We start from the raw sequence: 144179 nt of genomic DNA, 5'->3' as shown, positions 1-144179 counted from the left end.
AGAATTGAGGAGAATCTCAGAGACTTCTGGGACAACATTAAACACACCAGCATTCAAATTATAGGGGTCCCAGAAAAAGAGGAGAAAAAGAAAGGGACTGAGAAAATATTTCAAGAGATTATAGTTGAAAACTTCCCTAATATGGGAAAGGAAATAGTCAATCAAGTCCAGGAAGTGTAGAGAGTCCCATACAGGATAAATCCAAGGAGAAAAAGACCAAGACACATATTAATCAAACTATTAAAAATTAAATACACAGAAAAAATATTAAAAGCAGTAAGGGAGAAACAACAAATAATATACAAGGAAATCCCCATAAGTTTAACAGCTGATCTTTCAGCAGAAATTCTGCAAGCCAGAAGGGAGTGGCAGGACATATGTAAAGTGATGAAAGGGAAAAACCTATAGCCAAGATTACTCTACCCAGCAAGGATCTCATTCAGATTTGATGGAGAATATAAAACCTTTAATATAATTTCACTTAGCAAAAGCTAAGAGAATTCAGCAACACAAAACCAGCTTTACAAGAATGCTAAAGGAACTTCTCTAGGCAGGAAACACAAGAGAAGGAAAAGACCTACAATAACAAACACAAAACAATTAAGAAAATGGTAATAGGAACACACATATTGATAATTACCTTAAATTTAAATGGATTAAAGGCTCTTACCAAAACACATAGACTGGCTGAATGAATGCAAAACCAAGACCCATATATATGCAGTCTACAAGAGACCCACTTCAGACCTAGGGACACATACAGACTGAAAGTGAAGGGATGGAAAAAGATATTCCATGCAAATGGAAATCAAAATAAAGCTGGAGTAGCAATTCTCATATCAGACAAATGGACTTAAAAAAAAAAACTATTAAAAGAGACAAAGAAGGACACTACATAATGATCAAGGGACCAATCCAAGAAGAAGATATAACAATTGTAAATATTTATGTATCCAACACAGGAGCACCTCAGTACATAAGGCAAGTGCTAACAGCAATAAAAGGGGAAATCAACAGTAACACAATCATAGTAGTGGACTTTCAAAACCCACTTTCACCAATGGACAGATCATCCAAAATGAAAATAAATAAAGAAACACAGCTTTAAATGATACATTAGAGAAGATGGACTTAATTGATATTTATGGGACATTCCATCCAAAAACAACAGAATACACTTTCATCTCGAGTGTTCATGGAACATTCTCCAGCATAGATAATATCTTGGATCACAAATCAAGCCTTGGTAAATTTAAGAAAATTGAAATTGTATCAAGTATCTTTTCTGACCACACACTAGGAGGCTAGATATTAATTCCAGGGGGAAAAAAGCTGTAAAATATACAAATACATGGAGGCTAAACAGTACACTACTAAATAACCAAGAGAACACTGAGGAAATCAAAATATACCTATAAACAAATGACAATGAAAACACAACAACTCAAAACCTATGGGATGCAGCAAAAGCAGTTCTAAGAGGGAAGTTTACAATACAATCCTACGTCAAGAAACAAGAAACATCTCAAGTAAACAACCTAACCTTACAGCTAAATCAATTAGAGAAAGAAGAACAAAAAAAGCTAAAGTTAGTAGAAGGAAAGAAATCATAAAGATCAGATCAGAGATAAATTACAAAGAAATGAATGAAACAATAGCAAAGATCAATAAAATGAAAAGCTGGTTCTTTGAGAAGATAAACAAAATTGATAAACCATTAGCCAGACTCATCAAGAAAAAAGGGGAAAAGGCTCAAATCAATAGACATAGAAACAAAAGAGGAGAAGTAACAACTGACACAGCAGAAATAAAGGATCATGAGAGATTACTACAAGTAACCACATGCCAATAAAATGGACAACCTAGAAGAAATGGACCAATTCTTGGAAAAGCACAACCTTCTGAGGGTGAATCAGGAAGAAATAGAAAATATAAACAGACCAATCACAAGAACTGAAATTGAGAATGTGATTAAAAATTTTCAAACAAACAAAAACTCAGGACCACATGACTTCACAGGCGAATTCTATCAAACATTTTGAGAAGAACTAACACCTAATTTCTCAAATTCTTCCAAAATATAGCAGAGGGAGGAACACTCCCAAACTCATTCTATGAGTCCACCATCACCCTGATAACATTACTAGACACAGATGTCACAAAGAAAGAAAACTATAGGCCAATATCACTGATGAACATAGATGCAAAAATCCTCAACAAAATAACAGCAAACAGAATCCAACAGCACATTCAGAGGATCATGCAACATGATCAAGTGAGGTTTATCCCAGGAATGCAAAGATACTTCAATATACACAAATCAATCAATGGGAAAAACCATAGTAAAAAACTGAAGGAGAAAAACCATATGATAATCTCAATAAATGCAGAAAAACCTTTTGACAATATTCAGCAGCCATTTATGATAAAAACCTTTCAGAAAGTAGACGTAAAGGGAACTAACCTCAACATAATAAAGGCCATATATGACAAACACACAGCCAACCTCATTCTCAGTGGTGAAATCCTGAAAAAATTTCCTCTAAGATCAGGAACAAGACAAGGTTATCCACTCTCACCACTTTTATTCAACATAGTTTTGGATGTTTTAGCCTCAGCAATCAGATAAGAAAAAGAAATAAAAGGAATCCAAATTGGAAAAGAAGAAGTAAAGCTGTCACTGTTTGCAGATGACATGATACTATACATAGAGAATCCTAAAGATGCTACCAGAAAACTACTATAGCTAATCAATCAATTAGGTAAAGTAGCAGGTTACAAAAGTAATGCACAGAAGTGTCTTGCATTCCTATACACTAAGGATGAAAAATCTGAAAGAGAAATTAAGGAAAAAATCCCATTTACCATTACAACAAAAAGAATAAAATACCTAGGAATAAACCTACCTAAGGAGACAAAAGACTTGCATGCAGAAAACTATAAGACACTAATGAAAGAAATTAAAGATGATACCAACAGATGGAGAGATATACCATGTTCTTGGATATGAAGAATCAACATTGTGAAAATGACTATACTACCCAAAGCAATCTACAGATCCAATGCAATCCTTGTCAAACTACCAAAGGCATTTTTCACAAAACTTGAACAAAACAATTCACAATTTGTATGAAAACACAAAGAACCTCAAATAGCTAAAGCAATCTTGAGAAAGAAAAACAGAGGTTTTTCTGTAGTATAGTCTGAAGTCAGGAATCAGGCTCCCTGACTTCAGACTATACTACAAATCTACAGTAATCAAGACAGTCTGGTACTGGCACAAAACAGAAATATAAATCAATGGAACAGAATAGAAAGTCCAGAGATAAATCCACGCACATATGGTCACCTTATTTGTGATGAAGGAGGCAAGAGTATACAATGGAGAAGACAGCCTCTTCAATAAGTGGTGCTGGGAAAGCTGGACAGCTACAAGTAAAAGAATGAAATTAGAACACTCCCTAACAGTATACACAAAAATAAACTCAAAATGAATTAAAGACCTAAATGTAAGGCCAGACACTATAAAATTCGTAGAGGAAAACATAGGCAGAACACTCTATGACATAAATCACAGGATGAACCTTTCTGACCCACCTCATAGAGAAATGGAAATTAATACAAAAATAAACAAATGGGACCTAATGAAACTTAAAAGCTTTTGCACAGCAAAGGAATCCATAAACAAGATGAAAAGACAACCCCCCTAATGTTTGCAAATGTTTGCAAATATTTGCAAATGAAGCAATTGACAAAGGTTTAATCTCTGAACTTTATAAGCAGCTCATGCAGGTCAATATCAAAAAAACAAAAAACCCAATCCAAAAGTAAGAAGACCTAAATAGACATTTATCCAAAGAAGATATACAGATTGCCAACAAACACATGAAAGGATGCTCAACATCACTAATCATTAGAGAAATGCAAATCAAAACTACAATGAGGTATCACCTCACACCATTCAGAAGGGCTATCATCAAAACATCTACAAACAGTAAATGCTGGAGTGGGTGTGGAGAAAAGGGAACCCTCTTGCACTGTTGGTGAGAATGTAAATTGATATAGCCACTATGGAGAACAGGTTGGAGGTCCTTAAAAAACTAAAAATAGAACTACCATATGACCCAGCAATCCCACTACTGGTCATATACCCTGAGAAAACCAGAATTCAAAAAGAGTCATATACCACAATGTTCATTGCAGCTCTATTTGCAATAGCAAGGACATGGAATCAACCTAAGTGTCTATCGCCAGATGAATGGATAAAGAAGTTGTGGCACATATATTCAATGGAATATTACTCAGCCATATAAAGAAATGAAATTGAGTTATTTGTAGTGAGGTGGATGGACCTAGAGACTGTAATACTGAGTGAAGTAAGTCAGGAAGAGAAAAACAAATACCGTATGCTAACACATATATATGGATCTAAAAAAAAAAAATGATGGTTGGAAGAACCTAGGGGCAGGAGAGGAATAAAGACGCAGATATAGAAAATGGACTTGAAGACACGGGGAGGGGCAAGGGTAAGCTGGGACGAAGTCACTTGTACATATATACACTACCAAATGTAAAATAGATAGCTAGTGGGAAGCAGCTGCATAGCACAGGGAGATCAGCTCGGTGCTTTGTGACCACCTAGAGGGGTGGGATAAGGAAGATGGGAGCGAGATACAAGGCAGAGGAGATATGGGGATATATGTATATGTATAGCTGATTCACTTTGTTATAAAGCAGACACTAACACACCATTGTAAAGCAATTATATTCAAATAAAGTTGTTAAAAATAAAAATTAAATTAAAATAAAAATATATAAAAAATCTAATCATACGTAGATTATTGATCACTTAAGGAATTATGACATCCATATTCCTGGAATCACACACAAATACACAGGAAAGAAAAAACTACTGGTTTATTGGAAGCTCCAACAATGAGTACAGTGGTTGCTGTTCCTTGTGTTCTGCCTTCTTGCCTATATCAGATTGATCGAAAGGGAAGAGTTCGGATTTGCCTAATTTGTTGGCATGCCATAGCATCCTATTAAAGTTGAAAAATTCAATATTTTGTTTCTGATTTCTTTTTAACCTTTTGTTTCTTATTTAATTGAACAGTTTTTTGTGTTTTTTTTTTTTTTTTTTTTTAGTGGTACATGGGACTCTCACTGTTGTGGCCTCTCCCATTGCAGAGCACAGGCTCCGGATGCACAGGCCCAGCAGCCATGGCTCATGGGCCTAGCCGCTCTGCAGCATGTGGGATCCTCCAGGACTGGGGCACAAACCCATGTCCCCTGCATCGGCAGGTGCCCTCTCAACCACTGTGCCACCAGGGAAGACCCTTGACCAGTTTTTTTTATTCAGTGATTTAATCAAATAAAAATAAAAGTCGCTGCTCTTATAGCTAGTATCTTAACAAATAAAACTGGAAATTGGCAAAAAATGCCAACATATAGTTTTGCCTGATTTTCACTGAGTTGGTAATGTATGTTCCTATGCCATTGTATCCCTTATTTCATTGGCAGTTGTTCTCCACTTATTCCTGCAAGACCCTAACCTTCTGTCAAACCCTGCATATGATTTTTTGGATTTAACAGAGGTTTAAATTTGCTCATAAGAAAGTACACTTACTTCTTACCTGTTCATACATGTTCTCTCTGTTTAATACAAGTGCAACCTCATGTTTCCACGTTTGTTTAGTTATTGTGATGAAGAAGCTGAAACATTTTCTTTCTTTATATTGTCTTCATTTAACAGATTGTTAAAGCTACCCTGGCTTCTTCTCCAGCATTTTAGAATTCCAATGATAATTGCTTTCTCTGATCTTACTGATGGATCTCTGGGCTCAGAGAGAAGTTTGAGTGTTAGGTACATCATGTTGTATTTAGAATCACTCTTTTTTCATGAGAGTATTTCTGTTATTCTGCTAACTTTTCTCCCTTACCTCTTTCTCTTAGGAAGCCTTTTTTTTTTTCTAGGTAAGAGAAATGCAAAAGTCCATCTGGTTGGCTTATTTCATAAATCCTTGAGACATGAGTAAGTACTTTGGCTTTGCTTTGGTGGACACAGCTGTAATTGTCTACTACATATATCTGAGATGTTAGATTTCTTAAATAAAGATGATGAGCATGTTTACAAATAAATATATGACAATTTGTCCCTCTTCACATGTATACACTTTCCACTGGAAATGTAGTCTCCCTAGTGAGCATAACCAGAACTGACTGGCTTTATCATCTGATATTCTACCTGCATTTAGTTTATCTCACTTATATATATATATAATTTCTCTGGTAACATTGTATATAATTTATAAGCATTATGAATATAATCCTAGCAAATAAAAAAAATGTAGAATGACTAAGCATGTTTTCTTAACGAATTTCAATGTCACATAATAGTTCAATTTACCTACAGATAATATGTTAATAACAAGTGGACATATAGTTAAAATATGAGAATATTATTGCTTGGGATTTAAGCTTCAGTATATAAACATCTCTCACGATATGATTAAATTTTACCGGCAGTATGTCAGTAAATGTTTAATAACTAGTTTTCAGTGGAAAAAAAACCTGGATTTATAACATTTGCCAATTTCCATGGTGTAAATACTCTCACAGTGACTGATTTTGAGCTACAAAAATTATGTCCCCAAACATGCAGTTGCGAGGAAATGTAGAAAATCAGCTCTGTCTCACTAGCTGGTACAAGCTAGTATGAGCCTTCTACAAAGCACTATTACTTGTTTTTATGTATCTTACAATAAGTACTTGAAAAGTTTCTATTTCTAAGGTAATATATTTTAAATTTTGAACTAAAATTTGGTATATTTTAAGTGCAACTGTTATATAATAGCCTTAAAATGTCAATCACTAGGAGCTTGCACTGCAGATAGTAAGAATCATGTATCTTGGCCATCAAAGATATTTCTGTAATAAGCAAAAAGAGTGGGACAAAACTCTGTAAGAACCATAATGCATATGATGATGGAAAGACATGGGTAGGGGTATTCCTTAGGAAATGTTTCCTTAACAGATTTAAGAATGGCCTAGATAAAAAATTACATTGCTTAAAAAAGAATTTAATATTGAACTCAGTTCATTTTACAGGAGAAAAAAAATCCACTATGTTTACTAAAATCTTTAAAACTTCATTGTTCATAAAACCCTGGCTTTGACTTTTGCAAAATATATATATTTCAATTTTATGATTCAAGTTCAGTCTTTCAACTATTTCTGTCAGAAAGTTTATAATACATGAGATAAAGCAATAAACTAGAAACTTTGATTTCATATCCCTCTCACACTAACTTCCTTCAGTAAGTCTATTGTATGGTAAGATATAATTGTATAGGACTTAAGATATCAAAGAAAGACATTACCAAAATAATACTGATTCATAAGAAGATCATAGCCTCTCAGGATTAGAAAAGGTCACACATCTATTACATCTATTTACTTCATATTTAAATAAACACAACAAAAATATTTCTAGTTTAGAACACCAGAGTTGACTGGCAACTTTTGTTCTACTTTTGCACAGTTCTGAATATCATAAATGTCTCCACATATTGTCTTCTTTTTGTTCTTAGGTTTATCCAATAGAACAACATAAAACAGTGTCCTTAGTCTAAGTCCATCAAGTACTGGCAATAGCTTAATATTATTTAGTCTTTTCTCACCTATGTAAATCCATTTTCATCAACCATTAGTAACACAAGTTAGTTTTGTATTCTTTTAATATCCTGATTACTTTTTTTCTAAGTGCTTTCCAATTTTTGATATTATTTTTAATGTTTTCTAGAACTGAACATAAATTTCCAGATGTGGTAGTGCCACTGATGATTAGAAAAGGACTTACATCTTATTTATTATAGACAACTTCTAGCAGTTCAGCTTAAGAAAACTACTAGGCTGCTAAGTGTATTTTAAGCACTCATCACGCAAATACACCCCCCCACACACACACACAGTACCGTACACACAAAAAAAGTTTATATTCACATTTTTTTCTAAGACAGATTGCACACCACACTCTTTTCTCTTGCAATTGGGACTTTATAACAATGAAAATGGCTGTGTAATCAAACCAAAGACATAGTTGAAGCTATGTACAGCAAAATATAAAGAATAAGAATAGAGTGTTCTTTCTCCTAAATCCCCCTGTCTTTTCAATAATACTCTCTCAAATATGAATATTTCAATATCCTTCCCAAAGAAGGCCAAAGACATTTTAAATGATCACAGCTATACCCATGGTTTCTTTTATGCAAGATAGTAAGCAAATTGATAAGTTCACCTCTATTCTAGCTGGTAATTTTATCACTTGCTGCTTTAGATACATGAAACTATTTTTGAATGACTGAGATTTAGCAGAAATTATAAAACAGACCTACCCAAAATACTGATCATTCATGTTATAGAATACAAATATCATATTTCAAAAGATCAAAACAATGTCATCATCCTCTTTTCCTCTTTTTCCCACTTTGGCTCTGCTCCTGAGGGGTCAGATACAAGATGTATGATGAAAGGGGTAAGGTCTTACTTCTCTCTCTGTACAGTATTTCTCCCTTGGGATTCTTTCCTCTACTCTACTATTACACCCTTGCTTTATGTATTTCTTTAATCTATTTTCTATTTATCCATGAATATTTAGCTTCAACGCTATTTGATTCAGACAGGATACCATAATATTTCCCTTATGTATGGGTGTGTGTATAAGGAGAAATGGCTGACAAATGTCTCCTTAATAAGGTTATGTGGCAGATACTTCAAGAACATTTGAAGATAATGATCAGAAAATTCTTATGTTCTTTTTTCTACATGAGGTTTCCTGTGTAATACATGGTAAATATTAAGTGTGAGTTGTCCACTAGCTAAATTAAATACATGTATGAAACCCAAATTTCAGGATTTGTTAATTATTGCTAAAAGATCTTGAATTTCCAATGCAAATTCCAGTGGGTTGATTACATTATGAATCCAGGATTCCCTGACTAAAAAGTGACCACATGTCACTGACCATTTCTTGTACCTAAGAGAAAGAGATCATGGATCAACTCATTATCTTCCACACTTTTTGGAAATGTTAGCTTACTCTTCCTGCCAGTTTTTAGCCACAATTCCATTAAAATATTTCTGTGCAATTTATATCATAAATTAAATCATATAAAAGGTGACAGCAGTGTTATTTCACATCTTGATGCCATGTAAAGATGATCTATGTGAAGATGAGGGTAAAGATCGGGGTATATCTTGATAAGTGTTTCTGACACAATTAATGGTGCCAATTTTTTTTTTAATGGTACATTTTTTTTTCTTTTTTAGATTTAAAAATTTTTAATTCTAGATTTGTTTCCTTCATGTTCTGTTGCTCTATTGCAGTCCGAGTCAGCCAGCTCTCTGCACTGACCCTGGGTAGATAGCCTTTGAAAACTGGGAAGTGCAAGGAGAGGGTTAAAATTTAGAATTTCCCTGGTGGCGCAGTGGTTGAGAGTCCGCCTGCCAATGCAGGGGACACGGCTTTGTGCCCCAGTCCAAGAAGATCCCAAGTGGTGTGAAGCGGCTGGACCCATGAGCCATGGCCGCTGAGCCTGAGCGTCCGGAGCTTGTACTCCGCAACGGGAGAGGCCACAGCAGTGAGAGGCCCACATACCGCACAAAAACAAACAAACAAACAAAAAAACAACTTAGAATTTCAAAAAGACTTCAGAGAAATGGTGTACTTCTAATCAGTGTTGAATAGCACTCCTGCATGTCTCCTGGCCCTTTACAACAGTATTCATTTGACTTTTGATGTACGTTTTTTCTGTCTTCTCTACTTCCCTCTTTACTGCCATCTGCCATGTTGGTTATAAGGGTATGTTTCAATCAATCTGTTTCTTTTCCACATTCCTGGTGTTGACATTTCTCACTGTGATCCATGCTGACCTTCTTACTACCTGTATCTTCTGCCACAGAACCCTTATTTCTCATATAAAGATAAGCCATCCATTTGCTCTGATTCAACCCAAAGAAAGATTCTTGGGAATGCTTACAGAAGCCAGTGGGAAAAATATGTGAGCATCAACTATGTAGGCAATAGTATTATCTTTACCATCTCCTCACTAGTTTGAAATCTAAAAAAACAAACAAAAAAGAAAAAAACAGAATTTTTACACCACAATGGTAAGGTGTGGTAAAGAAACCAATGTAGAAAGCTGAATGAGTTCTCACATGTGCCAAAATATAATATTATTTGAGCCAATGCAACTCAAGCAGACCATAATAACCTGTTGAGGTTAGAAAAGCTCATGCCAAAAATGGATGATTTCCCTAGAGCCAATCAAAATGATGGAAACATTGGTGCAAAATCACAGCTGAGCAGGTTTAGTCCTCTCTTCACTAGCTACAGATGGCATGTAATTTAGGAATGCCCATTTGGTGAAATTTACCAGTTCCTCTAGAGATCACACATATGGGTTTGCATTTAAAAAGAAATTGCACCACAAATAGCTTTTTAAACAACAGATGTATGTATTGACAGTAAAAGGATGTCCAAAAAGTAAAGTATGTCCACATAAGAGAAAAAAAAGAGCGTATACTATACTTTATAGCACTGTAAGTGGCCTTTTAACTTTAAAAAAAAAAAAAAAAACAGAAAATAATTATGAAATCAATGCATACAATGCTTGCCAAGGCATGAATTAGACGGGAGATTCTGTCTTACACTATGTTACTTTCCAGTATTTTACTCCTTTTTTTCCACACCTTTGTATATTACAACCATACTCTTAAATCTCCAAAGAATACTGAAGTACCTTAAGAGGAGTTTTGAGATCTGTGAGTCAATCTGTGCTCTCTGCTTCTCACAGCGCTGTTGTTTGTAGTTGTTGTTTGTTTGTTTCTTACAAGGAATTCATAATGGATCTGTGAAAACCCCAACATCATTTAAAAATTGAATGCACGTGTGTAAGCGTACACAAAGGGAGATACTTTTTGCAGATGTGTGTACTAGTTAGTAAAGGATGTCATTACAAGTTGTGAGGTTTCCAATTGCCTGTCCTTTATTGTTTCCTTTAAAGAAGAAATTAATTGTGTGAAATTGCCTTGCTGGTAAAGTGATACCAGGTTGCAATGTCAGCATTGACCTAATCTAGCAGTAAAACAGGCAATCACATACTCAGTGAACACTCGTAGAAATATTTGATTGCAGAAGTGTGCAAGACCAAAGTTTCCCTGGAGAAACATGCACATAATTTCCATTCTTGTATTCAAAGGTAGTCCTGTTGTGGATTTCTCCCGTACAGTGTAAGTCTTTGTTTTTATTGAAGGATAATGCTTTGTACCTCACAGTACAGTCCCATATGCAAGGAAACTACAATTAAAAGTTTAGGTATGGACATCAGGCATTTGACACTGTTTCTTGATTGAATAAAACACAGTGTTACTTTTCTCTCATTCTCTAATGCAATGATGCCCTGGAATACTAACAGCTATGCAAATGATGACATTAACAGGAAGATACTATTTTTCTGGCTGCTTATGACTAGCATCAGGTGAAAAATTGTGGGAGATTGAATTGCTTTTGTTTAGAGGTGCAAAGACAGGCAATTGGTACTATCCCAGGAAGCAAAGGAAAATGAAATCGCTTGTACAAAGGGATGAACAGATGCAGATTAGTATTCAAATATTTATGTCACCATTAAATGGATGCAGTGAGGATGCAAAATATGGAATACCCATAAAGTACATATTCAAATAAGAGAACTGGTGTTATCATGAATCTTCTTCTATATTCAGCTTTAGTTTTGAACTGGATATTTACAAAGAAACTACAGCATTGCCCAAGCTGTATTAAATTTGTGTATTAAATTAATTCAAGTGTTTTTTTATTTCACATAACTGATGATATTAGAAGTATAAATGATCATATATATTACATATATAACCATAAATGCATTTGATTATTGTATTCCCACAGTGTGCTAACTGCCACTGTACAATTAGACAAAGAGCTCTGACTTTAGAAATTTACAGTTTGAGAAAACAAAGAAAATAAATTCAGGCTTTCACAAAATTATCAATTGTTTTCATTAGAAACGGAATAACTTATGTGTGATTTCCTGCATACAAGAATGTGCATTAAAGCCAATTTTGAAGGAAGAGGGTGTCTACAGAGAGGAAGCAAACAAATTTCCAGGTGTACAGAAACCACCAAAGGTGAAACCCAGAAACAAATTGCATGAGTAATTGGGGAGGAGTGATGACAGTAGGAGGAAGTATAGTAAAGTTGGTCCATTGTGACCATATGCTGCAAGGGGCTTTGTGGAGGGTTTGTAGATCTGATTTTTCCTGTACTTCTGATTACTCTGGGATCTCTCCATTGCTTAGGAACAGGCATTAAAGCAGACCCTCAAGTGATTATGTTTGGACTTTAGACTTAAAAAAATGGCATTTTAGGTGTAGGAAAAGACATAGGTTTCAGAAGTGGCATTCCAGGTGTAGGGAAAGGCTAGAAAATAGGCAGAACAAATATTTGCTACCAATCTCCTTTTCTCTACTCCCCTCCACCATACACACACACACAAGACACTCCAGGCCCTGTGAAAATCATTTCAAATAGAATGAGAATTAAAGAGAAAAGTAAAACAATGTAGGTAGGTCCTGGGGAGTGTCCTGGAGAAGAGATCACATGTCCACCCACCATGGAGAAGGGTCAACCATGGCACAGAGGGTAGAGTATAAGACAAGGCATGTATAGGGCAGCCTCATGGACTCTCTCTGCTCCTTGATGGGGAATAAGAAGAGCCTACTCTTTCTTATGCCTGAATGTGGCCTGAACTAGCAAACTATATCATTTTAGCTGAGAGGAGGAAATCATGAGTTGATCAGACATCTGTACCTACCCTGTCCCTCCCCCCCCAGGTCACATAAATATTCCAGAAGCTAGACGGCTTACTAGGGAGAAGTTTGGAAGGTATAAGAGCTGCCATTGATCAAATTTATCCTGAAACAAGTGGGGAAACTCTCAAGCAATTGAATTTATCCTGAATTGATGACATTAAGTTTTCCATTACCAGATAAAATGACTCACTATAAAAATTTACTTCAGTTAGATTTTTAAAATGCTAGACTTTTGCACATCTAAGAGCATGAATGGAGAATTCATACCTGTTATGTAAATTAATCAATAAATAAGGATTTTGGAAAATAGCTGTGATTTCTAATCAAGATTTTTTGTGGAGATAACACTCGTGTACATAAAACAATTAGTGAACAATCCATGATTGTAAGTAAGTACTAAAATATATGACACAGACTACTAGTTGTGTGGGCATTTTGAAAAGAGAAGATAAGTGAAGACTGGAGAGGTCACAAATGGCTTCCCAGAAGTTCTGAAAAGGTGACTATGACCTGAGAGAAAGAACATTTGATGATAGGAGAGGGACAGGAAAAGGACAGCATACAAAGTACACTTTAATCACCATGAAGAAAAGGGCCTTGCCTTCTAAACACTCTATTAATAATACTTAGTCTGACATATGGTGGGCACTCAATAAATATTGAATTGTTGATTCAATATGATCAATATAAATTCCAAATACTATGAGTTTAGTCCAGGGTCTCCCAATGTCTGCAGTATTGACATTCTGGAGCAGATGATTACTTGCTGGGTGAAGCTGTCCTATACACTGTAGCATATTTAGCATCATCTCTGGCCTCTACCTACTGGATGAAAGCAGCAACCACTCATTTTTGCAAAATGACATTGCCAAAAGTCATTTAGGAGGCAAAATCATCCCCTATTAAGAACAACTAGATTGGCCTGATTACATCCTGGCAAGGGAGTGAGGAAAGGATCTGTGACAGGTAGAGTAACTGAATATATTTTTATACGTTTACATGTTTTATTGGACTGAGTCACTGCTCTGTTTTCTTAATGTGGCACCATTTGTTGAGTTCATATTCTGTCCTGGCATTGTATTAGAAGCTTTAGTAAATATTTAAACTCTAAAATAGGTATTACTATCTTTATTTTGCATGCAATGAATTGCCAAAAGTCAGTTTGTACCCAAATCTGTCTGACTCATATTTAACATTAGGCTATACTATTTCTTTATTTTTTCCTTTTTTTCTTTTCTTTTTTTTTTTTTTTTTGCAGTACGTGGAGATCTCACTGTTGTGGCCTCTACCATTGCAGAGCACAGGCTCCGGAAACACAGGCTCAGCGGACATGGCTCATGGACCCAGCCGCTCTGTGGCATGTGGGATGTTCCTGGACCGGGGCACGAACCCGTGTCCCCTGCATTGGCAGGCAGACTCTCAACCACTGTGCCACCAGGGAAGCCCTATACTATTTCTTTATAATGCTGTAAGCTTATGGTGCAGTCATATTCTTAGATAATATGTTTACACACATATGTAGGCATATCTGTAGAGAGATGGATAGATACATATACCCATAAAGATACTTGCTCATTCTTATGACTTAAAACACATTGATTACTTTGAAAATGAGATTATCTGGAATGAGATGTGTATTTCAGTTATTACCTAAGTCATATTAATCTTGCTTTATTCAATTTGAGTACACTGTTGACTAACACTTCAATTAGTTCCAGTTTGCTTGATTTCACACCCCATAAAATTAATGCTGGCTGTGTCTACATAGGCAAAGTGGAGATGCAGTAATTATTGCAAAATCACAAGTAGCAAACACATTCTGTTATTGAAGAAAGGTAGCCCGATAATTCTGAACTATTCAGATTGGCTTTCAATATTCAGGACATAATATTAAAAGACAGTAAAATGTTAATTGACCCTTAGTGAACCCTTGTGTGTGATATTCATCTCAGTGAAAGATAGAGTATTTCCCATCCTACTTTACAACTAATCTTAAAGTAACACAACTCTCAATTAAACTTTCAAATGCAAAATAAGGATGTTGTGAGAAGTAAAGAAATTTGAAAGGCTCCCCTTAACTGTGTAGTCCTGTTTCCTCCTGCTGCCACATGAAGCAAGATGGCTGCTGCCTCCTCCAGTTATCTAGAGGATGCCTTCAAGACCCTCATGCCTCCGAGGTCAGACAAGTTTAGTCTTTTGATGTGGAATGACCACAGAAGACTTTTTTGTGTACGTGACACAATGGTCATTCACATTACAAGTTTAAAAGGTGGTACGGGCATTGCAGCTCTCCACCTTGAGTTCAGAGGGTTCAGTTATGCCATCCTTGAGTTCCTTTACTTAATTCTCAAGCTTTGTGCCTCTTCTCCAGTTTTGTCTCTTCAAGCAAAGAATCTAATCAGAATCTGTTCCAAATGCCAAAAAAGTCATGTTATTTATTATTTCTCCTTTCATTTACCTATTAGTCTAAATTGGTTATCATGAAGCCAAATTTATATCATCTCTCTTTTCATAGAGGTAGTGATATACAGCAATTAAGAGGATAACTGCCACAGTTTCACTGGGTAGATGTGAATTGTGTTTTCATCCTTACTTTTTTTTCTTCTTTTTTTTATTTTTTTGTTTTTGTTAAGAGTTACAGAAGTGTTAGCTGTTATTTTTTTTTAATTGAGGTATACTTGCTTTACAATGTTGTGTTAGTTTCTGCTTTACAATGTTGTGTCAGCTACATGTATACATAATCCTCTCTTTTCTGTGTATCCTGTTGCAAGTTTTGAAAGCTCTGAACTTCAGTTTTACTCATTGATACAATTAAAGTAATAATAACACATAACTACACAGGAATATTGTAAGGAATAAATAACTGAAAACAAAAAAGCACTTATAACTGTACCTAATAATACATAGTAAACCTTTACTCAGCAATTGCTACTTTATGTTATATCATACTATTAGAGAAATAGAAGTTCCAGGGAAGAGATACATATATAGCTGAAGGGTTATAAGAGCAAACATTTCATATTATAAGATTACTAAGCTCTAAGCACATACAGCATCATGTCTATTCTTTTATTCCAACAAATATATGTGTGCAAAATCATTTTATAAACTTCAAATGCTATGAAGGCTGATACAAAAATACTAATTATTTTCAATACCGTGGAAAGCTTTAACACCTAATATTTATTTTTAAATCACCACTTTAGTGGCATTAATATACTTCTTTCATATTCTTCCAAATTCCTTCAAAAGATTTATTTTTTAGGGAAAGTGAATAATATAGGTATTTTATTAAATGATAAACTGTTTTTATTTACAAGGTTGTTTTCTTACTCAACTCACTGTTTCTTGACAATACATTTATGAAGCAGAAATTACAGTCCTTTTGTCTTTGTATGAAAGTTCCCAAGGTTATTGGTTTCTGTAAAGAAAAATTAGAAAAATTTTTTATTCATAAAATAAACACAAGAGGTGCTTTCACAGTGCATGGGAATTTGGGTGCCTAGTTAGTAACTCCATGTCGTGACTTGCTTAACATTGTTTGGCCCCCTTATTTCTCATATCCAGCTTTCTTACTGTCTATTCTTTTTGCCCATTTCAAATTAAAAAAAAATTTGAAAAACAAATATGTAAGCCAAGACTAAACCAAGACTTTAAATAAGTGAAGGTTTTAACCAAATTGATGTCCAGAAGAAAGAGTTCAATGTACCTGAAAACAGGGGAAGAGGAAAGTACAGTAGTGTGTAAAAGAAAGGCAGTAAAGAGCACACTCACCTTGTAAGCCCTTATAAGGTCTTTTTTTTTTTTCTCTAAGTGACATGGAGAATTACTTGCAGATTATGATTTCAAAGGATCACTCTGCATTTAGGTTGAGAACAATCACTTAAAAGGACAAAGCTAGAAGCAGAAAGACATGTGAGGAGATTATAAAGTAATTTGAGCTAGAAACAATGGTGTCTTGGACTGGGGTAGTTTAGTGGAAGCCACGGAGAGTGGAAGGTTTATGCCTACTTTGTAAAAAAGTACCAACAGGTTACCTGACAATTTAAATGGATTTGAAAGAAAAAATAAATAAATTAAAGGAGGCCTCTGTAGTTAGGTCCTGAGCAACTGAAAGGATAGAGTTGGCATCAACTGAGATGTAGAAGGTTACAAATGGTTTCTTTTGTTTTGTTTGTTTCATTTTATTTTAATTGTGAAGATCAGAGTTCAATTTTTGGAGATGTTGAGTTAGACATAGCAAGAGGATTTATCAAGGAAGGAATTGGACATATGGAATTGGAATTTAGAAAAAGGGGTCTAGACTAGAAATATAAATTTAGGAATAATTTGCACATTGATTAAAGCCATGAGACCAGCAGAGACTACAAAAGGAATGTATATAGGTAGATAATATAAGTGATGGAAAGACTGAATTCTTGGTTGCTCCAAAATTAAGAGGTTATGAAGAAAAGGGAGATTCAGGATACTGAAGAATCGATCCATGTCAGAAAGAAAACCAAGGGAGTCCTGGAATCCAAGTAAAGAAATATATTAATGAGAAAGGAGTGATCAACTCCTTGTAAAGTTGCTCATGCAATTGACTATTGCATTCAGCAACCTGGAAGTCAGCCTTGGTTTCAGCAACCTTGATAAGAGCAATGTCACAAGAATGAGAAGGGAGCAAAAGCCTAATTGGATTGGACTTTGGAGAGAACAGGGGGAGAAGATTTGAAGATAAGAGTACAGAAAATTTGTTCAAGGACTTCCACTGTAAATGGGAAAACACCACCGCCAAAATATGCAGTAGCAGGTGGGGCAAGTGGGTCAAGAGAAATGTGTGTGTGTGTGTGTGTGTGTGTGTGTGTTTATAAATAACAACACATTTGTTTGCTAATTGCAATGCTCAACAGAGAGCCAAGCTATTGAGAATTCAGAAGAAGTGACAAGAATTGCCTAGAGTGCAGAACCTGAAAGGATGGGAGTTGGTGCAGAAAGGGAGAAACTGATTTGCTTGGGAGAACAGAGGTCTCATCCACGGTGACATTGGAGGAGGCAGAGGATGTGGGTGCATATGTTATTTTCTCTTTTGATTGCTTCAATTTTCTCATGAAGTTGGAAGCAACATTATGAGATTTGAGAATGTATGTTGATATCTGTAAAGAACTGTTCAGGTTATTATAATTTCCTAACAGGACAATTTGCTCATCAATTCATTCTATTTTTTACTCTATTATACATTATGTTTCTGATTGGCAGTTTCAGAAATCTCTCATTATCATCTTTGGTAAGAAGTACAAACTCAAAGCATTCAAGGTACTCCAAATCTAGCACGTTTTGAATATCACATTCTAGTTCAGTCTTCCCCATTCCATATTCCAATCATATGGATGTACCTCCCAATACCCAAATGATGTATGAAATATTAGCCATATGTGCCTTTGTTCTTGATGTTCCCTTATCCTTAAATTCTCTTCCATCTTCCTACTCATTTAATTTCATGATGGTCTAGTTTGAATGATACAGGCATGCCTTGGATATATTGCGGTTCAGTTCCAGAACACCTCAATAAAGTGAATATCACAATAAGCAAGCCACACAAACTTTTTAGTCTCCCAGTGCATGAAAACGTTATATTTACACTGTGTTGTATTCTATATACATTGAGTGCAATAGCATTATATCTAAAAAAAAATTCAGACCTTAATTAAAAAATACTTTATTGTTAAAATACTACTAATCATCATCTGAGCCTTTAACGAGTCAATGTTTTTGCTGGTGGAAGGTTTGAAATATTGTGAGAATTACCAAGTGTGACACTGATACACATGAAGTGAGTAAGTGCTGTTGGAAAAATGGCACCAATAGACTTGCTTGATGAAGGGTTAAAACAAACATTTCATTTGTAAAAAAAAAAAAAAAAAAAAGCAAAACAAAACAAAACAACAACAACAAAAATCCTGCAATAGTCGCAAAGTGCAATGAAGCAAAACACAATAAAATGAGGTATGCCTGTATATCCTTCAAAACATGAAGGCATTCCCCAGCCCCTTGAGTGGAATTCACTCAGATGAAGCAACTTATTGGTGAGAAGGCATGTATTTCAAAACTAGATCTTGGTTAAAATCCTGCACGGAATGTGTCCAGGCTTCAGTTTTCTAATGCATTAAAAAGGAGATAGTGATAATAATATATAACAAAGTATTTTTAATTAAATAGATAAAATATATTAAATTAATTGTAAAAAAGTATGTGTCTGTTTTCACCTTCCTTAGAACTTCCATATTCACTCATGTATCTAAGACCCTCTTGTATTAGTTATCTTTTTACTTACACAGGAACTAGCATTTTTATTTCAAAGCCAAATAATTGTCTTACATTTTGAAGTAATGAATAATAAAAGTATGTCTTAAAAATCATCACTAACATTTAAAGACAAATTAATATGAGCCAGACATTGTTGTATATACATATCATAAACGTAATCACTTTTATCTTCACAGTAACCTAACGAATTAGGCATAATTGTACAAATGAGTAAATGTAACTCAGATAATTTATAATTTCCCAAGTTCACCCAGATTACAAGAGTTTGAAGTTAATTTGAACATATATATTTCTGACTTCAAAGCCTGTGCTCTTAATAAGTGATATCTAATTAAGTATATCTCAAATTTGAAGTAGAGAAATTTTGGATGGGAATAAAGGAAAAGAAGTGAGGATTTTAGGACTAATCACATAATGAATTGCAAATATATTCATTCTCCTTATTTGCTTCTAGCCCCATGTTGGGATTGATGAAATAAATGTATATAGATATGCATGCTGTACAACATACATAAATAATGCAACCCAATCTTTTAAAACTAATTCTATACAAGAAAACAAAAGTTAAAATGTGTAGGGCAAAGAGAGAACAAGGCACCATCCAAAATTCTATCTCACAAATGAAATCCAAGGGCACAAGCCAACAATGGCAAAGGTTATAATTTTGATAACATACAAATATTTGGTAGAAACCCTCACTAAATGTAACACAATGAACTAGTTTGGTATAAATATATATATTTTTTCCTGAAATGTTCCCTTAGGGATGGTCAGATCTGTTGTTCACACACTGCCACCCACATCCATATGTATTGTCTTCCCTGCCAATGTTTTTTTAGTTTTTGCTTTGTTGTGTTTTGCTTTTAGCCACTGTGTAGACCTTAAACAGCCATATATATATACACACACATGTACCATGACACATATGTGGCACATATGCTATAACTTGAGGAAAAGTGCTTTCAATTAAAGTGTAATTGGGCAATGCTTGCCATACTGAGGACATTTGAATTCATTGCTAGTTACCAAGTTTCTTGGTAACATGAAGACCTTCTAGGATCTAGATAATTAATACAAATAACACATTGGGAAAACAAACCAAATTATCACTTCTTTTTGAAGGAAATCACTTATTCCCTTGGAAAAATATCTGTCTTCGTGGAATAACTCTTTCACTCTAGTTTTAGCATATTGTTTTGGCAGTTTACTAAAACTTCAAGTGGGAGTCATTCAGTCTAATTATAAGTCTATATAATATATATAAGTCTAAATATCTTATTTTGTTTTAACACTAGATTTCTGTTAGAACACTTCATTATGTTTATTCATCATCATTTGACTGTGAGGCTGCTGTAAGTCAAAAATAGTAAACACTTGTGGAATGTATAGTAATTGAGAGCAACAGTAAATTACATTTTAAGGGCTTATCAAGGTGAGAATGAGACACTTCAATGCCACTTCTTGCTTCCTTGTTGGGAACTTTGCCAAAATGGAGAAATTTAAAGACTTGTTAAGCAGTGCCTTATCTCATTGACCTTTCTTCATTTGGAAGATTATCACTCCACCTAACCATGATCTCATGTTGTGGAGGTTCCCTGGATGGCACTGATTTGCTTTTTCTCAAATCATCTGTGGATAAGGGCAGACACTTATTTAGAATCATAAAATCAAATACATTTCTGAACCTGGATCATATGTCTCATGATATTTCTATGGTGCATTCTGGTGCATCTCACAATTTAATGCTTACATTCTGGAGAAAAAATATGGGGAATGGGATAAGGAAAAAAAATATTTTGGACAAAAAAAATCCTAGGATAATAAATGACCACAATAAAATATTCTTCTATAATAGTTTCAAATGGAGCCCATATGTTCTCTGAAATATTCAGACATATCCTTGAGTGCCACAACATTTTCTACCAGAGCTTTCAAAGTATAAGCTTTCATTTTTAAAATCATAGAAAATTTTAGTTATTAAACTAAGACCTAATTTATTGCAGTAGGCTAAAGAGAAAAGAATAGAGACAGAATTAATATGTAAATGAAGCATTCATTCAAAAGGTATCAGGGTATGTGTACTAATGAATGTTTTATAAAAGGTCAAAAAGAGATAACTGGTAGGAGATTTGTGTCATTATAAGATGCACAGGAATTTAACGATGCCAAACTTGCAACCACCTGCAGTCAGTCCCATACTCATGTTTCTAGCAGCAATTTAGTTTCAGCAAAACACAATCATTTACCATCTTAATTGTGGTTAATTTGAATTATATAGGATTTGTATTACTGTTTGTATGTTATTTATTTATTTTTTTCCAGTTAAAAATGATCAATGTACGGAATTCATATTTAGTTTATATTTAATTTTGTACACAGTTAAAAAAACAATTTGTTAATAACTGAGGACATTTGGAAATGTTTTCCTTTAAGGAAGTAGAGGTGCTCCAAGGAGATATTGAGAAATCTTTCTCTATACCATACTTGCCAAGAAATCATTCTATGGGCTGATGATAATTTTGACAGCAATCAGTCATTCTAGTATAAAATTTCCTATCAGTATATTTTTCTAAACCAGTCACAATTTTGGGGGCATTTGCTAGAACTCCATTCTTCCCACCAATTTCTCTATCCCTTTGTTCACTGTACAGACTTCTACTTAACCTAGAGAATAGTGAGGTAGTTATTATTTTCTGTGTCAAGCCTTTTGATGAAGACATTTGGGAGAATCAACTTATACATGCCTTGGGCATGAAATTAATTCAGGCTACATTTCTCAACACGGTCCTTGACTGTCTTAAACCAAACCTACCATTAAGCAAATTGGCTCCAAGCACGGACAATATTATGGTACACCACTTGCATTGGTTAGGGTTCTCTAGAGAAGGAGAACCAATAGGATATAGATAGATAGATGATAGATAGAAAGATAGATAGAAATAGATATTGTATGGAATTGTCTTATAAAATTAAATCTTTCACTCCATATACACTTCAAAATAAACATATTATGAAAACAGAACATATTTGTGAGATCCAGTACTTATTTTATTATCCCCATAATCAATTTGATTCTTTAAAAATATCAAATATGACAATCACTTTAAAGCTTATTTTTAATTTTATACCACTGCTTTTCTGATGTTCTGAACATGAGCATAAACTATTCACTGGGAGATCCAGGTACCATCTATACCCCCAACTGATCTTCCACATATAGGTACATTAAGTTCTCAAGTACTTAATATTAAGTTATGAACTGCATGTCAAATTTAGCTATTATTTATTGAGATCTCTGAAATGAAACAGTAATGAGAATTGAACCGGCATAGTTTCCTGAGAAACACCTAAGCCACCACACTGAAATGAAGTAAAGGAAAAGAGCAAAAGAATGTAATGTTTAATAAGAGATAGTATATGGTTTTGAGATAGTATAAGAGATAGTATATGGCTCTTACATTGTCAAAGTATTCAGTTGAGTTTATTGTGGATATTTAAAAGTGCAATAACATTCAGGTTCTGTTTTTGTCCCGTAAGGTGTGGAGTTCTGATTTTATTTTGACACCCCCTCTACTCCCCTCCCCCAGTGTTCAATAATGCCTAAATGTTTTCTGGTTGGTGGATATGAGAGCACTGTAAGAATTAAAGAGGAATATTTCTGAGACCGTTTGTTTTCTTAGGTGGTCATTTTTTTTTAAATCTTGAGGCTTGCCTTGTAGGCACGCGTGCATTGAGACTTTTTTTTTTTAGGACAATTTGGTGTTAAATGAAACTAAAAGGACTACTTTTATTGAATAAAAGTATTACTAAAATATGTGTATCTCTTAAACATAAATTATATTTTAAATTTTCAGTTTTTTTTTTATACTTGATATACGTTTGTAAAATGCTTTTGAAATTGTATGGTTATATTACATTTTATATTTAGGTTAAAAAATCTTTCATTTAACATTTCATTTTTATTTAAAATGAGTCACATATAAATTGCTCCAGTGTGGGCTATTACCAAGATTTCTTCCTGTGGAATTCTGATGGTTCAGATATGCTAAAAATACAAGAAATTTCTCATGAGAATTTTGTTCTTTCTGGATAAGATGTAAGAATATTTTACTTTCTTATGAAAAACACAATGGAACAGGTGTTAGGTTTCAGGATTTGGGGGGAATTAGAAATTAAGTTGCTTTATCCAGATTAGATACTGATTTTTTAAAAAATAATGCTGACTTTTCCTGTGGAAATTTAACTTAATCCTATGCCATTATTTTAGATAGGTATTAAAAGCTGTTTTAATGAGCTTTGAAAGAAAGCTAAACACTTACATTTTTTTCCTTGAATTTTCTCTCCTTTAGCATATTTTCTACTTATTTAAAAATAATTTTATTGATCTCCAAGAAAACTTTTTGAGCTTTCTTTGGAGCTATTTTTTTAAGAATTCAAAATATAGACTGATTTCTTTTTCTTCTAATAAATTGTTCTTCTCCAATTGTTTTTACCCTCTCACCCTTTTCAATTCTAAGCATGTCTTTTCAAGTTCTTCTCACAGTTGCCACTTCAGACATTTGTGATTCCCGTTGTAATTTCCAGGTGCTTGGTTTCATGGATTACATATGCTGCACAAAGCTAAAATCACTATAATCAAATGTTTAACACAGTGCTTTCAGTGGAACACAATAACAGGTGATTCTGAGCATAATCCGAGGAAAGGTCAATTCACTATTTTACACCGGAAATACTTGCAATAATGATACATATTTTTCTAAAATTCCATTACAGCAATAGTCTTTTCTGCATGTTGACTTGACTTTGATAAAAGATCCATAGTTTTAACAACTATCTGAGTTACATAACAAGGCTCAATTATACCAGCTGGTATTGACTAATGTATTTAATAATGTAATAAAGATGTCAACCATGACAGAATTGGTTAGTTTGGTATTAGGGCAAAGTGCCATTTCTTCCACAAAGTTGGCTAATAAAAATACGGCCTACTATATGATGAGACCTGTCAAGTAAATTTATGATATGCCAAATTCATAATCTTTCAAGAATTTCTTTGGAATTTGGCAGAAGGGGCAGCCTATAGTGTGCTCTCTGTTTGTGTAAGAAACAAATACATTGAATGGAGGGTGAGCTGGCTAGTAAGTGGTCCACATTACAAGTGATTAATTGGAAATATTTCATGTTCTATATCCATCTTTTATCAAGAATATTTTTCTTTGGAGAGTTCTATATTTCACATTTAATTTTTATGTTCACTTGCAAGTTTTTCTGGTCCCACAATTCAAAGAGAGTCTGTTGAAGGGAAAATTAGAGGCTGTGATTCAGAATTCAGTGAGTCTAGTCCCTGCAGAAACTTGGCAGAGGATAGAATCAGTTCTTAGTATGCCAAATTGAGTGGCCCTGGGCCAGATGCTAATTTTGAATGCATGGCACACATCACTTTGTGTCTCGATTAAGCCATGTCTGTGAATCACATGCAAGCCCAGCAACACATTTTGTGTAACATATATATTAGCGTTCAGCACATCATAGATTTAATTCTGGCTTTAAACATGTAAGAAAAATCGCTTCTTTTAGGCTAATAAATTCTACCTCTTTGAAAGAAAATGAATAAGGAATTTTAATTGACTTTTTGTCCGATTCCTTATTTAAAATTTAATAATCTCAATTTTGGTCATTTCTTAAGAAAACACATTCAAGAAGAGAGATTTAATCTTACACAAATGTAAAAATGTGAGAGGAATAGCATAAGATTATTTTCCACTTACTTTCTTCTTTAGTATATATTAGACAGAAATGTATTCATGAATGTGGATTTGTTCATTAAGCTAATTCAATCATTTTAGAGAAGACTAATAAAAACTGTGGAGCACAAAAAATTAAATGTCAGTGTGTAAAACTGGATTAAAAAGTTTTATTTGATTATCAGTATTTTCACCTTATTTGAATCATACTGCTGTTTTATCATCTGGCGACCTCACCAGAATGTTCCTGTCTGTTTTTTACATTGGAAAAATAAAGCCGTCAGTGTATATAGCCTTCAGAAACATGACCCTTTCCATGGAAGTAGTTTTAGCATTGTTCTTGTTTGAAGTCATTTGTAAATAAATAAATAAATAAATTTTAAATGTAAAAAATATAAAGTTACTGATGTAGGTTTCTTGGTTTTTTTTCTTTTTTTAAATGGGAGTTGGAGCTACTGAGTGATAGAGAGGATTAATGTACTGACCTTGATCTTGAACTGTGCTAACTTGCGCTGTTTTCAGCCAGATTAAAAAGACCATGGTGAATCAGATACAACTGGCTCTGTGAGTTACAATAAAACATAATATTCTTGTAAATCTATTGTCTGAGAAGTATACACAGAAGTCTTCTATCTATACTAATAAGTTTAAAAATAAAACCAATATATGAGAAGCGTTGACCTTTTGTTCAGAGAAAAAAGTCCATTAGTTAAATTATTGATTTTGTGCTTAATTTTTTTCTCTGCAGCATTTTATTTCCTTTCTGTATTCCTTTTTAGTTTGTTTTATGCCACTCTGAGTATTTAGTCACCATTGGATACTTAACAGAGAAAGGAGAGGAAAAGGCAAGGACCAAATTAGAAACTCTTTTTGAATCGCTGGCAATTATTCCAGCCAATCTTCTTCTGGAGTTGGAAATAATGTTGTTTTCTTTTTTTTCTTTTTTTTTTTTTTTTGAATTAAAGGGGAAAAAAAGAGTTTAGTGTAAATTGTATTATTATTTTACAGCATGCTTGCTTCAGCCTAAGGGAAACACAAATTGAAATAAAAGAAACTTTTGAAGCACAGTACGAAAAAATCTTGTTTTTATCCAACACTGGTTGACTTTGAATGGATCTAGTCTAAATTATGGGTACCGTGGTCATATATAATGGAGATGAGATTGAGGAGGTCTGACATCTCTTAATTTATTTATTCTACCAGTGTAATGCTAGCCACCCCCTGTTTTTATTATACCAATTTAATGCCAGCCATTTCCTGTTTTCATTAGACCATTGTAATGCTAGACTCCTACTGTTCTCATTAGTGCAGGACTGTGTAATGGCAGCCACCTCATGTTTTCATTATAACAGAGCTGTATGGTGCCAGCTGCCACTTGTTTAACTTTACTGAGAAGCATTTGACCATGGATTACATATTTCTACAAGCTAGCGGCAAACAAGTTAAAGGCATCCCAGTTTCTGGTAAAATAGTTGTAAGTGCTTAAATGACTTATTAGCTATTAATGTGCAAGGACCAGTTGTTGCTGATGACTGGGAAACTACAATAAACTGAGTAAACCTTTGAACTGTGTTGTTATCATTGTTTTGTTGTGCTTTGTTGTGCTTAGAATTTTCTGTCTGACAATGACCTTCAACAAGATTTTGAAATGATGTATTGTGATTACGTGTAGATAGATTTGTATTGCTCAGATGAGTCCGTTTTCAATAATGGATAGCATTCATTGAGAGTTTTCTATGTGTCCAAAATGCTTCTAGGCTTTTTATGTCTTATCTCATTTATTCCTTACAATTACTTTAGAAGTTACTCTTGCACACATTTTACAGATGGAAAAACTGAAGTATATAGTAGTTATACAATGCAAATTTCCTCTGTAAAGAGCCAGATAGTAAATATTTTGTTTTACTTTGTGTACAAAACATACAGTTTTGTCCCAACTACTCAACTCTACTGTTGTTCTAGAAAACAGCCATAGATGGGCTTCCCTGGTGGCGCAGTGGTTGAGAGTCCGCCTGCCGATGCAGGGAACACGGGTTCGTGCCCCGGTCTGAGAAGATCCCACATGCCGTGCAGTGGCTGGGCCCGTGAGCCATGGCCGTTGAGCCTGTGTGTCCGGAGCCTGTGCTCCGCAACGGGAGAGGCCAAAGCAGTGAGAGGCCCGCGTACCGCAAAAAAAAAAAAAAAAAAAAAAAAAGAAAAAAGAAAAAAGAAAACAGCCATAGACATATAAATTATAGCGTGGCTGGCTTCCAATAAATATTTATTTACCAAAATAAGCTGGGAATTGGATTTGATCCAAAGGCCATAGTTTGCCCACTCATGACATAAGGCCACATTGCTAGAGGGTTGTAGGTGAGAGTTATGGCTCTGAGGTAAGAGTCTATGACTTTTAACCACTATACTTCCTCTCTGTAACTTTGTAAGTGGAAATACTTCCAATTTAATTTATTTGGGAAACTTTATTATGTAATTATAAAAGTTTTCAAAGAGAAAAATGACTGCTTAACTGTGCTTAAAATTTTTTTCTTTATATTTTCATAGTTTTCTCCCTAATGCTTGTTATATGAAGCATCTATGAATTCTTCTGAATAATAACCTAAATATGAAATTTATTATTGAAAATAAAAGGAGTTTTTTCCTATGGGTAAAAAATAAACTTTCAAATTTATCTGACCTATATTTTCTTTTCTTTATGTAAAATTGTTATGGAATAAATTGTTTTTACGGCTTCCCTGGTGGTGCAGTGGTTGAGAGTCCGCCTGCCGATGCAGGGGACACGGGTTCGTGCCCTGGTCGGGGAGGATCCCACATGCCACGGAGTGGCTAGGCCTGTGAGCCATGGCCGCTGAGCCTGCACGTCCGGAGCCTGTGCTCCGCAATGGGAGAGGCCACAACAGTGAGAAGCCCGCGTACAGCAAAAAAAAAAAAAAAAAAAAAAATTGTTTTTAAAAATCCATCACTTTGTCACCCTCAGATTGCTGCATTATTAACTTTACCAAATAGGGTGATTGACGGATGTGTATAAGTTGGTTGAAATGATTAAAAACTCTTGCGACTTGTAACCTGTCAGTGTTTTCTGGGAAACAAAGTCCTATCCACCTGTTAGGAGACTCTCTAAATGACTGTAATGAGTCACCTTTAAAATGGCAGCTGTCACCCTAGGATTTGAACCTTGAAGCCCCCAAAGAAAATGCATGTATATAATGATTCATGTGCTTCAATGAAAAAGGAAAGTATATTGCCAAGTTTCATGCTCTTGATCACAGAAGGAGGTCAGAAAGCAGTGCTTAGTTACATTAGGTTGTGATCTACAATTAGCACCCCCATCTGTCTGAAGCCAATAACAGTCAGATAAGCAGGAGTGATGTTGAAGGTTGATAAGTCATTCTATGTCTCACTTGTCTTTTACATTTCCCAAAATGAATATACCCTCACGATGAACTTTGTAGGGCTCAATATCACCTGTGGAAATTACCTTTATTGAACTGCAAGCACTGTAAAGACAAAGGAAGAGAGAAGATTGAAACAGAAAGTCAGTGCGCTAGTCACGAGGGTCGAAAGCGCCGGGGTCTTTCATGCTCTCCAGACTGCTGCGTTCGGTATTGCTAAGTGAGGATGGGTGGGTGAGAAGTTTCTTATATTCATTCTTTTCTTTAACTGTTTCTATTTCTCTCTTGTTTTGATGTTTCATCTAAAATAGGGCAGGTGGAGTCATAACATTTGCTGTGAAATAAAATGCAAATTCCACTATGCAAATAAACCATTAGAAAGTAAACTAACTTGAACAGTAGTAGTATTTCAGTGATTATATATATATATTTTTTAATATAGAAAGATCCCAGCATAAATAAAACCCAGCAAGTTTCTGTATGTGCTGGGGTGAGGGTGACTGAATCTCACTGGAAATAACACCTCAGAGGCTGAGGTTATGGTTTTCTCTCACCCCTCGAGTGCTTTTCAACATGTTCCTGGCCTGTTAGTAACACCAGCATTCACTACAGTGTATACTAACTTTCGTTTTAACACACTTAGTGCATATTTAGCCAAGTTGTACCAAATAAAATCTCATGTATGGATTGGCTATGGTAAGTACTGTTTATATTAATTATCCTGTCAATGTGCAGACTTTCAACTTTGCCACTGGAGTTCCTGTCACCCTTTTAACACATTACCATTATTATTTTTAAACCAGAGTCATTTCAAGTTCAAATTCATAAAATGTGCATTGGAACCGCCCACCCTGCCTTACAGATGGTAAAACAGAATATGTGTCAAGAGAAATAAAACTTTTAAGAAACCATTTGCACTCACCTTCCCCTCACCTCATTTCAAAAGTCAATCTGAAATTTTTGGCATTCCACATATTACTTTGAAAGATTCAGGTAGGAAGATGCCTAAGAAATCAATAGAGGCATTCATTCTACAGCATCCAGACATAGTTATGGTCACCTAGCTTCTGTTTAAACATTGCCATTCCTTGATCTGACACCTCCTACCACCATCACATTTTTTAATACCTCGCCCCACAAAGTCCCAATGTCACGGGAGAGACAGATTTCACATACACATTAAAGACAGGTGACTTGAGGTTGAAAGATAAATTGATCACATCATTTGATCTCTAAGGCAACAGTAGACCAGACCTTTGAGATAGTCCCAGAGGCAGACTCTTCCCTCCCTTTACAGCTGAGGAATTTTGTTTTACCTTTCCTGCTTAGGAAATCAGCTTTCACTGCTTCAGGAGGAGTAAACAGCCATCCCAAGCAACACCTTTCCATTCCATGGAGATTCTTCCAATATATGTGTTACTGGTACTGATTACAGTATGAGATAATACTCCCAGCTGCAAGAGATACTGGCCTGCCAATCTCCAGAGCAGAATATATGCACAAGAAATTGGAAATAAGTCCTTATGCTAAGTAAGTTAGGAGAATTTCCAGAACTCTTCTCAAAACTCAGGAAGAAAACATGTCAATCCATTTAATAGTCAATGTCCATTACCCAAAACCTAAGGTTGTTCACTGTTCTTTTCCTAAACACCTCCTTTCTAAGGCAGAATTTCTCAACCTGGACATTAGTGATATTTTTGACACAATAAATCTTTGTTAGTTGAGGGGAGCACTGTATTGTGTACTGCAGGGTGTTTAGTTGCTACAGATGCCAGTAGCAACCCAACTCCCCCACCTCTTAACAACCCAAATTGCCTCTATATACTGCCAGATATCCCTGCGGGGCACAACAGCCCCCAGTTGGGAACCACTAATCTAAGGCCATTACTCCTTATTTCAGTGCCTAAATAATCAATAATTTAAAGCTCCTCTCTGATAGGAATGGAACATTATAGAAGCATTAAGATAGTACACCTATATCAGCCTGGAGGGCCCTGGATGAGTGGACTCAGACAAAAATATTTAGAAATAGAATTATTCTGCCTAACAGAATTCACACAGATACCAGACTGGAAAATCTGGGAATGTTAAAAAGCCACTCTTCCATGGGATGAAAATCACCCATGCACTTGGTCTTCCCCTTTCTCTTTTGTCTCTCTTTGCTTCCGAAAGCTTCAAACATGATTACAGATTTCAAAGGAAGAATTATTTCTGGGAAGTTGGAGACATACACATAAATACTCTGCTGAGGGTCTGAAGCTGAGAATTGCAAGATTCAGCAAAGTTGGCATTGCCCCTAGATGGTTGGACCCGACCCAAGAACAAGGTGCTATTAGGCAGCATCTTATAAAGAATGGATCACCAGGCAGCAGCAAGCTGTCCTAGTGTTATTTTCCTGAATTCACATTCAGCTTGGCAAGTCTTTCACAGAGCTCTCCCAGCTGGTGAGCCTAATTCAGGTATCCTCAAGTTTCTTTTTCCTTGGAATAGAAATTCACATGACACGTCATAAACTCAGCATTCAGTGCAATCCCCATCTTGACCTAACCCACCTTCCCAATCCTTTCTAGCTTTCTAATCAGAAAATACTTTGACTTTATTTAAATGTTTTTGCAAACACTTCCTCTCTCTTCTTCCAGAATGCATTTCCTGTACATCTCCGCTGCCAAAATCCTGTCCCACCTTAAATGCTCAATTCAAATGCTGCCTTCCCCAAGAAGCTGTTACTGATTCCCTCCCCACCTCTCATTTCCTCTGCTGAGAGTACTTGCTCTCTCTCTCTGTCACTCTCAGTTTTTACCCACTGCAACTTGTACTTCTTTCACAGTACCAACTACAAACTGTGTTTGTGTAAATAACTTCATTTCCCAGTATACTTTAAATTCTATAGAGACAGAGACTGCATTTTGTGAATATCTGTATGCTCCATTGTATTCAAAAACACTATACATGCTCCATAAATTAATGTTGAATTGAATTGAAATGTCACATTCTCAGGAAGGAAAATCACCAGAGAGGTCACTTTTGACCCATTCATTTATTTCCTTTTCTCCTTTGCATTATGAACACAGATTAAATTTTAGTAGTTATCCAAAATGAAAGAAATGATGAAATACATACAATATTTGAATTTTTGAGGTGTTTTGGGAAAAAAGGCAGATTGAGAAACCATAAGCACATCTCAGAAGTAAGGGTCTTTTCTTATCTTCAGTCAAAGCCAAACATTTCACATGATGAGCTTTTAAAATGAGAATTTCTTAACATATAGGAATTACTAATAATAGAGTAAGATAATTCACTTTCTCTCACTTTTTCAACTTTTCAATGAAGTAGCTAGGCACTCTTGCATAAAGATTTTAACTAAGACCCTGCATCCTAACTTATTTACCATTGTTTATACTGTTATATTCTATTATGCATTTTGTCAATTTTAACACTCCATGTAGGTTACATCTAAAAAATAGCTAATTTTTCTATAGGTTAATAAAAGCAGTTTGAACATTTTGATGAGACTATTGGGTGAAACATCACTACCTCCATAAATGATCCATAAATATGAAGACATATGGAAAATACTTATATCTATATGAACATATCTAATGGAAAAACAAATAGATGAGAAAGACTATATAATAGTTGATGTTGAAATAAAATTATGAAATTAAGATGAGAATAAGAGACTAGTCACATGCAAGTCAGTAAATACTATTATAAAAATCAATGCTATAAAGATATATATATATATATATTATATATATGATTTATAATGGAAATAATAAAATAAAAATTCAAAAATCTTACATCAAAGCAAATTATTATATTGAAGACATTGTCTTTCAACTGCAAAAGTAAGGAGGAATAATATCAAAATATGATTTAATATTGCTAAAGCGATAGTGTTGAGATATTCAGCCGATCAATAAAATGAATGAATGAATATCTCATATCATCTATTTGAATTAAAATTTTCAAAACATAAAATAGTGCTAAAGGTACATTAAAATTTATTTCTGGACCTCTTGAAAGTCAAGTCAGTTTTCTGTATATTGGAAAGAGAGATATTTAAAAATGTATGAGTAAGCAAAATTCAGGAAGAATCAGAACATTTCACTTTTGATTAACCGCCTGAAAATGATAGCAATTGCTATCTCTCTTTTTCATCAGATCATTGAAGATGGCAGTGGTATAATATTTCATCAAATGAGGATGAGGTAAGTCATAAATAAAACAACATGTTTTTTTATCCCTTAGCCACATTTTTTTTTTTTTTTTTTTTTTTTTTTTTTTTTTTTTTTTTTGCCGTACGCGGACCTCTCACTGTTGTGGCCTCTCCCGTTGCGGAGCACAGGCTCCAGACGCGCAGGCCCAGCGGCCATGGCTCACGGGCCTAGCCGCTCCACGGCATGTGGGATCTTCCCGGACCAGGGCACGAACCCGTGGTCCCTGCATCAGCAGGCAGACTCTCAACCACTGCGCCACCAGGGAAGCCCAGCCACAATGTTAATACTCAAATTCTGTCTTTTATTTTGTGATACTGGCTTTTGAAATGATTTGACTCTCACACATCTATATGTGCATATGAATCCATATATATATGAATGTAATATTTAAATGTCCTTTCAATATTATTAGAGTTTATGTAAAGAAGCCAATGAATAATCTTATTAATTTAATATATGCAAAATTTCATAATATAAAGGAATTAAATAAAGTCTATGGATTTCTTCCAGGTGAGAATATACCAAGTTCATGGAAAAACAAATCTTCCATAATATCATTTCAGAATATTTTGGAGATCATACCATCAGTGCTGTGAAACATTTTTATAAATGACAGTAAAAAATTGAGGACTATCTTAGAGGCTCAATTCTTGTGATGTCTTTTCCTTTTCTTGGAGACTACAATCTTTATTCTCTATTTTCAAATTATTTAATGTTGTTATGAACTATTAACATAGAGGGGATCTAAATTATACAATGTGAGAGTCAGTTTTTAAACTTCCCCTTTAGGGGAAGGCACATTACTGGCATAATTTAATGTTTTAGGGATGAAAAATTTAAGATATTAGAAAGATAAGATATTAGATAGGGCAAGATTGCAGAATTCATAAAATCTGGAACAAATAGAAGAACTGGTCATTAAGTTCAAGTGTGGGCTTAAGGCTTCCAAGCTCATTGCCCTTGGATAAAAGTCCATTGACCTCCTTGAGCTTCAGAATCCTTAATTCTGTAATGCCTTGTAAATTTGTGAAAGTTCTCTGGGAATTGGAAAATTCTCTATAAACAGAATTTATCAGTATTAATTTAGGCTTGTGTAATTATTCTTGTATTTGGCCTGCCTGATGCTATAAACCCTTAGGGAAATAAGAACAATTTTTATATAAGCAGTGTTGAACACCAATATTTTATACAAAATATCATGATAATCTGTGTAACTTGAACAAAAAGAGGGTTCCAAACTTGATTCTGTTTCTTCACAATTGACAATCTTTGAAAAGTATTATGAAGCAACTTGACTGAGTATTGTAACTTCAGGAAACTAGATTTTGAAATATATATCACAATCAAAATATAGTTCATTAGAATGTTATAGATCACTTATAAGTTGTTCCTCTCAAAGTGAAATGTCTCATTTGTAAGATCAAAAATAGAACACTTATTCCATCTAATGGGGGAGGTCAGCCTGCGTGATACAGAATTTGTAAAATCTCACTAAAATTTTCCCTCCTTTAATCAATCTTTGTACATAAGATACTCATTAACATCTAAAATAGTTTGAAAAAAACTGTTACTTTTTGATAACTTTCTGAAATATTAAAAAGGGGGAACAATGAAAGAAGTTGCACCCTCTTTTATAAATATTGAGAATTTAATCCCTAGTGTATAGTGGATTATCCAGCATTATTAATGTCTAACATGAACAGAAAATGATATATTTCCTTGGTGAACCATGTGCAACCATCTCCAAAAGGATTGAATAAAGAGTTTGAAGATGGCCCATCAACTTAATGATCTATTTCTCTGTGCTGTATTGATGCTATAGTGATGTTCAAGAATTTGTTCTCTTCATATCCTACAAATGATTGTTCTCTGTGATTGTCAAATAATTGTATTTTTGAGCATATCTATTTTTAAAAATACCATAATTTGAGGGGATTTAATAGTTCACTGACATGGAGTAAGCCTGTGATACATGTTCCACTCATGACTTCATCCTCATCGCAGCCTGGCCAGGTAGGGTTGTTCATTTGCATGACTCCCTATTCTCTCAGCCCTGGTCAGATGGTTCTGGTGAGTCAATTAACAGCTTGTTTGACTCTCACACTTGAAAGCAATGAATGTCATGGTAGGCATATTGTTTTTCTCTTCTTAAAAGTTAAATTATTTTTTTCATAAAAAGATAACAGTATCCAGGCAATATAAAGTCAATTTCTATGTTAGCATATATCACCTAGGCACAAGCTATAAATTCTCTGAGGATAAAATGTAATTGGCTTAGTTCTTTTTCCCTGGAGATCCTGGAACGCAACCTGATTCCTCAGTGGTGCTCAATGAAAAAGAAAGACATGGTAACAAATAAATGAGCAAAATAAAGAATAGATAAGCCATTTAGTATATCCCAATAAGTGTAAACCATAAAGATCTTCTTAAATATGGAAAAACAATGTGCTCTTCTTGATTTAATTTATATTGTCAGAAGGAAAGTAAAATTAAAAGAAAAATGATCAGATTGACAGGGGCAGAATATTATGTTGGTTTGTAATTTAGGAGGTGCCGCTCACTGAGTGTGAGATGACAGACATATGGGGTGTGTGGAGTAGCTGAAGGAAAATGCAAACAAGCAAGAGTAATGTGTATTAGAACTTACCTCTTTGGTTCTCCCTCCAGACTGTGACCCAGGCACCATTCCTTGTTTACTGTTTACTCCTGAGCGTAATAGCCCAGGGAAAATAAACAGAAGGAATTCAATAAACGTTTGTTGAATGGGGAGAAAGAGGGGCTTATTATTTTAAGATGCCACAATAAACACGTACTTACTTTAAAATGCCATTTATAAATATGCCGTTTCATTAGTCATGTAAGCTTATGAGAGGTAAAAATTATTTTTCTGAAATCCTTTAGGGTCTTGTACAAAATTATCTTCAAACCAATCATAAATATGAAAAGCCACTACTATCATTAGGCTATGACTCCATGGTAATTATCTGATTAACCAACTTCTCTAAGCTATCTGAAAGCCAGGTAACCCATTCCTACTGAGGACCTAGTGACAGTATTGTTAAATAAATTTTTCCAAAAGTTTATTTTACTGGCAAATAAAGAACTAGAGCACAAACAGTCGTGATGCCACAGTTGCTTTCCAAAATAATTATGATCAGGGTCCCTGAAGTATGCAGTGTATTAATGAATTCAAGGGAAGGCAACACCACTATTAGTAATAGCTTTTTATTCAGAGTCCTCATTTTCCAGATAGGTCACATTAAACACAGCCATTAAACAATAGCATTGAGATAAATCCATACAATGTATGCTGCTTTGTTGTTGTTATTCTTGTTCACCAATCACTTGGTGCAGCTAAGAACCTTATGGAGTGATGGGACTGATAAATGAGAATAGCCAACCTGCAAAACACTGGGGCCAGGAAAGTCAGACTTTATTCAGGTCTCATTCAATTATGTTTCGAATCAACACATCTTGATAGCCAAAACTCTCATTTGAATTAGTGCTCCGATAAATGCTGCGTGTTGTCAAAAGAATATAATTAGGCAGTAATGAGTGGGCATATATTATGCCAAATCTCAGTCTACTTGTTGACCTCAGCAACTTCTAGTCCATTAGGCAACAAACAGCTTTTAACCTGGTGGTAATAAAGCATACTGCTCTATTACTACATGACTTTTTTTATGGTGTCATTTTTTAAATTGAGCAATACCTAGATCCGTTAAAGCGAAGTCATGTTTTACAAGATCTCAACTAACTTAGAAAAACAAAACAAGTCAATTTTCCAAACCGGAATTCAATTAATTTACAGAGTAGTGAGCCAATATTTGCATATTGCCTGCAGTAAGGATAAGTATGTCAGGTTAAGAAATAATATGAAAGCATTCTTTGAAATTGCATGATATGTTTCTTTAATGTTTATTTTCCTATAGGTATAACTAACTGATTCTCACTACTTTTAATTTTGATGAAAAGATCTTTCATCATTAACATTTAATGAAAAAACTGTTGTTACTGATATATTTTTTAGTTCATCAGTAAACAATTTTTAGAACTTTAACTTTCTTATGAAAATTTCTATAAATTATTTTTCTGTGCTTGACTTCAGTTATTTAGGGACCTAAAAGACAAATCATTCAATATTATTATTCAATTTGAATGTGTGGGATTTTTTTGAGGGGTTAGTAATTGGAGGATGTGAATTAAGATAATTTTTTCACATTCTGAATTGTGATAAAAACACCTTGAAATATCACTGTTTGATCATGCATCACCCCTTAGAGAAAGTTGCTCTCCAAAGGGGTAATTTTGGTATCTCGTAGACTTCCATGGAAGCTGAGCACCAGAGGTCTGTGGTAAAGGCAGTTGACAGCCAAATTAATAAAAGCAAGATTCCCTCAACTCAACTATAAAACTTAGAGTCCTGACTGCTGAATTACCACCAACTTGTAAATAAATAATCACTACTAAATACAGATAATGTGTTAAACAGCTAACACTAGTAAATCACTGGTGACAGAGAGCCTAAAGGTAATCCCTCACACATTGGCACAAACAATTCTTAGAATCTGAGAGTGTTTTAATGTCTTCAGACACATATAATAAATTGAACAACTGGTTACTCAGCATTAAGAATGTTTTAAAAATAAATCCTACTCTCTTTGTTGATTTCATTTACATACTGCCTTAGATTTTACTACTTGGCTATCTGTCTAGTAAGAGAGAGGCAACACTTGGTAAGACTAAATGGAAATCAATTTTCCATCAAATTTCAGCTATCAAGCTAAATCAACCTGTAGTCTCCTGGCAAAAAAAAATAACATCATATAATAGAGACAACACATTTAATATACATAAATTGTCCAAAATATAGAGAGTCAATTAGGTTTCACATGTACAAGATCCCTTCTTTTCTGACTTAAACATTTACAAATAATAAAAACCAAGAGTAGAGCTTTGGAAAGGCTGTTACTGGGAACCAAATACAGTTCTCAAGAGAATAAGGCTGATGGGAGTTGTCCATTCTTCCCTTTCAAAGCAGTTTTGCAAACGAGGTGCAGTCTAAAATCTTGACAACATTTGATGGAAATATTTTCCGTTGGATTTTTTGAGGTTTAAAATTACAAACTGAACTCACTTCAGTGTTTGTTTTTGCTTTTGTTTTTATTTTTAATATAAGGATTTTATGACATTTATGTTGTTTCTACACTGGCTTGGTGGCCAGGAAAGAAGGCACAGAATTCTCCACCAGTTTGCAAATAATGCATTTTTCTGCTCCCATGCACAAACAGCCTTTATTTAACTCAGCACCACATTTTCTAAGGTATGGGCTGGAAACTGTTTGTCATGAAGCTGTAAAATGCAAAAAAAATTTAAACGCTGAAGGAAAATGTCAATCAAGGCATTTTCCCATCTACTGCTACTTCTGCAAGTGCTGATTTTATTTTTCCCAATTCCTGAAATTCGAGGTTTCCTAGCCTCATATGGAAGTAAGTTTGAAACATGTTAAATGTCACAAGGAAAGGTGCAACAAAATGAAGGAATAGACGGTGTACTGTTCTCAAGGGACACCAATAAAAAGAGACAGAAGAGTGTGGGAAAAAAAGGCAAACTTTTTGTTAAGACCCAGACCTCTTGTAAAACACTATACAATGCAAGTAACCAGTGGTGGTACCACACATGCATTAAAGCATTTTGCATGGTTTTGAAATATAATGGGAACACACATCTTGAACCACTTAAGATACTTTTGAGAACAAATCAACAATATGATATCTACATAGGCAGCAGCTCTATGCTATTAAAAAAACATGAAGAAGTTTCAGGTATTGGTACAAATGTAATTCTTGTAATTTAGCATGACTTTAATAAACGCTCCCACGAAGGACTTGCACATAGCCATGACTGACAGATGTATTTTTTGACCTTTCAGTTATCTCCATCAGCTCACTCAAACACATTTTGAACAGATTATGTACTGTAGTACTTGGTAGACTCTACATTAAACAAGAGACTTTGCTCTGAGGCACTGCTTCCAACACTCCATGGGGAAATGGAAGCAGGAAAAAACAAAACTCATAGAGTTCGACAGCTACCAAGGCAACACTTGCCATTTACAATATAAGCCCAAATATTTTTGCAACACAACTATATATTAATTTAATAAAATACACAATATAGCTCTTATACACTCAACAATTTGGCTCATATGCACTGAATCTGCAATAAATCAATAAAAATATGTCATTTGATGTAAACACATTGAATCTTCTTACATTTGCACATTTAAATGGTCATGTGATTTGTGTATGTCTAAGACGTTTTTGCTTTCCTGAGCTATTTTAGTGTCCACAAATGAATAAAACATATCATTCATGTTAATTGTCTCTGAATATCATTACTCAATGGTAACTATTTTTCAGAACTTTTATAGGTCAAATTTAAAACATATCCATCATTATTTATACGTTTGTTGGACACTAAAATGCTAAAGAGGCATTTTAAACCTTTAAATTTTCTTCTCCTTTCATGAAGTGAATTAGTCTACGTGTGTGCAGGACAAAATGGACTATACCTTTTTACATTGAACTTTTATACGATATGAGTTGTTTTACAAATGAGTCAGTTTTTAATTTTTTTTTTTTGACTAATGATATGGAATGTTTTCCGTGTTTCTATGTGTGGCAGGTAACTTTATACAGAAATGTTTACCACAAATATGTGTTAATGTTTGGTGTAGCTTGGACTACTGCAAGGTCTTTTCAGGACTTTCAGTAGAAGCCTGTGGTGACTGCTAGAAATTCTACCACAGATCACAAATTATGACCCTGCTTTTTATGGGATTTATAGGTAAACAGTTACGTCAGAATAAATCACGGAGGACAGTCTTAGGGCAATGAGAAAACAACTTCCATTCTCACACTGCATACCTTCCTAACAGATTGTCACAAGGTAACTCGCCTCCTCATCCTCCTTTTTCTTCTCTCCTTTTTCTTCTCTCCTTTTTCTTCTCTGTTTTTCTTTTCTCTTTGAACATCGTTAATTCTGTCTTAATATAAGTTTGGTCAAAACAAAACCATTGTTATTTCTGAAAAAGAAACAGCAGTGAAAAGAACATACTTGTGGGCACTTCAGATGTTCACTAAAAGCCTTAAAGCAGCATCGGTCTTTCTTTATCCCTGTAAAATGGGGTTTTCACCAGGAGGGGTCATTTTTAAATCAACAGAAGAGAGAAGAAAATGCCAATGCTTTTTTTTTTTTTTTTTTTTTCACTTTCTCACAGCCACAGGGTCATTTCCCCGGCAGTCCTGCAGAAGCTTGTCGATTTCTCTCACGACTTCCTCTGCATCCACTGGCTCTCTGGCCAGATCCCTGTTGGAGTGGTCAAGCTGCTCCAGGACAGCACCCATCTCACTGGAATCCCGGCTGGCTCTTGAATGCACATCGGCGAAGACCCTTGCCATCTGGTCAGAAGCCAGGAAGGGAGGGTCTCTCAGTTGCTTGCTAGGGGACAGATACTGACTGTTAGTGGGCAAGTACTGGCTGCTCGCCTCGGCCAGAGCTCCTGGCTTTGCTTCACAACCATCCAGGGAGCCTTTCGTTGAGGTGCAAGGCTCGATGCATGCCTTGGTTGGGCTGCTTGATGCTGAGGGGACCTCTTGGAGGAGAGGGCTCAGGGCACGTTTGGCTTTTAAATAAGGTTTCACATTGGCAATGAGAATCGTGTGCTCTCGCTTGTCTTTTCCAAATGTACAAAAAGTCTTTTTCCCAGTGGGATTCACAGTTTCGTAAGTCTCAGTCTCAACATTAGCTTCAACTGTGGGTACAAAGAGATTTGTGCGGTAATCTGCGTTTTCAGCCTGATTGGTTGCAGGGAACTGTGGCATCCAACACCTGTCAGAATGACCAAGCACTCGGCATTCATCTGTGCAATTAACACACTCTTCTGGTTCTGCAAAACAAAAGAGAGGACAGCAAATCCAATCATTAGGGTTGCCTTTACAGTTCTACAAAGGCTGCGATCAGCTCTCCCTGGGTTTGCTTGACCGCTGGTCTCTAAATTAAAAAGGAAAAGAAAACAATAATTAAAACATTTCAGGATGGTTGCATAAACCTGCTGGTTGAGACAACGGTTTTATTTAAGTCTATTCTCTAGGTATTAACGAATTCCCATAGCCTGGGAAGAAGTAAAAAGTGGCCACTGGAGAATCATTCTAAGTAGAGTAGAATATCACTGTGAACTAATCTGGGGATATCAGTTAGTCTTTGTTCTGTATAACCCATCCTGGAAACAGGGAACTTCAAAAAGGATTACCAGGTTTAATTTTTGAAATCAAATAACAGTGCAAAAACTGAATCACAAACTTCCATAACTAGTCCTAAGCTGCTATTTTTTTTAAATGTTTTATCCCTATTTTGCTTGTAATTGTTATTTTGGTGACAGTCATGAAATAAAGTTTTCCTTTAAAAGCCTGCTTTTCCTACTGAAGAGTAGCAAATGGAATTTTCTATCTGAACGTGTTATGAATAAGCTTGTCAAAAAGTGCACATTGTTATTGTAGTAGATTTGCTTGTGGATCATGTAATCAGTTTTCTTCACTTCAGCTTTTTGTTTTTGGTGTAAGTAGGTGAAAATGTATTTTTTCAACAGATATAGTTCAGAATGAATGGCAAATCATGATTTCAATTCTAAATGATAATGATTTCTGTAAGAATGTTTGCTTCTCTCTTTTGTGATAAGCATGAAGATAATCTAAATAAAGTACTGTTTAACGATCACTATTTCAAAGATGCTGAACAAGAAAATATGAAAGAAAATTCCTTCATTATGACAAAACTGTATATGTCCATGAACTCAGTATTTTAAAAGATAACTTTGAACTACATCTTCCTAGTTGACCCTTTCATTTACAAATCGTTGTCTTCCTTATGTTTAATGATCCTTTTTAAATCAGGGACATTTTTTTCAGGAGAGGATATTTACAGTTTAACTCTATGTGATGGGAATATAATTCCCTACTCATTTGGGAACGCTTGGGATTGGCATTTAATTGGTGCGAGATGATCTCCATAATGTATAGTGTCCTGTGTGCAAGGGAAAAAGCAGCAAATTTAATAGTGCTGATAAATTTATACAGTTACTTTTCAAGGTCATGTACAAAATCTGATTTTGTACTTGAAGCACACAAAAAATTCCTTATCCAAAAAGAAAAAAAAAAAAATAAACCACACCTTAATTATCTCAAAAGGTTTTAGGATAAAATAATTTCCTATGAAACTAAACTCTTTTAGAAAAGAATCAAAATGGTGTTTTGACAGAACAAAAATTCTGTGGTATTTCATAGCATGTATCATTATTCACACTTGAAATGTTAAAACGAAGTATCTAGGTGGCTTCTCTCTATTTTAATTTTGTCTTGCTTTTAAACATATATTTACCTAGGAGTGAATAAAATATGTTAAGTTTATTATGTAATGCAGGCAAGAATGCTGAAATGTAGTCTCAAACTGAACTATCTACTCAGACTCAAATACTGTCTATGATTTGAAAGGTTGTCAGACAGATGGAAACAAACAGAAGCAGAAGAATCTAGGCATTTAAAATTTTCTTGAAGCCTCCCTGTGCAGATTTAAAGTAGAGCAGAATTTAAACAACAGGATATCAGGAAAGTTTAATATCAGGTATCTGTTTTCATTACCTATTCTGAAAGTGAATCTTCAATATTATGCCTGTGTCAGTAAGTGTTAGAAAAAAATAATACATATCATTTCATTCAACTAATCTTATCCTTCAAAAATACAGTAGAAAACTTTACTATCCATTTCACTTGGTAATATTTTTGTATCTTTTAGATTTGTGATTTTTAAAAACTTCATTTACAACTCATACACACTCTTTGAAAGACACTAACATAATTTTATTTTTCAATATTGACTGGCCTCAGTTTCAGCAATTTCGATAGCCCAGCTTTGAATGAATTCAATATGAATTTAAGAATAGAGTGAACAGGACAGAATAATGCAGATTTATGAAAGTGTAAATTGACCTTGAATTTGAAACCATCAACATAAAATTATTGTTTGCACTTCACTGCTGAAACTCTGCAGCTTTTTTAACTTGACTTCATGTCACATCCTAGGGAGCAAATTTTGAGTATTGATTATGACACAGTATATGCTGTTCACCTTGTGATTAGACTGTAATTTTGACAGCAGCAGTTCACAGACAGTGAAGAAAATCAAATGGACCCTTCAGTACAAGCTGCAGAAACTAAGAACATAAAATGAACTATAACTGCCAAGGGTCAAATAAGAATTTTTGAGAGAGTAGAATTATTTCTGAAGTGACATAAATAAATAGATGACTAGGTAGACACATAAAAGAGACATAGGTAGTACATAATGAATTACTAGCTAGACCAAAAACGTAGACAAAATTGAAAAAATGAAAGAAAAAGAGAGGGAAGAAGAAAAGCAAAGTGAGGGGAGAGAGGGAAGGAGGGAAGGAGGAGGGGCTTAAAGGAAGGGGAGTCGTATTGGGAGGATTTCTGCTATGTGCACCTTCTATTATATTTTTAATAATCCACTCCATAAACTAAGTGTGTATAATAAAGGATAATAGTGTGGAGGATTTTCTCAATCCCTAGGACTATAAAGGTAAATACTAGCTTCTTTCTGTACCTTAGGGAAAATGAATCCCGGAACAGATATGTTGAATTATGAACTATAAAAATGAAAAAGAAGAAAATTACACAGTCAGCCACTATTTGCATAGATTAGATATTTGTATCTAAAAACAAATTTAGGGATCCTGGACAGAAAACAAATTTAGAGACGCTTGACCCAAGATTCATTTTTTCTTCTGGACCAATCTGGGATTACAAAGAAATTATTTACCTTATTTTTGTCCTTTCCTTAGTATAACATGGTAACCTTTTCACAGACTGCACCCCTTGCCAAGAAAGATGGGATAATCCAAATGGTATATAGATGAGAGAAACTGAGAGATAAGCATATTTATATTGCAAAGTGAAAACAACTCTGAAGTCTGACAGCTAGAAATCTGAGCAGTTCTGTCTATAGAGAAAGTTTACAGTGTCTAATATTTTAAGTGTAAAATTCCCTGAAGGATCATGTGACAATCAGAAATTTAAATACTTGTTTAACATTAAGAATCATATTCTATACTACTATAGTCACATCTGACTATTATAAAAGCTCCCAAGGGGAGGGATCTAAACACAGTCATCATAATTAGTTCAATTTTACTTCTTAATTTATATGATATTTTTCAAAAGATATAGCCACTCAAATTACTGTAAGTACTTGCAGTTCAGCTGCCACCATAAATTATACATGCACGCACACACACACACACACACACACACACACACACACATAGATCTTTATTTGCATGTGTGTAATAAAATTGAGCTTTCTCCAGGAAATAGTCCAAACAAAATTTAAAAACTCAAATGCATGTCCAATGCATTCCTGAAAATTAAAAATCAGTAACTACCATAAGAGAAATACAGATGAATGAATAAAACACACAGGAAAGTTATATATTTGTAATATAAAGGATAGCAGATATATATAAAACATATATATAAATATATTTATGAATATAAAACCTTGTATATAATTTACATGTATGTATAAATCTTTTTATTTAAGATCACCAATAAACAACATTTTAATATTTCCCTATGCCCTTCAACTATGAGTGTGAAACCTCTGACTGGATAAACAACTTGACTACTGATTTTAGAATTTTATATAATTCAAGTTGATTTAGGCATAAAGATGTATGAAATCTGCAAATTCATATTAGCCAAGAAATCTGAAAGCTCTCTCTCTTTTTTGTAACCTAGATTATACTGTTTAATAACTTAAAGATATTAAGCAAGCAAACATTTTTTGCCAAAATATACCTTCAAAGGAACAGGCATTGTGAAAGTTACATATATATGAGGAAAAACAATATTTAGGTAAAACATCAAATTATCTGTTCCCAAATTATTGGATTTTAGTGATCTTCCACAAAGGTTACCAGAACTTAATGTCCACAATGTGATTTTAACCTTGTAATGTCACTACATCACGAAGAGTACACAGTCTTTTCAAGATGGGTAAAAGGTGCCAATAATTACAATGTAAAAGATTAAAATTTGAAGTCAAAACACTATTTAAACCATCAAAACACTATTTAAACCATCAAACCACTATTTAAACCCTTAACAAAGATTAAGGGGCCTCTATTGAACATAGCTATTTTGGGAAAAGTCAGGGGAAAACCCTTGCGTGTTGTGACTCGGAACTGTTCACTGCAGAGGAAACACAGTTCGAGGAGCCAGGTCATGAAATTTCTTTAGAGTAAATCTATGTCTTTACTACAGTCTGTCTCACTCTCAGGAAGGAATTTATCACAAATCAAAAGATAAGCTTATTTTCCCTGTCTTCAAAGCACTATACCACATAACCCAAAGAGAGATACTTAGCAACTAATTTGTTAACACTTAGGGAAATATTAGAAAACATAAAAGGATTTCCTCCCCTTAGTTTCATTGCCTGTTTCCTCCAGAGCCCACATATCTGTAAATCTGAAAACATGCATATTATTTCTAGAATAAGAGTTTCAAATATGCATCTGATTTAATTTTTATAATGAAGAAATAGATGTCTGTGTCGTAGAAATCTGAAAACAAAACTCCATTAATCAGAACATCAGTGAGGAAGTTCTAAATTGATGTGGCTGAGGGGAAGGCTATTTGAGAGAGTTTTCTGTGCTTTACGACTGTCAACAAAATGGTTTTATTTCAGCTCTATAAATAGCTTTAAATAGGAATAGTGCTCTTCTGTTAGTGTCGTGGTTGCTCCTGTTTCTAACAGCACCTTAAAATTGGAGTTGTTTCCAAGTAGACAGCTCTATAAATGAAGTTCATTTTTTATTTGTTCTCACTTTTCTTTCGTATTTCTACTTTACCTTCTTTCACCAATGTAAGCTTTCATAACACCTAATTAACTGTCTGGGAAAGCAGAGAGCTGGCACCCATCTATATTTGTGGCTGGCCCCTATGTTTTGGAGATTATCTCTACAGAACTTAAAGTTGACGCCCATCACAGATTATCTACCAGTAAACAATGACAAGCCAGGACCTTAGACTGACAGTTCGTGTATGCCAGTTTTCTACTGAAAGGTTTTAATGATGTAAACACAGCTTGCTTCACTGCCTTTTTCTTTCTTCAGTGCACACACAAACACACACACAATTTTACACATGTACACAAACTTCTCTATGAGCACAGCAAATTACAATTAATCCAAATATATTCTAACATATCAGAGAAAAAAACACCAATACTAAAATAGAAATCTCATCAGAATACAGTCCAACAAACCTCTAATAAAATGTTTCTTCAGTAAATTGACATAATTCATAACATCCTGCAAACTGACAGTTTTCTACCACATACAGTTCTCTCCTTTTTTGGCAATGTTGATGATTATTCACTTACTTCCCTTTACCATCCTATAAACCCCTTACACTTGTTATGATGATAGGGTGAGTCATTCCATATAAATGGCACTTTGACAATCTATATTCATTCAAATTATTTCCATTTTTTATTTCTATGTCTCATTTACTAGCATATTAGTTAAAAATAAACCTTCTGATTTCACTCTGACTATGAGGGGGTAAAAATTTCACTTTCAATATTACTTCTAGAGACAGCATTGGAAAGTTGTCTCAAATGTCTTTCTCTGTGTTGGGGAAAAAAAAGAAACAAGTATCCTAATGTTATAATTTTATCACATGCTTTTTCTTCTGCTAGTATTCACATGACTGCCAGGCTTAATTTTAGCACAATTTTTAATAACTTTGGTGTATCCCTTATTCAGGAAAGAAAAGAGAAGGGTAAGGGAAAATGTGGCATCAGAGTACAATCACTTTATTTAGCCAAGTGATCTTTCATCTATTGCCTTGTATTTCCCATGTTTCTCACTTGTGCACAGTGATCTAGGCTGTTCTACTAATCAAATAACTGATATAGAAATACACAGATGTGGGATATGTTTTTGCTTCTTTTATTTTTTAATGTAAGATCACATATCTTGTTACAATATGCTCATTTCATGAGTATGCTTGTTCACGTGTTGGCAGTGATATAATGATAAAACACTTGGTACTGGACTCCAGGAACTTAAAATATTTCTAATAATTGGTCATAAGAAATCATAATTTAGAAACATAGTTCATGGAATAAAAATACTATGAGAGAAATGTATATATTTTTAGGCGTATGTACTGCTGATCTGGCTTCCAGAATTTACCTCAGTTGTGAAATGCCATTCTATCTGCTTTTGATAGGCAGAGAGCACATTTTGAAGAGGAGGTTATTATAATGCTATCAAATAGTCAAATCGTGGAAGCTTTGAAGTACCAATCCTCTGGCGTGAAATTACATCACACAACGCTTCTGAATGTATCGCCACAACTTCATTCAGACACCAGAAACAACTGGCCTATATCACATTCAACTGAATCTAATTGAGCTGGGTATTTGGAATGCTGGGAGCATTTACACTTACTATTCAATGCACCTGAACACCTTCGGGGATGGTTTCAAGTGTTTGTGACCCTTTGGACATAATAATAGGTCTACCAGAATGAATTTTCTGGCATAAATACTGAGAACCACAGATAATGCTCTGAGATGAAGAAAAATGAAATTAAATGGAAACATATATTAAGGAATGAAAGCAAAAGGATATAAGGAAATCTGATATGGAAGCACCAGGAAAAAAATAAAAAATGAGAATCTAAACCATGCATTGAGAACCTATGGCACAGATATAATTGTGTCCTGTGGTACAATTTTCTGAAATTAACATTCAAAATTTAGCTGCCACCCTTCTCCAATCCCATACTGTAGGTGCAGCCATCACCTGGGGCAGTAGCAGATGCTTAGAAATGAAGGCACAGATAAATAGGGCCATCTCTTTCTTAACAGGTACCCTCAGAAGAACTGGTTCTGCAACTCAATTCTATACTAAATGGAACAAGTTTTTTTTTTGTTTTGTTTTTTTGAGAAAAGGACTCTGACATAACCTCTCATGGGAAAACAATATAACTCGAATGCCCCACCAGAGTAAAGACAAATTCATTGGGAGTAGTAAATGTGTGTAATTCAGCAGTTAAAGGAATAATACTCAATCATTCATAAGGTAAGAATGAGCTAAACATCAACTTTATGAATTGGAAGTTTTCAAGCAGAGGCATCTTTGAAAGAATGTGTCAAGTAAATGTTTGTGGTAAATGAACCCACGTTTAACCATCTCTAAAATTCTCCAGTCTGGAAGGCTGTATCTCTTTACCAAGGAGTTTACAGTTTCATTAGAAACTAGAAACTTGATTTGAAACCACCATAAGAGAAATAATTCATGATTAGTTACATTTTGATCTATGTTATATGAATGTCAAACAACAGAAATACAGAGAAAAGTGTAGATTGTAATATTGTGAAAGGCTTTTTAGAAGAAGTGGTGCTCGATTTGCAATTCAAGAGATGATCAGGGTTTCAACAGACAGTGGATAGCAGGGGTAGGGTGATCTAGGTAAAGAGATTAGAAAGTGAAATGATTACCACAGAGAAATGTGTGTTTCACAGGGTGATAAGAGAGCAGATTTGTAGGTCAAAGACGTATATTGTAATGCCTAAAAATAAAGTAACATGGGAAAAACTGGCTAAAATGTAAAAGAAAATGGAAAAGCTCTGAATAAAAGACTGAATTTAATTTAACGGGTAATGGAACACTAATATAGGTATTTGATCAATGTATTGCACATCTCAGAAGATTCTTGAAATACTTAGGAGCTTGACTGAGCGGTACTGAACAACATTTATGAGCTTAAAAAAATGCTTGGCCACAGAGCAAATAGTATTCAAATCAGCATTACTTCTGGTACAGGTATCTAGCATTTTGGCTCCAACCAGGATTATCTCCAACAGAGCACAAAGGACCTGTCATACCTCTGGCACCATTGTTCCAACTCCAGTCCTACCCCATTCTGCTTGTGTCTCACCCCACTTCTCCTAAACTAAAGAAAGACTTAATGTATGTTGATTCAACTAATATTGTATATTAACAATATAAATCCTGAATTTTATAGTTCTGCATTAGAAAACTATTTTTTTCTTCCTACATCTACTTTATCTCCCATCCTGCTTTCTCAAATTTGCTATTATTATTAACCAACTATAATATTGCATATGATCACGTATCAGAAATATTAAAGGATTCTAGAAGGCCAGAAGAGGGAAGGTCTGGAAGAAAGAAGATCATTATATGTATCTAGAAGAGAAGTAATAAACACTCCTACAGGCAAGGAACATGGCCACAAATAAGATAGGTAGATGTTGGATCTCAGAAACCTTTCAACATTTATTCTGGATCTCAAGAAGAATAAATAATTAATGAAAATATTCTCCAAAATACTCATTTCTATTTTGGACAAAGATTATGCCACAATTTTCCAATTGCATTATATACTCAAGAGTTGTTCCCTGACTCTTATTTTTTTAATCTGTTTGCCTCATCAATTTCCTTATGCCCCTGGAGGATCAAGACTTTGAGGTCCTGGTATATTCTTACATGCTCTATTCCTTGAGAATACACTCAATAGTCACACTTATGAATTTGAACAGAATGCTACCATTGATATAAAGGAAGATGAAATTTAAAAGGTATCAAATACTATTGGTAAGCTATAATAAGAATGACCACCCCTACAAATTACTCAATTCATTTATGAGAGTGTAGCGTCAGTTTTCAGAATGATCCCACGACCTAAACAAATTTATACATAATAGCTCTCTTTTGCTATGAGATACACAGTATTTAAAGTAACATCAGATCTGTCTGTTAAATACCATATTTATATAAAATTCTGAAGTTCTCTATTTATTATTGATGGTACCATTTTCAATAAAATAAATAAATCCTACTTGATATATATCCACAGAAACATGGAGGTCAGAATATTTTCTGCTTAAGGGAATTTTTTAAACCAGGTGCAGTGTTATTGAAATTAACATCTATGTTTAAATAATCATCTCTTTATAATTTTAAATTATGAAAACAGTGAGTATTCTAAAAAACCTACACCTCAGCATCTATTAAATTTCTTTCATCTCTCCTAGGTTTCTCCTTTTGGCATTTTTTTTTTTTGATTCTACTGCATTGTTGGGTCAAATGTGCCAATTTCTCTCTTTTGTTTTAAGGTACTTGCCTCTGTATTTTATGCTTTATCTGACAACTACCATCAACATATGAATTAATTAATAAGTCCTTGTAATTTTAGATTCTTGAAAGGGTTAATGCAGCTTCCAAAAAAGCCTGATTTATATGCAGTGAGAAACCTATGCTCTGGCATGCAGTAGTTAGTAAAAACTGTTTGGTTTACAAAGACAAATTTAAAATTCTAGCAATTTAAATAATTCTGTGAGTTTCAGACCCAAAATTATTTAAATATACTACTATGGAGGAGATGTTTTCCTTATGTTTTTATCGCCTGTGTAAGATAACCCCATCTCTGATAATGACACCAGTTTTGATGACATGGATGAATACATCTAAAATTCAAGTCGTTCTCCTAGCAAAGTGGTAATTATTAAGGAAGGTCAATGAAAATATGCCTATTAAGCTGAACTATTTGTAAGAAGGAAGGAAGATCGTCTTATTAATTTTCTCTCCTGACAGCTATCTGATTTCTGTTGGGATGTATTTCTATTTACTAGTTTAAATCTTACTGTTCACCTTGTTTCTAGCACTTGTTTGTTTTCAATTGCTAGAGACAAGTAAACGGAATCAGTATCATTTTTAGCATTCTCAGAAAACAGAGTTAATTCAGATGCAACTAATCTTCTCTTACTTATTATTTAGTAATCAATGTTTACCAATAGGATTTGGGAGTCCCAGAAGATGGATTTTTTTAAAAAAGATTTTAATATTATAATATTTTAATGATATTCTGGTCTCCAAAGTCTATTCATTAAATTCATAGAACTCTACTCTAGAGATAGATCTAAAGTTTCAATAAGTTACCTTAAATTAGATGGACATGGTTCCAAAAGAACAGATGGGTGCCTTGCTCAGATGAGTATTTTTAAAAATGTAATTTTTTTTTAAAGAAATAAGTAAAACAAAAGATGCTTTCTTCAAGATTTAAAGCTGTGGGAAAAATATATGAAACTATACTTTTCCATAAATAATTCTAACAAAAATTACTTATATTACAATAATTTAAAAATAAACTGAGGAGAGACCTTCAAGATGGTGGAGGAGTAAGACATGGGGATCAACTTCCTCCCCACAAATACATCAGAAATACATCTACATGTGCAACAACTCCTGGAGAATATACCATTATGAGAGAAAAAACTAAGATACTTTTATTTAGAACAATAATAGGCAAACTACCACCTATTTTATTAAATGAAATTTTATTAGAATACGGGGCCACAGTCAGTCATTTTTTTTACATATTGTCTATGTCTATGTTTATGATACAAGGGCAGAAGTGAATAGCTGTAAAAGAGATTGTATGGCCTACAAAGCCTAAAATGTTTACCATCTGGACCTTTAAGAAAAAGTTTGTAGATCTCTGACTTGGAATAGACATTTTGAGTCTCAAGCTGGATCTTAATACTTTTATATTCCCTCTTTTAGCAAGATAATATCTGTGAAAGCCAGGTGTTGAGGATTTTTTAAGAATTATCTTTAAAAATTTCCCTAAATTTCATATACAAACCAAGATCTAAATCTGCTGGTCTATTATATAGTAGAGTTTGTTCTAATTAGGGCTAAACTATGAACCTTCTTGATCTATGGTAGTAGGATGGTGTGATTTTCTAAACCATGGTAGAGACTCATCAATAGATCTTGAAATCAATTTTCTGGTTGTAACTAAAATTTTTTAAGTGAAATAGACAAAGACAGAAAAAGAGAGAGTAAAGGCAAGATCGCTTATAAAAGCTTTGTTTCAATTTGATAACACACATGCACACACACACACACGTTCTGGTTTACCAAATATCGACATCAATTAGAAAATGTTTGAAAGTCATTGCTTAATGAAATATGAAGCTTGTAGCCCAAGTGTTGTGGAGCATTAAGGGTTATGGAGTTAAGTGTGACTATACTGTTCCCATCTCATCCTTAGGGACCAAAGATTGGGAGAAGGAGAAGAGTAGAGGATATTTAATGGAGGACTTTGGCACCCCTTCTGGTCTAGTATTCTAGAAGGAGATCTCTTTGAAGACTTCTCTGGGCAAAAAAAAACAAGGGCATGCCAAGGAGAGTTAGAAAGGCTGTGGGTATATTCTGCAATTATTCACTTCTAAAATGACCTGGATTATTGTACTAGAGTATAGATGAGTTTGGGAGCTGAGTCTGAAGCAGTATTCTTGTTTCCCCAAGGTGTGCTTTGTGTTTTACAAATTTATCCACATGATTCATGGAGGGGAGGTAGAAGTATAGAGGGGTCAATATACTGTTAAGCAAATAGTCCACCATATTCAGTTACTTTGAGACTGAAAATAAATGGTAGATATATAGTTCTGACACTCCCTTTCCCCTCTCCCAAAGCCAGATGACAACAGTGATCCCCAAAATGACCAGTGTAGGGGGGAGATCTTCAAGATGGTGGAGGAGTAAGATGTGGAGATCACCTTTCTCCCCACAAATACATCAGAAATACATCTACATGTGGAACAACTCCTATAGAACAACTACTGAATGCTGACAGAAGACCTAAGACTTCCCAAAAGGCACCTTCCCACGTACCTGGGTAGGGCAAAAGAAAAAAGGAAAAACAGAGACAAAACAATAGGGGTGGGACCTGCACCTTTGGGAGGGAGCTGTGAAAGAAGAAATGTTTCCACACACTAGGAAGCCCCTTCGTGGGCGGAGACTGCGGGTGGCAGAGGGGAAGCTTCAGAGCCATGGAGGAGAGCACAGCAACCAGGGTGCAAAGGGCAAAGTAGAGAGACTCCTGCACAGAGGATCAGTGCCGACCAGCACTCACCAGCCTGAGAGGCTTGTCTACCCACCCTCCAGGCCGGTTGGGGGTTGGGAGCTGAGGCTCAGGCTTCAGAGGTCAGATCCCAAGGAGAGGACTGGGGTTGGTTGCATGAATACAGCCTGAAGCGTGCTAGCACACCACAGCTAGCCAGAGGGAGTCCGAGAAAAAGTCTGGAGCTGCCTAAGAGGCAAGAGACCATTGTTTCGGGGTGTCCAAGTAGAGGGGATTCAGAGCACCACCCAAATGAGCTCCAGAGACTGTCACAAGCTGCGACTATCAGCGTGGACACCAGAGACGGGCATGAAATGCTAAGGCTACTACTTCAGCCACCAGGAAGCCTGTGTGCAAGCATAGGACACTATCCACAACTCCCCTCCGGGGAGCATGTGCATCCCACCACTGCCAGGGTACCGTGATACAGGGACAACTTCCCCAGGAGAACACACGGAGTGCCTCAGGCGGTTGCAACATCATGCCTGCCTCTGCTTCGCAGGCTCGACCCGCATTACATACCCCTCCCTCCCTCCAGCCTCAGTGAGCTAGAGCCCCTTAATCAGCTGATCCTTTAACCCCATTGTGTCTGAGCAAAGAACAGATGCTCTCAAGTGACATGCCTGCAGAGGAGGAACTAAATACAAAGCTGAACACCAGGAGCTGTGTGACCAAAGAAAAGAAAGGGAAATTTCTCCTAGCAGCCTCAGGAGCAGTGGATTAAATCTGCACAATCAATTTGATGTACCCATCATCTCTGGAATACCTGAATAGACAACAAATCATCCCAAAATTGAGGCTGTGGACTGTGGGAGCAACTGTAGACTTGGGGTTTGCTTTCTATATCTAATTTGTTTCTGGTCTTATGTTTATCTTAGTTTAGTATTTAGAGTTTATTATGATTGGTAGATTTGTTTATTGATTTGGTTGCTCTCTTCCTTTTTTAATGTATATATATATATATATATATATATATATATATATATATATATATATATATATATCTCCTTTTTCTCTTTTTCTGAGTGTGCATGTGTTTGCTTCTTTGTGTGATTTTGTCTTTATAGCTTTGCTTTCACCATTTGTCTTAGGGTTCTGTCTGTCCGTTTTATTTTATTTTATTTTATTTTTCTTACTATAGTTTTTAGTGGATGTTATCATTGGTGGATTTGTTTTTTTTTTTTTTTTTGGTTTGGCCGCTCACTTCTTTCTTTTTTCCTTTACTAAGTTTTAATATTTTTATATTTAATATATTTTTAATTCTTATTTTAAAAAATTTATTTTACATTATATTATGATTTCTTTCTTTAGTTTCTCCTCCACTTTCTTCAGAGCTGTGTGACTGACAGGGTCTTGGTGTCAGGTCTGTGCCTCTGATGGGAGAGAGCTGAGTTCAGGATGTTGATCCACCATTTCATCAAATGATGAAAGTGCTCTCAGAGATCTCAATCTAAATGCTAAGACGCAGCTCCACTGAATGATCAGCAAGCTACAGTGCTGGGCACCCTATGGGAAACAACTAGCAAGACAGCAGCACAACCCCATCCATTAGCAGAGAGGCCACCTGATATCATAATAAGGTCACAGATGCCCCCAAACACACCACCAGTTGCAGTCCTGGCCACCAGAAAGACAAGATCCAGCCTCATCCACAAGAACACAGGCACAGTCCTCTCCACAAGGAAGCCTACACAAGCCACTGAACCAACCTCAGCCACTGGGTGCAGACACCAAAAACAACGGGAAATATGAACCTGCAGTCTGTGAAAAGGAGACCTCAAACACAGTAAGTTAAGCAAAATGAGAAGACAGAGAAACACAAAACAGATGAGGGAGAAAGGGAAAAACCCACCAGACCACACAAATGAAGAGGAAATAGGCAGTTTACCTGAAAAAGAATTCAAAGTAATGATAGTAAAGATGATTCAAAACCATGGAACTAGAATGCAGAAAATACAGGAAACATTTCACAAGGACCTAGAAGAACTAAAGAGCAAACAATGATGCACAACACAATAAATGAAATTAAAAATTCTCTAGAAGGAATCAAGAGCAGAATAACTGAGGCAGAAGAATGGATGAGTTCCTGGAAGCTAAAATAGAGGAAATAACTACCACAGATAAGAATAAAGAAAAAAGAATGAAAAGAATTGAGGACAGCCTTAGAGACCTCTGGGAAATATTAAACACACCAACAGATGATAAACCATTAGCCAGACTCATCAAGAAAAAAGGCAGAATACTCAAATCAATAGAATTAGAAATTAAAAAGAAGTAACAACTGACACTGCAGAAATAAAAAGGATTGTGAAAGACTACTACAAGCAACTATATGTCAACAAAATGGACAACCTGGAAGAAACGGACAAATTCTTAGAAAAGCACAAGTGTCAGACTCAACCAGGAAGAAACAGAAAATATAAGCAGACCAATTACCAGCACTTTAATTAAGATTGTGATAAAAATCTTCCAATGAATAAAAGGCACAGGACCAGATGGCTTCATAGGCGAATTCTATCAAGATTTAGAGAAGAGCTAACACCTATACTTCTCAAACTCTACCAAAATATAGCAGAGAGAGGAACACTCCCAAACTCATTCTATGAGGGCAACACTGCCCTGATACGAAAACCAGACAAAGATGTTAAAAAGAAAGAAAACTACAGGCCAATATCACTGATGAACATAGATGCAAAAATCCTCAACAAAATACTAGCAAACAGAATCTAACAGTATTTTAACAGGATCATACACCATGATCAAGTGGAGTTTATCCCAGAAATGCAAAAATTCTTCAATATATGCAAATCAAACAATGTGATAAACCATACTAACAAATTGAAGGAGAAAAACCATATGATCATCTCAATAGATGAAGTAAAAGGTTTCAACAAAGTTCAACACCAATTTATGATAGAAAACCTCCAGAAAGAAGGCATAGAGGGAACTTACCTCAACATAATAAAGGCCATATGTGACAAACCCACAGCCAACATCATTCTCAATGGTGAAAAACTGAAACCATTTCTCTAAGATCAGGTACAAGACAAGGTTATCCACTCTCACCACTATTTTTCAAGCTAGTTTTGGAAGTTTTTGTCACAGCAATCAGAAAAGAACAAGAAATAAAAGGAATCCAAATTGGAAAAGAAGAAGTATAACTGTCACTGTTTGTAGATGACATGATATTATACATAGAGAATCCTAAAGATGCTACCAGAAAACTACTAGAGCTAATAAATGAGCTAATCAATGAATTTGGTAAAGTAGCAGAATACAAAATTAATGCACATAAACCTCTTGCATTCCTATACACTAATGATGAAAAATCTGAAAGAGAAATTAAAGAAACACTCCCATTTACCATTGCATTAAAAAGAATAAAATACCCAGGAATAAACCTACCTAAGGAGACAAAAGACCTGTATGCAGAAAGCTATAAGACACTGATAAAATTAAAGATGATACAAACAGATGGAAAGATATACCATGTTCTTAGATTGGAAGAATAAACTTTGTGAAAATGACAATACTACCCAAAGCAATCTACAGATTCAATGCAATCCCTATCAAACTACTAATGGCATTTTTCAAAAAATTAAAATAAAAAATTTCACAATTTGTATGGAAACACAAAAGACCCCCAAAAGACAAAGCAATCTTGAGAAAGAATAACGGAACTGGAGAAATCGGGCTCCTGGATTTCAGATTATACTACAAAGCTACAGTAATCAAGACAGTATGGTATTGGCCCCAAAACAGAAATATAGGTCACTGGAACAGGATGGAAAAACCCATGCACATATGGTCAACTTATCTTTGATAAAGGAAGCAAGAATATACAATGGTGAAAAGACAGCCTCTTCAATAAGTGGTTCTGGGAAAACTTGACAACTACAGGTAGAATGAAATTAGAACACTCCCTAACACCATACACAAAACTAAACTCAAAATGGATTAAAGATCTAAATTTAAGGCCAGACAGTACAAAACTCTTAGAGGAAAACATAGGCAGAACACTCTATGACATACATCACAGCAAGATCCTTTTTGACCCACCTCCTAGAGAAATGGAAAGAAAAACAAAAATAAACAAATGAGACCTGATAAAACTTAAAATCTTTTTCACAGCAAAGGAAAACCTAAACAAGAGGAAAAGGCAACCCTCAGAATGGGAGAAAATATTTGCAAATGAAGCAACTGACAAAGGATTAAACTCCAAAATTTACAAGCAGCTCAATATTAAAAAAAATCAAACAACCCAATCAAAAATGGGCAGAAGACTTAAACAGACATTTCTCCGAAGAAGGTATACAGATTTTCAGTAGTAAACACGTGAAAGAATGCTCAACATCACTAATCATTAGGGAAATGCAAATTGAAACTACAATGAGGTATCATCTCACACCATTCAGAATGGCCATCATCAAAAAATCTACAAACAATAAGTGCTGGAGAGGGTGTGGAGAAAATGGAACCCTCTTGCACTGTTGGTGGGAGTATAAATTGATACAGCCACTATGGAGAAGAGTATGGAGGTTCCTTAAAAAACTAAAAATAGAACTACCATATGACCCAACAATCCTACTACTGGTCATATTCCCTGAGAAAACCATAATTCAAAAAAAGTCATGTACCACAATGTTTATTTCATCTTTATTTACAATAACCAGGACATGGAAGCAACCTTAGTGTCCATCAACAGATAAATGGTTAAAGAAGATGTGGCACATGTATTCAATGGAATATTACTCAGCCATAAAAGGAAATTAAATTGAGTTATTTGTAGTGAGGTGGATGGACATAGAGCCTGTCATACGGAGTGAAGTAAGTCAGAAAGAGAAAAACAAATACCATATGCTAACACATATATATGGAATCTAAAAAATTGATTCTGAAGAACCTAGCAGAAAGACAGGAATAAAGACTCAGATGTAGAGAATGGACTTGAGGACACGGGGAGGAGGAAAGTTAAGCTAGGGCAAAGTGAAAGAGTCGCAAGAGAGTTTACATTTGGTATACCACATATAAAACAGACAGGTAGTGGGAAGCAGCTGCATAGCACAGGGACATCAGCTTGGTGCTTTGTGACCACCTAAAGGGATGGGAGAGGGAGGGTGGGAGAGAGACGCAAGGAGGGAGGAGATATTGGGATATATGTATATGTATAGCTGATTCACTTTGCTATAAAGCAGAAACTAACACACCATTGTAAAGCAATTATACTCCAATAAAGATGTTTAAAAATTAAAAAAAATAAACTGAATCTAAATATCCTCAGTGTGCATCTACGCACATACACAAATGATAATAAATATGTATTTTCACCAATAATGCCTCCTGTGAAATGAAACCTTTCTGAGAGAATTATTAAAATTGATAGTGTCCCAAAGTTTACTTTAGAATAAAATATAGGCTGTTTGAAAACAAACAATTTGGTCTTCATCTTACTAAAACAAACCCTACCATAGCATATTGTTGCTACTATTATTACAGTTCAAAAATATATAAATAGTAGGAAATGAGAGAGTGACATTTTAATTGACATTTTAAATAAACTTGTTTTCAAAATTACTTCTCGAAAACTCTTCAGTCCTTATTACTTTTACTGTGTTGTAAGTTTATCGGAAGCTGGTGTTTTTTCACCCTGTTAGAGTGGGTCATCTCAAGAATGAAAATTTAAGCAAAATCAATATACTCAATATCCATGTTCTAGAGTAAATACACAGAAATGTAAGTTGTAATGTGTTTTACTGGCAATTACAAGCCATTTTTCTACTAACAGCTTTAACATTTTGTAATCATTAAGACACACTGAAGTATAGAAGAAATTGGGGAAAAAGGCCATGAAACTCATATATAGAAGGAGAGGATGTTAGGCCTTCTGGATCACCCTGCTATATAATGTAACTGAGGGTCAAAACACTATTGGAGAAGGCTATCCTTGAATCAGAGCAATGATAAAAAGGTGTTTTAAAAAAATATGAAATTGGGCTTCCCTGGTGGCGCAGTGGTTGAGAGTCCGCCTGATGATGCAGGGGACACGGGTTCGTGCCACAGTCCAGGAGAATCCCACATGCTGCGGAGTGGCTAGGCCTGTGAGCCTGCGCGTCCGGAGCCTGTGCTCCACAATGGGAGAGGCCACAACAGTGAGAGGCTCGCGTACCGCAAAAAAAAAAAAAAAAAAAAAAAAAAAAAAAAAAGAATGTGAAGTCTATCCATACATAATGCAGTATAAACATAAAAAAGTGTCTATAATGGTGTTTTAAATACTTTCTTATCTTGGAGAGTACTTTCTGAGCTCTGATAACCATACCCAAAGCAAAGAACAGGTGATAAAAGTAAAGTGCATCTCCCTTGAGTAATAACAACAGGGAAATAAACATAAGTGTATGAGAATTTATTTTATTTTCAGACTTGTAATCTAAACTAATCTAAAAGAAAATCCATATTGACATCACAGGGAGAATTCATTGAGATGGTCTTTTCTAATTCAGGCATGTTCTTGTTTGAGTTTTTCCCTTTAAAAATATGTATGCTCAGTCTCAGAAAGAAGTGATCCTTTGTGCTGTGAAAGTCATTTTTGAGTAGCTGCTTAATATTTCCATGATCATAATGAAATTAGTCATAATCTGGACTATTTTGGGCCTTTTTAATCTGGCCCAAAGATATTTGCTAGACAATACTATCATTAAAAATAATAACAAGTCAAATTTGTACACATTCTTTCACAGCAAATTTCTTTGTAATCTTTAGGAAAATGGCAGCAATCTTGTAATTGAAGTCTAAAATTTGTTTAGAGCACTGTAGGATTTAAGTTAGTTGGAGAATGCAGAACCTGTTGCTGGACACATAGTTGGGATTATAACTTGTCTGCCTGAAGGACAAAAAACTTGAATTAGAGAAAGTATAACTCTAACCTTAAATTTTTAGGTGACTTTTTTTTGCCGTACACGGGCCTCTCACTGCTGTGGCCTCTCCTGTTGCGGAGCACAGGCTCCGGACACGCAGGCTCAGCGGCCATGGCTCAAGGGCCCAGCCTCTCCACTGCATGTGGGATCTTCCTGGACCGGGGCACGAACCCCTGTCCCCTGCATCAGCAGGCGGACTCTCAACCACTGCACCACCAGGGAAGCCCAACGTGGCTTAATTTTTGAGGTTCAGATGAGTGTGTTCCTGGATCTAAGACTATCTAGTATTAAAATCCAAGTTCCATGCTAAATTAAAATTAAATTTAACTACTTGATTGGGCAGATTTCTAATAAAATATTTATTTTAATGTTTATTCATTGAATTGGTAAAAATATACATGATCACAAAAGAAAATTACCTAGCTAATTATTGTAAATATGGTCACTGTGGTAAGTACTACTGCATACTGGAAAAATTACTAAGTTAGAAGTACTTGGAAAATAGAACCTTCCTATCTGTTGGGTGGTTCTTTTATTATTAAAAACATATATGTATGTACATAATTATACATAAAATTCCAAATATAAATGATGTGTTGTGAGATTAAGCACTTATTTTAAAAGTACACAGTCTAACATTAACTCACTGAACCATAAACGTAAGAACTGTAGCTATAGAAACCACATATTTTGGACATAGTGATTTAAACAGAAAGATATAGTTATTCTGATTATTTTATAACATACATATACAATGATTATATTATATATAATCATTCTATTATAATAATAATCAAAGATATATATATGTATATAAATAGAAAAATATTACATTCAGTAAGGTCCAATAACTGAGTTCTAAATTGAAGAATTCTATGACAACATATATGTTAATGGAAAATATTCACTAGGTTCACTAGCTTGATACTTTAAAAAAGTATACAAGTTTGAAATAGTAAGGCAACTCCGATATGCCAGATAACTATCAACAAAGAAATACAGCTAAAAAGCAAGCATGCATACACTTAAGCATGCACCCTTTGTACACATGATGAAAAAACACATCATTCTTTTCTTTCTTTTCTTTTTTTTTTTTTTCGGTATGTGGGCCTCTCACTGTTGTGGCCTCTCCCGTTGCGGAGCACAGGCTCCGGACACGCAGGCTCAACGGCCATGGCTCACGGGTCCAGCCTCTCCGCGGCATGTGGGATCTTCCCTGACCGGGGCACGAACCCGTGTCTCCTGCATTGGCAGGCGGACTCTCAACCACTGCGCCACCAGCGAAGCCCAAAAAACACATAATTCTTGTACCAGACAGAAATGAATAGAAGGAGCCTAGCCTAAGGGCAAAAATCTTCAGGAACTATTTAGTGGATATTAAGCAAAAAAGGCTTAATCCACCTCACAGTACCTACCGGTTTTCCTGGTGCTCAGTCACAGCACTCAGATGACTTTGTGTTTCAAGTTGCAAGCTGGCCATAATAAAGCACACGTTTGTACATATATACACACACACACAGGGGACACACACGTGCACATGAACAGAAAATGGATCTCAGATTGAGAGAAAGTTTTAAGACTACACAAAATAATGGATAGAAATTTACATTATAAAAGCTAAAATGCTCTATGGGGATAAATGTTGATTTGATTTTTATAGAATTGAAAAATAAAACTTTTCCCCAACTGATTATAATTTAATGAACGTGAAATCACAACTATTTAAGGGTAATAAGAAAGATTGTATACAGGTGTGTGTGTGTGTATGTATGTGTGTGTATATGTGTGTGTGTATGCCTACATTGTCAAACTTCCCAGCTTAGCCTCCAAAATCAGGAACAAATAAAACATTTTTGATTTTATGTATCTAAGGTCTTTGCTTTTATTTTCTCTCCAATCTCCATTCATTTCCATACAAAAATAATGCTACCTCTTCTTTTTCTGGCATGAGTAAAGCTACATAAATAAATATAACAGTGATTGCTAGATTGCTATAACATACCTGTATGTTTCAAGCACAGCAATATATATGTGTATATATATATATATATATATATATATATGAATCTATATTAGGGTGATGTGCAAAGATTTTACAAAGTAATGTGTAAAGCAGCCTTTAAAATATTTCTGCAAAATAACACTTATCTAATACAAAGTATAATTGCCTGTCCAAAAGGAAAAAATAATTTGGGGACCCAGTTTCTCAGGTGAAACACAGTTCTTTAGGCTATTGAACCGTGAAGCAGTTTGCTCTATACCCACAACATCCAAGAAAAAAAATCAATTCTGCTTTCCTGTCCCAGCCCACTTTTCATTCCATCTATTTCTTCCTTAGCATTTCCTACACAATCTCCTAAGTGAAATTAATACAAGTGGTAGATATTTTATATTAAATCATTAAGAATTAAGCCACTTAAACTCAATAATAAATATGAAAAAAAACAATATAAATAAATATTTAGATTCTCTTTTGAACCCTTAATATTTCACAGCTTTTTCTGGTATACTAACAGTACCAAAGCAGATATAATAGAATAAATTATCAATACTTATTTACTATGCTACTTTCCTTTAAAAATAAAATTTACAAGTTCTACATGGATATATATGTGCACATATATATATGTTTATATATGTATATGTATATACATATATATATATATATATATAATGTATGTGTGTATAGTCCTCTGAGTGCCATCATCTAACAAGTAAGCTACAGATCAAAGAGAAGAAAGCTAGCAGTTGAATAAATTGCTCACCTGGAGGAAGCAGATCAGCAGACTGAAGTCTACTTGTGATGGTGTGTAGGGTGAGGATAGCAAAGGAAAGCAAAGTCAGGAATGCTTGAAAAATAAAATATTTTTAGTTAACAAATAGAAAAACCAAGTGAATGATGAATCCTTCTCTATTGATTTCAAATTTTATATTAAAATTCTTTAGATTGATCAATCCCTAAACATATGGTTTTTGGCATTTCTCCAGATAAAAAGACTTAGTCTTAGTCTTCTTAGAAGAAGATTACTTGTTTAGAGTATTCCAGTTTAGATGAGATAGAAACAATGCAAATTAACTATATGAATGCCTAGGTCAATGAGGAAAATAATCTCATGATGATGATGGATTCATTTTTCCTAAATAAAGTACTTTTCTTCAATAGTGAGTAGACGATGTAAACAAGCAGGACCAAAATTAAACTTGTAAGAGAGCAAGGCTTTAATAATTTTTTTACTGCATTTTTTTCTCCATGTTAGTTACACAATGTATATTGTCTGAAAACAACATACTATTTGTAATTTATTTAACGCTTTACTCAGTTGCCTATAATCATTCAATTTTTAAAACTGCACTGACAGTATTAATGATAATTATATATATTTCTGTAACAATTTCTGCTCCTTTTCCACACAGCATAAAAGAAGTTATTTAATATGACATTAAGGACATGCGACATTTTTTTGGTTTTGTTTTGTTTTCTCTGAAACTTTAACTAACTTAGGTATATTATGGAAGTGTATAGTTGATCAATTTCTTACACTAAAAAAAGAACATTTTGCTGGCATTAATGTTATTGAAATATGCAGTGAATATTTGAAACCGATTGCTTTCTAAAAGTTCTGCCAAAAAATAGTCTGTTGGTGAGCAAACGTTGCTTTACTTTCAAAGTAGTCTCACTTTCTTAGTTTTAGCCTTTATTCAACCTCTGTCATTTGCCCCTCCCTGGAATGTAATTATGCAGAATTCCAATGTAAAACAGGTTGAGTTGTTAATAACAGGCAGCTCAAACATTTTTGTCACACTGTTGCCCTGCCGATGTTTCTTTTCTTTTTTTTTAAATTTTTTTCCCCTGGCTTCGTGTTTAATTTGTGTATGTTTCTCTCCTTTTTTTTTTTTTTTTTTTGAAGTACGCGGGCCTCTCACTCTTGTGGCCTCTCCAGTTGCAGAGCACAGGCTCCGGACGCGCAGGCTCAGCGGCCATGGCTCAGAGACGTGGGATCTTCCTGGACCAGGGCACGAACCCGTGTCCTCTGCATCTGCAGGCAGACTCTCAACCACTGCGTCACCAGGAAAGCCCTCTCTCCTATTTATAAAGTATATTCCCACAACAGATGGAAACACCTGAAAATAAGTCTGCCTCTTGCACATGTTTAAATAATGCCTATTGTGACATTTAACACAGTAAAGAGAACACAGAACGCACAGAATATTTGTTTAGGGGAAAGAAAATAATTAATCTGTAAGTCATCTTGTTACTATATTCAATTTAAAATTCTGAAGAGACAATCTGGTTCTTGCCGAAGACATATGAGAAAAAGTTAGTCTACAGCCTTCATTTATTCTTATTTTTTTACCAGATTCATTTGTCTTTTATGCATTTGACATGATTCTCTTAAATTTTCAGTCCTACAAGAAACTGAACTTTTTTCTATCCACTGACCAATTTACTATGTAAAAGGCACTTTACATTCACTTGATAATAATCTAAACTCAGAAATCAATATCTAACATTTTTGTGGTATATTCAAAATATATCTTATATTATTGAAATAGTATAACCAAAGTCATATAACCTACATATAAGGTGTAGGATTTTTTTATTCATAAAAATACATTTCATCCAAATTGGAGAAAAAAACAGCTATAGGTTGTGCACTAGGTTGGAAATTGTCCCTCAAATATTCATGTTTACCCAGAACATATGACCTTGGGAAAATTGGTCCTTGCAGATGTAATTACGTAAGATGAGGCCATACTGGATTAGAGTGGGCCCTACTCCAAAATCTGGTGTCCATGTAAGAGAAAAAAGAGATACAGAGACAGTCACACAAGGGGAACAGCATGGGAAAGTGGAAATTAAGGTTAAAGTACTGTGTCTAAGATAGTTGGCAACCACAAAAACTAGTTAAAGACAAGGAAAAGTCCTCCCCTAGAGCCATCAGAGGGCATGGCCCTGCTGACACCTTGATTTTAGAATTCTGGCCTCCAGAAATGGGAGATAATAAATTTCTATTATTTTAAGCCACTTTGTTTATTAGTTTTGTTATGGCAGCTTTAGGAAGCCACTTCTGATTCTGGTACCAGAAGTAAGGTGTTACTGTAACAAATACCTAAAAATGTAAAAGTGACTTTGAAATTGGGTGATGGATAGAAGATGGAAGAGTTTTGAGATGTGTGTATTTTAAAAAGTCTAGATTACCTTAAGGAAACTATTGGAAGAAATATGGACATTAAAGGTGATTTTGCTGAGAGCTCAGAAAGAAGCCAGGAGATCTCTAGAGAAAGTATCTATCTATCTATCTATCTATCATCTTCGAGGATACCTATATACGAACAGAATGTAGATAGGAATATAAACAGTACAGTTGCTTCTTGTGAGAGCTCAGACGGAAATGTTATTGGACTCTGAAAGGCAATCCTTGTTATAAGTGGCAGAAAACCTGGCCAAATTATTGTGTGCAAAGTAGAATCAATGAACTTGTATATTTAGCTGAAGAGATTTCCAAGCAAAGTATAGCAGGTGTGGCCTGGTTTCTCCTTGCTGGTTATAGTAAAATGTGAAACGAAAAAGATTAACTGAGGAATGAAATTTTAAGCAAAAAGGAATTACCACATGATTTAGAAAATTCTCTGCCTATCCAATAGCATGCTCTGGAAATAAGAACAAATGTGGACAGTCATTTGCTACAGAGATTTGGTATATGGTTTATGGATCCAATCAACCATCTCAAGAGAAGTCAGGATTAGAGATGGGATGGGATTATCAAGGAAGAATCTGTAGATGCTTATCAAATGACATGGATCTCCTCAACATCCACAGGAGATGAACAAATTTTTTTAGAATTTCATTCTAATAGAAACATTGTCAAATTGAACTGAAAGGGACAGATATGGGATGAAATGAAAGGGCAATGACTCCAAGAACACAGTCACAGATGCGGGGACCAGGAAGGGTGAGCTACTGTGAGGAAGGTCAGAAAGGCTTAAAGAACAGAGCATCGAGACATAATTCAGGCCTTGAAACCTAATGGAAATTGCTCTGCTGTGCCACCAACTTCCTTTAGACAAGTAACTCCTTATACCTTCTATTTTCTCCTTCAGAAGGAGAATGTCTAGGTTGCGCCTCTTCCACCACTGTATTTTGGAAGCAGATAACTTGTTTTCTAGTTTGATAGATCTGTGGAAAGAGAGGAATACTGCTCCAGGATGGACCATGCCATGCCTGATTTAGATGCTGAGATTTGGGACTACTTGAGTTGATATCTATAAGAGATTTGGGAATTAGAGTTCATGCTGGAAAGGGTTAAGACATTGGGATGATGTTGAAAGGGGTTGAATGGATTTTGTAAATGTGATGGACATGAACTGGGAGCCAGAGGGTAGACTGGGTTAAATTATCATCCCCTCAAAATTCATGTCCACCTAGAAACTCAGAATGTAATTTTATTTAAAAATAGAATCTTTGTAGATATAATTACTCAAGATGACCCTGATCCAGTGATAGTGTCCTTATAGGAAGAAAAAAAGAGACACAGAGACAGTCATACAAGGAGAACACCATATCACCATGGAGGCAGACATGGGAGTGATGTGTCTTGGATTGCCAGCAACCACAAGAAGCTAGGAAGAGTCAAGAAACGTCCCTGCTCTAGAGCTGTAAGAGTGCACGGCCCTGCTGACAGCTTGATTTTGGACTCTGCTCTCCAGAACTGTAAAAGAATTAATTTCTTCTGTTGTTAAGTCACCCAGTTAGTATATTTTGTTACAAGAACCCTAGGGAACTAATACATACCATCAAAAAATTAAACAAAAATATAAAGCACCCAGATAGCTGTCGAGAATGACAATGGGGCAAATTAAAATGTAGATTCCAGAAAAGTAAAGCAAGATTGATATTAATAAATTAAAATGTCTTCAATATTATGGCTCATAAATAAACTAAATTTAGCATAAGAGTTATCTCTTACATAAGTCAATAAAATTGATGCCAGGAGTAAAAGACTAAATTGAAATCACCCAGGAAAAATGTGTGTGTGTGTGTGTGTGTGTGTAAGATTGTTCCAAATCTTACCAAAACTTTGAAACAGAATATTTTTTTAAATGCTTGCAAAATAGTAGCTTTTTGTGCTTATTTCCTAAGACTGCTAAAATTTCTCATCTCAATTTGCATTACTTTTAATTTGTATGTATAATAATCACATTTTAATACCATCTGCATGGCAACTTTGCTTAAAATTTCTATGTATACTAGAGGACTATTAAACAAAATGTGTGACTGTATGTAGGTGCACATATGTGCATGAGTATTTGGATTAACAATGAAAAAAGAAATAGTCTCTTACAAGAAAATATATCTCCATATTTGTAAATGTAGCTTCAAAACCATGCATATTTTTAGTGAGAAACTTACTATGGATAGCATGAATAGGTGATTCAAATCCACAGATACTCAGCATTCTCTCAAGTCAAATATTAATATATTTTTCTACTTATTTGGGAAATGAATATGTAAACATTAAAATATTCAATTTTTATACATTTGTCAAAAGGCATTTGACTGCACTTTTCATCTAGATAGAAAAAAGAAGGAAGAAATATATTTCCTTTAAGAAATATGATACTGAATTTCACTAAACTATACTGTACATTAGCAATAGGCATATGCATTATTAGCAAAGGCATTTCTTTTTAATTCAGTACACACATGCATACTGTGTTTCTTTAGGGCTTTATGTTCCAATATATTAATATTAAGTCATTTTTTAGGGAATTCCCAGGTGGTCCAGTGGTTAGGACTTGGCGCTTTCACTGTCATGGGCCCAGGTTCCATCCCTGGTCAGGAAACTAAGGTCCCACAAGCTGCATGGAGCAGCCAAAAAAAATTTTTTTTAAAGAAGAAGAATTTTAAAATTTAAATAAATAAATCATTTTTATAAGGCGTTTGTCTTAGGCTGTTTGGGCTGCTACAACAAACTGCCATAAACTGGGAACCTATATAAAACATAAATTTATTTATCACAGTTCTGGAAGTTTAGAAAAGATCCAAGATTAAGGTACCTGCAGATTCAGAGTCTGGAGATGACCCACATTCTGGTTCATGGAAGGCTGTTTTCCCCTGTGTCTTCACATGGAGGAAGGGGGCCTCCGTTATAAAAGCACTAATCCCATTCACCAGGGCTCTATTCTCAAGACTTAACACCTCCTAAATGTCCCACCTCCAAATACCATCACATTGGGGATTTCAACACAGGAAGTTTTTTGGGGGGATACAAACATTCAGTCCAAACATTCAGTAGAAGCATTCTACTTCATGAAATAAAATAAATGTTTTGGAAGGGGTGAAGTCTAAAAGTCATACCTCTAAAAAGAAACTGAGTAAATTTTTCAACTGGTCTGTTGTGGAACTAACAAAGAATTTTAAAAAAAATGATACATTATATATATAATATATATATATATATATATTATATATACACATATAAATATGTATATACATAAACACAAGCATGTATATGTTAGTTATTGGGTATTTATCTGCCCTTTGCAAGTGCAAAGACTAAGTATCAATCCATCCAAGTTATGTAATATCTCTCAAAGTGACTGAGTCTAAGGATGTGTAAAAAGTGACATCAGTATCTTACACACAATGCAAGAAAATATCTCATCAGTTTGTAATATTTTTCACAGTAGAATCTTTCTGCCATGTTATTTCAGTTCCTTTCAATGAAAAATCAATGCTGGCTTTTTTGTAGCATAGCAAATTACCCACTGTCACTTTGTTTCAAATAATGTCTTCCAAATACCATGACTACATCTTAGGTTTCAGTGGGCTGTTAGTAGGAATTTGAGTCATCGAACCAGGCTTTACAATAAGAAACAGCTATTAAATTATGTTTTTCCTGATATTTGGCTCCCAATCTTTATACTGACATGGAAATATAATACAAAATTAGTTTTTAAAAACAGACTTATATTATCAGAACTATAATGAAAGGGGAAAAATGCTCAGTATACTTTGGGTTTCCTACAAAATTTCTGCTGACTGCTGGACTGCTTTAGTGAGTAGATTTTGTAATCTGTAATGCCTACCAAAAAGTCAGGAAGGCATAATGGCCAGATAACCGTCATTATCCTTGACGATGGCTAAAGGGAAAAGGGAAATCATTTAATTCATATAACTTTGATGATAAAACAAAATGGCACACTGATAAGTACAGGTTGGGTTGTGATTAAATCTCAGAGACCACAAACTTACATGGCTGAATTCTCATTCATTTAGCCTTGAAATCAGAGGACAGGTATCTAAGAGTATTAAAATATCTAAATAAAGCAGAATAAATCTTACCTGAAAATTTCTCTGTGAATTTCCCTAACTCAAAAACAATAACAATGACATTAAAAAGAAAAAGATAAGTCAGCATTCTTATGACAGAAAGCAAACATCACTACTGAATATCCATGTAATAGAAAATACTGAGCTTATATAAATATTCCACGATTGCAAATGAGTTATGTTCGGAAAGCTTATTCATTCTTCTCACTTTGGGAATTCAAAATGTATTTTACTATGTTAAAAAGTCATAATAAAATATATTTTAGTTTAGTTTACAAAACCTACTAAAGTCACAGGGTGGCTGAACTATAGTACTATGAATGCTAACTCTGGCTTTAATTTGAAGTTCTAGCAATAGGGAACAATAAAATATAATAGGAAGTGGAGGAAAAACAGCTATTTCCCTCCTTCCTATACACAGAAGTGATTCCATGAAGATGTATGAAACGAGTTGGTTTTATTCCAATCTCCTTTACTCTCCCTGCTTATCTTTCCTCCACTGAACACTATTTCTCTCATCCCTAAATTTATTAAACTTCCTTTATTTCCCCAATTGGGAAATATCACCTTGGCCAATTTACTCTCCCCATAAGTTCACTATGCCCGCAAATTACCTATAGACATTTCCTTCCTCAAGAGAATTCCTTTCATGTCAAGCAGTTTATACCTCATGTATGTTATACCTAAAAGCAATACAATTAAATTATATCCAAATTCATGTGACTTAATAAACTTCTAATTCTCTCAAAATTTAGGAAAAAATAAGACACTTTTATTTAACTGTTTAACAGCTTCCTGGCCAAAGAGATTACATCTTTACAAAAATGAGAACACTTATAAAACTAGTTTAAATGTCTCAATTGTGAAATTTTAATAAAAGTAAACTGGTGATATAAAAACAAAATCAATACAGAACACACAAATACATATGTGCACCTGCACACACATGCATACATAGTTCTGCAGAGACACAGAAAAGCAATGTCACATGAGAGTCGGCCAGCAGTCCTAGTTGTGTCTGTTTCCTTTCCCCACTTTCTGAATGCAGTCAGCAGCAGGGGTTCAGAGTGTGGCAGAGACAGTGAGGAAGAGAGAGTGTTCTTACGTGTGTTTGGGTCATTTTTTTTTTAAACATCTTTATTGGAGTATAATTGCTTTACAATAGTGTGTTAGTTTCTGCTTTATAACAAAGTGAATCAGATATATCTATACATATGTCCCCATATCTCTTCCCTCTTGCATCTCCCTCCCTCCCACCCTCCATACCCCACTCCTCTAGGTGGTAACAAAGCACCAAGCTGATCTCCCTGTACTATGCGGCTGCTTCCCACTAGCCATCTATTTTACGTTTTGTAGTGTATACATGCCCATGCCAATCTCTCACTTTGTCCCAGGTCATTTATAAGTCAGAGACAGCCTGTCTTGCTACACGCAGCTGCATATATACCGCTGAGCACGTTCAGTACTCAGAGAGCATAACGGAGGCTAAGAGAGAACAGTCATACAATCCCTAGGGGACTTGAAGATTTCAATCTCTAGAGCTGGATTCTTACAAGTATAAATCGTGTTTGGCAGCTGTACCATTAAGGAAGGGCAGAACTTGAATTTGGCAAAGACTATAGCTGGATCTGAGGACTTACTACATGTGTTCCAGGTCAGATCTCTTAACTTCTATATTCTTTCACTCCCTCATCTGTAAAATGGAAATATCTTCATAGGGTTATTGTGGGGAGTAAATAAGCAGATGCATGCAAAGCACTTAGTTCATGAAAACCACTCAGTGAATGCTACGAGTAGGTTATAACGCTACGGCAGGATTGGCAAGTCAAAGAAAGTACAATACAATTTGTACACCTCAGTTTGAATGCAGAACCTCTTTCAAGTACTTTCAAGTACTACTCATTTTGGGACTCTGTTTTAGCATCACAAAGCAAAACATATAGTTGTTGTTGCTTTTGTCTTTAATACGCTCAATATAACCCTTACCCCAAATTTAAGCATACAATAAGTAAAACACATAATTTTGTGAGGGTGATATTAATTTACAATTGAGGTGAAAAGGTCATAAAGGCACACTATGCTTTCCTTCTAGATGATTTTTGTAATGATGGAATCAGAATTCCAGAGCTGTTGATCACCTATCTCTATGCTTCTCTATCAGAAAAGTGTGTTCAAGATAAGGAAAACAAAAATAGGCAAGATACATGTTCCTGAAGATAAATATTAATAGATGCAAAATAATTTAAATCATTACTTCTCTGTAAAGCAAATATTATCGTAAAACAGAGGGTAAAATTACAGGTATTTTAAAATTAGAACATGAGAATTAAACAGCCCTAGCAGTCATTCGATGACTCATAATTATACATTTACTGTCCTCTGCCTTTACTGTCCTCTGCCTTTAGAGATCCTTTAATGGAAACATCTGAAAAATACCAGAAAGGTGAAGGATTTGACATGAGCCACAAGCAAATTAGAAGCAGACCTTCTGGAAGTTAGAATGAATGTCCCATGTCTACAATACAGGGTATTTTTCCCCCACCCTCCACTTTTACAATTTAAAAAAATTCAAAAAATACAATTCAAAAAAAATCAGGGAGTCAAAATAGATAAAGCAATCCTGTGGCAAGGTAATTTAATAAACTAAAGAAAAAGTGATGCTAGCTTTTACGTTCTTTGATTTTTTTTAGTAATCTGAATTCCATTTTAACAATTCTTTTCCACTAGATCTTTAGTACTGGAATTAAATAATGAGGGAGGTTTATTTTTAGTTTGGCCTCTATTCATTGTTTACTTACGGTTTATTGACATTCAAAGAAATGGTGACACAAGAAAATTACATCTCATTAACTCTTTTTTTTTTTTTTTTTTTTTTTTTTTTGCTTGGCCTCAACTTTTCCTTGGATCTAGTTCAGGTTTCCATGTGTATGACTGACTGCTCACATACAGATGATAGTTACATTAATAAATTTATTTTATATTATCCAAAGGTACTTGGACAATATCAACATAACTCTAAGCAAAAGAAAGCAAATATTCACTCCTACAATTAGGCCATCTCTTAAATCAAATATATTCATCTTAGCTTCTTTCATTGCAACTATTTTTTATATGTATACACAATCTTTGCACAGTTTAAATCTCAAAGGGGATGTAATTATGTGTGCTAATTTATATTTTAGGAATGAGATGAATTCTAGAGATGATTGAAAAAAATGTCTTCATTTTCCAGGCAAGAAAACTGAGGTCCAGAATAGGTAGTGGCAAAACAAAAATTATTCTCCTGATCCCAAGTACAGTTCTTTTCCCACATTAGGGTATCTCTGAAAGTGACAGAGTCCACTATTAATAATTATGCCTGAACAACAAGTATAGACAGAGATTTTTTTGAGTAAACCATGACATATGATAACCTACCCAGAAAGTAAAGAAAGGACAAGTTTAGAATCCTTTGATTTGTTCCAAGAAGGTTATTTAAAAATATGACAAAAATGTTATTTGAGATCTGTAATCAACATTTCGTCTAGATAATTATATGAATCTTTATCCTTTAAAATTGGAAGATATTTGTACATTTCTGACTGCATTAAAATATGTTTCATCCATGTACACAGAAAAACGCAGTAGAAAAATATTTATTGCTTTTGTGAGGAACAATAGGCACCACCATGAACAAAAACAGGGGAATGTTTGAAAAAATCCGTATAAAATATTAAACTAATCATAAATCTTTAAATCAAATTAAAAGTTATAAAAAGTAGTAATAAAAACATGTCTTGTAAAAAATCTAATAGAGAAGGCAGCTAGTAAAGAACAACATATAAAAATAAAAGAAGGATATAAAGGCATCAGATCCAGAATAAAAATGCAAGTATGCAAAGAGACGGTGTCAATTAATCATACAAAACAAAGGGAGAAATATAATGTGCAAATTTGATGAAGGAATTCTGATGGTGCTCACTTGAGTAATCAAAGAATAACAGATCAATAATTAAAATTAGAAAGATAGCTAAGATAATAGTTTCTTAAAAATTTAGAAAATTAATAGGAAGAAACTTTCACCATTTTTTATTAATTTGAGGAAGAAACAAACCAGAGATATGAATTATTACACACACACACACACACACACACACGCACGCACGCAGACACAAACCTTAAAAATACAAATCAATGAAACATAACTAAATATAGACCTCTAATATCTCTTTTGACATAGCATCAATGCCTGCAAGGGAATGCACACATTACAATTATACGAGCTGAAACCATTCAGCTGTACCATGGTCAGTAATCATCTAGGACACTAAAAGATTTGGCAAAAGTTAATCTAATAAATCTGCCATTATGTCTAATACTTCAAATCTGTGCCTTGAGCTAAACAATTGTCAAAATGGAACTCTGTTTACATAGAAATGAATCAGAGTGGGGGAAAAAAGATGTCAAGGCTTTTCTAATTATTCTTTTTGCCTTTCGATTGTTGGCATAAAATGGTTAGCTGACATATTTCATTCTGATTTTCTACAAGGTGCCAAAGATCACTGTTTTTCCTCAGAAATATATGCTCTACAACAAGAAGGTGACCACTCATTTGAGTTCTTTAGATCTGAAAGCCGGCTTTGGCAGTATTCAAGGCATTTCTGCAAGACAACAACTCTGATAATTTTCTCTATGACCTAAAAGAATCAGCTTCAGAATGAAAGAGAATATGTAGTATTTTTCAAGAGGGTCACGTTATTCAATGATTTCTGTAAAGCAGATAAATTCAATTCACTACATAGTGATCAAAATTACTAATTGAAATTGTGGAGAACATAATATGCTGTTGGTATTTTCAATAACATGGGCAGGAATAATTACCAGAACCCTGTAATCAGCATCAATTTATCAGGAAGATTAAAGCAGTATGATATTTATAATCCACTAAAGACCAATATTTGAACCTTGATTTTACTTCAAAAATATGACTCTATACACCTATATGCTCTGTAGCCTCAATTTGCCTAACAGGTCAATAAGAAAAGTTTGTTCCCACAAGTATCTATCTCCCAGTAATGGTACTGAAAATAAGCATATGAGCAAAGGATCTTCTGTTATTTAAAAATAAATAAAATAACAAAAAAAACCCTCTCCTCTTTTTATATGTATCCCTCTATATAGTCTCTCCAATTTTTATATAAGAAATGCAATAACTCAATCAATTCAGAACATTTTATTGGTCTAAGATGTCACAAAATACATCAGGTCAGGGTAAAAATCCACTTGATGAAATCTTTGTGTACACTGTTACCCCAAAATATACATTTTACTGCTTTACCAAGATTACGTGTGTTTAGTGTCATTGAATTTAGATTCTCCATTGCTATGACTCATTTATCCATGGAAGAAACTGAAGAATATATGGAATACTAAACTATATTTTAATATATTTAAAAGAATGATGAAAATCCAAAGTAGAATTATTATCTATTTGATTTCATATAACAAAAGATATTTTAAATTCATTTAATCTGAAGTACCCCAGACAACTCTCCTTGTAGACTTAAAAAAAATCACTTTTCTTTTGAGCTATAGGATGAGGATGCTAAACATATAGACTCTGTGTTTCATTTCATTATTAGTATTATGTGACTTTAAAAAAAACATTCTAGAGTATTTGATTTTTGATACTATGTAAGAGAATATAAGGCAATCATTCTTATCACCTTGTAATTTGGTAACAACTTTTTCATAGTTCACTTTTGGTAGAAACATGTTATAATAAACCTAAATATATAGCATAGAAGATAACAGAGCTATTCATGTTAGATATATGAGACAACTAGCTTTTTAACATGATTTTCCCTATTTTGCTTGTTTGGCAAGATCTTTGCATTTTTTTCTAAATAAGTTGTATATATTAGATGTTAAACATGTTAACTAACATAAATCTAAAAATATAGGTTAAAAAACTAGCATCTCTTCAGGAAGAAAAAAGGTATCTTTGATTTCTAGCACAAAACACTCATGCAAAATTTTGCTAAATTGCAGTTTTGCAATATGGCTAATATGCATAAAAACCATTTCATTTCATGAATAAATAAGAACTACTCTGTATAGCCATTACATTCTAGAAAGAGTGGAAAACCAGCCTGTATTCATGGGGTTTTCACTTAATAAAAATAAGTACATGCAGCTCAATGGGGAGAGAACCATCTGAAAATGTAAGCAGGTGCCTAAAAAAATGGAAGACTGTCTCCTTAAGAGATGGATTCTCCCACCCTAAAAAAAAAAAAAAAGTCGAATTATTGCTCTAAAAAAGTAGAATTTTAATAATAAATAGATAAATAAATAAATGATAAAATATCACACACAAATGATTACACTTGATGCAAGTATTTCCTAATGATTTCTTCAAGTCTACTTTAAAATCCAAAAAAATTAAGAATTATTTAAACAAATAAAGTGGGCAATTATCAGTTTGTTGAGAGTGTCAATCAACTGTGAATGTGGGAGGAATTTAAGTAGGTAAAAGCCCTGCCAACCTTCATATCTGATTCCTCTCTCATACTAACAACATAGAAAAACCTTAGCAGTTTTACTGCCGTTTAGAAGGAAATATTTTTTTTCCTCATGAATTTCAATTTATAATTCCTATCTAATCTTCATTGTTAATACACAAAATGTGTAGCACCTTATACTTTGCTTGGAATAGAGAACTGCTAGCTTCCATTACCCAGTGTAAATGAGAAAAATAAATTTAAATGTCACTATTAATGTTTTGAAATATGTAGTGTATTTTGGTGGATACAGTTTAAGATAGAGTGCAAATAATTAATTCTAAGGCAATTAAAAACAGTCCAATTATTTTCGTGTTTTTGTTTACAAAAATTATATGTGTATTTTCCTTTGTTAAAATAATCTATTTATAGTAACATTGACATTTTCTATTGATATTCTATTTTCATATGTTTCTCTATTCAGTTTTTATAGTTTATTTATTAAAATTTTAGGACTAAATACAATTAGTTTATATAAAATTGCAAACTTACTGTTTTGAAGATGTATAAAGTAAGGAGAATCTGGCCCTCTAAAACTGAAGATTTAAATAATTTTATACAATCTGTGGTCTTCTTTTTGTATTCTAGAATCAAGATAGTATTTTCATAAAATGCTAACAGGTCTGGAAAACCAAAATAATAATTAAAAATAAAATATAAAGATCAACCATCTATTCCTATTTCTTGCTAAGAACAGTTGTTATAATAACATCATATATGTATAGAGTTTAAACTGTGTTTACATACATCAATACATTAAACTTCATCTTTAAAGAAGTTGAGGAATTTGTTATTAGTTCTAAATTTCAAAAGACAGTCCTGAAATCTAGAGTTAAAGGGACAAGTGGCAAAAATAAGCCAGAACCCAGGTTTTCTGCTTCATGTCTATTTCTTCATGAAACAAAACAGCTATCTTGAGCAGACTTAAGTACAAGAATAATTGCTGAGCCATAATCTCTTCTTTGGTAACCTGAGATTTACATTTAAATTACAGAGGTTTTTTTTTTTTTTTTTTTTTTTTTTTTATCTGTGAGGACAGTGTTGATATATGTAAAGGGTTGGATACAAAGTAGAGAAGGTGGTAAGTGGCAGATATGTATTCCAATGCACTGAGGTTAAATTTAACCTCATTTTTCTATCCAAAATTAACCATAATGCAGAGAAGATTACTTTGATGGACAAAATAATAATCAGCAGACTATAACTTAAAAATGAGTTATTTTCCTCAAAATAATTGTAGTAAATACAATTTCTCCTGAAGACATAATTTACTTTTAGAAACCAATATTTCCCCTTCCTTTCCCTCCCTCCCTCCTTTCTTTCTTTCTTTCTTTCTTTCTTCCTTCCTTTCTTTCTTTCTTTCTTTGTTACTTTTCTTCTATTTGTAATCTCAACCTTATCTTGTATGTTTTTACATAAAAGCCCTGCTTCTGGCAGCGTGTCAGATTCTAGGAATTAGGCTAGAATTGCTAAATAAGAGGCAATGATTTACAAACAAACTAAACCCCATCGTGTCCCTCTTTGTTATGAGTTAGTTAATTTTTTAAGATGTAAATTATCAACATACTTGGAGCCATTGTTTTATACCAGATATTCTATAATAGATAAAAGGGAACTCAACTTTCCCTTCCTTTCCATACACTTGATTTTAATGTATTTGGAAAGGAAAAACATAGTTTATTTCACTTTTTTGCAGCCAGTGGGAAACTTTTCTAAAAATTATATTCAACTGTACAATAAGACTTTCACTTACTGGAAAAAAAAAGTGTGTCCTACTTAGCAGGTACACTTAGCAGTAATCAAGCAGTTAATAAAATAGAAAACACTAAAATCTATATAGCACAAAAGGCCAATATCTTTCTATTCCACATCAGGGAATTACAGAAACATGCTGACCCAGCTCTTTCAACACACAGGAGTTGCCATCCTGATTCAGATCCTTGATTAATATACTTTAGAATGATACATCTGGCAATGGCCTACATAGGAGCTCTCTGAGGACTGGGGAAAAAAATAGACTCTATTAAAATGGAGCAATTATACTACTATATATTGTTACTGTTTTTCAGTTTGACGCAATTTTTTTTTAAAAAGGTTAAATTTTTTTAAATAATCAAATGCTGATCTCAAGAGGAGAGATTTCGTTTCAGGACATGTAAAAATATAAATTTACCATTTTAGATTTTATTTTAGGGACAGAAATTAGTATTGTGTGTTTATTCAACAATAAATGAATTTGCACAGATTTCATTTTGGAAGGTTAAAAATTTGCTTCTAAATTCTGAGTTAGCTAATGCTTCATAACACTTTTTCTAATACTGGACATACACTTTTCATAGGATAAATCCCAGCATGTAAGAGCAAGATTGAACAGGAAGAAAGTTCTTCATTCTCACTGAAACATTTTCATATTCATTATTTATTGGATTCTAACAATTGCTCTCTATGGTAAGGATGCAAGGTATTGCTGACATAATTCTACAGATAAGAAGGTAGCTATTATAATGTAGCAATTAGATTGTGCCCTAAAATCTATTGCAGAGATAAACGTTCTCCCTTAGGCATTTTTAACAAGAAACATCTTTTGCTGAGAAAACCTAGCATATGACTTATATACTTGAACTTGTTTACCTATTTCTAGCATTCCCATCTTAATAATTGAGTCAACTTTTGCCACATCAAGGTAGGATTGATTTCATTTTGCATCTACCTTGATCTGGAAAAAAAAAACCTTAAAACTTGGCTATGAAATATCCAGGGCTTCCCTGGTGGCGCAGTGGTTGAGAATCTGCCGCCTAATGCAGGGGACACGGGTTCGAGCCCAGGTCTGGGAGGATCCCACATGCCGCGGAGCAACTAGGCCTGTGAGCCACAACTACTGAGCCTGCACGTCTGGAGCCTGTGCTCCGCAACAAGAGAGGCCGCGATAGTGAGAGGCTCGTGCACCGTGGTGAAGAGTGTCTCCCGCTTGCCGCAACTAGAAAAAGCCCTCGCACAGAAACGAAGACCCAACACAGCAAAAATAAATAAATTAATTAATAAACTCCTAAAAAATGAAAAAAAAAAGAAAAAAGAAATGTCCAAGACCTGTTGCCATCAATTATCTGGACCTCCCTGATATGCCATTCTTTATGTAGATTGCCTAAAAAAAAAAAAAAAAAAAAAAAAACAAAACACTGAATGTTGCAATATGATCTCTAAAATTTATGTATCTACAGTTTATAAATTGGAAGTATTCTTACAGACTATTTTGGCTTTAATTGGTCTCTGAAGACATGGCTTGAATTGTTATAAAAGAATATTGGATATAAAACTGCAAAAACAATAGTTTTTTAAGGTTTTCTTCTTAAATCAGGGATATATAAAACTGCGTTAGTTTTTCTCTGACATGTACACTTTCCAAAGACAATAAGAGATCACAAAATGTGAGAAAAGCAGCATAAAATACCTTATATAATTAAGAAAAGTACTATTTGACTGGAATAAAGTGCCATATAATAGTTTAACTCTTCTTAAAATATTTTTCTGTGTAGCTGCAAATTTTAAAATAAAGCAATTACCAATGTTGAATTATTGTGTTCCTCACTGTAATATTTAAAGTAATAAATCCAAGTGCTTTTGAGCAATTTGATTTCATTCACTATTGCTGAATATAATACACAGAATCCACTCTGATCTATCTGCAATTCCTCTAGTAATGTGCTGAAACTTTAGAAAATAAAATATGAAAAAGCAATGCAAAATTTTTAGTAGGTCTGAATCTTGAAATTTGAATATTATTTGAGAAAATATGAAAGTGAATGTGTTTCCTTTTTTAAAAAAATACTTTAAATATTATTTCAGTTAGCAACGAGTTATATTGAAATAGAAAAAAATGTCGATCTGTATTCCAGTGTTCACCTTTACTACTTTAAGAGCACTAGCTTTCTTGGTACCTGAAAATTGTGGAAATATCTTAAAGTGGAAGTACTGACAACAGGCACATCCCTTGAGATGAAGAGTCAGGAACTGTAACCTCAATCCAAACTGCATCATGGATTTCTTTTTGGCTATGGGAAAGCTAATAAATTTGAATGACAGCATTATTTCTTCAACTGAAGAAATCCTTAAAGTTCTTAAAAGTATATCTGTTTATTTATGAGAGAAATGAACATAAAATAATTTGACTGTAAAATAAGTTCATATAAATTCAGACTGCATCATATAGATCACCTTACTGCCAAATATATGTTTATATATATACATATATATGTATATATATATTTTAATTTGAAATAGTCATTTTGAAAGTGAGATTTAATTTTATAATCTGAGTTGGAAAAATTAAAGGTTATTTTTTTCTCCTCTTTAAAAAGGGGTCTAAAAAGAAAACAAAATAGAAAAGTAATAATCTAGAATAAGTGAATGTTAAAATAAAATTTAACCTGTGTTCTTCCCCTCCATTCTAGATTATTTCATCTAATACTGCTATTTTTAGAGATGTTCCAAACAGATATGAAATACATACATCATTTTAGAATTCCCAGTAATTCTTTTATATTACATAAAATATTATATTTAAGTTACTCTAGAAGTAGCTGAACCAGTTCATGGTTTATTTTAACTCATTTTAATAAAAGGCTTTGAACGTCTTCTTTCAATGTAAATAAGATTACCAAATATCAATCTAGTTAACCTCAAATGATATTACAATACTAAAATAGTAAAAGTAAACTAATACAAAAAAATTTAATTGCTGATAAACCAAGAGAGCAGCTAGTTAAAGAAACATTCAATTGATGTATGGAAATGAAAACTGCCAGCATGCTTCCTGGTCATGGCAGAGAAAGGGAGGATCTATCATTTATTTATCCATAAAATTGCAGACAATTTAGCAATAAGCATAAAACTGTTATTCAAAACATAAAAATGCTAAATATCAATGTCTGGATACAATAAAATAGAGGATGAAGCAAAATGATAAGATAAAATTTTATCAGTCTTCATCATGAAATATTATCAAGTTGAAATTATCTTCCTGAATTTTATAAGCCTTTTAACTTCCTGTTCTCACTGGTATTTATTAAACCATAAGTCACCTTAAATTGGTTTATTTATATTAAAATTTAATAAGCTCTAGTATATATTCAAAGAAAGTCTCATGCATTCAAATAAAGGTTTGCCTTTAATTCAAAAATAAATTACCCTTATTAGTTGGCATAATATTAATATGTGTATTGATTTAGGCAAAGGCAAAATATGTAAGGACAATATACTTTCACTTTGATAGCAGCTAAAATTATTCTAGACACGCCAGTTTATCTATGAATTAAATTCTAAATATTTTTTTCTCACAGATTCCCTTTTAAACCACCCATTTTCACTTCTAAATACATAGGGAATGTGTAAAGCTTTTTGTAAAGCTATTAAACTTTTAATTGATGTGTACACATTCTACATCTATGAGTAACGAAAAAGCTAGTATTCTTATTAAAAATTAAAATGCAAATGTTGAAAACATCAACATTTGAAAAATAATCATAGAGGAGCCAAATACAACAATTTTTACTTCTCAATTTTTTATCTCTGTATTCTTCTTATATTTTGATTTTTCCTACACAATCACTTTTTATCCCATTATTTTAAAAAATCCCTGTATATTAGGCTGACCATAAATTCGTATTTGTCCTGAAAAATCTTGTCAGTAAAGTAATAAAAGTGTCCCTTTCATCCTAAAAATTATGAGCCATATTGGATAGTAAATAGTATGGTCATGCTATTAAATTCTGTCACTATGCTCTATTAAAATGGTTATGAATCAATGAGTGAATGAAGTTCATTTCAAATGAAGAAAATATATTTTTCATTTTCTATTTTATTCACTTAACAGAATTTTGCTGTAACATTTAAATATTTGCCCATAATTTCTCAGTATTCAATTTGAGAAACATTTTTGATTAATGATTTGGCAAATGTCACCAAAGAATAATTAATTTATTATAACTCCAATAAGAAAGAGAAGATGAAAATTAAAAGTGTATTGAAGACATTTTTTCAGAAGATGTAATTTTTAACTCAAATGCATTGAAGTTAGCTGACTACAAAATGATTCTCCCAAAATACTGATACTGAATTTAAAAATCACAAGGAACACCATTTTCAAAGATTATATAGTTATACTATACGTGTAATGAAGGACATACAATATAGCTAGTTAGAGTAATGAAATTAGTGAACATGCTCTGGTTAAATTATTTTGAAGACTGTATCTGGTAAGAGGTAAATACTTCACAATTTACACATCACACATCATCACGCATAAATCATGCTATTTAGATATGTATTATAAGGATTTGTATTATGGCTCATGCATTGAATCACTTTTTAGTCTACCAATGAGTATTTTCAGTTTTACTCGGAAGTCAAATTCTCTGATCATAGATACATCATACTAAATATATTTCTCACCTACTAAAAATCAATGATTTTAGTCATCTTCACTTTTTTCATTCAGTTTCAGTTGCATAATTTGATAAAACAAGGTATATTCCTTCATGAACATTACAGTAACAATTTTACGTTTCCTAAACTGCCGTATCTAAAAACTAAAGTCTCTTTTTTCATTCAATGATCTCTTTACATTCTATTTGGATAAAGAACCTTTGAACACAATCCCCTAAACTCTATTACACTAAGCTGATATTATAATAATTCTTAAAACTAATTTGTGAAAACATTTTTGCCCAAATAATACAAACAATATAATAAAAACCCAGCAGAAATATGGTTAAGATGCTGGTCTAAAAATTTAAATAATTATTTTTTCATACATGATTCCTAAAACCTAGTTAAACATGAAATATGAAAAACTAGTTATATCTCCTTCAGAATATTTCCTTCATGAATATCATAGAAAATGGGCAGGTTTTGCACATGAAAAATTTGAGAAATCTATAGCTTATTAATTTTATTTTAAATCCTATAAAGTTTTTTTTTTTTATCAAGAACTTTAAGAAACATTTATATTCTCTGAAACAATAATTTGCTCCTAGGATCACTTCTTAGGAAAATAATAAATGATATTATTGTAAAAGATATCTCCAACAGTATGTTGCCCGTGAGATCACTGGAATAGCCCATTATTTATCAAAATATTTATAAAATATGTGTGTATGTGTATTACATACAATTTTCCCAAAATAGAATTATGCTTCAATAAAGAATTGTTCAACCAGAGTTTTGAATTTTGAGTTTAAATGCTGAGATGAATCAGACTACTTCTTTTGAAGAAATTAAGTGATCAGGGATTTGTTCAATCTATATTGCTAGGTGTTAAGGGATATAGGTATAGATACAGATATAGACAGAAATAGAGATAGACAGATACATTCAAATACACCTAATGAGAAACTATGCAAATATGTTTACAAAGTTTATCTCCAAGCAAGTTTGATTATAATCTATAATTCCCACAAAAGTTTTGTATTTTACTATAAGAGAACTCTATTTCGATGATTCTTTTAATAAACAGATCATAAGCATCATCAGTAAGATAAATAAGAAGGAATTGTGTCCTCTCCATTATGGTCCTAATATTGCCCATCTACCACGTTCTTTCCTCCTTATCCGACACCTCCTTTGCCTCAAACTCACCTCCTCTGCCCCAGCTGTGTTGGAATTTGTGCTTTTTATTCAATATGCCAGACTAGCAGGAACTGCACTGGTCATTCTCTCTGCTTGGAACTCTTCTCCAGAGAGCTACCTGGCTGTACATCCTCATTTCCTTCATGGCTATACTGCCCCATTTTTTTCGTATGGTGGCTAGAAAGCCATATTCTTCATGAGGACTCCTGTCTACTCTTTCTACAACGTATCTGGCTTATTATAGATACTCAGTAAAAACGTGTTACGTAAGTGAACCTTATTGCTCAGAAATAATTATTAATATGTCATCATCCTTATCATTTAGCAACAACAGGGTTGCTGAGAATTTGGGATGGTACAAATAAATTATCTCTCTAATGAATCCTTATTGCTATTACCTATGTAAAATTAATCATATTTCTATACTGAGAAAATAATCATCAGAATTCAAGTAGAGGCTGCAAAATCAGTCTTACAGTGGCAAAACTTTTCAGTTTCCTTATGTCTGTGTATAACAGAATATTATAGGGTGGTAAGGTATATTAGAGATAATCTGGTTTGGTCCTTCCATTTATAGATAAGGCATTTAAGAACCAGCAAGTTAAGGTCAGAGTCAAAGACACAGATATGCAACTGGTATTACTACTGAACCAAGACTAGAAGTGAGTATACTGATTCCTGACCTAACATCCATTATGAAGTTGTAGAAAGTTTCAAGTCTTCTGTGTGTTTGATGATATATTAAGGCAACTTTATATAATATACAGCATTTCTACAAATATTTAAGCAACTGTAACTGATAATTAAATGTCAGTAGTAGTTACAAAAAACAAAAACAAATTTTGAATTAAAGAGAAAGATCAGCCTCAGATATAATAGTCACTAACCTTGCTTTTTCCCTGACCAAAAAAATAGATTGGTTGTGTTATTATGAGTTGATTAGTACAGAAATGGAAAATTTTATTATACTTGCTGTATAAAAACACTTTTCCCAAAGAACTTTTAAATGCATTAATTACTTAACATATATAAAATAGATAACAAATAAGAACCTGCTGTATAAAAAAATAAAATTAAATTAAAAAAAGCATAGTTAACTAATATAAAATTCTGAACTGGGTAAGTGAAAAAGCAGTATCAGCCATATTCAATATGAACCATATTGAAGCCTGACGCAAAAGGAAAGGAAAACTTGTGCACCCCAATATACACGATTTTATGTATTTTTAAATGGTGAATTTTCCCAGAACATTTAAAGTAGTTGAAAAAATAATGAAAAATTGAAAAGTTGGTATGTTAAAATTCACAGTATTATTTTTAATTTAAATGTTTTATTTAAACCCAAACCTAATTTATTATAATTTTATATCAGCTTAAGCTAATTCAAAATTATTCAAAATTAACCCTTGGACAGGAGAAATGGTCAAATATGGTAATTCTCTCAATAAAAATTGAAATAAGCAAAAAGGTATATTTTGAATATACTAGTGATGAGTTTGTGTCTATTAAAAGGAGCACATGTTTTTCCTTTAGCCTCAGGCTCTAAGATGCCTCAGCATGACATTGACCTCTAAAATTTTGATATTTTGTTCATCATGGTTTGTGCATTGAATTTTGATTTTTGAAAAGTATTCCATTCGAATATAGTTTACCTGGATTCCTGAGAATTTTGATGCCCCCTTGAATTCTATGCCTCAGGCAACTGACTCACTGACCTCACCCTGGGCCCTGTCCTATGAAAATGTAGAAGAGAACTCTAATTCCCATATGATACTGCAATCCCACTCCTGGGCATATATCCAGACAAAACTATAATTCAAAAAGATACATGCACCCCTATGTTCATAGCAGTACTATTTACAATAGCCAAGACATGGAAGCAACCTTAATGTCCACTGACAGATAAATGGATAAAGATGATGTGGTACATATATACAATGGAATACTACTCAGCCATAAAAAAGAATGAAATAATGCCATTTGCAGCAACATGGATGGAACTAGAGATTATCATACTAAGTGAAATAAGTCAGACAAAGGCAAACACCATATGATATTACTTATATGTGGAATCTAAAATATGACACAAATGAACTTATTTATGAAAGAGAAACAGACTCACAGACATAGAGCAAAGACTTGGTTGTCAAGAAGGAGGGGGAGTTGGGGAGGGATGGATTGGAAGTTTGGGAATAGCAGATTCAAACTAATATATATAGAATGGATAAACAACAGGTCCTACTGTATAACACAGGGAACTATCCTATAATAAACCATAATGGAAAAGAATATGAAATACATATATATGTATAACTGAATCACTTTGCTGTACAGCAGAAATTAAACACAACATTGTAAATCAACTATACTTCAATAAAAAGTAAATTTTAAAAAATGAGAAAAAAAATAAATAAATGCACTAATTACCTAATTGTGCAAAAAGAGAAGCCCATGACCTCTAAAGATTTCAGAGAAAATGGAAAGTGGGTCGGGGAGTGAATGGACTAAGCTTTTTCAGCAGAGGAAGAATTTCCAAAGCTGTCTGTACCCCACTGCACTTTAAGTGAACTAAATGAACAATCTCTCCCTACACAGCTTATCCTGACCAAATACTCTCATGGGATTCTAAACATCCTGATTATATTTAACTTGATTAGGGAAAATAATTCCCTAACCTCCCCTGAGGGAGTTCCCTCCACAGATTCAGCCTTAGACATACTAATGGTGGTGTATAAGGGAAAAGTGCACCACAAGAGAGTCTGTAACCCATCCTTTTGTGTGGACAAAAATCCCATTATTCTTTTCAGGTATTCATGGTCAAATTAGCATTCAAATGTATACATCTTTTATCCATTTTAATCATAAAATTTTGTCACACTTTACTGAATCCAAATGAAAAGCACAATACACGTCAACAATGAATGTGAGCCCCCTCCCCCACCCAGAGAACTACTGCATAGCTATTCTTTCGATGAAACAATTTTAGAATTTTTGTTAATTAAGAGTTGGTTTCTTTCAATAAGAATGACCCGAAAGAGTCAGTCAAGTCTGTAAAATGTAAATTTAAATCCAATTGAGATTGTGTTTAATCAAACAGTTATTTATAATTTGAAGACTTCAAAAGGCCTACAGAAACGTTCTAGGAACCTTCGTGGACATCAAGGGGACCGTTCCACACAATGGGAATATGTTTCAGTGCTCTCTCTCAAGTCATTACTGGTGTTTTGTGGATCACTTTCAAATTTGATAATTCCAACCATTTACCCTTCTTTAAAAGTTTCAGAAGTAATTTATTTTCCACTTATGAAATACAGAACATAAAATTACCTTTAATATTCAAGGGTAGAAATGTAAATGAGAATAAAATAAAAGTTAACCAGCGAAAATTTCATTCTGTCAAATGAATTCGGAATTGGAGCAATGTGCCATGCATAGACTTCTATTATAACCATTAATTAATATTCTGAATACCTTTTAGAGATTACTGATTAAGAGATATCTGGCAGCTGGAAATTTTCCTATTTTACTCTTAATTCTTAGTTTATCCATTAAAAGGTTACTGTTCACAATGTGCTTCTGAGAAAATGTTAACATTTCAAATAAAAGCACAGTCATTATCATGACAAAAAGAGGTTGTGAGGGCTTCCCTGTGGTGCAGTGGTTGAGAGTCCGCCTGCCGATGCAGGGGACACGGGTTCGTGCCCCAGTACAGGAAGATCCCACATGCCGTGGAGCAGCTAGGCCCGTGAGCGATGGCCACTGAGCCTGCGCATCCAGAGCCTGTGCTCCGCAACAGGAGAGGCCACAACAGTGAGAGGCCCATGTACTGCAAAAAAACAAAAAAAAAAACAAAACCAAAAAAACAAACAAAAAAAAGAGGTTGTGAAACAGACCACAGTGACATTCTGGGCTCAAAAACTCCAGACATTCCTTGTTCATTGCTCAAAAGATTTCAGATTATTTAAACATAAGACATTCCCGAAGGAAATGATTAAACTTTCTTTTAACCTTGGGAACTCAAACATATCTTCTTTTACCCTATCTAATACAACACCAGCAACTGTAGTTTCTAAGTCTAAACTACATATTACTTTCTTATTCTATATTCAGTTTATTATGTTATACATCTCTCCTCTAAATCACCCAGACTTTGTTTCTCTGATAGGTTTCATATCCAATAAACTGCCAAATACTGTTAATTACTTATTTGTACTGTGTCAAGTCTTTATCTTTCCATTCACACTGACCACCACATGAATTCTGCCTTTATCACTTTATAGGGAAATTACTGAATCAGATTGGTCTCCTGGAAGCCACCGCTCCCTTCCTACAATTTGTGCAGTCCTAGAAAAAGGTGTCCCTAAATGGCTACATTAATTACGTTAGGCTCCTGCCCACATACATGGCTTCCTACTGATCATTAAAAATGCTCAAATACTTGAATTAACATCTAAAGTTCTGCACAATTTGGTATCCTCAATTTTTTTCTTCCAAAGTTATTAATTTTTAAAATAAACTTCAAAATTTTAGATGTTTTAGGTTTACAGAAAAATTGAGAAGATACTACAGAGAATTCCCTATATCTCATACCCAGCTGGCCTATTTTTAACATCTTACATTCATATAGTACATTTGTCACAATTAATGAACCAATATTGATACAATAAAGCCCATACTTTATTCGCATTTCCTTAGCTTTTAGCTCATGTCGTTTTTCTGTTCAAGGATTCCATGCATGATATCATTCCTCAATATTTTTATCTGTATGAAGGGAATAAAAAATCCACCTTACAACTTCCACAGCTGTAGATAAGGTACATTTTTATCTCACCTTATTTTTAAAGTTTACTTTCACATATTCATTGATTTTCATATGGTATATCTAAGGTGTGTTTTCAGACTAACAAAACACTTTTATTTGTATGCTTCATTAACAAAAGGTCAAATTAGATGTTCCAAGAGCTTTGAATGACACAAACATATACTGAGGTAAACAACAAAAGATCAGGACTAGGGTTTCCCTGGTGGCGCAGTGGTTGAGAGTCCACCTGCTGATGCAGGGAACACGGGTTCCTTCCCTGGTCCGGGAAGATCCCACATGCCGCGGAGTGGCTGGGCCCGTGAGCCATGGCCGCTGGGCCTGTGTGTCCAGAGCCTGTGCTCCGCAATGGGAGAGGCCACAGCAGTGAGAGGCCCGCGTAACGCAAAAAAAAAAAAAAAAAAAAAAAAAAAGAGATCAGGACTTAGGTCTCTTTCGTGAATAATTTCTTTCCCGAGTGACATGTAGAATGTCTGGCACAAATAAATATTGAATCCTTTCATGTAAACTATATTTAAGAGGATAGAAAACATATACACCACTTTGAATCATCAGTAATGTTTTATATATCAGTATAATTATTACTAGGTAGATTTTTCTACCTTGTCAAATATTTTTTTAATAGATATTGCACATTAAGAGCATAAACACAATTATAAAGGGGTACTTAACAGTTCTAAGGGAACAAACTACTTTTCCTCTCCCTTAAATAAATTAGAAGCAAATTATAGATAACATACTAATTACTATCTATCATATCTATTTATCCTTGAAGATGTTAATAAGGATTTATATGGCAACATACTATTGACTCATTTGCATTTCAGTATGTCTTTGAATCAAATAGAAATCTGAATTCTTTGTAAAGTAATTTGTGAGGCACATAGGTTCTCCCCCAGACAGAGTTAATGACTGTGCTATATTATTAAAGAAAAATTGAGTAGTTTAACATTATTGAATTGATATTGGAGAAAAATTGGTTACATCTGAAGAAAATGATAGCAAATCACTCAAACATAGATGGTATTAACAAACGTATCAAGTGTTCAAATGAATTGATGATATGTAAGTAATAAATATACTGAAATGAATGTACATATTTATATTCATAACACAATTCCAAAAACAAATTAGGCAAAATAGGTAACCTCTATTCATAAAAACATATTACCCATAACCTAAAAACAAATAACTTGGATTATGGCTTTTTAAAAAGTTGCTTCTTTTATTCTCTTCAACATTCAACAGTTTTTAAATGATGGTTAATAAAATATTGTCATGTGAACACAGAAATAATTAGGTTGTTAATGGGTTTTGAATACTCTTGTGTTAATAAATCTATGTGAAAATGCATTATTATATATTGTTGATATATTTTGTAATTTCAAGGACAAGTCTCTAGTAACCTGGTACAATTTCCAGGCACAATTACAATACACTGGAGAAGTTAATGATATTCTAGTGGATATAGGCTAAGTGTAATGAGGGGGAAGGGTAAGCTGTGACAAAGTGAAAGAGAGGCATGGACATATATACAGTACCAAACGCAAGGTAGATAGATAGTGGGAAGCAGCCGCATAGCACAGGGAGATCAGCTCGGTGCTTTGTGACCGCCTGGAGGGGTGGGATAGGGAGGGTGGGAGGGAGGGAGACGCAAGAGGGAAGGGATGTGGGAACAGATGTATATGTATGACTGATTCACTTTGTTATAATGCAGAAACTAATTTAAAAAATTCAAAAAAAAATTAAGCTATTGTCATTCAAATTTTGAAAATATATATACAAATATATAAACTCATGTATGTTTTCATATAAATATGTGTGGGTATAAAACAGAAAATAAATTTAATGATCAAAATATAGAAAGTCAGAGTTATGTCTCACAAAAACAAATCTAGTAGGAGATGTATTTCCTAACCTCTGGAGTTTTATGTAGCCTAGTTTTTTTTTTTTTTTTTTTTTTTTTATCTCAATATGTTATAGAAGAAAAGAGGGAGCAAAAACATAGCACTGGTGTTCTCAGTAAAATTCAAGGAAGAAACCTGGAAAGCTTTGGCTTCTGGAGTGTTCGTTCTTTAACCTTTATTATTTTAAATATATGTTCTTCTTAAAGTATAAACTCAAGGGGATCTCACATCATGCCCTGAAGTAGTACACTTATCCTTCTTTTTAGTAGCTATTCAATGTATGAGTACTTTCAGTTATTCCTTTACTTAGTATTGTCTATTTTCACTTTTGGCAAAGCTTTCATTTTCATTATTATTTTTATCACACCTCTATTACTTTAGATGGACTTATGTAAATTGACAATTTAAAAAATCAGTACATATATGTGGCCAACAGTATCAGTATTTCACAAATAAATGAACACTATTTGCTGGGATTCAAGTCTAATTATTTTATTGCAAATGTAGCTCTGGGCCCAGTAATATGAAGGACACTTCTGAGCCCTCTGGAATTTTTACCTGCCTCATCTAAGTTTCTGTTTTTGAATTTACTCACAAGATAAGCTTTCATTTTACTGATTTCTCTCCTGTGTTTCAAAGTAGCAATTTGCTTTACTATCTTCCTTAACATGTCAGTTTATCTACTTGCTCTAATTTTTCTATATATAGTACAATATTAATAAAGGACATTCAAAAGCTAACCCAAATTTACCCGTCTTTCCCTCAATATTACAATATGTTTTGAGTGCCTGCAGTCAGATATTTCAAATACAGCAATCATATGTTTCAAATAGATTGTACTCACTTTTTTCATTTCTCTTTTCACCCATTCCTATTGCACCATGTACTTTGCCTGCTGCTTTAGCCAGCCAATACTACTAAATAGCCCAACCATATTGTTAAGACATGATGGAAGTTTTTAACATTGAAAAATTTGTTGACTATCTCTTACTCCCTACCCAGGTGTTAGGAACTTTATTCTCCAAATATTTTCATCTCAATGACTCCCTCTTATTTTCACTATCACTTAGACCAGTTACAAACTTGTTCCTTCTCATGTGGCCATTGCTACTGTGAAAAAATGAAAAGACCAATGAAATTAGAAGCAGATCTCTAGGCTAAAATTTTGGCTCGGCCACATAAAAGTTCGATGACCTTAGATTGGTCATTTCTTCTATTCAAAGTGGAAATGGCAATGCCTATCTTATAAAATTATTTAAAATTGTGCATGGTAAATGAGATGATTCAATTTAAATGTGCATAATTCAATTACTGGAAGTCATTAACTGTTTGTTGGATTTGTTTCTAACTATAGAAGAACTGGCTTCTCTAAAGATTAATTCAATATCATGTTATCTATCAGATCAAGATCCTTTAACATTTATCCAATGACTTCGAGTTCCCTAAAATCTTCTTCTTAATCTGTATTTTTAATCCTTGATAAACCTTTTTTTTAAAAAAACCAAACATTGGGAATACATTGGAGAATAAAAGTATCTCCATCACACACAGAGCATGCAGATTCTTGAGGGAGACAAGTTAATACAAAGAAAGCTTTCCATACTAGAAGCCTCTTTCTTGAGTAAGAAAAGAAGACTTCCATGGCTGGTGTATAGTGAGCAGTGAAACAAAGAAGTAGACTTGGCTCGTGGTAACAATAGGACTTAATGGCACATGCTGGGATGAGGAAGAGAAGGGAAATAAGAGGAGTTCCTTTGTTTCTGACTGGAGTGACTAGGTAGATGGTGGTACCAATAGCTGGAATTAGAAGGGCTGGTTGGGAGGGCTTGAGAAAGTAGAAAAAAAATGTGTTGGCAGTTTTGGGGTGGAAAAAAAAAGAGGTAAATTGAATTTATTAAAGTTTTTTTTGCTCCATTTTAATTGAACAAAAACTTTGATCAAATACTTGGAGAACTGTGACATTTCTTAAGCATACATACGGACTACAGTGTATTACAAAATGTAGATTATGAATAAAGTGGAATTAAATCTGTGTATATAACATAACTCTAAGCAGTCTATCATAGGTTTAAAAGTAAACTAATGTTAGAGCTTAATACAGACAGCATTTAAAAAACAAAATGTCTTTTATTTATTACTCAAAAATAGCAAAAGTACCTTTTTATCAAACTTAATGGAAATGAATGGTGATATAGAACATATATCTAGAACTATTTTGTTATATTCTGTGTTTAACAGTGATTACACATTAATAAAATGACCCTCACATATGAAGGTGACTTTTATAAGTATATGGAAATTAAAGTATTTTCCAATTGGTATCAACATGTTAGCATGGCAAGTTTTGTGTCTAGGTTAACTGCACAATATGTAGCAATGAAATAAAGGTTACTTGGGGTAAAGGCAAATCATCTCTATATGGATCAAAAAACAATAGTCTCAGTATTAGATACTGCTGCAGAGGAAGTCACAAAGATAATAATAATAAAATAATGGCAATGAGATGACTATATATGGTACTGAAGAACTGTTCATAACTCTATTCACTTAGGCATAAATAATCACATTCAACTCTAATTTCAACCCTATTTTCAATTTAGAAATATTAGTATAACTTCCCTGTGAACTCTCCTTTGCACATTGTTATTGAAGACTGTAAATAAGGAAATGGAACTACAATGAAGAGAGCACAGTCATGGCATCAGGCAGACAACTGCTACACCACTGAGGGCCTAGACTATGGGCAAGATACATCAGTTCTTTATGCTCAGGTTTTTCACTTATTAAAGATAACAGTCATCTCCTCAGCTTGCCATGAGGACAAACTTGCTTAAAGATGCTAGGTGTGGTACTTGACATAAAGTGGCTGTTCAATTTTTTTTTTCTTTTTAATTGCCTGTAACTATTAGCTGTTCTTTTGTTATCTGATTGAATAAGTCCACACGGTTTGTTATATATTTATAATCTTTTAAGGGTTTCATTAGGATTCATGTTTAAGGTAGGGTTTTCAGCTCTGCTGTAAATAAAAATGAAAGAGAAAATCAACTTTGATCATACTTGACAAATACAAATAGATGGTACTTTGAACTAAGTAATCTTTCTTTTGGGTTACATTTATTGCTCAGAATGATTTCAATAAAAACTCTTGGGCTCAGCAATTAAATTACATTATAATATACAAAAAATGGAAAATATTAAACACACCACTGTCCTTTTGAAATTTGATGAATGATCAGTCTTGGCCATTGGGCTCCTTTGATTTCCAGTGCTCCTATGATATATTATTAATTGAATCTTCTAAAACAAAATTCTGATCAGTTAGCTGCACTCAAAATAAAGTTTTTAATGGCCTATATAATCAGATTCAAACTTCTTAGTATGGAATTTAAGGTATTTCATAATCTGACCCTAGTCCATTTATTTGGTCCAATTTCTCTCCATTATAACTCTACACGTCATACTCCAATAAAAATATCCATACTTATTTGTTACTCCTGGATCATGCTATGACTTGTCATATCTCTAGCATGATCTTGGATCATGCTATTATCCCAGCTTCAAATACTCAATTAATCTGTGTCCTGTAAGTCCTACTCTACTTTCAAGACCCTATTAAAGGCACATTTAATTCATGAAGTAATTTTTTATTCATTTCTCTAGCAGAATTTTATTTGTTACATATATTACAGTATTTAACAAATGGAACTATAGCTAGATGGATAGAGGAATGACAGTTTCAAAAACCAAACACCTTGAAGGCAGAGTCATATACGTGGGTACTGAAATAATATGCATTGAATTAATTTATTCATATTTTAATGGTAATGAGAGTCACTCCTGAGCAAGAGTCACAGTACACTCCATGAGTAAAAAAAAAAAAAAAATCACATATATTTACTTAAGATTCAAACTATTTTCTATTGTTTTCCAACAGTGTGGAGTAATACCTATGTAAATCATGAAGTCATTCTGCATGCATTAAAATTTTCTGAAGTTTTCTTGTCATCCTTCTTTTAAATATCTTAAAAAGTGTTAGCCTGGAGGGGAAAAAGTTCAGATGTCTATATAAAGGACATTATGTAATAAATGTAGTAATTAAAATTGGAAGGAAATGGCCCGGGACAAAAGCAAAACAAAATTTCATCCCTCAGTATGAATATTCAAAACCTCAAAAAAAATAAAATCCAGGGCAGATGAATCAATCTCCATGAAATATGTATATTGTTTCAAAAATATACCCTGTATCAGAGGTGGGAGTTCATTTGTTACCTGACTGCAAATCCCAAAAGTACTACTCAAATGTTCTTATGACATGATTTAAACATTTAAATGTTCCAGGATGAAACATTTGAGTGATCTTCCCAAAGTAAATATTTATCACATTAAAATGATTACAAGGGTGATAGAATATTTTTGTCTATATTTGATTTAAGATATCCCCCACTGCAGATTTCTATTATGACTTAATAGGAAACTGGATTAAATCATTTCTCTTGTTGGTAGATAATTTTATTTTTCATCATGTTACTACTGGGTTCATCATCAGTATAACTAACTGTCAAGAATTTAAGGAAGAAAAAGCTCCAATATGCAAATTAAGTAAAAATTTTATATTTCTTGTCCATTTTGAAATCCAAAAAATTTTCAGGTCTGGAAGTTATTTTGCTATTCATGTGGTGGTAAAATTGACTTGAACTGACATGGGCTATCTATATTATTCATTTAGTCCATTTAATGTGAATATTTAGACTTTTCACTACAAAACTGATCATGTGTTTCATTGTGAGTACTGGTACAGCTCCCAGTGGGGATGTTACATAATACATGATATATGCAATACATCATCTTTCTAAAATCTGAAAAATGTTTAATTCTAGGAAACATCTATACTATAGTCCTACACATATCAGCATTAAAGACTCCTTGGGAGCTATAAAATTGAAAAGTACAAGAGGAGTTAATTTAAATATGTTAATGTATTTGGTTTGATACATTATATGTTCCTATTTCTTATTTTTTTAACAAATATAAATATGAAATAATAGCCGTATCTGTTTTTGACAGGTGTTCATCTTGCAATAGATTATCTTGATAATTGTATGAGCTCCTCTGGCTTTTCACAAATCTGAGTGTCATTTATATAATACATGTTTTTTTGTGAAATAATGAGATTGATGAAATTTGCTTTCCATTTTATAGAGAAGATCAGAATCACCTACAACTATTTTTCCCTTTGTCTCCATATCATTGTTTATCTTTTCAAATTTATTTCTCCTTTCTTTCTTTACAGAAAAAGTTTATCTTCACTTTAAAGCTAGCATCCCCATTATACTGAAATAACATCTATCTCATCCAATCCTTCAATAATTCCTCTAGGTGGATCATTTACCTCAGTATATTGATACTGAGCTACCTTGAATAATTAAAGCATTTTCCATCTGTAATACCACCTTCTTTAGCTACTTTCCCCCTCCCTTTCTTTCTCTTATTCATAAAGAGAGTTTTAACATAAGAGGAAATAATTTGCAATTCACCAATGGAAATCACATTGCTGAACTTTCCTGGTGGTTCACTGGTTAAGAATCCACCTGCCAGTGCAGGGGACACGGGTTTGAGCCTTGGTCCGGGAAGATCCCACATGCCACGGAGTAACTAAGCCTATGTGCCACAACTACTGAGCCTGTGCCTACAACCCGTGAGCCACAACTACTGAGCCCACAAGCCACAACTCCTGAAGCCCACACGCTTAGAGCCTGTGCTCCACAACAAGAGAAGTCAATGCAATGAGAAGCCTGCTCACCACAACAAAGAGTAGTCCCTGATCACCACAACTAGAGAAAGCCCACATACAGCAAAGAAGACCCAATGCAACCAAAAATAAATAAATAGATTTATTTAAAAAAATTGATTCCAAGTAAACGTTCCTTTTTTTGAAGTAGTGAGCTCTGGAAGTTTTTAATGCCAGTGATGCCAGATCACATATTTGGGACTGTCCTCAGAACTAGTTTGTGAACCATAAAAGAAAACCAAGCTCAGTATCATTTTGTTTTAAATAAAAACAGAGTTGTCCAGATTGATTTAATGAATTGATTTAATTTGGCTCTCAATTATGTTGTCTGGAAATGAAATCTAAAAACTCTTGGTTTCAGTCAAATACTTCATCTAGTTGGTCTCCATATTTTGGATTGTCACACAACATACTGATTATGTCTCATTCAGATTGAACAATTGTTGAACTTTTCTCCTTTCCAACTTCTTACTGTTGTGTTCTGAAGGATTCTGTCCTCTATTCTCTTTTCTCCCAATAATCTCTGTCATCAGTTTACTTTAAGTATGATCCCATATCAATGGCTTCTATGTTTATATCCCCTACCTCTCCTCCCAGTACCAAACTGTAATTTTCAGTTGGCTCTTCTGTTACTCATCTAAACTCTTTTTACTTCCCAAATGTTTTCCCCATGATGACCTCACCCTGTTTTTACCATTTAGTAAATTGAACTCAGTTATCCAAATCACAATCCTAATGTTTATCACGGAAAGTTTTATACTACCTTACTGCTTCCTGAAAGTTTTCTCAAAGATCTGGTTAACTGAAGTTTTTTGCTTGTTTGTTTGTTTTTTCCCCTGCATCCTTGAATGGTAAATTTCTTTATTAAATCGATTCCTATGTAGAAATAAGCATTGGTCATTTAGAGAAAATGCTAAAAGTTTCAAATATTTATGTGTTCATTTAATATATGTGGTCTATATTACATAAAATCTTACTTAAATGCATTAAAATGCATTAAATAATTCAAGTTCTATTAAATTTACTTGGGCATCAAATGATTTTTTTCTAAGCAATTCATTAGAATCATAAAAGTAGTGGTGTGTATTAAAATAAGTTTTTAATTTTTCACTTTGTTCCATTCCTACTACCTCTTCACCACTCTAAGCCTCATTTTGCCTGCCATGTATTACTTGCCCAGCTTCCTAATTGTATTCCTATCTCCCAAGACATTGTCATAAAAATCATCCCTTTAAAATGAAAGTTTGAACTGCCACCTCCTGAACCTTCAAGGGCTGCCTCTCAGTGGTCCCATCATTGGGCTTCTACTTACCTCCCCAGTCCCTACCTTCCATTCCCACTCTCACATATCACTACTCACATGAGTCTAACAGTAGCTTGCCATGCACTGCTTCCTTTCACCTATGTTTCTGAGAGTGGCCATCATCTTCCCTCTCCCAACTTCACTCGGCCAACTAAGCCAAACATTTTTTGAAGGGTCAGCTCAGATGTGTTCTTCTCCAAGAATGTTCTTTAAGCCTCCAAATCTGAGCCGGGCTTCCATTCTCCTGACTCCATTAATACTCAGGACATATCTCTCTCTCACTGAACCAAACTCATGGTTTTTATGTCAAATTCACTTAATACAGTGTGAGCTTCTTGAGGACCCAGCCTGCGCTTTAGTGCATCTTTGTATCCCGGGCACAGTCATTTATTAGAAGAAAAATTAAGTGATTGAATAAATGAATGAATGACTGAAAATCTCTCTTGGCACCACCATTCCTCAGCACACTAAGAAAGTATCAAGGACCCACAGGTAGTAGAGGTATAGATACTGTGTCCAGATTGAAGAAATATTTACATCCTAGTGCTTAGTGACAAACAATCCAGTAGTGTCAGTGTCTAACTTCTGGAATGATACATTTAATTGACCTTTTGGAGGTTTTATTCAATATATATTACATATATGAATATGTGAAATACTTATTCAATATATATGAAAGAATCAAGAATGAAGCTCTAAAGCTTGGCAGTTGACATCTTCAAATTAATAAGGAAAAGAAGTGTGATGATAAATCTGAAGTACTTGTTCAGAGGCTTCGAGGTCTCTATTAATGTGTCACAGAAATTACACAGAAGGATGGAAAGGGCTCTAGACAGAAAATAATAAACCTGGAACTAGTGCTACCTCTGTCACTAACTTGAAGACCCCATGGAAATCACTTAATCTGTTTTCTTATCTATACAATAGGGGAATTATACTTCAAGGATTCTTACCCTAACGTTTTGTAATACGGCTTTCAAAAGAATAGAGAACCTGTAATATTAGACATGCTATTAAAGTGAAATAACAGGAAATTGCTGGGAGAAGTTTTAGACCTAATAACATTATTTTCTTACAATTCTTAATTAACGGATGAGCTGATAAATATTTTATATTTTTTTAGAATTTGTGGACACACTCCTGCTTTCATAAAAAAATGTATGTAATATTAGTATAGAATTTTATTTATAAAAATGAAAAAAATAGTCATTATCTATATTAAAAAAAACACAAAAAGTAAAATCCTCTGGTTGTTTGGGAATATTTGAGAGAGTGTGTAATTCTAAGGCTGGGGAGGGTTCCCCTGCCCCAAGTATAAGGCAAAATGAGTGTCAAAAGTTTGGGAAATACTGTTCCAGCATTTCCTAATTGGAATGTTTCAGGAAAAGTCATTGCTGTGCTTACTAAAAGCAAGAGAATCTCAAAATCACAGTGAGTCTATAGTAAATCATGCAATACTTGTTAGAGAGGCTTTACGATGAGCAACAAATGGGAGGGTGATAAAATCTCTCTATTTTCATGATACCAGATGCTGGATTCTGGAAGCAGATGTTTGCACATGAGAAAAAGAGATGTCATTGAAACTTTTAAAGTTAGGTGAACTGTGGGGTGGTTGCAAAACCTGGTAAGCAAAAACAAAGTGAAACTGCTCACAGTTTGAGAAATATTTTGTCTAGTAAAATGTAAGGCCAGATGAATTGGGAAGGCCCTAAAAGATAGCACAGGGAGGTGATAAAATTGATATTGCCCTGCTCTTGGATAGATGCAGCCTAATAAAAACTTACAGGACTTGAAAATAATATGAATTTTTGGCAAATAATACAATTTGTTAAATACCACATATGCAAATCATAAAGCAGCAGTGCTTCTAAAAATTTGTAAATGATTCCTCTCTGGCATTAAATATTCAAAGTTCCTTCCCACCCTCAATATATGGCAGTAATTTCCCATTTCCTTCCTAAGACAAATTTCCTATTAATAAGTTTATAGCAACATTTCTTTTAAAAATGATTTTCATAGATCGCCAGATGGCTGCTGGGAGGATGGACACAGTCACCACCTTCATGTTCTTGCTTCCGCAGAAGTGGATTTGCTGTTGCCTGTAACAGGTAGGCCTAGGAAAAGACACTGCTTGATTGGAAGGTTCAGACTGCAATAACCATAATGCAGAAGAGAAAACAGAACAAAATCTTGAGAATATAAAAGTACTATGCTAGTACTTTTCTTCTTTTTTTCTTTTTTTTTTTTTTTCGGTATGCGGGCCTCTCACTGTTGTGGCCTCTCCCACAGCGGAGCACAGGCTCCAGACATGCAGGCTCAGCAGCCATGGCTCACGGGCCCAGCCACTCCGCGGCACGTAGTGTCCTCCCAGTGTGTCACCTGCATCGGCAGGCGGACTATCAACCACTGAGCCAGCAGGGAAGCCCTATGCTAGTACTTTTCTATTCAGGGTCAGTTCTAGGGGAAATTGAAAGTTAGGTCAAGTTTGTGTTCAGCATCCCATCTCTCTGTCTCAATAACCTCCTTCCAAATCCTAAATGTGTGGCTCCATCCTCACTTCAGTGGACAAGGACCTCAACTTATATTCTCCCATTTCCTTACTATTGCTTTCATAAATATCTCCTTCATGTAAAGTATAGGTTGTACAAACATTAAACTGTTTTCCTTTCACATAATTAGAAATATGGTGAAATTGCATTCATTATGCAGTGAATTAGGGAGGAAAATTAGAATAAGTGGAGGTCAGAGCCTTGCCATACTCTGAATTCCTATAACAAATACTAAAATCCTTCCAACTAGCCTAATCCTGTTTTGAATATGGGGCCCACAAGCAAAATTCAAACACTGACTTAAAGAAAAAAAGGAACGACAGCAAAAAACAATTCTTTAGCTTTAGTTTTTGTAGTTTTCTAGAATGTCCTCTGGGAAGAGGGAAGGCAACCCTTAAAAACACAATTTAGTTTTAAAACTGAATTCACTGGAGAAAACCTAGCTTATTTGTTATTTCTATTATTCTCAACTTTCTATTGATTATATTTTATTAGATTTTAATCAGTGATTCCATTGTGAAATATTTTGAACCCAGAATGTAATTTAAGAAGTCAGATTTTTCTAGCAGTAGAGAGAATGGGGGAGGCACAGAATTGAATAGAATAAAACAAATTATAAGGCAATTAAATAAGATGAGAACTGAAAAATAATTTGACTGGAGCAACTCCTGAGGCTCAGAAATGTCCTGGAATCCAGTCACTAGGGAAGGGACCAATATCTGGACCCCATGGGGCATTACATCCTGTGTTGGTGAGCTTCCAGTGCAATCGCTAGCACAGGCCATGAGTACTCACAATGTACAATGCTACCCCACTAGCTTCAGAGTTCAATTCAAAGACTTAGTTTCAGTTAATTATAAAGATATCAGAAGACTGATTATCCTTGGAAAATTGAGAACAGTCACTCAGTTATCAATAACAAGCTCAGAAAAATTGCCAGTCAGCATTTATAAAGACTGCACATTTATTATTTGGGAATCAACAGAGACTACTGAATTTTGGGGAAAGCTTATTATGCCTTTTAAAAGAAAAAACAAAACACTTATTGCTAACAATCAAAATACTCTACAAGGTTTCTGATGGATAAAAATAAAGAAGTCAAAGTATAAATAGTATTCTGAGGTATAAAGAATAAGTTACCCGCAAAAATTTTTGAAAGAGTTTTGTTCTTTATAAAACTGTGTATAACTCTTCTTTACAGAAGTAACATTATGTATTTTATTAGTTCTTGATATAAATTAGTTTTTGTCATTCCAAAATATAAAATCAGCAGAATAAGATAAAATGTATTTTGCTCAATTTTCTGTGTCATTTTCTGATAAATAATGACTTATTAAATATATATATATATAAATATATTATATATATATTAAATATATATAAATATATATATATATATATATATATATATATATATATATATATATATATATATATATATATGCCTTTCTAGGGAATTTGCTACTATGGCACCATACACATTCCAAAACATATGGATTGTTTTACCTATTATCTCCCTCTCTCCCTCTCTCTCTCTCTCCCCACTAACCTACCTACCTACCTTTAATATTTGATGGGGAATGTATGGGGAAAAATCTAATTGACAAACAGAGAGGCAGAGCACAAAACTGAACTCAAATAGAAAAAAAAAACTAACTACGTTCTTTGAGATTTTTTTTTTTTAATCACACTGAGAGAAGCTAAAATAACCTGTTTCTATTATAGGTTTTATTAACATAAAATCCTTAAAGCTATCTTCAGCTGTAGTGCAGTACATCACACTTTCATTTAACTACTGAATCCTTTCAAATATTTTTTTTTCTAAAATAATGGGCAACACATACTAGTGCTATATATTTGGGATGATTAAACTGATAATAGCAAAAATACACAAATATCAGGAACAGAACAAATGGAAAAAAAATCTAACACCACAAAAGAGAAGAAAAACAGTAAAAATTGAGCTAATAAAATAAAATCTCAAATGGACTAAGTTATTTGCAAAGGAAAATCATTATTAGCATAGAAACTTCCATTGAAAATATGAAGACTATTTTTTAAATTGATTTTCATTTCTAAGTTGAAGTATTTTAACTTAGAAATAGTACATTATTTTTCTTAATAGAGATAATTTAAACAGGGAAAGAAGTCAATTAAACTAATATAAATATAAAATATAGTTATGCTACTGATTTTTTAATTGAAAACTATTAAGGCACTACTATAAATTTTTAGGACAAGCAAAAGACTGATAAACAGGTTTCTTTTTGTTTAGCTTTTGTTTTAATGGAAATTTATTTATGTTTTTTAGGAGATTTTTAAAGGCATTAAAAATTAGGGTTTAACATATGAAACTTGGACATGAGATAATTGTTTGAATATGGCTGTCATCTTCTTCCATCTGTAAAGAAAATTATTATTTGTAGGTGTGCATTAAATTAATTTGGAATTGGTTCTCATGATGCTTTTCAAATAAATTAACAGAGGACATTGACCAAGACAATGGCTGATTGTTTCTTCAAACATTTTAATTTTTTTTTCTGAGTAAACAATTCATGATGTGAATAGCATAAAGCATTGGTTAAGAGGGCAGACCCTGAAGGCATCCTATTTTATTTCTAATGCTGACTTCACTACTTACAGCACAGAACATTGAGAAAAATTCTTAACAACTATTAAATGTGAGAGTAACAGTAGTCAGCTATCTATAAGTGCAATGAAAACTAAATAGGATATTATGTTTTAACCACAGAATAATTCAATAATCTATTTTGATGTTTTCTCTCAAGGTTCACATACATGAACTCAAGTTTTAACTTACCCTTCAATGTTTATTTGATATCAAGTCATAGCAATGAATCAGAAAGTATATGTGAGCTAATTCTCCCATTTAGGGATAAAGTTGTACAGAAAAGACACAAATTTTGAGCATATCTAGACCTAAGATAAAATTCCAACCACTTGGCAGGTTAATAAAATTCCCATAAGCTCAGTTTTCTTACATGTAAGATAAAAATGATAGCTATCTTAGAGTTTGCAGGTTAAATATGTTAATACTGAAATGAAGTTGGCACAGTTTATGGTAAGTAGGAAAAACTCAATAAATACTAGTCTCCTCCTCTGAATCTAGATAGGTAGATAGATGGATGTATGCATAATATACATAGAAGAAAGAGAAAGAAGGAGAGAGAGAGAGAGAGAGAGAGAGAGAGAGAGAGAGGGATTATCTAGATATGGAGAGAGAACGACAGATTGGAGGTAGACAGAGAGATAGATAGGGAGATAGATGGCAGATAAAGGTAGATGAGAGAGGAGATATGAGAGAGACAGCCAAACAGAGAAAGGTCTCCCATCTCAACTAGTTACATACAGTTTCCTGAAGGCAGGCTTCAGGTCAAATTTATTTTTGATATTCCCAAAGAATCTAACTTTCCTTACATATTGAAAGCATTTAATAAATATTTATTAAATAAATGAATTAATGAATCAAATCTGTCGATCAATCAATGAAATACTCCTTCAAAATCATGTTTTAAAGTAGAAGTCAGTCTCTCTCCTATAAATTCAGAGATTACCTTCTAAGTATGGCTTTCAGATTCATAACTTTCTCATGTTTGTTAATAAAGATATGTGGAAACTACTTGTTTTACAGGAGATATATCTATTGGCATTCTCACTCATAGACTAGCAATTATTTTATGTATAATATTAATTAAAATATGTGTCAACCACATTTTCTTTTAAGAACAATAGCCACCTTTCTATGATATTACTTTTTGATATCAAAATAGGAAAGAACAGCTTTTCAGTATAAACTACATTTTCAGACATATATTTCACTTTTCTATAGGGGTCTTTTTCTCATTCCTATCAAATACATTGCTCAGTCAGTGGATGGAAAGGAATTAAAAAGTTAATAGTGAGCAGCAGGCTTTTTTAATTAGCAAATTTTCTCAGGAAGATGGGACAAAATGCAAACTCTTTACTTACTCTATGCATCTTTACAAATAGTGGCCAGTGAATTACCTGTAAATCACTTTATCACACACATAGATTAGTCTGTTAGGCTATGCACTCACATATCACGATCCAACAACCCATTACTTAAAATGTGCCTAAAATATTCATATATTATAATATTGCATAGTCAAACCCATCAAGACCACTTAACTCACTTCAGATAAACATTCAACTGTGCAGGAACTGTGAATATTAGATAAGTATTCAAACAGCTTTTGTTTAAAATAATTTTTAAAAGAATATTGCATTATTACGCAAAAAGTTGCTAAGACATATCTGGCACTTATTACTTAGAAAAGAAGGCTTTTGCGAGGTTATCCTTAAAATAAAGCCAGCATAATTCTATTTAGTGCAGAAACTTATATATATATGTATATATATGAATTTATTTCCGTATTGAATGTATGTATGTGAGTGAACTCAATTTTCAACATGAATAGAGAAATTAAAAAACATTTTATCTGCTGATGTATATGTGATAGGACTGACTGCAGTAGAGGCAAATATTTACTATCTATGAATCACCAATCATTAAATGACTTTGAAGAATAAGTAAATATGTCCATACAGCTTAAATGTAGTCTCTCATAAAAACTTAAATAAATATTAAACATATTTAAATACTATTAATATTTTGAAAACTAATATTAACTAATATATTATGCATTTGTAATTCTGAAATTCAATTTATACAACAGTTCTTTTCATTTCCTATAATTGGACATTAAAAAAAGCTTATTCACATCTAAGTCTCACACTTAAGAGTAGCTTAATTCTCTTTGGGTGAATCATTAGTAAATATTCTATTGTGCTTGAAACAATAAAAATATCAAAATTAATTTTAAAAAGCATATCAAACTAATAAATTGAAGATAGACTTTTAGAAAAAAAAATATGTATTTATGAAGAAGCATTTCTTTTTTAACTCTATAAGGGTAAACAAGTTCATGTTTATTTGATATCCAGGAAGAATTAGACATAAATCAAAAGGAGCTAGAACTCTGGCTGAGCTGTTATTTGACTCTTGAAAAACTATCTTGAAGCTAAAATCCACACTAAAAATACACCAACACTGATAAGAGCCATACAATTCCAATCGAGTTTTCATTTCACCTAAAAGCATTGAATTTATTCATCTTAATCTGTATATTAGTATATTAAAATGTGCATATCTAGCTAACATATGCTATATTTTCCTTTAATAAAATGCAAAATAGCAAAGGCTGGAAAATGTTCATAAAGATAAGTACAATCTAGTGACTTTGGCCAAGTTCTCATCTGAAGAAGATTAGAGACCAAAATCCATGGTCTTCCTTTTTCTGTGGTTACTGAGGTATTGAATAATTGCTTTTTGTCTGGGGCAACCTCAGAATTTGCTGCTTCTTTTGCTCTATCGTCCATGGTCCATTCCAAGGTGATAACTATAACTCTAGTACTATGATGTTTATAATGATTGCTTAAGCTTTACACTTTGTAAGCATTGGAAGACTTCACTCACCTTGTTCAAGTGGTTGGCTTTTAGTTGAAGTAGTTTTCATCTTGAGTGCCTCCCTAACAGACATGTCACAGCAGGAGCCTTTGTTAGTGTCTTGGTCACTGTCAGCCTGATCACTGTCCCCGTGCCCACTGTCTCTCAGGCTGGCTCTTTCTGGGTCCTTAAACGTGGAGCTACTGAAATACATATAAAGAAAAAGAAGAGAAAGTGTTGTCTCTACGAGTTTGAATCTGAAGTGTAATCTCTAGCAAAGCAATTTTGACATGAATGCAAATGGGGAAGCTGAGAAAGTTATTTAATAGGCCTTACCTTTGAACAAACTGCTGCCTGCTGCCCATGTAATTGGGCTCTGCGGGAAAATTGTCTGTCTGTGAAAGAGAAGGAAAAAAATACGTATAGTTGTACACTGGACAAATCTCCTGCAGAGCAACAAGATTTCCTAGTGGAAAAATGATTAATAATTCAAAAATTCCCTTAATCTTCAAATTTGTACATTTTAATTAAATTGGAAATTGCTGACATGTAATTATGTACTCAGAACAATTAAATGATTCCGGTCCACAAATTACCTGTTAAAGTAAACAATGAGCCTGTCATAACTGGCATTCTCTGTTAGTACCAGGATGGATAACACTGTCTGTGTTGTTTCATTACTTAGATATTAAGATTGGATATTTGTGGGAGGAGTGGAAAAATGACCTAATTTCTCCATATTAAAAGCGTGAATTATTTAATAATACTCATTTTTAAGCATAATTACATCATCTGCTGGGATTCTTTGCCCTGCTTGATATAACATCATTTAAAGTAATCCGCTCCTCAATTAAGGGATATAAGACCTTTCCTTCAAATTTTACCAGTAACAAATACAGGCATGGCACCTACGGTCATACTCATCTCTATAGTGAATCCTTATCTGCATCCCTACTATGGAAATTGTACTAAATACAAGGGAAAGGGCTGTTACTTCCTGGTTATTAAAAACAAAGTAAAATAAAAATAAGAATTAAAATGTTACTTAAAACATTGGGAGTAAAGACACTGAGAAATGAGGCTTGTTTTTGTGTTTGTTTTTGCTGCTTCCAAACTGACGTGGAGGTCTGCCAAATAGAACTGAATTCTCCTTGTACCATAGAACAGAGTCTTTTGCGAGAAAGAGAGTAGATCTTTCATAGGTTTCCCTATACTGTACATTCATACATGTTACTACTTCTTGCAGCTGACTCAGCAACAAAGCTTCTCCTGTTTTCTGCCTCACTTCATATCACACCATTGTGCTCTGAAGCAGCTATGGGTTCCTACAAGATCATCCAGCATGCAAGTATCAGTGACACAGGAGCATGAAATTCATGAATCAGAGGGACCAAGGTAAGGTTTAATGCAGAACAGTATGTATTTTCCTTATAAATAAGGCTAATTTAAACTAACAGGACTTTTTTTTATCCCATGTAATAATTTAAATTATTTGTCTTTTTTAAACTATTATTGGAAAAAAAACATGTTAAGAGTAATAGCTTAAACTACTATGTAAGTTTCACTGTCTTTTAGAAGTTGGGGGACAGGAAAAATCCTCACAAATTTCTTAATCTATAATCTTTTCTTGCTGTTGTTCAAATGACCTTTGTCAAAATAAATGCAAAGATGAAGGTAAACAAGGGAGATTAATTTCTCACTTCTAATCCACTTGAACTAGTACTTGATAGCAGACATTTTTTATTAACATGTTTTAACTAATTTCCAGATTCTGTGAAGCACCTTAATTGTTTCCATAACAAACTATCTATCTTTAAGGATAACTTTATCCTCTAGTAAAAGTAATAATGGAAACAAACACCAAGAGCAAAAATGTTTGCAAAAGAGTTTTGCCAATTTTCAAAACTAAAATTACATAGAAACTCCACATTTAAACTTAAAATCATCTAGTTCATTTTTTGAATTGGTCAAAAACATGTATCAACTCATTACTGCTGTCAGTTAAAAGCTAAGACTGAGTATCTGAGAACACTTCAGAAAAACAGAATCTGGGGTATTAAGGAACGAGTAAAATGTAAAGTGAAAGTGTAAACTCTAGTTAGAAAATATAAGGGCTATTATAAGTAATCTTGTGATTTTAATGGCTTTGATTACGGGGGACCTCATAGGATGTGGATCCCTATTCAGTTAGACACAGGGAGACCGACTGGGAAAACTTTTCTTTGCTTGTTCTAATAGGGACAGTATCTAAAAATTTTTTCATAATATCAAAATTCTGGGCAGTTCTTATAAAATAAGATACTTTAAGTTCCTATTGAGTGAAGAGCTGTTTTAAATTATATGTAAGTGTGTGTGCACACGTGTCTATGTATGTTTCTATGTATGTATCAGCGTGTTTGATGAGCACTGGGTGATGGTAATGCTACCAAATATTGTTCTGATGAAAGCAGAAAGACAATAGGAAGTTAGAAAATAAGAATTTTGGAAAGGAAAGAAAGGCAGGGAGAAAGGCAAGGGAAAAATAGAAAGGAGGAAGAGAGAAACAAAAGCGTATACAAAGGAGGAGAAATGACAGTGGAGAGTGGTAAAAACAGGCGAAAGAAAGTTGGTTTATTATTATAGAATTTCACAAAGTACAATTTTAGAAGTCTGCAAATTAATCAGTAGCAGAGTATCAAGAGTTTATTAATAATGTCTGCCAGCATTCATCCATTAAAATAGGTAGGGATGTGAGAGGCTATGTGGGTTATGATTATCATAATTAAATAGCCACTTGGCCTTTAATAAACATATGACTAATTCACTATAAAACCACACTGGTTTTAATATAGAAAATAACATTTTCATTATCCAGGCTCCAAGCATGTCTGAAAACTCATTTCAAATAATCTGAAATAAAATAACAGTATTTACATAGAAAAAAACCAGAAAATAGATGAAAAAGCTGAATGTATTACAGCATCATTTAATTTAGAAATAGAAGGGCTTTCAGCTATTTTCCAACACTGTATTCTAAAAATCAAATTCTATCTTGTACATTTATACTTCTTAACCATTAAGTCTAGAAAGAAAGTAAAACTTGAGGTCAGACACTTGTAGATTTTTAGGTCTCAGCAGAGTAATTAAAATATTCATATGAGTAATTAAAATATTCATATGAGTAATTAAAATATAACTCTTGAAAATTTTATACTTTTCCATACAAGGATAAAATTAGAATGTTTTCCTTTCAGACACAACTTGAACACAGGAACAATTAACTTTTATTTTTAAAACATATCATTTGTTTATTATTTTAAAAAATGGATCCCTGGAATTGATGGCTAGTTACAAAAAAGTTCTAAAGTGGACACTTTGAAATAAACTGTAGGATATGATTATCTTTTTAATCTATTTCACTCAGAACTATAAAAGACAAATGTTTTGCTGTTTTTTTAAATGATCATTTGCTCATAATGATCACTTAAATCTGAACTAACGATCTTATAAAACGGAATGGCCCTCCTAGTTTGATTTTTTTTGTTATTTTTTGAATGAAGATAAAAATTTAGATATTCTTTCCTTTGTTCAGAAAAGATAAACAGATAAACAAGTAATCAGGTAAACAAACACACAGTGGATAAAATCTGTATGATATGAATGGTTTCTTTGATTATTTACCTTTATGCACTTCTCTTCTAGTACTCAGCAAATTGTAGTAAATTTATAAATGATACTTGAAATCATAATTTTTATCAACAGTAGTCAATAATAAACTATTCCTAAGATGTGCCATTTTCTACTACTTGCTCATCTATTAGGACCCTCAAGAAATCATGATTATAAAAATGAGTGTCTCTGAAAAAGACCAAAAGAAAGAACCTACTGAAGCTGAACCACATTGCCTGAAATTGGGAAAGCTCTATTTGTGGAAGTAGATTAATTTGACATGACCACTTACATGTATCTAGAGAAGTTGATCTGAAAATGGATAGCAAAAAGACTCAAAATAGATTTTTTTTACTCTTAGAATAGTAAAAATAGAAAAATTTAAAATATATCCAGCATTTGACAAAACTCAACATCTATTAATGATAAAAATTCTCAGCAAATAGGAATAGAAGGAAACTTCTTCAACTGCATAAAGAGCATCTATCAAAAAAGAGTATAACTAGCATCACATTTGAAAATCTGAAAGCTTTCACCACTTCTATTCACCACTGCACTGAAAGTCCTAATATGTTCAATAAGGCAAGAAAAATAAGTGAAGGACATACAAATTGGAAAAGGAGGAAAACAAATTTTCACAATGTTATTGTATTCTCAGATAATAGTATTGTTCAAACAGAAAATAAGAAGGAATCAAGACAAACAAAAACAAACAAATAACACTTCTCAGAATGAGTAAATAAGTTAAGCAATGTTGCCATGTCCAAGGTCACCACACAAAAATCTATCATATTTCTATATACTAGCAATGAACTAGTTGGAAACTTAAATATCCAAAGCAATACATTTATAATATGTCCCTAAAAGTCAAATACATAAGCAAATAGATAATTATAAAAAATAACTACAGAATCTGTAAACTGAACATTACAGAAACTGATGGAATAAATCAAAGAATGCCTAAATAAATGGAGAGGTATATCATGTTTATGGATTGAAAAATTCAACATGGTAAAGACATCAATGTTCCTCAAATAATCTATACATGTAATATAATTCCATTCATATTCACTGCACGATTTTCTATAGCTATAGACAAGAGGACTCTAGAACTTAAAACAGAAAGAACTGTAATAGCCAAAATAATTTTGAAAAAGAAGATTGAATTTGAAGGAATCACACTACCCTATTTAAAAAAATTACTATGAAGCTACATAAATCAAGACAGTGTAGTATTGTCAATGGAAAAGACACATAGATCAATGGGACAGGAGACACTGTTCAGAAGCCCACAGAAATACGGCCAACTAATTTTTGACAAAGTTGCAGAAGGCAATTCAACAAAAATGAACACTCTGTAAAAACAAAACAAAAGCTTAAAAATTCAAAATTGACCATAGATCTAAATGAAAAACATAAAACTTTATAAGAGAACCCTGCAGAAAATCTATGTGACCTAATGTTAGGCAGAGTTCTTAGACATGATACCAAAAGTATCATTCATATGAAAAAAAAAAGGAAAAGACCAAAATTAACCCAATAATTTGGTATTTACCTTAAATAAAGGAAGAGTATGATCACACAGAGATTTGTATATGAATATTTCAAGAGCTCTCTTTGCCAAAACTGGAATCATCCCAGATATCTTTCAATAGGTGAACAGAGAGACTCTGGTACATACATACAGTGAAAAACTATTTAACAATAAAATAGTGAACTATTGAGGCTACAACTTGGATGAATCTCAGAAGCATTACATTGAGTGAAAGAAGCCAGTCTCAAAAAAAAAAAAAAAAAGCACAGTGTATGATTCCATTTATAAGATTTATCAGAAAAGCAAAAACTATTATAATAAAGAATAGATCAGATGATGCCAGGGGTTAAGGTTGACTATAGAGATATAGCATGAGGAAGCTTTTTACAGTGAAAGAACTGTCCTTGATTATGGTATTAGATTCATGAAGCTACATATGAAAAAATAACAAAAAACACAGAGCTCTACATTCCAAAAAAGGTTCATTTTACTGGGTGCTAATAAAAAGTAATTCCAAACATTCATATAAGGTGATCATCTGCATCTCATATACACTGAGGATTTTTCTATCCCACAGAGAATTATAAAACTACAAATTCTTTCATTAGTCTCAATAAAGAGTATTTCTGAACTTTGTCTTTTAAAAGTATACAGAGCCAAATTTCAAAACACTATGTAGAAATCCCATATTCATTTGTACAGACTACAAATGGATTTGAGATATAAAGCTCTATTTAGCCACACTAACAAACCCAAACAGCACTCTATAAGACAGTTGTCTTAAATATGAATTATTTAGCTCAATTTTCATATTTTTTCAAAGATGTTTTTCTTGCATACAGTTCTCATTTACCCAGCCATAAAATAGATACTTTAAATAAAGATTTCAGACTGCATTTATTGCAAAGAAGTAGCTTTTCCTTTCAATGCATGAAAAAATATGGCTATATCATGAAGAACTGGGAACCATCCTTAGAAATATTGAGTTTTTTTAATTTGGAGAATACCTCATGAAATTGATTCTACATTTGTAAGTAAGTGAATAGAATATCCTTATAAAGACTAAAGACATTGAATATGAAATTATTAGCATCTAAGATGCACCAAAGTGTATACAGAATAGTCAAAATAATTTTACAACATTGATGGTAAAATTTGGATAATACTATCTAAGTTGTGCATTTTTATATTTTATATGAGATAATATATGAAAATGTCTTAGTTATAAAATACCACTCCTGTTATAACTTTTAAATTTTTTACTTTTTTATTTTTTATTTTTTGGCTGCACCACGCAGCTTGCAGGATCAATCCCCAGGCCCCCTGCAGTAGAAGCACAGAGTCCTAACCACTGGACAACCAGGGAATTCCCACTTTAATTTTTTTTTTTTTAATCTTATAAGCAGCACTGTAAAGATCATGAAATAAAAATAACTGGATGAAAGTCTGGTAAATTGTAAAACAATACTTGAATTTCTAAAAAAATGAGAAAACTATGGGATGACAAAAACAAAGACCTCATCTTTTTGAGTCTCATTTCTAAAGAATTTCTAAGAAACATATCAGAGTACTATTCTCCAAATGTATCCCTGCAAAAGGAACAGAGAAAAATATTGTGAGCATTAGGAAACTGGATTCTATAGTTATTTTTCACCATCATAGATACTGTTTAAATAAATGTTTCTAGAATTAAATCTGTAGTTAGTGCAATAACTGTGAAAAATATATGCACAATATCTCGGCTCTATTTAACAGGATTATTTTATATTTCCCATTATAGTCATGAGACTGTCAGGAAATTTCTTATGGACAGAAAAATGTTGACAAACCAAACATCTCTGGCATTTCCAGAATCGTTGTTGTGTAAACACAGAAGACAGTAGTTTATAAACTGCTGGTATTCTTAATATTATTTTGCTTTTCTACATCTGTTTCTTTACCAAAGAGGAGAACTTTGGGACAGAGACTCAATAGGTAAATTCATTCCACAAACACACATTTAGTTCAAACCATGCACAATATAAAAATCTGGTATTCACCAACGTAAAATTCACAGTATCTGATATTCAATCAAGAATTACAAGGCATGAAGTAAACCAGGAAAACATAACCCATACCTAGGGTATGGCCCATCAATCAATAAAACCCATCAATCAATAAAAACAGACCCAGGCATGAAAAAGATGACACAATTAACCAATAAGGGCCTTAAAATCTATTAGAATTTTGAAAATATGATCAGGAATGTAAAAGCATGACCCTGAGAGTAAGTGCCTCAGATTTTGAGCCCCAAGAACTTCCCTTGCAGTACCCTAATCTTGGGCCTAAAGGTGAGAAAGAGATGGCCCAAAAGACACAAAATGAAACTACCAAAAGTGAAAACTATAATATTTGAAATTGAAAATACAATGAATAATACTAACAGATTAGACAATGATGGACAAAAGATGTAGCGTTTTGCACCAAGTTCTAGAAGCATCTGTCTCAACAATTATATATTTAATATTAAATTTCTACTTTATGTTTATCTGTATAAGCTTTATATATTTGAGTCAACATCCTGTTTATAATTTTGTAATATATAAGAGAGAAGACAGATATGTCAAATACAAAAAGTCTCTCCCAGAGGTTGCAATACAAATACGAAGAAGGCTTTCATTCTAGAGGTATTGATCTAGAATTGGAATTATTGAAGAAAAATGAAAGTGTATGTTTTACTCTTTGAAGTCATCATTAAGATAAAACTTCTCACAGACTAATTTTGGGTAGGATGTGTAGTCATGGTGTTGAATCACATCATTATAGCTTCAGTTATACCTAGATGATCAGTGTTTTCCTAATCCAGAGGAACAGGGGAGTGAAGTTTTTAAAATTCCTTTGAATTAGGGAGAGAAGATTGATTGCATATATTGATGCCACTGGGTTGCAAACAAAACGAAACAAGTTGAACTTTTCCCTTAATTCAAAGGCACTGCTTTTCCCATTGATAACAGTATTCTCTTTGCAGCACTCTGAACACAAGGGAGTGTTAAGAGGTGAATAATTCACTTTAAGCTTTTTCATACCGACATTGCTTCTGATAGCTCTGCCTTCAACAGAATATATGGTGTGGTTCTTTCCACATTGCTGAAGCAGCCAACAGCATTTTAAGCCACACTTATAAAATTATCTGACAGCACCTATAGCTCTGAAATTTCTAAAGTGCATGAGGTATGGCAATAACTGTATTTATCAGTGATTTTCAAAATAATACATTTTATACAAACATAGTGTGGCCCACACTTATGTACTAAAGGTATAAGAAAAAAAGTGAGAAATTCTTACCAAATTTAGCAAAAACTGACATTAAGTTAAAAATGGGAGGACAAGAACAGCCATATCCTCTTAAGTGAGAATTGCAAGTCTACTGCTCAATTCGGATGACTTAGATGCATTTTTACAGTGATGTGGCTGTATCTGAAAATCTCTTGCAAATGTTAACCCTTTTATAAATGGCACTGATAAGTTCAGTAATAACTGGTGTGCCAGAATTTAATTATGTAATCTGTGAATCTTAAAGAAAATCATCTTTGACAAGAAAGAAGAGAATCTAAATACTCAAAAGGTAAGATGGGAGCTATTTGTTATCTATAAAAGCACACAAAATAAAGAGTGCTGCACATTCTTTTTATATATTTGCTGAAGGGTGGAGCCCAGAGGCCACCGAGACACCACTGAATGCTAGCTATACTTCCCCACTAGCAACAGCAGCACATTATGCCATGAGCGGATATCTTAGGAAAATAATCCAAACTTACTAGAAGATTGCTAATTTCAACATCCCTAATTAATCCATTCTCTTCCGTGTGGTAACCCTCTCCATCTCAACCCTATCCAATACCCAGTCCTCCCTTTTTGTTCCAAGTGGCGGGGGAAGTTTGGAGTTCTTTTCTGTTTTCTTTCTAGCTCTTAGCCAGACATTTAGTCTTAGAAAACTCTCCTCTGCTTTCCTCCTATCATATTCTTTTCCCATCTCTATTAAGAATGCAGAAGGATTTTCCCCCTGGAGGGAATATCTGAAACTACATTCTCTGCAGTTAGGCCTCTAAGACTAACAACTCAAAGATTATACATTGCCAATAAAAGTTCATTACAAGCCTGAACTTCTGGAATACTCCACATATGAAGAGAAAGAGTGAAAAAAGAGGAAGACAAATTAGTGACACATTATTCGAATGTTCCCTTCTGCAAAATGTATTTCCCTAAATTCTTATTTTATTAATTTTAAGAAACTTGCTAATAAGCATATGGGAAATTTTTAAAAATTGGATTATTTAGATTTAAGCCAGTCTTTAGTCCAATTCACTTAGCTAATATGGACATGCCTTGACACTATACCTCACTGAATCTAAATACATGTAAATGGTATAACTGTGTCTATACTGTACTTGGAGATTTGGAGTATGCTGTCCTACATTAGGATCTACAAAGCGGTATTATTGATATTTATTATTAATTCTTCTCAATTGCCCTAGGAGACACAATACTATTACTGTCCACATTTTTTTTAAACAGAAAAACTACAGCTGACTTTCATAGGGGTGCTTGTCATATACCCAATTCATTGTAGAACAATAACACTTGCCAGAGACTGCCAGGACAAGTCGGTTGATATACTGCCTCTCAGAGAAATAGAGAAAAATAATGATCCATACCAATATTTTCAGAAATAAGTTAATGAGAAATTAATGTGAATTGTCTTGAAATGATCTTAAAAATTATTGTTACATACTAAGGAAAATAGTACTACTATTACCCCTAATAACAAGATGGCTCTTTATGCACTCTACCTTTCTTTTTATACTTCCACGTTAAATTATTTTAATAGCTTAATATTATATTTAACTCTAGATTTTTCCTTTGGTCAATAACATAAAAATGTAATAATGGCCATTTATTATCAAATATACTAATGCATACAGTAGGCTTAATTGTATAATTACCATCATTATAGTCATATATTATCAATTGCCAAAATAGGCACTTCTGAACACTCACTTTTAAAGTGCAAATTTAAGGTATTACATTCAGTCGATCATCATGTGAAATTCCTAAAAGACAAATAACTAATTTAAAAAGTAAATCAAACTGTATGCTTGTTATCCATTTCATCAGTTTATTTTTTCACAATACACTAAAATTAAAAACTTTATGAATGTACTGATTTTGGTAAACACAATTCACCAGTCTTGCTACTCAAAATATTAAATTGGTGATCAGAAGATAGTCAATTATTATTTAAATAATGATTACATTTTGCAAATGCAACAAAAAGTGATCAACAAGATCTGTTTTTTATCTGAGTTTGCATCAGCCTTTCAAGTCATCAACTGTATAGGTGCATTCCAATTCTTTTTTTTTTTTTTTTTTTTTTTTTTTTTTTTTTTTTTTGTGGTATGCGGGCCTCTCACTGTTGTGGCCTCTCCCGTTACGGAGCACAAGCTCCAGACTGCAGGCCCAGCGGCCATGGCTCACGGGCCCAGCCTCTCCGCGGCATGTGGGCTCTTCCCGGACTGGGGGATGAACCCGTGTCCCCTGCATCGGCAGGCGGACTCTCAACCACTGCGCCACCAGGGAAGCCCTCAATTCTTAATAGGAGAAAAAACAGGAGGAATTCAAGGTGAAATTGAATAAATCAGCAGCTTTCTAATGTTTTCCTTCCTCTAAATCTTGATAAACATAGAGAATTTTTAACTCTTTATATGTAACGATTCAGCCAACCAGATAAACAGCCAACATATTTTACAATAACTAGTATATACTTTGGGTGAATTTTGAGGCCCCGACCTTTTGCATGAGTTTCAAAGATAATTTACTAACCCCTTCCAAAAAATAAAAATTATATAAAATTATAAATTAAACAAAATAACCCTTTAGATTTGAATTTCTCGTTTAAAAACAAGAGTAATTTGAAAGCACAGTTATGAAAATTTAGGAGATAACATACAAGGAATTTGGAAGACTTGTCCTCAGAAATGAATATTAAAAAGAAAAAGAAATTCCTAAATTTGAGGAAAACTTAATTATTAATCAAATTTGCAAGTATTAGATTATTAGAATACTTTTCATTTTCCCTCTGAAATATAAGTATCACATTTAAAATGCATGATTCAGTGGAAATAGCTATTTCAGGTTGGCGTTCATACCTGAAATTAAAATAAAGTGTCTTTACTAATGCTAACATATTTTTAAACATTAGCATAAAATGAAATAAAATATCTCTACTATTTATCAGACTGTCACTTAATACCTAATTCAAGAATCCCCAGTTCTTTTTTTGCTTGAAGACTTTAATTCTAAGAATTTTTCTCCTCTAGTGAAAGAAGCAATGTTATCTAGAGAATCACTTCATGAGACAATAAGCCAGCATTCCTCCAATAACTGGTTTTGAAATAACAGATAATCATTTTGATTTTGTTAGAAACTCTTTAAAGTCTACATAGTGCAGTTTTTTAGCAAACACTCAAATAGAAAAAAATTAAGAAATATTATTAACATTTAGTAATGACTTACAAAATTGCTTGGTGAACCCTGGCTGGCTACGGGGCTCATTCTCTGTTTTTGAAAATAAAGTTTTATTGGAAATCAGCCATGCCCTTTCATTTATATGTTGTGTATGGCTGCTTTCATGCTTCAATAGCAAAGTTGAGTAGTTATGACTGAGACCATACGAACCCCGAACTTTAAAATATATACAATCTGGCCCTTCATAAAGAAAAAAAAAAAAAAAAAAAAAAAGTTGCAAGCTCCTGACTTAGAAAGACGAAGTTTCAGTTCTTAACCATATAATTAATTTTTTTTTACTCTACTCACTCCTGTAGATAAAATAGTAATGAGGCATTTTTACATATGTATTAGGCTTAATTAGGTCATGGTTTAGGAAAAAAACACGTCATTTTCATCCTTTGGAGGACACAGACTTCCTCACAGAGTATGCACTTGGAAGGTACCTGATTGAAAAACGATTTATATTTTTAAGTGATTTAGGTTTTAGGTGATTTATAATATGTTTATATTCAATTCCAAACAACTTAAAACTGCGGAAACAGTACCATCATGGGAACACCTAAAACAAAATGCACTCAGATGCATGAAGTTTCCTGAATTGTATTACAAGTTCCTCTAGAGTGCACTTAGAATAAGAGTAACTAATTCATTCCCAGAGAAAAGAACTCTTCAGTTCTGAGAACTCTGTCTCCTGTGCTTCCTTACATATTTTAGAGTTTGATGTCGTCACAGCATTTCAACTCTTCCAAATGTATTATTTCCTTTCAGCCTCACTGGATGGGGCCATTATAATTATTTCTATTTTATGTATGCAGAAGCTGAGGCCGGTGGAATTCATGAAAAGCTAGCTGGAGGGTCCAATATGAGTAAGTAATATGAATGAGTTACTTTGACTCAACATTTTGCACTCTTTCAAATAAAAAACCTGCAAGTACTATATGATTCATCTTGCTTTTGTGTGTATTGTCCTTTGCTTTCTATTTTATTCTCTTTATCATTGTCTGTCGTGTTTTACAGATTAGTTTCATTCTAACCATGCTTGTTAATCAACACTCCCTACAGAGCTCTAATACCAGGTCACAGCCCCTTGAACGGCTTTATTCCTATAACTGGGTAGCTCTGAATTAAACACAAATAAAAGCAATGACGTCTACTGGAAAATTTTGATTAGAATAAAAGAATCAAAACCAGTTCTGTGATCAAATCTGAGAATCCAGGGCTGCTTCTGGAGTCTCCAAAATTTGGAAGTATTTTCACTACAAATGAAAATACTATAGGAACAACTACAGAACCTCTTGACATTACTGCTGGTTTCCCATTTGAAAGACCCTGTGACAACATGTTGTACATAGGCTCCAGCAGAGTTTTTGATGCTTCCTCTGTGGAAGCCTTAAAGAATTTTCTTCTAAATTGACCTGTAATCTAGGGACTAAGTTGTATTACGTTATTGCAGCAATTTTCATGCTATAAAATGTTCCCATAATCTATAGATACCTCAATAGAAATGAATGTCAAATATGATATCCCAACTGGTGTAGGAGTAAAAACCCTAAACTCTGAGTCAGATGACATTAGTTCTCTATTCCTGGCAAGCTGCAGTAACATTTCTGTGCTTCAATTTTCTCACATGAAAAGAAGTGTAAATGAAATCAGGCGCTGTCAAATGTCTCTAACTTTCTAGTATTCATTGCCCTAAAACAGTTCTTTTGTGGAAAATTCTCTTCAGTTTCTACCTAGTGTGAGTTTTCTTCCTACAGGGTCTCCCTGAATAAAAAGAATAATTCTTAAGGAAGACTTAAAAACATCTTTCCACTTCCGAGTTAACTTTGGTAGTTTAAGAATGTTTAGGGGCTTCCCTGGTGGTGCAGTGGTTGAGAGTCCGCCTGCTAATGCAGGGGACACGGGTTCGTGCTCCAGTACGGGAGGATCCTGCATGCCATGGAGCGGCTGGGCCCATGAGCCATGGCCGCTAAGCCTGCGTGTCCGGAGCCTGTGCTCCGCAACGGGAGAGGCCACAACAGTGAGAGACCCACGTAAGTGTTTAGACATCTAGAAACCAATTTTCACAAGATAGTCTATCAAAAATCAGTCACATTTTAAAATGTCTATTTAACCTTAAAACAAAAGTGATCACTTCTGGTTCCGAGAAGTCAAAATAGAAATGTACAGTAAAATACATTTGCATTCCAGGAAAATTACTTTTTTATAAGCATAAGTAATCTGGGATAAAACTATACTCTTGTACAAATGCTAACGTTGAGGCCAACTGAAATTTTGTTTTTTACAGGGAATGTGTCTACATATCAGCACCCTAAAGTTTAACTGCTCCAGAATATTTTGTCTTTTGCTGTTAATGAAAATAATAATATGTTAATATTTCTTCAGAATTTAGCATCATCAATATTATTTATAAGCACAATCATATTTCATTCTTGACACTTATGACAGCTGTATGAGTAACAAATATTATTACACCTGATAAGAAAACAGAAAGAAAGAAGTTAAGCAACTTGCTCTGGACTGAAAAGCAAGATTTTTGTTTTTTTTAACCAAGTCATTGGGAACAGAATCTCAGTGTAAAGAATCCGTCAGTCAGAAAGTAAATGATGAAATGAACTATAATATATCCATTAATTGGCCAAGAATCCCACCATTTATATGAAACTATATCATTGACATAGAAAGATATCTATGCTACATTTATATAATTTTGAGGAAAAAGCAGCTTTAATATATTATGTTTTGTATGTACCACTTTTTAAAATTGAAATATAGTTGGCTACAATATTGTGTAGTATATACCACTTATTGAAAAAATCTAGTTATGTGTGTGTTTGCGTGTGTGTGTGTATGTCACATATTACCCATCCCAGCGGGGACAGGTATAACACCTTAAAATTAAACATATTAATATTTCTCTAGTAAAAAATATTGATATTAACACTAATTGGAATAAATAAAAATTTAAAGTAGCCTTAAATCTGTTCAGGCCTGAGTCCTTTAGATTTCATAATTAGAGAAGGGATTGTGGATCTGAACCAAAAAAGTTAGCAATAGCTACCTCTGAGTTCTAAATTATAAACAATTATAACATTTTAAATTCAACTTTATCTTCAGTCCACAAGTATATAATGAGTTCTAACTACATACCGGACTCTGTTTTAAGTATGGCTTTTTTAGTGGAATTTTTGCAATAAATAAGAATTCCTCTTAATATTAGGGACAAAATATAGTCAGTATAAAAAAAGAGAAACTCAAAGTCACATATACTGGAAAATAACTTGAAGTTATTTTAATGAATAAAACAATTTTTGCATATCAGGCTTTTGTATATAACTGTTTTTTCCCAAGAGTAAAGTATCTTCTTCTAAGAAAACCGTTGACTTGCTTAAAATCAAGCAGGAAGGGAGTAACTGGCCCTGTGGTCAAATGTAGCCAATTCATTCCTGGAGGCTGACTACAAATTCCCAATTTGATGGTACAGTAGTTGAAATCCAAAAGACACTAGACCAGCAATGACCACACAGGTCTAGAGGCACAGTCTCAGTGGAGCAACTTCATCTTTGGGATATGTCACACACAAAAAAATAAGGGTCCAAAAATCTTATTATTCAATACATAGTTACATATCAGTTGTCCTTGAAGACCTCTTTAGAGGTTACCTAATTCTATGTGGGTTTTTTAGTAGGGATTTGCATGCCTATTTTATTAAAATGTATAATTATTCTTACAACTTTATTTAATGTCATTATCTGAATAATTTCTGGGTATGCCAGGTTTTCTGGACAAATATTCTCTGGTTTACCTTGACAATTACCAGTTCCTTAGCTTTTCAGAATACCTGTTTTCAGACTTGTGCCAATTAATATGGAAATTAATTTTCAGTATCTTTGGCCATGAAGAATGGTTAGGTGCCTTTCCTGGTAGAAACAGTGATTTTCTTTTCTTCCAAGTCCTTTTGATTATTTTTAGAGCTGTAAGTTTTTTTTTAATACAATTTTTAAAGGTCACTTTCCATTTACAGTTACTACAAAATATTGGCCATATTCCCCATGTTGTACAATACATTCTTGAGCCTATTTACACCCAATAGACTGTACTCCCACCTTTATCCTGCCCCCCACCCACCCACTGGTAACCACTAGTTTGCTCTCTGTATCTGTGAGTCGGCTTCTTTTTTGTTATATTCACTAGTTTGTTATATTTTTTAGATTCCACATATAATTGACATCATACAGTATTTATCTTTCTCTGACTTATTTCACTTAGCATAATGCCTTCCAAGTCCATCCATGTTGTTGCAAATGGCAAAATTTCATTTTTTTTATGACTGAGTGGTATTCCATTTTATGTATGTATATATATATATATATATATACATATATATATAACACATCTTTATCCACTCATCTGTTGATGAACACTTAGGTTGTTTCCATATCTTGGAAATTTTAAATAATGGTGCTATTAACACTGGGGTGCATATATCTTTTCAAATTTGTGTTTTTGTTTTTGTTTTTTTTTTGTTTTTTTTTTCAGATATATACCCAGGAGGGGAATTGCTGGGTCATATGGTAGTTATAGTCTTAGTTTTTTGAGAAATCTCCATACTGTTTTTCACAGTGGCTTCAACAATTTACACTCCCATTAACAGTGTACAAGGGTACCCTTTTCCCCACATTCTTGCCAACATGTGTTATTTGTGTTCTTTTTGATTATAACCATTCTGACGGGTGCGAGGTAATATCTCACTGTGGTTTTGATTTGCATTTCCCTGATGATTAGAGATGTTAAGAATATTGCGTCTCCTTATTTTGGTTCCGTTAGACATATTTTTGTGTAAATATAAAACACAAAGTAGATAATTCTCCCAGAAAAAGATTAAAAAAAAAGCAAAATAATTGTTATCATCACTGATAGTCTGTTTTCCTTTTCCTTCTTTACAAAACAGAGGATCAGGTTGTAATATATAGTTTGAAAAATAGGTTTTCCCTTTCTCTGAAGGAGTATGAGTTTATTCAATCAGAGTCAGGTGGTTTATAACTATGAACTTAATATAAAAAAGACAAAGTATGAAACTCTTCCCAGTCTAATTTGATTTAAGGATCCTGATACCCTTTTTCCTGAGAAGACAGAACATCAAAAATATGAAATGGTGCACCTAGTAGCACGGTGCATAAATAGCTCAAACTGAAAGCATAAAAATAAGCTCTCCATCTATTACTGCAGAACCTATAAATAAGCATAATGAAAATCATGACATATTATTACATTATTCTGTATTGCCTCTATTCATTAAAAAAAAGGATGAGTGCATTTAAAATAAGTTCACATGTCAAATGACATGCAAGGCCTTGCAACTGAGATAATGCTGAAAGGAATATTTGTAAAGGACAGACGCTTGGTCTTATATGGCTTATCAAGAGTATGATAGAATTATGAGAAATCCGAGTACTAATTGCTTCACACCAAAGTGGTGGTAGCATAGTATCTAAAACTTTTACATCATTCACCTGCACCATGTGTGTTCTAATATTATTGTCAAAAAATAAAAAATAAAAAGCTTTAGAGAAAAGTTTCCCTGTTAATGAGCCCCTAAATGGATTCTTTTTTCAGTTTCCATGTCAATTTAACATACTAGATTATTTTAACAGCATTGTATTGCAAATAAGGAAGATCCAAATCCTATTAATGGAACTATGTTGCCAAAATAATCAGCTTCATACTTAACAAGTTTCCAAGTATTTGGAAAAGCTGTGAAATAGGATTATAAGGTTAAGCTGTGTACATCTGGCTCATCACTATATAAACATTTCAGAAATCTGATCTCATAGGCTGAAGAAACCCTCATCTAATCATGATTCTTTTCCAAGTCACATGGACTTCAATGAGCAGAGCAGTACACAAACGCTGACAAGAAATCATGATCAATTTACATAATGTATTTCTCCTGTTAGGCATATAATTTTGTCATATATCACCCTTCTGAGGGAAGACATAAGAAATATTTTAGGAGGGTCCTCTGGTAACATACTTATGTTGGTGAAAGTGGTTGGGGAGTGCCCAAATTTCTGAAATTAAGGATAATCACCTGTAATACGAAATACTGCTTTTTTCTTATGTCATGGTAAGTAATTTTAGTGTAATTGGATGTTGTAACTATAAATGTAGTGCAATATAGATCCAGAGAATAATTAATGAGAAGCAGGAGTTCGTGAATAAAACAGCAGTAAAAAGTTTGCCAGTCCTTCTAGTTAATAGAAACCTTAAGTTGAACATTAGTTGCTTTAACCAGATTCAGGATTAAATAACTATGCTGATGCTTTGTCAAATACACACCAGCCCATTAAGCCTGATTTTATTTTTTGAAATTTTGTTCAAGAAGATAATTGGGTTAAAAATGTACTGAATATGGTTCTATCAAATTAACCTCAAATGTCCAACTTGAAAACATTAGGCTTTGGAACTATGATCCAAAATGGCAACTAAAGGTCAATGAATCAAATTTCCAATTACAGTTCCTGGGAGCAGATAGGTGCAATAAAACCTAATGATTGAATTTTAAATGCTTTCATGCACCTTTTATCTGTTTCCCAACATGTTGATTCTACCTTAATGATCTAACAAGATAGGTTTATTACAATTAACCAACTGAAATAATATCTCCTTTTTCCAATTATTTATATCATATTACCTGGGGATATTGAATTAGAGCTCCTTTCCTTCTCCGACCCCTAGTGTCTTTCCATCACCATCCCATGCTTTCACCAAACAAAACCCAAACTGAAATATAATTAAATAACAGATGTGTCCTTGGAGATTTAATTTTTCTAGTTAAACGATGAGTATTTAAATAAAGCTGAAGTTCACTGAGGCTTAATGGAAAATTTCAAATGAAAATAATTTTAATGAATTTGTTTACGAAGTTTAACTATAAATTTCCCTTCCTTATGTTATGAACTGATATGTTAGTCTATTTCTCTGACCTGCATAGGCATAAATATATGAAGAAGATTTATCCAGAGGTAAAAAACTAAGCATTCTATTTTCGGGAGTGGCAGATGGAGGATTCTTTCTCTACTCTATATCAATAGAGAACACTCTTGCCTGAAGAACAAAAAGAGGGAGTCATGTGGAGAGGTTTATTTTATTGTTTTTACACAAAAAAGAACATCAATAATTTACTTCTTAAAATATATACTCAAGTCTAGATTAGGGGAAATCCAAGAAGCTTTTTAGTTTTAACTAAATAAATATGTTTCTTGTCTATTGCATGCATTTTAACAATGTTAAACATAATATTATCAATCCAACCCACCCCATATAGCTCCACTATGTAAAATAACTATAAAATCTCAAGTCCAAATGTACATGTAGTCAAGCTCTCCATATCCTCAGGTTACACATCCTCAGATTCAACCAATCTCAGACAGAAAGTATTTGGGGAAAAAAAATCCAGAATTTTCCAAAAAGCAAAACTTTAATTTGCTGCAAGCTGGCAACTATTTACCTAGCATTTACATTGTATTTAGAACTATTTACATAGCATTTACATTGCATTTGGTATTGTGAGTAATCTAGATATAATTTAAAGTATATGTGAGGATGTGTGTAGGTTATATGCGAATATTATGCCAGTTTACATAAGGGACTTGAGCATCTTTGGATTTTGGAATCCACTGAGGTCCTAGAACATATCCCTCACAGATACTGAGGGAAAACTCTATAGTTAAATATTAATCTGGTGATAAATACAACCATGGTCTCATCAACCTATATATCTACATTCTTTTAAAATATTTAAGCTATATACTAATGTGTAAGGCTCTTAAAGTATCCCTGTAAAAATAAATTTTCTGAATGGATATCACAGAAAAGGGACCAGAGGGCAAAGATAGGAAGAAAAGAATTAGAACAGGTCAGTATAAGACATAAATAATAATTCCTTTCCATTTGCTTCACTCAAATTATGTGTTTTGATGGTACTTTTCAGATATATAAATAACTTCTGAAAAATTTAAGCAGATGATACATGTGCTTAGATTATACAGTTTTATGTGAAGACTAAACTCATGAAAACTAGGATATTTGCAAAACATTCACATTCTACCAACATTATCTGAAAGCCACCTTTCCAGAAGATTTTTCAGCTGTATTCTTTTTCTAAAAAAAAAATAAAAAAATAAACATGTATGATAGTTCAAGAACAAGCATATTCTGAGAAAGAATTAAAATGCAGACAGATCATGAAGTATTACAGGTCCAGTTTCTGATCCATTATGTCTAAAAGAATATCTTTCCCAGATACACAGGCCTCTTGTAGTGCCATGAAACCAAGACCCACCCTGGTTTTCCTTCTGGAGAGAGCAGCTCTGACTGCTGATGGGCCTTCTTTCCCCAAAATGCCAAATATTCCAGGGTGAATTTACAGATGGACTTGAACTATAATGTTTAGATAATTGTGGATATATATGTCTCCATTTAGAACTTGTTATTTGTAGGCTAATCTTACGTAATATTTGACACTATTAGTTTAATCTTTCCAAAAGTCCTTCTCTTCTTCATAAATGGTAATTGACAATGAATCTGAAACTTCTTAAATTTATATTTCTAGGCTCCTTTCTATTGTTTTTTTTTTTCCCCCATCATTTTGAATCTCAGCTATTCTGGCAAATGAGGACAATTAAATTTTGAATATGGTTTGAAAGCTCATTCTGCTTGAAGCCTTTATTCTACCAAGCCTCCTTATTGTTTGACTTGAATTTTGCTATCAAAATTTAAAATTCAGATAAATAGTAATTAAGTCCTATAATAGCTTAAAAGTAGCAAAGTATTTCAATTGAGTTCTCTTTAAATTATTTCATTATTTATTCTTGACTTAATGATTATGGATTGAACAATTCTGCAGGTTGTGGATTTTTTTTTTTCTTTTTTTGCGGTACACTGGCCTCTCACTGCTGTGGTCTCTCCTGCTGCGGAGCCCAGGCTCCCGACGCACAGGCCCAGCGGCCATGGCTCACGGGCCCAGTCGTTCTGCAGCACGTGGGATCCTCGCAGACCGGGGCACGAATCCGCGCCCCCTGCATCGGCAGGTGGACTCTCAACCACTGTGCCACCAGGGAAGCCCATGGATGTATTTTAAATAACAATACTGAAATGGGAAATTACTGTTTACATGAACATGTAGTTTATGTTTCCCCAAAATGTGCACTGAAATTTCATATTACCTATGCAAGATAGATTCTGAAATTTCAAGAAAAGTTTTGTAAGTTGAGTTTGTATTATTTCATACATTTTATAACTGCCTATGGTGATTTTCTTTTCCCGTCATCAAATGGCAAATTGCTGGTACCAAAGTGATTAAATCATAAGAAATACAAATAAACGTATTTGTCAACAAATAAAAATAAATGTAATCAAAATTACTATTTACAGTTTATCTATGATTTCATTAAAAATTCATATAGAAAATAAGTGTATATTTTACGGTCTATAAATATAATTATCTTAAAATTAATTAAAACATAGAAAAAAGGATCACATTAGTTTCTTAATTTACTAGAGCTGTGTGATTTTCAAAGCCTTAATATAACACCTGAATTTCATAGTTTCAATATCTTATTAACCATACCAAGGAACAGAACAAAAGATGAAAGATACTCTCTTACCAACACTATTTCTCTTGATACAATGTAAATATATTTATGGATATATATATGGATTTACATATACATGCATAAATATAAACACATTCTGAAAAGATTGATGCTCATAATTGTGAACCTTGATCACCTGTTTTTTTTCCATGAATTGGTAATATTATCAATAGAACTGTACAGGAATTTTCATTGTAGTTATTAAAATGGTAACAACTATAACTAAAAATTATCAAATAGGCCAACTTCAAATAGATTATTTAGCAACAGATCCTTATTTCAGCATGTTTCTCTACGTAATATCTTAGGATTGACCTTAGTAATTTCTAATTCTGAATCCAAGCTCCTGCTCATATCTGATCAGTGATCACAAGACATTACAAATAATTCATATTTTAAGTGCCCACTATGCAATAGAAACCATGCTAGTTTCCCTCAACTATAATGACAAGCAAGGTGGATGTGGTCACTGTCTTCAAGCATTCTCCTATCTAGACCACTTTGTGACAAATTAACTTTACTAATAAAGAGTTACAACACTGACCCAGAGGTTTAAAACTGTTCAGACTTAATAACATTATTTTGTGTGTAGATCAATTAGATCTTTATTAAGAATAGGGACGCAGACATAGAGAACAGACGTGTGGACACAGGAGGGGGAAGGGAGGGTGGAATGAATTGGGAGATTGGGATTGATATATATACACTACCACGTGTAAAATAGATAGCTAGTGGGAATCTGTTGTATAGCACAGGGAGCTCAGGTTGGTGCTCTGTGGTGACCTAGATGGGTGGGATAGTGGGGGGAGGGAGATTCAAGAGGGAGGTGATATATGTATATATATATATATATATATATATATATATATATATATATATATATATCTGATTCACTTTGTTGTACAGCAGAAACTAACACAGCATTATAAAGCAACTATACCCCAATTAAAAAAATAGTTAACATATCACAATCAAAAGAAGGAATGAATGGAAATTGACAGAATGTTAAACGTTGTTAGCTATCCAGCCTCAATATTTTTATTGTGGCTCTTTAAAATTCTTATGCATTGAGTAGCTTTAGGATCAAGCACATAATTAAAATACTTCCATCCACTTCTTTTGATTAGATATTATTTTATAGTTCAAAAGAGTGCACTTTTCTTTTTGCCTGCTAGACTAAGTCCTGCTTTCTCAACACTGCCAAATGGTCCTACTACCATTTACTTCAAACTTAACCAGACAACAGAGGAGTGTGATGGAAAATATCATCTACTCCTTTGCTGAAACATTGCATGTCAACTTTTCACCTAAGGCAAAATTTAATGGCTGACTTGTGGATCTTCATTTCTAGTGATTTACTATGGAAACACTGACATAACCTTTAACCAGAGCAAACAGAGCCACTCTAATAAGCAGGCAACACCAAACCTAAAAATGCACAAGGAACAGAAAGATCCTGGCAGGAATTAATCTGCCATTTTCACACATCTGCCCAAGGGAAGCATTGTAATTGCAAAAATTTACTCTAAGACTGCTGAGACTCATAATAATTATGTTTCTTTTTTTAAGTAGAAATAGCCACAGGTGGTAACAAATAGCATTTTGAGATAGGGAACTGGGCATGCATTCTAATCCAAATAACTACGTAATTGCCTTAATTATATAAAAAAATCATGGAAAGTCTATTGCTCAAAGTCAGAAAAAAAAAATGTCTCCTTAAATGTATTTCCTGTCATTTACTTTCTCCCAACTTAGCCATTTTGCTTCATTTGTTGGTATTGGCACATCTGATATCAGGGCCACACTGCAGAGTAGGCTTTTGTCAATAACTCTTATCTTGCCTGTGAGTGGGATTTGTTTAGTAGGATAGTCCTCTTATTTCTTGCCTTATTATTATCTAGGACTAAATAGTAGCTTTCCTAGAAGTTCAGGATCTGGAAATTTAGCTAATAATTACTATCCGTGCATCTGCCAACACTAAAAGTGCAAGGTTATAAACTATTTTTTCAATATATGTGTTGTATTAAAATATTTCCTATTTTTCATACAATTTCTGCTCTCAGTCATCCTGTCTTTATCTACATTTAGGTTCATGCATTAACACCAAAATATTTTCATAGTTCCTAAAATTACAAATGCATTCCATGCATATACCATGCCAAGTAAGAGTCAACTGTATCTCCAAAATTTCTCATTAATCAGAAATTTCTGATTTAATCAATGAAGATTCAAATAAGAGAGTAAGAGTTGGCTTAAAATAAAAAGAAAAAACAATTCATTAATGTTACACAAGGTCATGAAAAGCTAAAATATTAATAAAAATTAAGAAATCAAGTGTCTTGCCTTCAAACTACGTGAAGGCAGGTTTGCATGTAATCTTTAATTCTGTCTTAATGGGAATCTTAGTAATGATGTTTGATTTCTCTTTCATTTTGCATGACTTATAACTCCTCTTATTCACATTCTTAATGCAATAAGTTAATTTTGGATAAACTATTTTAAAATAGATGCAAAACTGCCAAAGCAAAATCGAGAGAATGTTGTGCCTCAAGAAGACACAGTAATAGAATTCACCAATATTTAGATAATCTTCTGGGTTTTTGCTGATAGAACTACTGAAATCAAAGCTAATTATTTTTCAAATTTCAAAATTTCAGAAAACTTTTATGCCTCATATTTATATAAAGATGTATCACTAAGAAATTATCAAGTTTGAAATGGAAACTATTCCCTTTTAAAGTTAAGTCCTGTTTTTCCAAATACTAAAGGATAACATTTTTTCTTAGTAAGTTTTCCTAAGATTTTAAACATATTTTTTCTCAAGCATTCTAACTTCTTACTGTTACCTCATCTACTAAAAAAGGGACATCAGTAAAAGCGCATTTTGGTCACTTTACACTGTGGTTAGATAATCCTTCTCATGGTAATTATAGGTGAACTGCCTTTATAAATATTAGCTCTGTATATGCAATTGCTCTGATGTTGTGGAAAAATAACAAAAGTCTACTAAATATGCAGTCCTAAAATAATCTCAGTATATTCTGGTAAAATATTCTGTGGTAAATGAAATGAAGAGCTTTCAGCAAAGGTATTTATATTGGGGTCTGTGAAGAGAAAAGGAATTAATATATCTTAAGAGTGAAAACTGTAATTTTAGGTTTCAAAACTGATACAAGGGTTCATACTGCAAATAAATAAAAATTAAAGAATTTTTCTAAGACATTGTCTAAAATTGGATTATAAAAATAAAAAAAGAAATTTTGACCCCGTGAACATGTCTGCCTACAATAAAATACTTGTTGTGTTTCTGCTTTTTACAAGAAAGATATCAAAATTTAGGATATATGTGTATATTTCAATTTGAGTTTTATTGAGTTGGAGGACATAAAAATTCTGGGTATAAGTACAACCCAATCATTGCTTAGCAATGATTATTAAGGATTCAGGTACAAATATTGTAAAGAAGTATACCAATTGATGACTTATGCTTAAACTACATTTTTAAAAAGTTACCACTAAATGAAGCTGAAAAAAAACATACCTAAGCACCACAGTTGTTGGAAATAAATTAGTTGAGTCATCTAAGTTAAATCTGTTATTTAAACATATATATGCCATCAAAATAGCATTACAAAGTTTGAGAACATAAAGTCATTATCTACATTAAGTATTAATATAATTTACAAACATGTATCTAGTGTTTCTTAAAATCAGTATATATCTACAAAACAATTATGAATATATAGCTTTGAAAACTTGAAATAGACTTTTAATGCTCACATTTTCATATTTTACAAAGGCTGCTTTTAGCTGATAAAGGAAGTAAACAAGAAGCTTTCCTTTAAATGGTCCCTTTAATGTGTGCCACTAATTAAAAATCAATCAAAAACATTAAAAATCTAAAAAACAATAAATATTGTTCAGACAGCGTGTATTCTACCAAACAGAAGCTTACAAGATAATAGTTATCTTTACTTTGCCTATTTTTCATTCAACACAAATATGGTTCATGACCATTTCATCAAATAGAAACATAAAGAAAATAACTCAAGTCTTTAAATATATCATAATGTCTGAAATAAAATGCATTTCTAATACCATTAAATTATTTTAATATATTCCATTCCCCTAATCAGACCAAAGTCTATTTATGTAGATTAGTTACATCTAAAGTCTAATTTATCCAACCTGTATTTATCCTTTGATCACAAAGCTTGTTAACTTAAATGGTCTTTTATTGTTATGATTCGTTTTCTCATAATTATGCTGTTTAACTGCCTTATTTTTCGAATAAATATATGTAAACGTGCCAATCATATTTAGTACATTTATGCTAGATGCTCAATGAACTGTAAGAGTCATTTCACTACAATAAAGCTCCCTGGAATATATCCAGGGCAGAGCCTACAAATACCAGTAATCAGAATGTCACTAGGACCAGCATAAATAGAAGTGTGTCACATGTATATCAATAGATTTTCTCAAACACTGTCTGAAACCAATTTTACAGTCTATCACTGGAAGACCATGGGACACACAAGTGAAAAATGCAACCTACACTGCCACAACTTTGCATTTGTATTTTGTTACTTTTTTTTTTCGCTTTACCTTAAAAATATTGAATTTATACTTCTGCAGTAGCAAGCAGGTGAGAGCAGGGTTCTGCTTAGTCACAGTAGGGAATGTTGATGTCATTAAGGACTCCTTTATTATAGATTCTTTATTTCAGGAGACCAAAAGATAGCAATATATCACCATAAAAGCTACTGGTGAAAGCTATGACTAACTGTAAAATGCTGTGTGCCACTGAAGGGAATTCTTTTCAGCGTCTCCTCTTCTAAAATAGGTTGACAATAGATTAGTGTAGGCCTGATGAAGATTTCAAAGTGTTTTGTAGGTGGGCGCAGAAGTCACACTATCTTCAAATTGATAGGCAAAATGACCTTGACGCTATTCTCTAACAAATATACAGTCATTGATTGAAGGAATTCAATAGAGAAAAAAAAAAAAAAAAACTTTCCCTAATGGCTTTACTAAAATATGGCTTTAAGATAATGCCCTGTGGGATTTATTAAACAGAAGCATCACTGAACGGAACACATTCTGGAGCAATGACTAATATCATAATTAGCAGGTGCATTTGTAAGAATTGAGTGTATTGCAAGACTTCTCAGCATAGGGGTGTTAAGCTTCAGTTCCCGACTGGCATGAGCCCAGTTCTAGTGGCTTCACCTTCGTCCTGTTGTTTCATCATCAGACTCCCAACATATATTCTCCAGTGCCTAGAACCATCCCACCATCCTCACCAAAGAATCAGAAACTTGCATGGTTTTTTTTCTCTTAATCTACATAAACTCCAACCTATTGTTCACTGAAGACCAGGTGTTCCTTAATTTCTCTGGCATAACTAGCTCTACTTTAAAGAACTTCAAAATGTTTGAAGCTTTAAAACAGTGAGTTATCAAGTTTTAAAATATTTTCAAAGAAAAATAAAGGTTTGAATTCATCCTTAATAAGAGGAGAACTACCTTTGAACTAAAAAAGTATAAAAATAGGCTACAATTTGTGCTTGAGTATTTATGTACATTATACTGAAAATATAAAGGCATATATATGTATACACATATGTTAATTTTGCCAGGAAGTTTGATTCCTCACATTTTCATAAATGTGGGCAGAGATGACCTTCACTGCAGTAAATGCATGTAAACCTTTATTAATCTAAAAAAAATAATATTTTCTTAACTTACATCATTTATAGATATATTTTTACTGCATTATATTGCACAAGCAGCAATAACAGTGTAAAACCTGAAAACTAACAATGGTAGTGTCAGTTATTTTTACATGATAAAGTATAAACACTGTATTTTTCAACAATATTAAATATTTATCTGGAGAATTTTAAGGTGTTTTTCTTTTAAACTATGTATATTTTTTAGTCTTTTAGGGGATGATATTTGGGATTATTTTAAAAATAATTCATTTATTTTAACCTCATATATAAATGTGTATCTGTGTACCATAAAACAGTGAATAATATGCATTATAATATAAACTTTATAAAGACAGTTTTTTAGAAAGTGTATTTATTTTATTTTATTTTTTGGGTGCGGTTTGATCAATATAGTTATAAGCAATAGATAAGGTTTTAGAACATGTACATTTTTTTTCATGACTAAAAAAATATGTTCAAGAAGTTGAGATAGGAATTTTAGGGCACAGTTTTCTATGATCTGATATTTTTCATGATCGCACACAGCCTTAAATAACGTGATGAGGCCAAGAATAAAATTTCAAAGTCATCCGTGCAGATTTCTATATGACAATATTTATTGATATTATAAAATTCATTCATAGAATTCAAGTAAAATTATACAACTCACTAAAAGACCTTAAGTAAAATTAAAAGTCATCTTACTCTTACATTTTTAAAAGACTGATAAGAATGTAAGGATAAGACTGTAAGGATGATAAAGTACTATTTAGCTAATATTTTGAGAATTGTATTGAAAACTAAAAACTAATCGGTAAAGAAGTTAATACCTCATGAGTAGTTAGATCAACTAATATTAAAAATGAGATTCTCAGGTTTCTAATTCATATAGTAAAAAGTTATGCGTTTTGTGTTTTCATATTATTATAAAATAGAGAAATGTACAGAGATTTATGTTGAAGCTGAGATTTTCATGGGTGCACACAAAACTAAGAATAAAAATAATATATTAAGAATGATTATAATAATTTGGATTTTAAACTCTTCTCCAAAGAAACTCAAACCACTTTAATCATTATATTTTTAGTTATACTTGCTTCCACTTTATTTGTACTACTTTTAATACATGGTAAAACATAAATATATGTTTTATGATTGTGTACTCATGTTAATTTGAAGTAGAAATTAATCCTATCTTTTAAAAAACTTAAAAAAAAAACAAGAAAAGTGGGCAAGATAGTACTAGAGGCATGCAGTAAGAAAGGGATATCCCCTTCCTTCTCAGCTCACCAAACCCCTAGAAAGAGAGACGTATATCAAGTTTATGGAAATAAATGCATGTAATTAATCAAACTGTGCCGTATTGGAATAACACTGTAAAAACTCTTCAAAGTCATAAATGAAAAAATTGCTCACACACTTTGTGTTTGTTACTGAAATCACTAATATACTAGAGTATGAATTTTTGAAGATCATGGCCTTGAAAACTTATCTGAGTCTCAAGCCAAAAATCTCTTGTATTAGAGAAGTAGTAATAAGGCAGACAATGGTTAATGTTGCTAGGAAAGACTTTTTCTTTCACCTTTTCATTCTAAAATGCTGAGTTTATAGTCTACACTATGATACCTTAGCTCTCTATTCCTCAATCTCATATTTATATATTTGTATTGATTATAAGTGCTTATCATGTGTTTATTTTGCTTTTATTGAAAAGGCCATCCAGGTATATCCAAAGGATTTCCTCTTCCAGCATAAAAAAATCTAATGTCAACCAAAATGTGAATCTTTTAAAACTGAACTGTAAAACACTGTGTAAGAATGTATTCCTTTAAAAAATTTATTTCAATAGATCTTATTCTACTGGCTCAATATATTTTCTTCTATGACAGCATATTAAAATGACTACATTTTGCGTGCTACCAAAAAAAAATCTGAAAATACAGATGTTCCAACAAAACTGGAAATTCCTCCCACCAGTGAGAATTCCGCAGTCTCATCCCTCTTCGCAGCATGACCTTCATTGAAAACACCTGTTGAAAAGTTACCCTGGGACAAATACTTCTTGATAAACCACGATTAGCAGTTACTCGTGACAATTAGTAATGACCTCTACTTGATTTCAGATTCTGATATTAACCTATGAAATAATTCACATGGAAATTGCTCCTATGAAGAGTACTTTTATAAATTTGCGTAATAATATACTTGCCTTACCTATCACAAAATCTGTGTTCCTATTTATCACAAATCACTTTTGTAGCTTTAAAATAAATAAAATATCTCATTATAACAATGTATATTATGATTCACACTACTGAGGACATTTTAATCAATAATCAATTGTTTAAACACTTCATAGACTGACTTTACTTGGGCTGAGAAACTTGAAGAAAATCTGCCATAAAATACTTTCTCCTGAACCACTGTTTCTACTCCAGTTTACAAGACTGTTCTGTATCCATTTTCACTAAAAATACTCTTATGCCCCCAAATCTATATATCTTAATCTTAAAATTTTAGACCCTGTGTTTCACACAAAGTTTTTTGAGAAATTTGAACTTGAGCTGTAACATGAGTCTTTTAAGTCCTAAAGTTTGTTTCATAACACCACTCTTTACCATTCTATCTCAAAACAATTATGATATTATTTTCATTACATCAATAGAAATACACTGGGAATATTCTAAACGGCACCTAAGATGCTGGAAAATAAAGATAAACCAGACCTTTTAGCTGCCAGCCCAGTTGCACTGTGAATTAAAATTCTTCCTTCAGAAATATACACGAGATTAATAGTGTGTTTCCTCATCAGGCTGTGTTAAATAAACACACGCTAATAAATGCACTTGAAACAAGAATATGAGATACCTGAACACTTTAATTTGGGCATGTCACGTCAGCACAAAGTGCAGCACACTAGTTTAAAAAAAAAGAAAGACAGCAAGGTCACTGTAGTCAGCTTATTCTGTTCTCCATAATAGGCACTGAGAAAAACCGTACACATTTAAAAGGAAATTAACATACTAGGAATTTAAAAGACATCCCTTATAGGACAACAAAAACTCAATAGAAAAAAAAAAAAAGAGCCTGTTTTAACATTTTTTATTGAGGATATTTCCAGAGCAGAAGCAGTATGGGCAACTGAGCCACTGTGGAAACAATTTCAAGAACTTAAATATTTTCTGTGTCTTTATGGCATGAATTAAGATTCCAGAAGAAAGGGAATAGCAAGGAAGTTTGTCTCCTTTGTTTGCTGTTTAAACTCTCTCTCCCTCTGTGTGTGTGTGTGTGTGTGTGTGTGTGTGTGTGTGAGAGAGAGAGAGAGAGAGAGAGAGAGAGAGAGAGAGAGAGAGAGAGGGAGAGATTTGCTTTGGCTCAAGTTTTACTGCTAATGAGAGGAATCATCATCATCCATCCCTTGGGCAATGACCAGCTTCAAGAACAGTATGGTGTAAACACTGTATAGGGACCCCTGTCCCTCAAAACCTCCTGGATACTTCTATCCAACATTTTTCTTCACTAATCTGACCAGGAATCAGGCTTGCTGAGAATCCTACTGCACAATCTTCATTTTTACTGGACCCTAAATAAGAATTCAACTCATAGTACTTGAAGTGAAAGATTAAGCATTAACCCTCTGTGATATATTTTTAACTGTCAATGGTAAAAATATAAGAAAGGTATATAACAAATGTGTATTTATAAAATGACTGCAAAAGATCTATCTATCTATCTATATATATATATAACATATATCCCTCTAAAGAAATTATCATAAATACCAGTTTTACACACTCATAGACTTTCATAGAAACTACAGTTTTTATGGGAGGAATATCTTGTTCAGTTTTATATAGACCTCCAAAAAATCATGATTACTGGTGTGTAGTAAACACTGTAAAAAGTGGGATTTAATACTACAGTGGATACTCTAGTATTTAGTAGCTTCAAGTACGAGTCTGTTTTACAAGGACATTACCCTATTACAGGAAAATGTTTTGCTGAGTTTTAGTATTTGTTACACTTATGTTAAAAAGTATAAGATTATGAAATTGTACTACTCTGTTTTAATAATAAAAACAGGATTTGCTTTTTCAAAGCACAAAACTGTGAACAAATTATTTTCATTTGCCCGAGACTAATCTTCCTCCCAAAATGTCACTTTTAGTTAAACTCAATTTTGTATTTCAACTATTGTTCATCCAGAGTAATTTGTAGCAACATGCATTCATAATAAGCAAGAATTAAGTTTTTTTCATAACACAACTCAATATGTGGAGAGAAGAAACTAGGTAGTAACTAGACACAGTATAGTCACCTGCTGTTGTTAGAGTCTAGTGTCCATGTGGGTCATTTTTTTTCATATACCAATAACCTTAAATTATACTATCTAATATATATTAAATACCACTTAGATAATACTGAAAATAGTATGAAAACTAAATGCATCCTTGACTTCTTTTTGGCGCAAGTGCCTTTAGTGCAACTTTGCCTCCTGTTTTCAACAGCACAGAGTGAGTACACCCCTCTATTGTACTCTGTTCATCCCTCAACGACTCCAAGGAAGAAGACCAGGAAAAAAAAATCACAGGACAAAATAAATATAAACTTTTCATAGATAGATACTAGTCATTATCCAGAGCCTATATTTTTTTCAAACTTTTGAAAGATCTTCAGAGCATAATTCACATTTCCAAACCTTAAGCTACACTAATGCATTGTGCTACAGTTTCAGCTGAAGAATAAATGAGATTCATAGCACTTTTAAATATAAAACACTTTTTAAATATAAAAACTGATATTTTTCCGGGGGTGGGGAGTGAAACCTTAGCTCAAATTGATTCATGCTCTGGAATTCAGACCGGTTGCTATGTTGTGCTTCAAGTAATTTACTTCTTAATATTGGGGTATACATTTTTTTCTTTTGCCATCAGATTTTTAAAATGAAATAAAAAAATTTTAAAGTCAATTAACTGAAGCATTTTTTTTCTCTCTCTAGTAATCCTCTGTTGTGGAGAGAAATGTAGACCAACAAATAAAGTAAAATAAACTATGAGATACTGAACCCTGGTAACATTTTAAAACCTATAAAAATAAACTTTACAAATGCAAAAGTAAGATATTTACATCTTGTAGATTTTTGACTATTTATGTGGGAGGAGTTATGTATAGAATATGTTGTACACGGAGTGGCGAAAGTGTAAATCCTTTTCATTTAAAAAAAGTTCCCTGCTCACTGCTACTAGCAGTGTGGCTAGTCCTGTTCCAAAGGTTTCAGGACAGCTCTCAAACCAGCAAAATGTGAAGTCTCAGTTATGTTAAGAGTCTCCTACCTGAATTATGGACATCCGAGTGGCCGGGGTCTCGCTCGCATTAGTCCCTTGTCCGGTGAAGCTGGTGTGGCAGCCCGCGTGCCCCTGAGGGACGGTCAGGTTGTTGGAGGACGGTTTGAGATACATCACCTCCGACCGGGGCGAGCTGAGGGGCAGGCGGGTCTGGTAGTCGAAGTACATGGGGGAGGTGGCCAGGGAGGGGCTGCTCACCACGTTCATGACGTTCATGGCGTTCCTCTCTTCCACCTCGCTCTGTACCAGCATGATATCATTTTTGTTGATCTTCTTTTTCTTGCCTTTGCCCCCGCCCAGCTGCGGGTGGCTGTACTCTGCGATGCGGCAGTTGTAAGTGCGGATCTCCTTGTTCTCGCGCTTGCACTTGACGGCGATGGTGATCATGGCCGCTAGGAGGATGATGGAGATAGTGCTCAGAGTCACTATGAGCGGCAGCGACATGTCCCAGTGGTGCTGCTCGCCGTTCACCCGGGGAACCCCCTCGGGCAAAGAGCCGCTCACCGAGCGGATGATGAGCTTGGCCACCGCCGACAGAGTGGGCTTGCCGTGGTCAGTCACTTTCACTACCAGCTCCACCACCGGCGTCACGTCTTCCCAGAAAGGGTGCAGCGTACGGATCTCGCCGCTGGATGGATCGATTTCAAACAGGTGGTCGTCGTTACCGTCAACGATCTCGTAGGTGAGGCGCCCGCTCTCGCCGAAGTCGCTGTCAAGGGCGCGTACGGTGCTCACCAGGTAGCCTAGCCCGGCGTTGCGCGGCACCTGCAGTTCAGCCGTGTCGTTCTGCAACGTTGGCAGCACGATCACCGGAGCGTTGTCATTCACGTCTAGTACTGTCACCCTCACAGTGGCGTTGCTCTCCAAGTGCGCGGGCGACCCGGAGTCCTTAGCAAGCACCTTGAACTCAAAAGCCTTGGTCTGCTCGTAGTTAAAGGAGCGCAGGGCGTAGATGGCCCCGTTGGTGGGGTTCACAGACACATAGGTGTAGATGGACACGTCGCCGATGTGCGAGGGCAGGATGGAGTACGACACTGTGCCGTTTTGGCCCAGGTCAGGGTCCTGGGCAAGCACCGAGCCCAGGTACTCTCCTGGGATGTTGTTCTCGTGCACCTGCAGCACATAGAGTCCCTTGGTGAAGCGAGGCGGGTTGTCATTCTCGTCCAGAATCTTGACGGCGAACGACTTGGTGGAGTTGAGTGGAGGCGAGCCCCCGTCCCGTGCCACGATTGTCACGTTGTACTCGTCCTGTGTCTCGCGGTCCAACGGACGGTCAGTCACCACCGTGTAGAAGTTGTCGTAGTTCTCCTCAAGTTTGAAGGGCACGGAACCTCCCGGCCCGCCCAGGCCGCCGCCGCCGCCCGCCCCCCCTCCGCCCAGGACCCGGCACTGCAGCTGCCCGTTTTTGCCCGAGTCTCGGTCAGTGACCCGCACCAGAGCGATGACGGTGCCGGGCGGAGCGGCCTCGCTCAGCGCCCCCTGGCGCACGGAGACAAAACCAATGGACGGAGCGTTGTCATTGCGGTCGATGAGCTTGACAGTGACCTTGCAGTGGGCCGGGATGGGGTTGGGACCCAGGTCTCGGGCCTGCACGTCGATCTCCAGCATCCCATTCTCCTCATAGTCGAGGTTGCCCTTGACACGGATCAGGCCGGTCTTGGGGTCGATGGAGAAGAGCTCCCGCACGCGGTCGGGCACATAGCTGCTGAAAGAATAGAGCACTTCGCCGTTGGGACCCTCGTCAGCGTCGGTGGCATTCAGATCAATGACTACGGTGCCCAGAGGGGCGTTCTCGGGCAACTCCACCAGGTAGGACGGCGCCTCAAAGACGGGGCTGTTGTCGTTAGAGTCAATCACCTTCACGTTGATCTGCACGGTGGCCGAGCGCGGCGGCTCGCCGCCATCCAGAGCGGTCAGCACGAGCGTGTGGTGGTTCTGCTGCTCGCGGTCCAGGGCCTTCTGGATAACCAGCTCTGGGAACTTGGTGCCGTCGCCGCGGGACTTGACGTCCAGCGCGAAGAGGCCGTGGTCGTCGCGCGTAAGCAGATAGGTGCGGAGCCCATTCTCGCCCGCGTCGGGGTCATGCGCACTGGTGAGGGGGAAGCGGGTGCCGGGGGCCGCGTTCTCTGAGATGTCCATCTCAATCTGGTCCGACGGGAAGGAGGGAGCATTGTCGTTGATGTCCTGGATCTCTACCTTGATCATGCAGATCTCCTTGTCGTTGGCAAACACCTCGAGAGACAGCTGGCACTTGGCGTTGTGGCGGCACAGGGACTCGCGGTCGATGCGCTGCTTCGTGTAGAGGAGTCCGCTGTCGGCTTCCACGTCCAGCAGGTGCGGCGCCGAGTTCTCCAGCACCCGGTAGCTACCCGACTTGCTTCGCCCGCCGCCACCGCCGCCTCGCTCTGCGGGCGGAAGCCCCGGCTGCAGCCGAGCATCCTTGCCGATGTTGCCGATCACCGTGCCGGCCCCTTGCTCCTCGGGCACGGAGTAGTTCAGGTTTTTGAGCGTCAGGGCAGGGGCCCATAGGAGGAAACAGCAACAGATGGAAAGGTACATCCCAGACCGGTGGGGTGCTGTCAGGAGCAGCCGGACTGGAGGGGCGGGTGGATGGGTGCGCGCCAGCTTGGGGCCCAGGCGCAGCGTGCGCCCCCGACCCAAGCCACAAGTCTATGGATCCTTCCTTCCTTCCGCTCCCGGGCTGCGGCACCCGGCGGTCTCTCCTTATTCCGCTCAAGTTCCCTGAACCTGTTGATCTACAGCATCCGCACTGGGCGAGAAGCAGCGGCGCAGCAGAGCTGCAGGGGCACTGAGCAAGGCGGCGGCTCCCTGCAGCTGGGGGCGAGCCCGGAGCTTAGTCTCTCCCGCCCGGACTTCGGGCGACTTAAACTTGAGCGATGAGACCAGCGATAAGAAGGAAATCGCGTTAGGGAAGGATGATAATGAGCTAAAGAATCCGTAGGTTTTCCTCGCTCCCGCTAGGGCGCTGCAAATCCACTCCAGCTTTTTGCCTCCGGAATACTCTTCACATTGGGTGGGGGGAGGGAGCGGGGAGGTGTGTCTCTAGGCAGATCAGAAAGTGAAATCCTTACTTGTTTCTCCTCTCCTGTGATGAAATTGTTGGGGATGAGGAACAACGAAGAGACAGTCAGATATATTTTGAAGCTTCAAAATAGCCGGAGCCCTGTGAATTGTCTGCTTGCTTCGCGCGTTGGTCTGTTTTCAGGCGGTGTTTTGCTGCATTTAGAGATCTAATCTTGCATTGCTGGCTGAGGCAGCGGTGGCGGCAGACTGCATCTCCCAGCCAAGGATATATATATTTTTTCCTCTCTCTCTCTCTCCTTTCCGAGCAGCCAAAGGGAGGGGAGGAAATGCAGCGCAAAGAACTAGTGTCCCGATTTGTAGTTTCCTCCTTCCACGAGGCTCCTCCCTCTCTTCCTCGGAAAAGGCTCTTCCCCAAGTCAAGAAAGCCACAGCCTGATCAGCATTTGCGGTGTGAGTCTACTGGGAGGGGGAAAAAATGTATAGATGTATCTCCGCCTCTGTTGGTAGAACACACTCTGTAATTTCTCTACGCTGAGCCAGTAGCCGCCGCTACCATCCCATTCTCTCCCCACGAGCAAGGACTTCTCTCGATGCAGTTTAATTCCAGTTTGCTTTTCTTCCCAGGCGAAAGGAAATCAACAGGCAACTCATGGTTGGATGTGCAGATTTGAAGGGGAAGGGAGAGGCGGAATAAAAAAGAAGGGGGAGCCACCCTCCCAGTCCTCGCACACACACTCTCCCTGTCTCTCGCTAGAAGGGAAACAGTCTCTGCATTCACAGGGCTGGGCTGTCAAGTGCCTCTCTTTTCTTTCTATTCAGCATCTCCTTCCAATGGCCCTGCCTCCCAGTCCTCTTCATCTAGAAAGGAAAACCTTGGCGAGGAATAAAAGTGGTGAATATTTGAAGCGAATAAAGTGCGGGCTTTTTTTTTTTTCTTTCTTCAATTTTTTCTATAGTAGGAGGAGTGGGCTGGATGAAAGGAACGCATCAGGGTTTAGCGTGATGCATTCTGCAGTCTCGCTCTCGCAGTCTCTCTGGGCGACTCGCGAGGGCAGCGGGCGAGGAGCTGCGGCCGCGGCGGTCCAGCCAGGGGAGCCCTCCCCGAGTAGCTACCGCCCAGGGGATGCTAGGCACGGGTCTGTCTACACACTATATCGGGTTGTCGAGGCGCCTCGACAAACGGGAATGACACATCCAGAAATGCAGGTGTTCCGATCTGCCGGATGAGTCAGAAGTAGCGGAACGAATCGTATTCACTCTAGCCTCATGGTCCTCCCTTCACAGATATTAGTTGTGGCTTCTTCCTAACGCTTTCTCTGACTCACTCAACAGAAAGAAAAGCCAGATTCATGTTTTGGAGAAAAAGAAAAAGCGAGAGAAAGGGAGGGAGGGAAGGAAGGAGGTGAAGCTGAATCCAGCAGCACTTTTACTCTACCTCTTTCTGCCGGAGTCCGAGGCTCTGGATAGCAAGGCGTCTGTTTTGCAAGGTGTATTTATTTAAAAACAAAAACAAACAAACAAAAAAAACACAAAACAACGACAAAAACCTTCCCTTTTGTTAGGCGTAAGGAACCCCCAAATCTTTCAGAGTCTTGGGGGAAAAAAGGAAAAAAAAAAAATCTGGATTACACTGACTGTTCACAGCTTAGCCCCGCATCATATTTCACGATTTTCCTCTCAATGTTCTCTATTCACAAAGTCCAGCACCGGTGTGCGTAGTTAATTGTGCAGTCCGTTGTGGAGGTTTTTTGGGTTTTGTTTGTTTGTTTGTTTTGTTTTTTGGGGGGTCCTCCTTTTTTGTCACGGGTGGTCTCTTTCAATCTGGTGCCTGTCACGATCAGCTCACAGCCTGCGAAAGACGTGCGGATTTCAAAGCAGATATATCCATCTCCGCAAGCAAAGCATCGGTGGAAATGAAAGGTGAAAATTCAACAGTTGGAGTAGCGTCTCCCCAGCCGCCCTCCGCGCTGCCGCATCCGCGGGGCTCGCAATCCCTGCTTTCTCCCCAGCGTCTCTTGCTGACTGAGTCTATTCACCTCACGCCGCCGCTTAAACATTGATACTGATTTCCTGCCAGCCAATCCGCGCGAGGAGCAAGGCTGTGCCTCCTCCGCCCGCGCCCAATGGAAGGCGGAGGAGAGACTGGCGGGGGAGGAGCCCGGAGCCCCAGAGCTTCAGAGCCATTGATTAGATCAGTTACGTGGGAGACCGGCCGGGCTAGCCGAGCCCCGTGTGTGCTGTGGCGACTTTGCCCAGGGCCTCACCGCAGGGTCTCCCGAGTCTTTAACTACCGGGAGAAACGCCTCCACCATCTTCCTCTGGAAAAGAGAAAATTTAAAAAAAAAAAAGTCTGGCAGCGATTTATTTATTGTTTTATCCGTTGTACACGGAAACCGGAATCGCAGCGAGCTTGCAGAATAGGGTAGCTGCAGTCTTCCTGATGGGTTTCTGTATACACACACACACACACACACACACACACACACGCGTGCGCGCACCATACAATCACTCACACCGAGGGAAGCGCAGATCTTCTGCCTGCGCATGGACCCATCTAAATGAGGTGCAGAGGGATGTGTGTGTATGTATGTGGGGGGGGGTGTTTCTGAGGCGGGGTGTGTGTGTTGTGTATTTCAGTGAGTGTGTGTAAATGCGAGGGTGCTAGCGCGCCTGCTTCTGCCCCGCGCTGGTGCCAACACACCGTGAGCAACAGCAATCAATATGCAACTTTCTTTATGCTCGGAGAAAAATCAGCTGTCCCCAGGCACCGCGACAAGGAAAGTCACTTGATTATATAGTGTTTCAGAAGAAAGCAAAAGCCCAATGAAAGAGAGACCGTGTCTCCCCAGGGGAAAAGCGCCTCTCCTCTGAGGAGAAAGGCTTACGATCAATTAAAGCTTTGTAGCTTGTTAAAACTCAAATCTGGCTAAATAATACTTAGAGCTTTACAGTTTTCAGTCGCCAGCATTCTCAGCCCAGATTCAAAGTAAAGCGGACATCCATACACGTACTCATAATAGTTTTCGAGGGGTTTTGTTTACCTCGATCTTATTATTAAATGTCCATATGGAAATTTGCATGTTATATCCTTAAGACCAAATAAGTGTTGATGACCACGTTTGCCAAAGCTTCTTTGCGTAGAAACTGAACCATAACCGTGAAGACCGATCAGTGGGAGGTCTGTTAATATTCATGCTTTCTAACTTGGTAGTTACTGATAATGCACCTTAATAAAGAAAGAAAGAAAAAGATTCATGCTTTCTAAGTAATACCACCACCACTACCACAACACACACACACACACACACACACACACACAGAAAGAGAGAGAGAGAGGGAGAGAGAGAGAGAGAGAGAGAGGGAGAGAGAGAGAGAGAGACTCCTGATTCATCTACTTCTGCAGTTCTTAATCTCAAAGATTCTTTCTCCCCAAACTATTATCACAAACATCCACAAGCGATGACTGCTTTGTTCGTGATCCAGCCATTCTGGGAAAGAACGCCAAAGAAAATTGAAGTATTGAAATAGAAAAGGTGAGTGTTTTGATTGCTAGAGTATTGATCACAATTCATAAATACTGAAGTAAAGTTGCCATTTATAACTTGTGAATGACTAACGTATGTCTGTAACATAAATCATTCAAAATTCAAAGAAAATCAAACCCAGACCAATTACAAGAAAGTTCTGATGATTGTTGTTGGGATAATTGCTTAAAGATTCAGGTAAATGAGCTATTTATTTCCCAGAGGATTCAATGAGATAACCTACAGTCTGAATTTGCAGTGTGACCTGGATCCAAAATT

General features: G+C 34.5%; 1 protein-coding gene across 2 annotated transcripts; it reads right to left on the bottom strand.

The window, feature by feature from the left end:
- Window positions 1–35756: 35756 nt before the first annotated feature.
- PCDH17 (protocadherin 17) lies at window positions 35757–140996 on the bottom strand. Of its 2 annotated transcripts, none has more exons than XM_082602287.1 (4): window positions 137320–140996; window positions 105223–105281; window positions 104917–105089; window positions 35757–40498 (listed from the first exon to the last, which is right to left on the bottom strand). In XM_082602287.1, exons 1-4 carry the CDS (start codon window positions 139888–139890, stop codon window positions 39816–39818), a joined length of 3486 nt encoding a protein of 1161 aa, XP_082458413.1. In that variant the 5' UTR covers window positions 139891–140996; the 3' UTR covers window positions 35757–39815. The 2 variants fall into 2 exon arrangements, with proteins under 2 accessions (XP_082458413.1, XP_082458414.1); XM_082602288.1 differs by lacking the exon at window positions 35757–40498 and adding an exon at window positions 74815–75131.
- Between the last annotated feature and the right edge of the window lie 3183 nt (window positions 140997–144179).

The sequence above is a fragment of the Mesoplodon mirus genome, assembly GCF_964341445.2.
Source record: "Mesoplodon mirus genome assembly, chromosome: 17".
Taxonomy (NCBI): domain Eukaryota; kingdom Metazoa; phylum Chordata; class Mammalia; order Artiodactyla; family Ziphiidae; genus Mesoplodon; species Mesoplodon mirus.
The sequence above is the reverse complement of the archived record's forward strand: the minus strand, read 5'-3'. Positions and strand labels throughout refer to the sequence as shown.

Coding starts and splice junctions, on each gene's coding strand:
- PCDH17 (XM_082602287.1), bottom strand. CDS start 139,890: ATGTACCTTTCCATCTGTTGCTGTTTCCTCCTATGGGCCCCTGCCCTG. Junction 105,282..137,319: donor CTCGGATGTCCATAATTCAG/GTAGGAGACTCT, acceptor TCTCTTTCACAG/ACAGACAATTTTCCCGCAGA. Junction 105,090..105,222: donor AGGCAGCAGTTTGTTCAAAG/GTAAGGCCTATT, acceptor TATGTATTTCAG/TAGCTCCACGTTTAAGGACC.